Below are 144,179 nucleotides of genomic sequence, written 5' to 3'. Positions count from 1 at the left end.
CCCCGGGGGATTCAGCTCGAGCCTCGTGCTCGGCTCCAACTCGGAGTCGTCCCTGAGTTAAAGGGCCCTGCGCCAAAGCGGCAATCACACACACGCGTGCGTGGGCCATATATGTGTGCGTGGGCAGGCGTGCGCGTGTGGGCCTACACGTGCGTATCTGTGGGTATAGATGTGTGGGTGCGTGGGGTTAGGCCCGGTCGACTCGATGTCAATCGAGATGTAACCTGGGGCGGTGCGTGAGCGGTAGCCATTGGAAGTCAAAGGCGATTGGGTGTGGCTCTGGCCACGCCATTCCCTCGTGCACAGTTCCGGAGTGAATAGGCGCTCGCTGACTTGTCCCAACAGTCTGTAAGGCCATAGGGGGCGGGCGTGGGAGTACTCGTCTCTGTGCGGACCCGGGGGGAAATGCTGACGGCGCGGGATCGCTCCGTGCTCTGTCGCGCATGGACGTGGAGTCGTGAATTCAGTGCTGGGGATTTTTTGGGGCTAAAGGGAAAATTACTGGACGAGAGAATTCCGTGAGCCCCAGCCGAACGAAATGCTTCACCTTCTCCACCGAGGGTATCCAGACTGTCAGGGCAGATGTATGAGTCTCGGTGTGAGTCTGTGGCACTCTATATGTGTCTGTCGGTTTCTGTAGGTCTATGGGTCTCTACGTGTTAAACTATGGGTCTCTGTGTGAATATGTTGGCCTCGATGTGAATCTAAGGGAAGATGATGCTGGCACCCTGTCGGGCCGATCTTGGAAGTCGCCGCGGTTCGTCTGCGCAGCAGCTGCGGGGTCTGGGAGAGAGCAGAGTGCTGAGTTAGCGAGGAGGTCGTGGTAGTGGTGGTAGTGGTGGCAGCAACAACCTTGGCCACGATGACATCTCAATGTTTTCGATCTTCGTGATTTTTTGATGGAGAATTTGCACCTTGAGGTCACTGACGGTGCCAATTTAAATAAAATCGCGTGACTTCGTTGGCCACACGAGTGGACATGCACTCACCATCACCATCTTGGTCACTGCAGACAACTCCCTCTGAATGCGCCAGATTTGCCTCTTCAGATCTCGGAAGTTAAGCAGGGGTTGAGCCTGTGGAGTAGACCTGCCTGGGAATGCCATGTGTGCGTACAACGTGACAGGCATGGTATGATTTGTCCAGAAGATGTAAAGAACATTTCATTGACAATTATTATTCGCCTCTTGTGATATGAGTGGCTGGAGCGGTGGCGCAGTGGTTGGTAAATTGCGCTATTAAGCCGGCCGCGGCTAACACCAGCGGAGACAGATTATCTGTGCTCCTCGTATTCACCCAATCCGGCATACTAACCAGCGTCGTGGTGAAATATGGTCAAACGACCTCCATGCCACGGAGAGCCCGTCATCCAATAATGCGTGTCGTGCATGGGTTAGCAGGAGCAGGGGGGTGCTATAGGTAATAGGTGTCAGGACTGGGGTGAGGTGACCGCGTGGCACCCCCACACCTATGGCTGAGCGCGCAGTAGGGAGCAGGGGGGGTCTCACCTACGCGTTAACCACGCAGTCGAGCCCGGCCCGGGACGCCCCCCCACTCCTCCCACCCCCCACGGGCGGTCCGCGGTGGCTCGGTAATTGCCCCTTTCCTGCCTAATCCGCCCGCGCTGACGATGTCACCGCGTTGGCCATTATGTGCGTGTGTGCAAAGTGCCGTAATGCGCAATTTGGCTTCTTCCGTTTGGATAAATCTGCCCCAAATCCGACACCCAACCTACCCAGCTCCCCCCTCCCCACACTCCCCGCTTCTCTCCAGCCCCGTCGACCACAGCGGCCGTGCCCTCAGGAGTCACACGACGCTCGGTAGTCCGATGAGAGCGGTCGGGCTCAGGGTGACTACAGCCGCACTGGAGCCCCGGCTCGCGTCCGTCGGCGAGCCGATACCGCGGCGTCTCCCGTGCTCGTGGGGACGCGGGCGCGCGCCACGCGTGATTTTGCTGAATGGCGTTTCCGCTGCTGACGTCAGCGCCCCCCCCCTCCCCTCCGCGGCCTCGCGTGGCGCTCAACTCATTGAGGGTTCCGTGAGGCCCGGGACACCGCCCATCAGCCTTGCTGCCCCCCGGGAACGGCGAGAGAATGAATTTCATTCTGACGACCGACACGGACGGTGGGGGGCGGGGAGAGGGGGAGCAGGGGGGCACTACGCCCGCCCCATTCCGTGTGAATATAATTCAAATATCCAGAAATTTAATCTGGCCCATGAAATTAGACGGCACGCTTTTTATGCTTTTGTTTCTGTTTAAAAAAATATGTTTACGTGTTCCGAATCTGGTCCTGTGCATGTTTGTGTGGGGGAGAGGGGGACAGTGGTTAGAGTCTTGAATGGGGCTATGGCCAAATATAAACTTACATATTCTTGGTTCTTTTGCTAGTGTTTCGATCGCAACACAAGCGGATGAAGACCGCTTCATCAGGTGGATGAAGACCGCTTCATCAGGTGGATGAAGACCGCTTGTGTTGCGATCGAAACGTCGTGGTTTTTTTGCTTTCATTTTTATTTAATTTTATTATTTTATTTTCAATCTACGTGACTTTACCGAAATAACCAAGAATATTAATTCCTGCAGTCACGAAAGTTTGAAGTAAAAAAATAAACTTACATTTTAGAGAACTCGACCATTGGGAAACTTTGTGGAGAGAAAGCGCCGCTCATTAGCAGTCGCTAAAGTCCCCCCCCCCCCCCCCCCCCCGACACCACCCGTCGTCATTGAGCTTCGTGTAGGGGGAGCGGTGGCGCAGTGGTCAGCACACCGAGCTACAGGATCCCAGAAACACTGTGGTCGGTGCACAGCCCAGGGCTGACATCACAGAAGCAAAAACCTGCACCGGTCCTCGGCCGACGTCCCATGCCACGGGTCCATACTGGCCCAGCGTGGTGAAGTATGGTCAAACAGCCCTCGTGACCGACACGGGAGTGAGAAAGCGTCCATCCATCCAGCAGGGGATTGACAGGAGAGGAGGGGGGCTTTAAATCTAAACGCCTGCGTCGTTCAAGGGAGGTGCGGGAACGAACTAAGTTGGCAGACAATACCAACCCGTGCCCATATCCGCCAACCAGCCACACGGCATTTCTTCTGAGAGTGCATCACTTCAGCAGCATTGGTTCAACACGAGCAATACTCTGGACTGTTTTCGACATTCAGTGTCTCATTGGCTGAGTCAAGCGTGCTTCAACACAGGTGTATTCGGCGGGAATGCACTCCTAGAAGAGCCGTGTGGCTGCTAGGATGTGTAATTTTATTTATTTATTAATATAACGTGTTGGGACATATGTAAGAAATAGGTAATTTGTCTTCTCATTTATATGGGACGTCGGCCGAGGAGAAGTGCAGGTTTTGGCTTCTGTGATGTCAGTCCTGGGCCATGGACCGACCGCAGTGTTTCTGGGATCCTGTAGCTCGGTGTGCTAACCACTGCGCCACCGCTCCCCCTACACGAAGCTCAATGACGACGGGTGGTGTCGGGGGGGGGGGACTTTAGCGACTGCCTGAGCGCGGGATTGTTCCGCTTTGCGTCGGAATTAGCGGTGCTTTCTCTCCACAAAGTTTCCCAACGGTCGAGTTAACTAAAATATAAATTTATTTTTCGACTTAAAACTTTCGTGATTGCAGGAATTCATATTCTTGGTTCTTTCTCATTTATATGTTCTCATTTCATTCTAAAACACTCTCGAGACTCAGAGTCTCTTTCCTGAATGAATTAATGAATACATCAATATTTACGACGGCCTGCAGATAAATTCAACCCCCCCACCTCCGCCACCACCCTCGTATGGAAGTCTCCACGCACAGAAAGCCAGAGGCTCGTTAGCGGAATGGGCGACCGGTCTGTGCTGGGTTAATTGGACACTCGTAGTATTTTCCCAACTCGTCACAAATAACTGCGGGGCACTGTTACCTCTCCACGTTCCGTAGGATCCTCATGATTCTGCGTCAGTGCGGTTTGCGGCGGGGTCCGGACTGAAGGAAGCGGGAGAGGGGGGGGGGGACTCTCGCCTGAAATAGCTCCTCCGCACGATCGTCACCAGCAGCCGCCCGCTGCCTCAGAATAGAAACATTCATGCGTAGCGGGAAGTGGGGGGCGCTGAGGGGCCGGCGGAAAACATCGACTGACTCAGAGTGGGGAACAGCTCACGACAGAGAGGCCTCCTCCACCGCCGAAATGCCTGCTGCTACCCCCCCCCCCTTCCCCCCAAGACGGCGGGCAGCACAATGAAGGCTCAACACAGTCGTCAATAACACGTCGTTGCTTTCAAATGAGTTACTAGTTATATACTGTACACATAATAGGCGACGTTTCGGGTAATAGATCCTTCTCCGTAGCCCACAGCACCGGGGGCATGCTTCGGGGCGGTGATGTTTTTCTGTCGTCGCGTGTTGCAGAGATTCACGGCTCGAATCTTGAAGGACGCCCTGGTTCGTATCGTGGTGCGGATTTAACCATAACATGCACTGCTCCACTGCACAGTGGACGTTAAATAGCCAGTGAAGGCATTCTAAAGGAGCAGGCCAATCGATCAAATTGGGAAAATTACAGCGCAGACGACTCAAATTGGGATTACAGCAGCAGCAACAGCACCGCCCCCTGCTGCGACACCACCGCAGGCTGTTCCTGTGTGGCAGCGGCGCCTCCCTGCGTGACGGGCGCCCCGCGCTATGGGAATGGAAGCGCCCGTTCCATGTGCACTCTGTCATTGTGATTCAAATGCGTGTTTGCCTGATAGCTATCGGACCAAAGCCGCTTCTGTAATGCAATACATAGCCCCGTTGTCAATCTACTGTTGGATGAAGATACATTTTTGCACGCGTCGGTCGTGAGGATAGCTTGACCATAGCGTCCCAGCAGTCCCGAGCTCTGCGGTCCTCTATATATTTAGGTGTTATCGGTCAATTAATGAGCGTTTACACATGGGAGAGGAAACCAGAGCGCCTGGAGAAAACCCACACATGCCAGGGGACAACACTCTATCCTCTACAGATGGAACAGGTGGAGTCCACATTTTGCTGTCCCGTCCTCTCCTGGCAAACCAGGGTACGGCTTCTTCTCGACGCCCATGAGAAGAGAGTTTCACAACATCTCTACGTGATCCACCTACAGATTAAATAGATGCAGATTTCAGTGGGAGATTTAATTAGAGATATTTTATATTGATTCAAGCGAAATTATCAAAGGGATCCGAATAAGCCAGTTAAAGTAGGGTCGTCGGCATCATTGGCCATGGTCAATCCACTGATGGATAAAGGCCACCTCTTCGGATGTAATCGTCCACCACGTAACCACACACGAGTGGATTTCATTGCTTTGTCTCCTGGGCGGACTCAAGTTATAGTCCCTTTACAGCCAGGAGCTCACTCAGGGCCAAGGGACAATTCTACCAGCTCTGATTAGAGAATACGTTCAGCTTCAAGTTGATTTTGTGCAACCAGGTGAGAGCCCCACACACGAGGACAGGAGTTGTATGAGCAAGAGTGACCTGGGGCCTCAGTCTGACAGTCGGGGAACATGATGATCGCTGTGTGCGTATAATCCCGATTGTATATTCCCAATTGAGTCATCTGACACTGTAAGTGAAGCAGACGGCAAGTATTGTTATAGTTATGACACCTACTCGCAGTATTATCCAAGGCGGCCGCTGGGTAATACTGCGAACCGCGAACGTCTACAACGCGCTCCAGCTGGGCCCCCGCGTGGTCACGGCCGGGACGCGGTGACTCGAGGGGTCATTTTGTTCTTCGTATCAACAGGAGAACATTTGCATCTTGGGGAGGGAGACCTTTGTCTAGCAGTGGATTGAGCACGGCTCATGATGATGAGGTGGGCGCCCGCTGGCACAGCGTTCTCCTCGGAGAGGCGGAGACGGGAGCCGTGACTCATTAATCGTGAAACGACCGCGCACCCCGTTTCATCGTGGACGTTAAAGATCCCGTGACGTCATTCTCGGAAGAGTAGGCCATTGTGAGTCGGTGTCACGGCCAAAGTTTGCTGGCTTTTAAACAAAACGTCTCACCGTACTGCGAACACTTGGCAGGACCCTCCAGAAAACGAATCTTGAGACTCAGTGAGGATTTCTCCGGATAATATTGAAATAAAGAACCATAGTAACAGAGCTCCGAGCGCCAGAGATCGGGATTCTAAAGGAGCTACCAGCCCCGAGCTCCCTCAATTCTCACGTCCGTGGCACAGGTCACGCGTCCAGGGTTTTACTTGTGGAACTTTGTCAGTCAATCGCACTACTCCAAAGAAGGGCCAATGCCCAAAGCGTCGGCCAATTCATAGAAGCGATTTGGATAGCGTGGCCCAGGACGGCCTCACTACGTCTCGATCCTTGTTTTTAGGGAGAATCCCGCTACATTTGGATGTTTGGCCGCACGCATTGTGGAGCGTGTGGCTTTGTGCGTGTGTATGGAGGAAAGCAGAGCATGAAACTCGCATCGATAGCACCACACAAATATATTCAATAATCCAGAATGGTCTGGATTCTCACGCAAGTTATGACTGCCGCAGTGCGGCTGATACTGAGGTTTACGCGGGGTGGTGGACAATTGAGTTGACCGTGACCGATCACCGAGTTCGCGCTGCTGCTGATGACCACCCCGATAACCGCATTCGCCCGTCCCTGGGAGCAAGGCCCCCCACGCGCCGCCTTGCGCTCTCCCTTCTCTCTCCGCGCTCTCCACTCTCCCTTCTCCGTGCGCGGCTACGAATGCCACGGGGCCTGTGCGGCTCCGGGCGTCAGGGCGACATGAAAGCGGTGGCCGGGGTGGAAGAGTGGGCTGGGTGGGGGGGGCCGTGGGGGAGGGTGGGGGGCGCGGCGCTTTGTAGTGGCGCGGGGTGAGGAGATGCATCCGGTCGCGTTTGATGCCCGGGCGCCCGCGATACATTCCGGAAACGAAAGCGCGCATGCGCAAACGAGCGCCTGATGGGGGACGGGAGGGGTGGGGGTGGTGTGTTGAGGATGTTGGGGAGGGGGTTGGGGGAGGAGAGGGGAGGAAGCGAGTTGCGTGGGGTGGGGGTTCGGTGGGGTGGGGGCCGGGGCTGGGAATGAAAGGGAGGCTTCGGGGGGGGAGGGTGAGAGGCGAGGGGCGGCGTGGGGGGAGGGGTCCGGCGGTGAGAGGTGGGGGGGAACGGGGGATGAGCGCGGTAGGGGAGCCTGGGGGGAGGGGCGTGGAGGAAAGGGGTGGGTGGGGGTGGGGGGATTGTGGGGGCAGGGGGGGGCAACAAACCCGGGCCAATGAGCGGCGACCGGATGCGATGTAGCTGGCGGATAACAAACGCGGGATCGGGTTACGGGCGCGCGTGACGTCAGCGCGGGACTCGCACGGAGCGAGGGGAGGCGGAGTGCGAGCGGAGAGCGAGCCGCGCAGCGCGTGCCCGTGCGAGTCCTCGCGTGTACCACGACGCCTGTGCGTGTGCCGACTGCGCCAGTGCGTGCCTGTGCCCGCGTGGAGTACGCGCGGCGTGCGTTCTTATTCCGAATCGAACCCCGCGTGCGCCGCGGAGAACGGGGATACTCGAATCCGCAAACCCCCCTCCCTCCGTCCGCCGCGGAGCCGCGTTCATCAGCACCGCCTCCACCACCACCGCCGCTGCTGCCGTTGCCTCGCTCGCGGAGTTGGCGACTCTCGGCGCGGAGTCGAGGAGACCCCCCCCCCCCATCTCCCCACGGCCGCGCATGGAGCGCAGCGCTTCTCCCGACCGCCGCCCGACGTCGCGTCCTGATGTCTAAGTGAGTCCCGCACAGCCTGGGGCGTCGGCGCGGGGGGCCCGCGGCGGGCCCGTGGGGGGCACGTGGGATTCGGACGGGGTTCTGCGGGATCGCCGCGTCGCGTCCTCGTTAGCGCTGCGCTCCCCATTCTCAGTCTTTACCACTCTCACGTCCACTGGGTGTCGAGGGGTCCGGGTGTCGAGGGGTCCGGGTGTCGAGGGGTCCGGGTGTCGAGGGGTCCCAATCTTTATGGGTCCCTATCTTTAGGGGTCCATAATTGGGTGGCGAGATGTTAATTCTGATTAGCACGGTTGGCGACATACAGTGCGAAATAAGTTCAACATCCGACCCTGACGCCTGCTGTATATTTGGGGTTTGCGTTTCTCTCTCCCCGTGGTCACGTGGATTTTTCACCGGGTCCTCCGGTTTTTCCCTCCACATTTAGCAACACGCGTTTAGAGTATTTGGCTGCTAAGCATTTCCACATGATAGGCCACTGAGTTAAGCTATCATTTCTGACCAGGTCGCTTCTTAAAAATAGCTATGTTGCTCAGTGGACCTTACCTGGTAAAATAAAGAGTTTTATCGGGTTCCCGATGCGAATGGATGGCGAGGGGTCCCGGTATTGAGGGGTCTCCGTCCAGCGCGTGGATTCGCTCAGTCGAGCCGCGAGCTTTACTGGCTGATGTAATCCACCCTGGAAGTGGTGTCCCCCACGCTGCTCGGTAGCAAAAGCGCCCAGCAACGCTGGGCGCTTTGAAGGGCGCGGGTGCGTTGGGCCATGACCACGAGCCTCGGGCTCGTGCTGGGTGTAGTGTCCCTGGATGAGTATCACGCAGATCGAGCGCCGTTCGTCTCTGCCGGGTGTCACGCTCGGGGCATCATCGCTATCATCATCATATGCGTGCTGCTGGGTGCTTTGCTGGGCGCAAACCCCGCGCTCTCCCTGCCCATCTCTCCCTGCTTCACGGGCCGCCGCTGCGCTGCAATGCCGTTCATCGGGTTTCTCCGCTGCTGCTCAGCCTCCGCCTTTGTTGTGCTTGGTATGTCGGGTGTGCGGGGGGGCGGTGGTGAGTGGGTGAGTGGGTGGGTGGGAGGGTGCAGGGGATGGAGGAGGGAGGGAGTTGGGGGAACAGGGGGGGGGGGGAGAGTGGGGCTCTCTGCACGCAAGCGAGGATGCATTACGCGCCGCCGCCGCCGCCGCCTCGCCCCGTGGAGGGAGTCGCGTTCCCGGGGCGCAGGGCGCGGGGGCTCGCGGCGCCATACGCGGGCGAGCGCGGCGCGACTCTGCCACTTGAGGTGGAGAGTGGGGAGAGAGAGTGGAGACAAGAGAGCAGGGAGAGAGAGAGAGAGGAGAGCGCACTCTCTGCCAGGGGCCCAGGGGAGGAGGACGAGTGCTGGAAGTGATGGTGGCTCTGCTCCGGTGCGCGGGTTCGCTGTTCTCTGGGTGTGTGTGCACGTCTGTGTGGGTCGGTCTGTATGATGAACTTCTTTCGCAGTCGTGCAGCGGTTAGCGCGCTGCTCCACGAACTCGGCGACCCAGATTCAATTCCCACTCACGGTCAACACCAGTGACGATTATCTGAATCCGGCCTGGGCCTCGTCTAGGTCGACTCGGTCTCAAATGAATGCCAGGTACGGTGTGTAAACATCGCCACTAGGGAGACAAAGGCGGCCGGGCGTAGTTCTGGCCACCCACCCCCTCGTGTACCGTGCCGGCCTTCATAGGTGCTCGCTAACAGCACTCGCCCCACCAGTCTGTTAAGGCTACACGGGGGATTTTTGTGAGTTTGTGGAGGAAGCGCTCGGTGGTGCAGTGATTAGCACACAACCCGAGTTCGATAATTATCTAGGTTGACTAGGGCTTTGATTATCTGGTGCAGTTTGTAAAGGTGAGCAGCGTGGGCTAGGTACCCGTGTGTAGTGGTGTTGGCATTGCTCACGGTACAATTTGCAGCAGTCTGCATGGCCCACGATTACCCAGGCAAGCCTCGCCGAGTCTCGAGACGCATTTTCAGGAGGGTCCTGCCAGGTTTTTATGGTCAGGATCGCTGAGAGTTTCCCGGTTGAGCAAACTGTGCGTAATTCTTTCAACTTTGGTGAATTTTAGCGGGTACCCAATGGCCGACTCTCTCCTCCCAACGGTGTCACGGAATCTCTAAACACGCACAGCACCGAGCGTGCTCTCGGTCGACGCACAGCCGCAGTATCTGATCAGTGTGCTATGACCAGTGTGCTATGATCAGTGTGCTATGACCAGTGTGCTATGAAGAAAGTTCATTGGCCAAACCGTCGGCCGATTATATGTGCTTTTAATGCGGCACACTGAGGTGTTAATGGCGGACGTGTTGAGTTGTATTATTCTTGTTTTGAGTACGACTGCCTTTCTGATTAATGTTCAGTGTTAACCAGGGCGGCCCGCCGGCCTCGAACCGCGAAACCTGTGCAAACAAGCAGCGATTGCATCCCTGCTGGCCCATTACACCCCCCCTCCCCCCGTTGGCGTGAGTGCTGTTAGCTAGCTGCCATGCGGCGCGGGAGAGCGTTTTGTGAATGGGGTTTGCGAGCGTGGTGTGTGCCCCGATGATGACGCCATCTGCCTCCCCCACTACCCTCGTGTTGTCCCCCCCAGGTATTTGGATGCCTTAACCGCACATGGATTCCCGCGTTTGGCGTCAGAGCGACGGGGGCGGCGGCACCGGCGGGGGCCGCACGATCGTGCGCCACCCGCGCCTCCTGCAGCAGCAAGCGCCCGATGAGCCGCTCGCCGCGTCGCCGCACTCGCTCGTCCTCTCGCTCGACCAGATCAAGGCTATCCGTGCCAACAACGACTACTCGGAGCCGCCCACCGTCGTGCGCTCCAACAAGCCCCCCCACTGGGGGGGCGGCGGGGGCGCCGTCTCCTCCTCGTCGCCGCAGCAGCACAAGGAGCGTACGCACGAGCGGCTGCCGAGCGGCGAGACGCCGCAGGGTGCCGCCGCGCACAAGGCCGCGCCGCCACCCCGCGGCGGTGGCGGCGCCCAGCAGCCGCCCCCCGTGCCCAGTCGCTCGGCCAGCGGCGGCAGCACCGCGTCGCGGACCAGCGCGGGCAGCGCCGGCTCGGAGCGGCGCCTGCTGGGGGGCGGCGGGGGAGCGCAGCACCGGCAGGGGCCCCCCTGGGAGGGAATCGTCGTGCGCAGTCAGCCGCGAGCCGCTGCGCCGGCCCGCGGGACGACCGAGCCGAAACGGGAGCAGCGCCAACACCGTCATGGGCACCAGCAGCGGCACGGCAAGGACGGGGGCGACCAGAAGTGCAAGGCGGGCGAGGAGGGCGGTGGCGGCAAGGAGCCGTGCCCCGAGTGGGGCCAGCACGCGTGCATCTGCGAGCGGTGCGGGCGCTGCAAGTGCGGCGAGTGCGTGGCTCCGCGCGCGCTGCCCGCGTGCTGGCTGTGCGAGAAGCGCTGCCTGTGCTCGGCGGACGCGCTGCTCGAGTCGTGCACGTGCCTGTGCTGCGTCAAGGCGCTCTTCTACCACTGCTCGGACTACGGCGACGGCGACTCGAGCGACTCGTGGGCCGACAAGCCGTGCGCCGGCTGCAGCCAGTCGCGCTGTGGCCTGCGCTGGGCCAGCATGGCGGCGCTCTCGCTGTGCCTGCCGTGCCTGCTGTGCTACCCGCCGGCGCGCGGGGCTCTCAAGCTGTGCCGCGCGGGGTACGACCGCCTCACGCGGCCCGGCTGCCGCTGCGAGAGCAGCAACTCGGTGCGCTGCAAGCCTCCGGAGGTGCCCCCCCGTAAGCCCATCTGACTGCCCTCCCAAACTCTCGCCCACGCGACGATGACCGCCGCCGCTGCCTCCTCACCTTCCTCCCTTCTTCCCGCGTCGCTCCGGGATGTACGAGCCCTCGCGTATCGGCGACCATGATGGCGGCGACGATGGCGACTATAATATTAATAACAAATATTAATAATAATATTAATAACGTTGGTGATGATGATGATATAACCACTGGCCCCCATGTGGGCAAGACGGGGGAAACACGTGCCCCCAATGACTGGCGCCAAAAGTGGACCTGGGAACCCCCGGCGTGGGAATGTGGAGTTGGGGTCGGACGTGGTGAATCCTCCACGCCGCGGCTCTCGGAGACCGCGTGACCGGACCTGGCGTTTGCGCCGAACCTGGATGAGCGGAACGTGAGATGGAATCGGGACCCAGGGAGCCAACCGTGCAAGAGAAGCTGGATTGGATACAAAACGAACCTGGCGGTGCCCTGGACCTGGTACCTTCATGATCACGGGACCTGGGGACCTGGGGACCGTGGGGTTTTGCACCGGGACCAGGCGATGATGCTTAACCCCCTCCCCCCCACTGCCCCCTAACCCCCCCCCCCGGGGAGGGGGGGGGGGCGTGGAAGAAGGGGGTTGGCTCCGAACGGCGATCGAGTGTAACCTGTGGCACAAATTAACCTTCCCCTCTTTATGTACAAATAACAAATTATTGTCTATCTATTTTTGTACATAGCTATAATATTAATGTAAAGATCAAGATATCCCATGAATGTTTAAAAAAAAAGGTATAGCTCGCTACTTTGCAATGCCCGTGCATCCTGTGGAATGTGAGCCAGGAGCACAGCGGCCCCCCCAGCGAGGCCGCTGGGGGGGCCGCTGTGCTCCTGGCTCACATCCTGTGGAATGTGAGCCAGGAGCACAGCGGCCCCCCCAGCGAGGCCGCTGGGGCCCTGGCGGCCGGATTCTGTTATTATCCTGTGGCTTCAGCGTACGGCATTCACAATGTAAAGTTATTATTATAGAGCTCCGTATTATTTTCTAATTCTCTCTCCCTCTCTCTGTGTTAAATCCTCCCCACCGCCCCCACCCCACTTTTTTTTGTCTAGTGTAAAGAAATATTTATTACTTGAAGTTAAATATTTTATAATATTTATTGGAAAGAGGAAACCATCCCGCGCGAGTGGCCTCGCCGCGTAAGCCGGCTGTGACTGAAACAGAAAATATATGAATGAAGTGACGAGCGAGTGCGACTCTCATCTCTGGGTTAGGGGGGCCAGGGGGGGGGGCGTGAGGGGCCTGTGGGGTGGGGGGGCATAAAGTCACGTACCAGCGACTCCCCACCCCACCATCCGGTCCTGTGGGGGATTATGTCGCCATTTGTAAAGAGCTTCTTAGCTCTGTGGGTTTTACCCAAAATAAGTGGACTGACGAGGGACCGACCAGACTCGGTATCAGACCCGAGGCGCACCTGTCCAGGTCGGTGCAAGGCTTGGTATCAAATTGGTATGGAACTGGTATCGCTGGGTACGAGGAAGTGGCGTAGCCCGTCGGTAGCACATTAGAGGTTCGTGCTTCGAATCCGTCAGGCCGCCCTGGTAAATACCTGCGGTTTGTACTCGCCATAAAAATTATTCCGCTCCATGGTGGGCACTCAGCCCACGTGCCACGTTGGAGAAACAAGTAGCGGGCTGCTGTTGCGCTCCAGCCTCGTCACGATCCAAACTCTGAACAAAGTGCCGAGAGTTTCTCAAGTGTTGGCAACACGACGATTGCCACGCTCGACCACGAAACGCGCAGGGGCCCCCATCGTGACCAACCGCACATGCAGCATTGGTCCTTTACACCGCCAAGAGGCTGCGAGTATGGCTACGAATTTGTTGAATTTATCTGTGCGGAGCCGTCGGCGCTGTCCCCTCGTGTATACGCAGTGTATGCTGGGTGTGTGCTCCGATTAACCATGAAGAGTGGGTGAAAAAGAGTGGAGCAGCCAATCTCAAGCCCCCACCATTCTCCCCCCCCCCCCGCCTCGTTCCTATACATGGTCATGCCTTGTCCAATCACAGAGCTACCATCATATTTAATGGCACACACGGAAGATCATCACGTGTGCTACAGCTCTCAGCCTTGTCCAGCCCACCAGCTCGCAAGCACTGAACGTGTGGATGCGTTGTTGTTTAGAATCACTGACTGCTCAAAGGCTGAGAAATTGTGGCCGTCCCACCAGAGGCAGCAGTGAAATCAGGAGGCAACCGTCGACCGGTTTCACCATTATTAGAACTCATCGGTACAGTGGGGTCATCAATATGCACTGCTGCCTGTTGGGATGGCCACATTTTCTCAACTCTTGAGCAATCCGTGGTTCTAAACGGCAAGGCTATGTGTTCAGTTATTGTGAGCTAGCTGTCTGGATAAGGTTGAGAGCTGTGAGTGGTATCTAATCTGTTCCCATCTGCATTCGTTTTCATTATTGTCATGAGATGTCTCGTCATGTGCAGATTTGAACACTGCAGTTACACAAAACCACTTCTGATTAACTGCAGCATTGTTTAACAGTGCGGCGTAGGGAATGGAGAGAAGGGAGACCACCCTCAGCAATAGCGCCTCGCATCTGCCCCCCGCGGTTCGCTGCTGTGCGGCAGCTGTCACAACCCCCGCCCCCCCCCCCGTACTGACTCTTGGCGCTGCCAAATCAAGGGTCCGTTTTGCCATCCAAAGCAGAACGCGTTTAGTCCAGCGGCCTCACGGTTTATTCAGATCCAGAGTTTTCTTCCAAGCAGCGGCTGTTGAGACGAGTAAACCCTGGCCCAGTTTCGACTTCACTGCGTCTCACCAGCAGGGCGTGTCCTTACTCTTTGGTTCTATTCGGTAAAGTCATGTAGGTAAAAAATAAAACAACAAAAATCACGACGTTTCGGCTACAACACAAGCGGCCTTCATCAGGTGAAGGGATCAGGCTGTCTCGAGGACAGCGCTGGAGTGGAACACAGCCACGCTCAGACCGCGACCTTTAAGCTGTGTCCGAGGAAACAAGGTGCCTTGACAAAGGAATTAGGCACCTTGTTTCCTCGCACACAGCTTAAAGGTCGCGGTCTGAGCGTGGCTGTGTTCCACTCCAGCGCTGTCCTCGAGACAGCCTGATCCCTTCACCTGATGAAGGCCGCTTGTGTTGTAGCCGAAACGTCGTGATTTTTGTTGTTTTATTTTTTACCTACGTGACTTTACCGAATAGAACCAAAGAGTATGGATCCTTGGAGTCACGAAAGCTTTAAATCTAGAAAAGGGCGTGTCCTGTTTGTAAAGACGCCGCCGGTTGCTGCCCTCCGCTACGGACAAAAGGAATGCCCCTCGTGGAGTAATCGTTGCGATGGCTCGAATGTTCAGAAGTTTATTTCCGTAGCGAGGTGAGTTGGGGGTCGTGCGGCGAGGGGCGCCCCCCACACAGCCCCCGCCACGAAGTCGGATCGCACCCGTGAGTTACAGGTCAATATGTCTTCCCTCTTGTTCGAACGATGATGATGCAGCTGATGATCCAACTCGCGACGTGGCCAGGCCAAGGATCCGCATGTGCCACGCGAGTTCCAAACCTCGCCACAAACACCGCCGGCCTCGCGCTGTCCCCGACGGTGGCTGGGGAACCGGGGCCTCGTGTTCCCCAACGCCTGGCGCGGGTTAGAGACAGGGCCCAGAGTTAGGGGTCAGGGCTAAGAGTTTGGGACCAGGGCCCACAGTTAGGGAGCAGGGCCCAGAGTTAGGGGGCAGGGCTAAGAGTTAGGGGTCAGGGCTAAGAGTTGGGGACCAGGGCCCACAGTTAGGGAGCAGGGCCCAGAGTTAGGGGGCAGGGCTAAGAGTTAGAGACCAGGGCCCAGAGTTAGGGGTCAGGGCTAAGAGTTGGGGACCAGGGCCCACAGTTAGGGAGCAGGGCCCAGAGTTATGGGGCAGGGACCAGGGCACAGGGTTATGGGGCAGGGCCCAGAGTTAGGGAGCAGGGCCCAGAGTTAGGGGGCAGGGCCCAGAGTTAGACTCACGGGGGCAATAAAAACAGAAGTCGCGCTGAATTTGGAGTGCAGCGTGCGGAGGGGCAGGAGATGGGCAGGAGCAGGGGGTGGGGTCAGCTGAGAGTTTGGTCGCTCAGGTTGTGGTCGCGGTGTTGACACGCGACGCATGCTGCGGTCGCATCGCGCCCGGTTCAAGGTTCCCCTCCCCGCTGCCCCCCCCCCCCCCGCGTTTCCATAGCGATGCGCGCGGCCGCAAGTATTGCGCTTTAATAGCGCTATTCCGCGCAGGACATAACATCCGCAGAGGAGCCCTCGCTATTATGAAAACACGCGGATACATATCAGAACAATGGCCGCGAACTCCAACGAAAACATCATCAGAATGTTTATAGAATGTGTTTCGGGGCTCGAGCGGGGGGCGGGGGGCAGCGAGTGTGGGCGCAACGAAGAGGTGGGTGGGGGCGGAGAGGGGGAGCCGTCTCCATCATAAAAGGAGCTCGAGTAGCGGCGCACAAATGGAAACGGCCCTCCCCCCCCCCCTTCTTACCCAGCGCTCGCTCTCCTCGCCCCCCCCCCCCCACCGTCCCCCTCGTCCCCCCGGGCCATTCACTTTACTCATTGAGGCAGAGAGCGCAGCGCGCAGGAAGGAAGGAAACGGCTCTTTCTGCCGCAGGCCCCATTGTCTCTGCGCCGCGCAGGCCCGGGCAGCCGCGCGCCGACCCCCCCCCCGTCTCCACGCGGCTGCTGCCCCCCCCCCCTCCCCCAACGTGCGGGAGAGCGGCGCGAGAGCGCGGAGCTCCGCTGCTCTCGCCTGGCCGCGCTCCCCCTCCTCCTCTTCCCGGAGCCGTAATTACTGTAATGGGTTCCATGCTGCAGCCAAACAATTACACGTGCGCGCCGGGGGGGGGGGGGGGGGGTGGCGGGGGGGGGGCAGAGGATGCGGTTTAAACGACAGGCATTAGTGGTCCCCAAACTCACCCCCCACACACCACCCCCCACTCTCTGGGTAACTGCGAGCAAGAGTTGCGTGACAACTGTGTGTGTGTCGGGGTGGGTGTTTGTGTGTGTGTGTGTCGGGGTGTGTGTCTGTGTATTTGCGTCGGGGTGTGTGCGCTAGAGTAGCAGTTAAAGCTGCTCCGAGTGTCATCCGCCTCCCACACGAAACAAAAAAACTCCTCCATGTGATTCATGGCCAAACATCCAAATACAGTGTCAGGAGGCTCCTGCAAATGAGCCTTGAGTTTCAGCGAGATTTTGCTGGGTAAATAACGTGCAGGTATCATTACTGTTGACACGATAGTTACACGCACGCACGGAGCTTGTGTCGATCCACGGCCGGATGAGGGCCTACCCCAAGCCGGGCGGGCCATGCGGGGTTAGTTGACCATACTTCACCGCGCTGGTCATTGCGGGTTTATGTAGGCGGGGGAAATAGAAGCACAATACAGCAAAGAAGCACTGGACAAATATGTACATATTTAAATAGTGTTACCATCATTATTAAATAGCGTTACTATCATTATTAAATAGTGTTACTATTATTGTAAACGTGTGTCCACCGGGGTGAATCGTCTGGGGCTGAGTGACAGCGTGACCAGGGGAGCGCGCGCGCGGCCACGTGGGAAGCTCCCCCCCCCCCCCCCCGCGCTGTCTACAGGCCTGGGTCGGTGATGATGGGGGGTGGAGGGGCGAGGGGGGTGGATGTTAAAACTCTTGTTGTGCAAACAGCAGGCGGTGGAAACGCGCGGCTGCATTCCGCCCTCTCCCCCCGCGGGGAGTCTCCTAGGGGGGGGTAGGGGTATGGGAGGGGGTGAGCGAGGGGAACCCGAGCACGCGGCCTCACCTGCCCCGTGCACCTGCGGGGACCCCTGGGGATCAGAACCCCCTCGGCAGGATGCCCTTCCCCTTGCCCCGGAGACGCTGCGAACCAGACACGAGACCATGCATCGATCCACGTCAGTTTCACTTTGCGCTCAAGATTCATTCATCGAATCGTTCGCGTGTTTCATCGCCTCTCGTGATGCTTAACTCGGGACGATGGAGCGGGCACAGAAGGAAGCAGGCGACGGCGCGCACGAGATGGATCGCAGACATCAACGATATTCTCCATTCGAGAGCCAGCATCGCCAAAACTAATCATTTCCTGTCGGGTTATTCGTCACGTGTCTAATGTGCGTGCCTTCGAGTCCCCGCTGCCCACTGCGCTATATCGAGGCATCGGTGCTCATCTCCTGTACATAGCCCTCAGGAGTTAGTGGTGGAAATTCCACATTCCTATGGCGAGGGAGATGCTATCCATAGCGCAGCCACTGTTGACTTCCATAAAAAATTGGTACTTACTCTATCCGCTCAGAAAGATGATGGACTGAGTGAACTTCCCCAACCATAATTTTACCTTCCGATTGATTGCCCACTGCTCGCTCGCACTCGCCACCTCTCATCATCTGGGGTCGATATATAGTCACCGGTTGTTCTGTGGTTAGAGTCGAGTTGCAGTTAACATTTTGGCTAGATTTTGATTTAAAGCTTTCGTGACTGCAGGGATTCAAGACAGAGGTTCTTTGCAAGCCATCTGGCTACCATGAAAGATTCGTTCATGAGGCTATCCACATATACAAACACAGAAACAATTTCAACCGAGAAGATGGATTCTGGCTTAGCAATAATTGGAAGGATTTGATAAACCATTTCGGGTCTTAATTGATTGTTCACGCTTACGGTGGCTTTCAGACCGCATCCATTATTTTCGTCTCCCCCCTCCTCTTTTCCGAACATAGATGGACTCGTCCATCTGAATAACTGCCAAATCGCTCTCTGTGGTGGTAACGTTAAAAAACCGCCACTTTTTTCAAATTTTCTTGCTGTGGTTTTCACACCTAAGGATGATTGTTTGTGTTGCAGTCGAAACGTCTTGAGAATTTTATTGTTTTATATTTTTATTATTCTATTGTTTCCCTTCTACATTACTTTACCGAAAGAACCAAGACTATTTTGGCTAGAGCTATGATAGGGTTGAGGTTAGGATTAGGGTTCATGTTAGGGGTGAGATAAGGTGTTAGGGTTTAGAGATAGGGTATTAGTGTTAGGATTTAGGGCTACGGTTAGGGATAGGATTGGGATCGGGGTTAGAGATCGGGTTAGGGTTATGATTGACATAAGTTGTTAGGGTTTTATTTAGAGTGAGAGGTTTGATATACATTTTGGTTGGGTCCAGGGTTAATGTGGGATAGGGTTAGGTTCACGATTAGGGAGTGAGTGGGCTTCGCTGTTGGGATTTGGAGTTAGGGTGATGTTCGGGAGTAGGGTGACACGTAAGGATGGAGTTAGGGTTACGGTTAGGGTTCGATTCGTCATTGGCAATCGGATGCGATGTATGATTTGGGGTAAAGGCTACAGATTGGTAGTCGCAGAACTATTTTTTTCCTGCGCAACGGTATTTGGGTATTTAGCTGTGAGCCGCCGCGCAGAGCGATCTCCACGGCTCTTAATGAAAGAGACCATTAATGGGGCGCTTCCGCAATTAGCGCGGCCTACGTGACTGCGTGAGTGCGCGCGCACGTGACTGCGCGGGAGCGTTCCGCTCCAAACCAGGGACCCCCAACGTGGCCTCTCATCCTCATTCACCTCCCGCCACCAGGAGTCGAGGGAGGTTTCATCGGCAGTAAATGTTGTTGCATCTCTGCTCTACCCCTGGGAAACTGCACTTCCCAGGTGCAAACGAGACGATTTGTTTTCACTAAAAACGTTTCACCTGGAAACTCCAAACTCCAAAACTTGTTGGACGCAGGGCCTCCCAGAATGTTCCTGGAGACTCGTGGGGGGGGGGGGCGGTTGTGGGCAGAATGCCACGTGGAGGGGGCTAGGTCCTTATTCATCATTAGCGACAACAACAAAACCCAGGCCGGTTGTGCAGCACTCTTTTGTGTGCAGCCCCGGGCCGCGAATTGTCCCGGGCACATCGAGAGGAATGGAGGAGGGAGGCCTCGAGTTGCGAGTTCAGCCGCGGCCCAGTCCGACCCCGCCCCCCTCCCCTCCCCAGTGTCTCCCTCCCTCGGTCCCCCCCACCCACCCCTGTCCCCGCATCCGCCAGCACGGGGGGAGGGGCGCGCGCTGTTATTAGAGCGCGCAACCCGACACCTCGCCCAGGCCCCTAATGGGCACCACTACGACTCCTGTTGTTGTTTCCACTCGTGGCGCCAAACAAGGGCGCCGGGCCCCCGCGCCCCTCCGGGCCCCATCCTCCCTTCCGTAATGGGCCCCCTTCCCCGACCCCCTCCATCGCGTCCTCATCATCACGGGCGCACATTGCGCGGACACGTCAGAGCGTGCACATCTAGAAACCTGGAACGGTTTCGCTAAACTCAGTAACCTTTTTTCAATCGTTTACCGGTTACGAAGATTACAAACCGGTAACCGATTTCTGTGGATTTGTTGTGTGCACAGATTACCACGCGCCAATCGGGACATTCAAACTGCACGTCGGTGTGAGTCGCCGCGTGGTTATGCCATTGACCCAAGTTTATCGATTTAAAGCTAAAGGTGCAGCCCTGCAATTGGTCGTTCACGCCACTGCTGGTGGAAAGGGCCTCCACTCAAGGATATTTGGTCTACTCCTCCACGTCGATCTGTCGTCCACGCTGCCCAGACGTGTTCGTGGAAAAGGTGGGGTAGCCACACTTCACCAGACCACACGCGACCTACGGGTCACTGTGACAATCTCCGCCGAACTGCTGGGCGCACAGATGCGGGCGCCATTGCTTTCACTGCCGCGCCGGGAGTTCAAATCGACCCGGCGACCCTCTGCATTACGAGTCCAGGGCACATGGATAAACACATTCATGTAAACACTCACACCCATGTACATAAACACACAGTGTACACACACAGTACATACACATCTGCACGCATGAGTACATCAACATACACACTTGCACGTTAACATACGCATGCATATGTGTGTCAACAAAGTCAAAGATCCCTCGATACATTCTAACAGATTGTTGTGGAGAGTGCTGTTTGCGATCATCTATAAAGGTCGGTAAGGTACACGAAGGGGTGGGTGGTCAACAACACTCCCGACGCCTTTGTCTCCCCCATGTTTAGACACCACACCAGGTACTCATTTGCTGTTGAGTCTACCTAGAGGAGGTCCAGGACAGGTTCAGATAATCGTCACTGGAGTCACGGGTTCGTAGCTCAGTGCACTAACCACTGTGCCACCGCTCGCCACTCACACGTACCCACACGCAACATTATGGGGCTGTGTGAGTCGCGAGTTCCTCCTCACGCCCGTGCTGTGGTCTCAGATTAGCAACCCACATCCGCGCCTCGCTGTTGTGGCCGGAAAGAGGCCCTCGGGTCGCCGCGGAACGGTGACCGCCTGGGCCAAACCCACCGGGTGCCCACGCGGGGCGCCGACTGCACAGAGTCCGTGCTGCTCTACCCAGTGGTGGGATTTCCACATTCCTGTGGCGGAGTCGAGTATCGCAATAGGACAACCACTATAACAATAGGGTTTACCCTTTCTGGCAATAGAACAGGTGTTAAGATGTTAAAACACCAAACTGAAACCTTTTACAAGGAATCATGTCTGCATTAACCACATTACTTGTGGTCAGAATGTAAACAAAAAACGTACTTCATTAGACCTCCTTTGCCATTACCAAAATCTAATAATAGGGGTTTTCCCCTTTTTCTGGCAAAAAAAAACTTAAACCTTTTTACAAGGATTGATGTCTGCATTAGCCACAATACCTGCAGTCAAAATGCAAACAAAAAACATACTATAATAATATATGCATTGTCCTTGAAACTGAGTTGAAACTGAGTTTAAACAAATTGAGTTGAAACTGAGTTGAAACTGAGTTTCAAGGAAAATGCATATATTATCATAGTATGTTTTTGTTTGCATTTTGACTGCAGGTATTGTGGTTAATGCAGACACGAATCCTTGTAAAAAGGTTTCAGTTTTGTTGCCAGAAAAAAGGGGAAAACCCCTATTATTAAAAAAACGTACTCTGATAATATATGGCATTGTCTTTGAAACTGATTAGTCCACACCAGAGACAGCTTTCATTTGAGCCTAGTCTCAAAGCATTGTTAGACCAGAGTCTCAAAACGGTGTAGATGTAGATGCTCACCCCGATGATGGGTGATTATAATTTTATTATTCAGCTTGTTTACTGAGCAAAGTCTTACTGAGCCTCAAGACTTATCTTCAGGAAGGTCCTGCCAAGACTTCGCAGTAGGGGTGACAATTGCCATGCAGTGTTTCGCAATTCATAAGAAACATTAATTAATTAGAGTATTATTTACTTAACACACGCACGTGTAGATGTGCCTCGTCATCACTCCGGCGCCGATCTCCAATGTCAACAGCGATGACGCAGCCGCGGTCCGTTCTGCGTGCAAAGCAGGGACCCTGTGTGTACGTGTTACACGTGGGTGGTAACAGCTGGGGGAGACAAAGGTGGCCGGGAATGGTGTTGACGACCGACCCCTTCGTGTGCAGTGCCGGCCTTTGTCATAGGTGCTCGCTCACAGCTCTCGTTCCAACAATCCGTTAAAGGCTATTCGGGGAATTTTGCTTTTGCACACGTGTATGTGTGTGTACGTGTATGGATGTTGAACTCCTTTCGCACCGTACGTAGCCAACCGTTTTAATCGGAGGTGTGGGGGGGGTACAACAAACTTAACACAAAAAGCAGTTCAAAAGAAATGAATTTTCAATCGAGTGTACGTGTGTACACGTGTACATGAACACGTGTGTGTACGCGTACTATCTACGTGTCTGTGTACCTGTGTACATGCGTGTGTTTGTACATTTGTGTGTATGTGTCTACGTCTTTGTGTGTACGCGTACACGTATGCGTTCATATTTGTCTTATTCACGTGGGTACTTGTGCGCATTTGTGTATACACATGTTTGTATACGTGTATGTGAGTGTGTTCGTGCAGGCGTGTGTTGGAAGCGGTAGCGTAGCTGTTCACGTGCTGCACTACGAACCCGAGTTCAATTCCCGCTCACGGCCATCACCAACCACGATTATCTGAAACAACGAATATCTGCCGGATTACCGGGCATCGCTACCACCGCCTGGCCCACATGAGCTGCAGTCACGTGGAGATGGAACCACGGGGAGATGGAGCCACGCGGATGGCGTTGCCATGGGACTGTTGAATTTGTTCAGAGGTGGAGCGAGGGGTCAGTGGAGCCCACTGGGATTATGCACGGTGTGCTGGTCCCAGGTGTCGCTGGCTCTAGGAAGAGCTGGCTGAGCCAGAGCAGGCTCACGCTGGCTCCGCTTTTCCCGCAGTGAGCGGCTCGTCCTGGAAGACGCGGCCCTGCTTGTCATGGAGGTGGCCGCTCGGGGTGAATGTGGCTTCGACTCTCTGCTCGCTGTCTATCTGCGCCGGGTCTACGTGCGCGCCGCGTGGGAGCTAGCGGGGGAGGGAGCACGTGGGAGGGGAGGGAGCTGTTAGTGGGAGTAGGGGGTGGGGTGGCGGGCGCGGTGCCCGCGGAGCCGGGGGGTGGGGTGTGTGGGGGGCAGCTGAGTGAGTGTCTGCCCGGTAATGAGAGCCCGCGCAGACGGGGGGCTGCTGCCTGTTGTCACAGAGCCGAGCGCGCCCCGTCCATTAGTGGCGGCCGCCGCCACGCCGGGCCGCTCCGGACTGTTATTACAGCAGCAGAAGTAGAAGCAGAGGCGGCCTCCTCCTCCCAGCGCATAGCGCGGACGCCGAGACACCCGCACGTACAGGCACGCGCACCCCTTAATAAAAATCCCCCTATAGCCCCTGGCGGAGCAAGTGTTGTTCGCGAGTAGCGGCGCCACTGAAGGCCGACACTGGCACACGAGTGGGTGGGTGGCCAGCATCACGCCCGGTCGTCCTCGTCTTAACCCAGGCTGAGTCGATCTAAGGGAGTCCCATAACTCGGGTCGCCAGGTTCGGAGCGTACCATTGCGCCGCCGCTCTCACACACAGACATACCAGTTTCCGGTTTGCCGCACTTATAAGAGATATAACTCACAATAAACAACACGAAGACACGCACACACACTCAGTCACAACAAAGGACAAAGGCAAAGATCCTCCTTATAGCCTTAACAGACTGTAGGGGCAAGTGCTGTTAGCGAGCACCTATGAACACACAGGCACACACACATCACACGCGCCAGGCGCACATACAACACATGCACAACACACACACTGGCGCGCACGCTCACAAACACGCCGCATGCAGCCACCGTCATTATCTTACTGCGCCGTCAATTAGGGTCTGGGCTCCATACCGCGCCGCGCCCCGAGGAGTAATCCCCCCTCCCCCCAGCGAGATGCGCCACCACTCACACACCTCACAGCTGCTGCACGGCACGCACCTACACACACACGTGCACACAAAGACACAGATCCCCCGTGTAGCCTGCACGTGGATTTGGAGCAAGTGTTGTTAGCGAGCGTCTATTAAGGCTGGCACGGCGCGCCTGGGGGGTCAGTGGCCAGCACCCCCCCGAGTGGCGACGATTACACATTGCATCAGGCACTTATTTTAGGCTGAGTCAACTTAGGGGAAGCCCAGGACCAGTTCAGATAGTCGTCACTGGTGTTGGGCCGTGAGCGGGAATCGAACACATGTGGCCGGGTTTGTGGCGCAGCGCGACAACCACTACACTACCGCCCCTCACGCACGAATTCGACATGCAATGTCTCATCAGAAACCGGTCCAGTCCAATGCTCGTGTTGAATTGATGTTGCTGGAATAACGCACTTCCAGAAAGCCGTGTGGCTGTTGTCTCTCTGGCTCTCATCTCTTTCTCTGATGTCTCTGTGTCTGTATCTCATCTGTCTCTGTTTCTCTGCCTGTCTGACTCTGTCTCTCATCTGTCTTTCTGTCTGTCTTTCATCTGTCTCTGTGCAGAGCGCGCCGCGGGCTATATCCGCTGCGCTCTATGTTTTTCAGTCTGGCTCGCCGACTGATGTGCAAACTCGGAGTAGGGGGGGTCCCTCTCTCTATCTGTTCATCTGGAGACGGGACCAACACTCTCGCTCGCTCTCTCTCCTCACCGTCCACGCTAAGTGCCGGTGTCTCTCCCGGGCCGTGGCGACACGCGATGTCCCAGCCGGCGGTCTCTGTCTGTTCTCGTGATTGCTTCTCAGACGCAAGAGGTCGCGGTTCTTGACCCTTTCCTTGCCCCTCCCACTACCCCCCCCCCCTCCGGTCCAGTGGTCGACATAGGCCGGCTAACGATAGCACGCTCCCCGTGGTAACAATCGCGCCTCACAGCAAGGGGCGCTTTGCTGTGAGTGCAGTTTGTATGTTCTCCCCCTGTGTTGCATGACGATTCCTCTGGGTTCTCCAGTTTCATTCCATAGCTTACAAATGCTAAACGCATGCAATGGTTCGTTTACACATCCTTCAGTGGCCTTCGAGCATAATTTCAGCGGCATTGGTTCAACACAATCAAACTCTGGACCGGTTTCGATATTAAATGTCTCATCAGCAGAGTCGGGCTTGAGTGCATCTTATCAGCCGGATTGGTTCAATACAAGCAAACTCTGGACCGGTTTCGATATTCAGTATCTCATAGGCAGTCGTCAGCTTGCTTGTAGCGACGCCGGTGAACTATCCGCTGTCTGCAGAGCAAAGGTGCTCCTCTGTTCAAAGGTTAGAGCCCTTGGAGCCAGGAAGGGAGAAGCTCTGTGAGTGAATGTTCGTGAGACGCCGGAGAGAGGGGGGAAGCGTGGGGTGGGGGAGACGTAGAGGGGGTGAAAGTTTGGTGTTCGGCAGCGGGGAGCCCTCCCAGCACACCCCTCCCCTCAGGACCCCCCGCCCTCCACCAGAGTTCTAAAGTCCGCCGAGCTCTGCTGACGAGGCGGCCGGCTGGCGTCACCGCTTATCTCGCGCGCGGAAGTGAGGGCGAGGGTTGGGGTCAAGGGTTAGGAGCGAGGGACAGGGCTAGGGTTAGCGTTAGCGATACGGAGTGGGTTATGGTTATAGAGAGAGTGTGTGGGGTTATGCTGACTGCGAAGGTTGTGGTCAGAGATGCTTGAACTCTGCGTCGGGTTAGGACCGACGGTTCGGGTTAGAGAACGCGTCAGGGCCAGAGGTAGGGTCGGATGTTCGCTCGGGGCGTCAGGTCGGCTCCCCGAGTAAAACTTGGCAGGGGGCCGGGTGACGTTGGAGCGGGGTTCTCAGCAGGAGACCGAGTCCGTGGCCCCCGCGGTGTCCGTGGCATTCCGTGAAGGTGGCCGTGGCTCAGCGACGAACTGGAACGAAGGCGGAACGCGTCCTCGTGCCTGGATGTTTTTAAAATGAACTCGTTGACTGACGCATCTATCCACTCGTCGTCACATGCACACAAAGACAAAGACTATCCATATAGACTTTTACATACTGTTCAGGCAAGCGCTGTTATTGAGCAGCATTAAGACCGGCACGGCACACGAGGGGGTGGGTGGCCAATTCCACGCTGGGCCGCATCTGTATCCCCAGAGCGCAGCACGCTAACCTCTACACTGCCACTCTCCCAGCCAACTGACACACTCACACACGGCGCTCACAGGAACACGCACGCACACGACGACAAAGGTCCCCCGTATAGCTTTAACAGACTGTTGGGAGAAGTGCTCGCCTCCCATTGGTCTCTCCGTGTAAATCTTTGAGAATTGTTTTCTATCGTATGCGATAACTACGATGACAAGCCGTGATCGATTTGCAATCAGTAACATCATCGGATGCTCCATGAATGGCCCGCGGCGCGTTACGCTCTGTGAAGTTCGCCACACGAGCAGTGCCGAGTGTCCTGGAGTGATGAACGCGCTCAGCGGCTCTTCAGTGATGATTCACAACTCCGATCCTCCTGACGCAATCATCTGGCTCATCAACCACCCCAGTGTGCAAATGGCAGGTGTCGCTCTGCACTACATCAGCCAAACGAAGAAATCGTGGCTTGTCAGACCAACCTAACTAAGCACCGTTCATTTAAGAGACAAAATAAACATGCAGACAATAATGGCAGCTGCCTGATGATGCTGGTTGTAACCATCAGCGAAACAGCCACACCCAATAGTGGTGCTGTCGAGGCAGAAGTTGGCTGTGTGAGATGGAGGAGGGTGTACGACACACATTTTACTTACGCAATCTGACCCAACAATCTTTAATGAATTAACTTGCTTCACATGTCAGTTCCTCCACGTAAAAAAATATAAGTGTATATTTTACACATCCCATCAGCCACGCGGCCTTCCTGCTGAGAGTACATAATGTCGGCGGTATTGGTTCAACGCGAGCAAAACTTCCGGCCCTGTTTCGACCTCCTGGGTCTCATTTACAAAAGCAGGGGAAGGGGCGGGTGGCGGCGGCGATGCGTCTGGAGGTGGATGGAGGAGCGGCTCCTTTATCACGCGAGCCCGGGGGGAGTGGGGGGGCGCTCAGGACATCCCGGGCGGAACTCATCCCCAGTTGACTCCCGGGCGGTTGACTCCTGGGCGGAACTCATCCCGAGTTGGGCGCGCAAACACCGCGGGGGGAAGGGCAGCGGGGACTGTGTCTGGAGGCCGTGGCGGTGACGCTGCGCAGCAGTTCAGCGAAGAGGCGGGGGAGCGAGTTTGGCACAAGGAGCCGTGAGCGTGGCCTGGTGGGGAGGCGGATGTCTATACAGTATGTTGAACTTCTTAAACAGTCGGATTCCCCTGGTCCGCACCAGTAATCGGAAGTGCGAAAGGGTGTTTGGGTGTGACTTGCGGGGTAGGTGGATGCGTGGAAAGGTTGGAGTCGGGTTGAGTAAGAGGGAGACACGGGGGGTGTTTGAGGGGAGGGGGAGAGGACCAAAGGGGCACAACCGGAAATGATTTTGGTCGCTCGTGAAAAAGGGGCTGCACGTGGCGTTTGTCCCAGGCTTCCCGGACATCTCTGGGCGGCCCTTGTCATGTGATGTGATAATTGTGCCAACTCGTAACACTGAGAGTGGCTGCTGTCGCACAGTGTTCGCTCGCTGTCGTAAAGAGAGGACGACTCAGAGGCGCCATGAGGAGGAGGAACCAAAGACGAGCAGGAAAGTAGCAGCAGCAGCCACGCGGTGAGCCGGCGCTTCCAACAATTATCCAAGCTCTGCGGTCCTCTTTCTAGTCATATGTTCGTTCGTTTCTCAAACCGCTTGTCATCGTGAGGGTTGCGGCGGCAGCATGTTGAGTAGGGCAGTCCAGATCTCTCTTTCTCTGGCGACGAACTCTTAACTCTTCCTGGTGAATCCCAGGCGTGCCCAGGCCAGCTGAGCGACGTCGTCCCACCAGCGTGGCCTGGGTCGGCCCCGGAGTCTTTGCCACCTACTAACACTATCACAAAGCCCCTTTTGAATGGTTCAGACATATAAAAATCAGAGACACCCCACTGGAGCCAGGCCTGGGGGTGGTGTTCGCCGGCAAGCGCCTGGTGGCCGGGTGACTCCCCACGTCACCCGGTCGGGCCCAGCCCGCAATGGTAAACGCGGCGCCGTGCCGTGGGCCACCATCCGCAGGACGACGGCTGAGGGGCGGTGCGATGGCCGGATGGTTGAGAGAGGGATGGGTCTCGGACGGACTGGACCTTGGCAATGGATCAAGTAATATGTTCTGCCAATTAATGAGTGTTTATACACGTGGAAGAAAATCGGAACAAGCGGACAAAATCCTCGTGTGCGAGGGGGGAACACTCAATCCCGTTTAGATGAAACAGGTGAAGTCCACATGTTTACTGTACTGCCTTCTCCCGACAAGGCGGAGTACGGCTCTTCCTCGACGCCCACGAGGAGGGAAGTTGCACAGCCATTCTGTGTGGCGATCCACTGACCCTCGTTGCTGCCTCCACAGTGGCTGTATCACAGGCAGCCATGTATGTATGTACTGTGTTGAACTTCTCTCGCACCGCACGTAGCCAACCGTGTTAATCGGAGGTGCGGGGGAAGGACAACAAACTAAACACAAAAAGCAGTGGCTATGCAGTGGTGCATAGCCACCACCGCCGCCTGGCTATGAGCGGAGTTGGTGGTTGTGGGGAAGATGAGCTGCTATGGGATGGGGGGGGGATAGCTGGCGCCTCGTGGGGGGGCGGGCGCATCTAGTAACTTCCTGGGCAACGGAGGGTGCAGTAATCTGAACCTTGATACACAGGAGCCCTACATCAACAACAACACAAGTACGTTCAATGTCTTTCCCGTGGTGAAAATCAATAAGATAACAATTTTCGGCATCTCAAGCGGGGGGAGGTGTGGGCGGGCGGCTGTCGTCCCCGTTCCCCCGCCCCCTTGGATCCGCCACTGGGGGTCTGGGTGGTGCTTATTTGGAGCAAGAAAGGCGCAGGGGAACAAGTCCCCCATTGTTGCGCGTCGGGGCGCAGCGTTCCCATGGGGTGAGCGCCCCCCCCCACCGCTTCCCGCCCCCCGCGGGCAGCCCCCCCGCGCGCTCCCCTTTGTGCGCCCGTTGCTGTCAGTCAGCGCTCAGCTCGGCGCACTCCACCGCAAGAGGCCCATTTGTCTCCGTCAGTTCGGAATTAATGGCGAGTGAGGCAATGGACATTACATCATCATAGCAGCTTGTCACTCACGCGCAGCGACACCCCGTGCGGACGAGTGTGAGTGAGCGAGTGTGAATGAGTGTGAGTGAGCGAGTGTGAATGAGTGTGAGTGAGCGAGTGTGAATGAGTGTGAGTGAGCGAGTGTGAATGAGTATGAGTGAGCGAGTGTGAGTGAGTGTGAGTTAGCGAGTGTGAATGAGTGTGAGTGAGCGAGTGTGAATGAGTGTGAGTGAGCGAGTGTGAATGAGTGTGAGTGAGCGAGTGTGAATGAGTTTGAGTGAGCAAGCGTGAGTGAGTTGAGTGAGCGAGTGTGAATGAGTGTGAGTGAGCGAGTGTGAATGAGTGTGAGTGAGCGAGTGTGAATGAGTGTGAGTGAGCGAGTGTGAATGAGTGTGAGTGAGCGAGTGTGAATGAGTTTGAGTGAGCAAGCGTGAGTGAGTTGAGTGAGCGAGTGTGAATGAGTGTGAGTGAGCGAGTGTGAATGAGTGTGAGTGAGCGAGCGTGAATGAGTGTGAGTGAGCGAGTGTGAGTGAGCGAGTGTGAGTGAGCGAGTGTGAATGAGTGTGAGTGAGCGAGTGTGAGTGAGTGTGAGTGAGCGAGTGTGAGTGAGTGTGAGTGAGCGAGTGTGAATGAATGTGAGTGAGCGAGTCTGAATGAGTGTGAGTGAGCGAGTGTGAATGAGTGTGAGTGAGCGAGTGTGAATGAGTGTGAGTGAGCGAGTGTGAACGAGTGTGAGTGAGCGAGTGTGAATGAGCGAGCGCAGACACAACGGAGCAATGCCGTGGATTAATGTTCACGTGTGCGTGCGTGCGTCTCCTGTATCTGGCATCAACGCACATGCAGTGTAAGTGCCCTATGAGGCTTCCCACGGAGAATAATATTCGTGTTGGTCCCCTTTACGGAGATGCACGTGGGGACCGCAGCCCTGGCATGAATCGACACTCGTTTGGCTCAGGATAGCCCCAGAGATTTGATCCCGCCCCATGCTAATGTGTTATTATGTTGTGTTGCATATCATAGGCTTGCGTCGAACTGGGGCCAATATGAAACAGAGACGGTCCTTGCCTATGAACTAAACTATATATTTTTTATTTGACCAGGTAAGGCCCACTGAGCTATGTAGCTCTTTTTCAAAAGTGACCCGGCCACAGCTGATAGCTCAACGAAGTGGCTCATCATGTGGAAATTAATAGCAGCCAAATACTCTAAACGTATGTTTCTAAATTTGGAGAGAGAAACCAGAGTACCCGGTGAAAAAGTCACGCGACCACGTGGAGAACATACAAACTCCACATATACAGGTGTCAGGGTTGGGATCAAACCCATTACCTCCTGTGTACCAGGCGAACGACAGGTCACAAGGAATGGGTCAAGCAAGCTGACTGCTCATGAGGCATCGGGCCACAGTGTAATCGTGTTGAACCAATGCTACTAAGATCAAACACTGCCAGAAGGCCGTGCTGCTGATGGAATGTGTGAAGGGTACTGTTCGGTCCAAGTGGAGGGACGGATCTGTGAATGAGGTGCAGTGTCCACTCAGCTGTTGTCGTCCCACTGCGGTGGTCGTGGGGTCCACCGCCCAATAGCCCCCTCCCCTCATTCCCCCCCACTCCCTCCCCTCATTCCTCCCCGCCCCTCATCCCTCCCCACCCCCTCCCCTCATCCCCCCCTCCCCCAGTCTCTGCGGCCACCGTCACCCGACCCCTAATGAGGGGCTCGGCGTTCGGAAGTGACTCAGTCGGAAGGGTTGGGGTGGAGCTGCTTGCAGGAGCAGGGCGTGGAAGTGGGGGGCCGTGGAGGGGGAGCAGAGGAGGGGGCAGAGGAGGAGGAGAGGACGGTTGGACGGGAGACGAGGGCGTGGGAGATACACAATTAAGTCTATAATGGCGCGGACCGATAGGCGGAATATACGTCGTAACAATGCTGGGCAGATGATTGCACCTCAGAGCCATAACTGTCCCCTCCAGATAAAAAATGAGTCGTTTTTTACACATCACATGACAGTAGATGGTGGAAGATGGCACATAGTGGATGATGGTATACGATGATGGATAGTAGATGTTGGATAATGGGGGGATGGTACATGGTGGATGGTGGTGGATGGTGGTGGGTGATGGATGAGGAGATGACACACGTGGGAAACGAGGCACGGGCGGATATCGGAAAGACGTTGAGGGCGCCCGGGGGGGGCGGGGGCACGAATCCATAGCGGGGGGTGGGGTGCGAGGGGGTGGGAGACACGAGCGAGGCGAGAGGAAAGGTCTGCCGACTCGCGTGTGTTAGGGGCCTTGTACTCCATTGCCTGACTCGTGTGGGCCACGTGGGTGTCTCAGGCTCGGTGGCCTTCCCTTAGCTGGACGAGGGCCCAGAGCGGCTCAAGAGCAATGCCCAGGGCGAGGGTGACGTGAGGGATGTTCGCCACGCAGATTCGGCTGTGGCTTGCACAGTCCACGAAAAAGTGGGTTGGTCAACGCGATGCTCGGCCATCTTTGTGTCTCCAGTGATAATGCACTCGTTTGAGGCTGAGTCGACCTAGGGGAGGCCCAGGACCGGTGCAGACACTCGTCACTGGTGTTGGCCGTGAGCGGAAATCAGGTTCGTGGCGCAGCGCGCTAACCTCTACACACGTACCCACACACGTACACACGCACGTACACACACGTACCCACGCACGTATCCACACACGTACCCACACATGTACACACACGTACCCACGCACGTACTCACACACGTACACACGCACGTACTCACACACGTACCCACACACGTACACACACACGTCCTCACACACGTACACACACACGTCCTCACACACGTACACACACACGTCCTCACACACGTACCCACACACGTACACACGCACGTCCTCACACACGTACCCACACACGTACACACACACGTCCTCACACACGTACCCACACACGTACACACACACGTCCTCACACACGTACCCACACACGTCCTCACACACGTACCCACGCACGTCCTCACACACGTCCTCACACACGTACCCACGCACGTACACACACACGTACTCACACACGTACCCACACACGTACCCACACACGTACCCACACACGTCCTCACACACGTACACACACACGTCCCCACACACGTACCCACACACGTACCCACACACGTACCCACACACGTCATCACACACGTACCCACGCACGTACCCACACACGTACCCACACACGTACCCACACACGTACCCACACACGTACCCACGCACGTACCCACACACGTACCCACACACGTACCCACGCACGCGCGCTCCACTTCCTGCGCGCCGCCTGCCCAAGCAAGCGCAGTGCGCCTCCAATTACGCGCAATTAAGGGTTCAGCGTGCGCCGCCGCCGTGGCCGCCGTGGCCGCCGTGGCCGCCGTTGCCGCGATTGTTTCCATGCTGCGAGGTTAATGCCGTGCGAGCCGCACGGGTCCGGGCACGGATCGTGCGTGACATCACGAGGTGCTCCTAATTCCCCACTTCCTCCCAGCGGCACCACCACCACCACCGCCGCGCTCTTTCCGCCTGAGTGAAGCATCGAGCGAGTGATGTCCGTCCCCGCCGCGTTCCCTTCAGCCCCCTCACCTACACCCCCACCGTCCCCCTCTGCACGTGGCCCCGTATAGAAGTCGCCTCCCCCCCACCCCCCGCAGAGCCCCCCCTCCCCACCTCCGTTCTCCCACGTGTCCCCCACTCAAGGTCGAAGAAGGGGTAACCGTGATGCGGATCAGCGGGATATGACTGCTTTTACCGGTGAACGGGATCATGATTGTCATCATCGTCAATCATGTTTACTCTCTCTCTGCTGTCCTCGTCATCATACCCAGCAGTGCCGTCCACGTGCACGTGAGGTATTGTCACGTGGTGGACCCCACTTTAAATTTAGAGCCCCCCAGTGACTCTCTGCGTCTCAATTTTTCACGGTTGAATTCCCTTCCGCGATCGTCTCTTGTCCCGTCCTTACAGTAGAAACCCCTGCTCGGTTCAAGAAAGACGTTATGTATTCTTGCCTGTTATAACTTTGACAGTGCTGTCTGTTGCTGGCCGCATGATGTTGTTGGCCATTTCGGCCTGCACTAAGCAACTGTTTGAAAAAAAAACCCGCGTCAGCTGCTGTTCTGGAGAGTTCCTCCTGAAAAAGGCGGCCACGCCACGGGAATCTCTCCGCGTCCTCTGGGGTTCGTCCTCTGCGCTACGACAAGGTGTCTGGCGTAGGGAGGTGAGCGGGGGGGGGCTTCCCCCTCCCTTTCTCCCCCGCCTCGTGGGACACGCCACCTCATTAATGGGCGAGTTATAACCACGCGCGCGCGCCGTGCGAGGTCACGGCGTGGGCCCGATAGTAGCCAGGTAGATTTCCACTGGCGAGGGAAGCGAGCCAACGGGGAGCGTGCCACCACCTCGTGCCGCTTCCACCACCCTCAACCACACGCCCCACCCCGGCCTCCTCCTTTCTTCCCCGGCGCCCGGTTGGCGCGGTGGCAGCACTCACGCCTCACAGAGATCCGGACGTGAGTGAGATCCCCGACTCGGGCGCCCTTTGTGCGTGCGTGCGTCCTCCCCGTGTTCTGAAAAGTGATAAGCGCATCGTATCAACTCTGTAACCCGAGTTCGATTCCCGCTCAACCCATAGTAGTAGCGAATAAGTGAACCGGTCCTGGGCCTCCCCTAGGTAGTCTCAGCCTGGTGCAGTGTATAAAACACCAGCACTGGGGAGACAAAGGCGGTCAAGGCATGGTGTTTACCACCAATCCCCTCGGCCTGCTTAGCTTGCGGGAGGTGAGGTTAGGAGGCTGGGTGCCCGGGTGAGTGGCAGGGTGAATGGCGGTTAGGTAAGACAACGTGAATAATTTCATGATGGCGCGGAGGAGTATTATATTGAGGGTCAGGTGTGAGTTTGGGGAGTGGGTGTGTTGTTGAGTGAGTTAATGGCTGAATGGGTTCGTGTTTAAGCGGGTGAATGGGCGAGTGGGTGGGTGAGTTGGTGGGTGAATTGATGGGTGAGTGGGTGCGTCGATGGGTGAGTGGGTGGGTTATTTGTTCCCAGGTCTCCACGTGCTCGTGTGTTCATGCGCGCGGCGGGGGCCGATGTCGCGCACCGCGCTCCGCGAGTGTCGGAGGCGCTCGTTAGGAATCCGGGGTGGGGGGAGCGCTGCCCTCGCGGGAGTCCGGGGACTTCAAACGGGCGGCAGTGAAAGCCCCTTGCGGGAGAAGGCCAATTAACGGGACCCCCGGCACACGCGGTGGTCGGTTAATACAAAGACCCCTGCCCCTACCACTGCCCCCCGCTTCCCCCGCCTTGTCGCCTCCACCACAACCACCGACGCCATTTGAGGAAATCCTTAACTTCACGCCACCTGTGCGAGGGGTGAAGGTGAAGGAGATGGGGGGTTGTGGGGGAGCGAGGGGATAAGGGGGTGGGAGATCCCCGTCTGCTCCCCCTCCCCCCTCGCGGTAAAACATTAACGCGCCTCACTCGGCCTTCGCGCTCGACTGAGCGGTAGAAATGCGACCGGGGCCTTTGATCGAACCCTGCAGATTGAGACTCACGGGCACTGTTACCTGCGCTTACGTCATCCCCTGTGTGAGCCCGCCTTGGCGTTTGGAGTAAATGAGGCGGATAGGAGATTGGAGCAGTTGATTCTTGAATGCATCTGTGCGACGATTAACGTTATCTTCTCGCTGTGCGTGGGGTTAGAGATCCCCCCGCACACGAAGCAGACTGACTTCGTGACTTGTGGAAAGGAATTGAGCCAAAGATTACAAGGTGGCAGGACCCTCCTGAAGAGGAGAGTTGAGTCTCAGCGAGGCTCGACTTCAATACAAGACTGGAGATGGAGCGACGATGATACTGGCTCGTGTGCCGGGTGGACATCGCAGGATCGTGAGAGGTTGCAGTGGCTTTGGGGGGGAGACTTGCATTTATTCAGCAGTGGATTGAGCACGGCTGATAATGATTGTAATGGCGGTGGAGATTGAGGGTTTGGGGATAAGGGTGATGGATATAGACTTGGGGGGGGGGGGGGCAGGCTTCGGCACCGCCCCCCGTGAGAGCCCCGCGTCGTCTGCGCGCCGCCCCGCGCTGCTCTGCGTGGCTTTGTTTCGCTTGGGATGTCCGTGCCGTGGCTTTTTGGGCGCTACCCATTTTCGCTGAGGCAGCGGCCGCGATGAATGAGGAACGGGGTGTGGATGGAGGTGGCTAAGGGGGGGTTGGGGGGCCCAGCCAGGAAAGGGGGGGAGGCTCCTCCCGTCCCGCATCCCGTGGGAATTTGACCAAAACCCCTGGATGTTATTTTCGGCTCCAGGGTCTGACCACCCTGCTCCGCGTTTCCGTACCCCCCCCCCCGTTTCCTCCCCTTGCCCCCCACCCATAAACCACTACTGCCCCCCTTTTCCACCCCCACCCGCCCCCTTGGGTTTTTGTCTCAACTTGCGCCTTCTCTTCTCCAGTCGCAAACTCCCTCTCCAAGACAAACTCCCTCTCCAAGACAAACTCCCTCTCCAAGACAAACTCCCTCTCCAAGACAAACTCCCTCCACTCCTCTCGCCCCCCCCCCATTCCCTCCTCTCCCGCCCCTCTGCTCCCATGCCCCGGGGCTGAGTTTAGCCGCAGCGCCGCGAGGAAGGAAGCGCTTTCCTGGCTGAGCCCGGGAGAGCTCTGACTTCCTCGACTCTTCCTGTTTGGGGCAGAGGGGTGGAGGAGGAGGTGAGGGGCGCGTCTGGGTGGGGGTGGGGGGAGGATGAGGAGGGGTATGGGGTAGCGAGGGGGGGGGGGCTGCTGTAGGGGTTGTTTATGATTTATGCGCCCCACACTCGGCTGGTTTGATCCAGTTTCGGTTTGGTGAGGCGCGCGGGGTGGAGGCGGCGAGCCGCCCCGGGGATGCAAGAGCCTTCGCCTGGCTCGATGAGCCTCACCTAGCGCCGCCTTTCACCTCGCCGAATCCCCACCCAAGCCCCCCCTCCATTCCAGTGCAAATTCCATCGTGGTCTAGAGTGGTGGGGGGGGGGCATGGTGAACGAAAGTGCACCCTCACCAAAGTTACTCGCCCTCCCAATGTTAAACATCTCCTCGAGTGGCCGCGCTCACGTTCAGGTCCAATAGGTCACGGGCACCAACGGACACTGGCCCCTGATGGCGCCGCCTTAACCCGCCATCGCTACCTTCCTGCTGCCAGATCCCGCCGCAGCCGCCACGTGACGTCTGAGCTCTGCTCTCAAAGTCGCGTCCATGGATACGGACGGGAAGCCTCCAACACCCCCCGCTACAATCACTTGTCTCGGGACGAGAGGGGGCTCGGGGGGTACAGTGGGGCCGCCGGGGTCTCGGCAGATCCTCATGAGCCCGGACCTGCACGGACGTGAGCGAGAAGAACCAGTCCTTCCAGGGGGCGGGGCGGGGGAGGGTGGGGGAGGGGCTGCGGGCGTCTGGGCTTTGAGTTTAAGTGAGACCCACGGGACTCCACGTGGGGAAGCCATCAGCAGCCGTGATCGATCCACTGCTGGATGAATGCCTCCCCAAGCGTCCGCGCCATCTCGCACGACCCCGCGATTATGATAACAACAATTTACCTTCACGCGAGATGAGGGGAAGTCAAGTGGGCCCATGTAGAGTAGCCAAAGGGGTCCGTGTGTAAATAGGGGGGCAGTGCAGCCTAGTCATTGGGAAGACAGCAATTAGCTTTGACCCCCTCCCTCCCCTGTTAAAAAAAAATGTGGGGGGGGGGAATAGCCCCCCACCCCCTCCCCCCTCGGGTTCCCACGCCCATGATGTGGGTGCATGAATGGAACGGTTGAGTGAGTGAAATAACGAATGAATGAATGCGCGACGGCATTGGCACAGATGGCAGGAGCCCACTGCGATTACTCATTAACAGCGCCGCGAGATTAGCGCCAGCCGCGGGGTCATCTTCCCGAGAGAGGGGCGAGGGAGGGGGGACGCGAACCCCTGCGCCCTCAGCCCCTCCCCGCCTTCGCTACCTCGAGTCGACGCGCACGGTGCCGCACCTGGTGCAGAAACCCGCGCACGCTCTCACTCCGACGATGATCGCTCTTGGTGCCCCGGAGAGCCTCGCTGAGCCGCAAGACTCTTCTTTAGGAGGGTCCTGCCAAGTTGTTTGCAGGAGGGAGCGATGTCGGTGCTCTGCGTGAGATCCCAATTGGGTGATGTGCAGGTAACTATTTAGCGTTGGGATCGGGCACCGCGGTAGCGAGATGTTAACTACTTCGCCTGGCACACAGGAGGTCGTGGGTTCGATCCCGACCCTGACGACCGTATATTTACAGTTTGCATGTTCTCCCCGTGGTCACGTGGATTTTTCTCCGAATTCTCCGGTTTTTCCCTCCACATTTAGAAACATACGTTTAGAGTATTTGACTGCTATACATGTCCACATGATAAGCCACTTCACTGGGATATTATTTGTGACCAGGTCGCTTCTGAAATAGAGCTATTTAGGCTCGGTGGGCCTTACTGGTTAAATAAAGATCGTTTAGTGTAACACCTGTTACATGGTGTGAGTATGTTTTAGCTACGGGAGGAAACCGAGGAAGCTGAAGGAAGCTCATGCAGAACAGGGGGAGGAGAAGTTACACTCACACCAACAGCCGTCGCCACGGCAGGCTAGGTGCACCTTGAGGCCACGTGAAGTTTCGAAGGCTCGTGAGCAAGAGGCCACGGGACAGACCCAGGTGCCGTAGGTTGACCGAGATGACTGGCAGATGCACTCCCTGTGCTCCTCACTGCGCTACCTCGCTGCATTTTATAAGCCCTGTGCCCCGATCGTTGCTGTGAGCGTTGCTCCTTTGCTTTCCGTTGTTATCGGAGGACGACTGCCTACCACTGCCCGGTAGCGTCCTTCGCGAATCTCCTCCACTCACTCACACTCTGTAGAACAAGGGTAAAACAAACAAACTCCACGCAAAAAGGTGACTAAATTGGGAATCGAACCCAAGCGCGTCTCGCCGTGCGGCGCGTCGTTATTACCACTGCCGCCCACACGTGTTTTGGAAAAAATATGGAGCAGCTCTCATAGTGAGGCCCAGGAGACGCTAACGGGGAGAGGAGGCGCGCATTCCAGTGCAGCAATAAAGCTCCGAAGGGGGAGAGGGGGTGGGGAGGGAGGTGGCTTGTGCAATTGAAATGCGAGGGGGCGCGCTCGGCGCTAGAGCGGAGCCGCGTGCGTGATTCTCACGAGAGATGGGAAATCAATTGGCGCTGCCTGGCAGCTCAGGATCGCGCGGACTGCCAGCAGCTGGCTCCGCTCAGCGCGCTCCCACCGCCACCCGCCCCACCACCCGCCCCACCGCTCCACCTGTCACTGACATCCCCCACCACCCACCCACTCACTTGCTCGCCAACTCACTGGCGAACTCACCCCGCACACCGACACGCGCACCCACTTATCAACTTCCTCACCAATGCACTCACCTTATGATCGATCTTCTCACCCACGCCCTCACCGACTTACCGACGCACCCACCCTATCATCAAATTAATCATCCACCCACCTACTCAACTACTCACTCATCAACTGACTCAACCAACTCACTCAACCAACTCACAAACCAACTCTCTCAACTACTCACCAACTCACTCAACCACTAAACAATTATCTCAACCACTCACTCATTGACTAACCCAACCACTCACTCAACTCACTCACCAATTAACTCGACCACTGACCCATGGTATCTGCGTGGCGGGGGGGGGGGGTGTGCCACGTGTCCTGCGCCACCGAGTCACGTGACGATTAATCGATCTACCAATTTAAACGAGTTCACACGCTCAAGATGATGTAATGCTTATTCAAATCGATTGAGACATATGCAAATGCGATGCACATGGAATGCTCGTGTAACAGTTTCGTCTGACGTGGCATGAACGAAGACTGGCGAGAAACATTACTGACGAGGCAGCAAAAACGAGTAGCCAAGCCGGAAGAATGTCAGCTGATTCCCCAACAGCACAACCTCTCACATTGTCACACACACACTCTCACATTGTCACACTCACACTCTCACACACTCTCCCATTGCCACACTCACACCCTCTCACATTGCCACACTCACACTCTCACACAACCTCTCACATTGCCACACTCACACTCTCTCACATTGCCACACTCACACTCTCTCACATTGCCACACTCACACTCTCACACATTGCCACACTCACACTCTCACACACCCTCTCACATTGCCACACTCACACTCTCTCACACTCTCTCACATTGCCACACTCACACTCTCTCACACTCTCTCACATTGCCACACTCACACCCTCTCACATTGCCACACTCACACTCTCTCACACTCTCTCACATTGCCACACTCACACCCTCTCACATTGCCACACTCACACTCTCACATTGTCACACTCACACTCTCACACACCCTCTCACATTGCCACACTCACACTCTCTCACAACCTCTCACATTGTCACACTCACACTCTCACACACCCTCTCACATTGCCACACTCACACTCTCACACAACCTCTCACATTGTCACACTCACACTCTCTCACATTGCCACACTCACACTCTCACACTCTCTCACATTGCCACTCTCACACCCTCTCACACTCTCACACAACCTCTCACATTGCCACTCTCACACTCTCACACCCTCTCACATTGCCACACTCACACTCTCTCACACCCTCTCACATTGCCACACTCACACCCTCTCACACTCTCACACAACCTCTCACATTGCCACTCTCACACTCTCACACACCCTCTCACATTGTCACACTCACAACCTCTCACATTGCCACACTCACACTCTCTCACACCCTCTCACATTGTCACACTCACACTCTCTCCCATTGCCACTCTCACACTCTCTCACACTCTCTCACATTGCCACACTCACAACCTCTCACATTGCCACACTCACACTCTCTCACATTGCCACACTCACAACCTCTCACATTGCCACACTCACACTCTCTCACATTGCCACACTCACACTCTCACACACTCTCTCACATTGCCACACTCACACTCTCTCACACCCTCTCACATTGCCACACTCACACTCTCTCACATTGCCACACTCACACTCTCACACACCCTCTCACATTGCCACACTCACACTCTCACACACCCTCTCACATTGCCACACTCACACTCTCACACCCTCTCACATTGCCACACTCACACTCTCACACACTCTCTCCCATTGCCACACTCACACTCTCTCACATTGTCACACTCACACTCTCACACACCCTCTCACATTGTCACACTCACACCCTCTCACATTGTCACACTCACACTCTCACACACCCTCTCACATTGCCACACTCACACTCTATCTCACACTCTCACATTGCCACAGTCACACTCTCACACACCCTCTCACATTGCCACACTCACACTCTCACACACTCTCTAACATTGCCACACTCACACTCTCACACACCCTCTCACATTGCCACACTCACACTCTCACACACCCTCTCACATTGCCACACTCACACTCTCACACACCCTCTCACATTGCCACACTCACACTCACACACCCTCTCACATTGTCACACTCACACCCTCTCACATTGCCACACTCACACTCTCACACCCTCTCACATTGCCACACTCACACTCTCACACACTCTCTCACATTGCCACACTCACACTCTCACACCCTCTCACATTGCCACACTCACACTCTCACACTCTCTCACATTGCCACACTCACACTCTCACACACCCTCTCACATTGTCACACTCACACTCTCACACACCCTCTCACATTGCCACACTCACACTCTCACACACCCTCTCACATTGTCACACTCACACCCTCTCACATTGCCACACTCACACTCTCTCACACCCTCTCCCATTGCCACACTCACACTCTCTCACCGTCTTCCACCCTCACACTCTCTCACATTGCCACACTCACAATCTCTCACCCTCTCTCCCATTGCCACACTCACACTCTCTCACACTCTCTCACATTGCCACACTCACACTCTCACACACTCTCTCACATTGCCACACTCTCTCACCGTCTTCCACCCTCACACTCTCTCACATTGCCACACTCACAATCTCTCACCCTCTCTCCCATTGCCACACTCACACTCTCACACACTCTCTCACATTGCCACACTCACACTCTCGCACACCCTCTCACATTGCCACACTCACACTCTCTCACCGTCTTCCTCTCTCACACTCTCTCACATTGCCACACTCACACTCTCACACACTCTCTCACATTGCCACACTCACACTCTCACACACCCTCTCACATTGCCACACTCACACTCTCTCACCGTCTTCCTCTCTCACACTCTCTCACATTGCCACACTCACACTCTCACACACTCTCTCACATTGCCACACTCACACTCTCACACACCCTCTCACATTGCCACACTCACACTCTCTCACCGTCTTCCTCTCTCACACTCTCTCACATTGCCACACTCACACTCTCACACACTCTCTCACATTGCCACACTCACACTCTCACACACCCTCTCACATTGCCACACTCACACTCTCTCACCGTCTTCCACTCTCACACTCTCTCACATTGCCACACTCACAATCTCTCACCCTCTCTCCCATTGCCACACTCACACGCTCACACACTCTCTCACATTGCCACACTCTCTCACCGTCTTCCACTCTCACACTCTCTCACATTGCCACACTCACACTCTCACACACCCTCTCACATTGCCACACTCACACTCTCTCACCGTCTTCCACTCTCACACTCTCTCACATTGCCACACTCACAATCTCTCACCCTCTCTCCCATTGCCACACTCACACGCTCACACACTCTCTCACATTGCCACACTCTCTCACCGTCTTCCACTCTCACACTCTCTCACATTGCCACACTCACAATCTCTCACCCTCTCACATTGCCACACTCACACTCTCACACACTCTCTCACCGTCTTCCTCTCTCACACTCTCTCACATTGCCACACTCACACTCTCTCACCGTCTTCCTCTCTCACACTCTCTCACATTGTCACACTCACACTCTCACACACTCTCTCACATTGCCACACTCACACTCTCTCACCGTCTTCCTCTCTCACACTCTCTCACATTGCCACACTCACACTCTCACACACTCTCTCACATTGCCACACTCACACTCTCTCACCGTCTTCCACTCTCACACACTCTCACATTGCCACACTCACAATCTCTCACCCTCGCTCCCATTGCCACACTCACACTCTCACACACTCTCTCACCGTCTTCCTCTCTCACACTCTCTCCCATTGCCACTCTCACACTCTCTCACACTCTCTCATTGCCACACTCACACTCTCACACACTCTCTCACATTGCCACACTCACACTCTCACACACTCTCTCACATTGCCACACTCACACTCTCACACCCTCTCACATTGCCACACTCACACTCTCACACTCTCTCACATTGCCACACTCACACTCTCACACACCCTCTCACATTGTCACACTCACACTCTCACACACCCTCTCACATTGCCACACTCACACTCTCACACACCCTCTCACATTGTCACACTCACACCCTCTCACATTGCCACACTCACACACTCTCACACCCTCTCCCATTGCCACACTCACACTCTCTCACCGTCTTCCACCCTCACACTCTCTCACATTGCCACACTCACAATCTCTCACCCTCTCTCCCATTGCCACACTCACACTCTCTCACACTCCCTCACATTGCCACACTCACACTCTCACACACTCTCTCACATTGCCACACTCTCTCACCGTCTTCCACCCTCACACTCTCTCACATTGCCACACTCACAATCTCTCACCCTCTCTCCCATTGCCACACTCACACTCTCACACACTCTCTCACATTGCCACACTCACACTCTCGCACACCCTCTCACATTGCCACACTCACACTCTCTCACCGTCTTCCTCTCTCACACTCTCTCACATTGCCACACTCACACTCTCACACACTCTCTCACATTGCCACACTCACACTCTCACACACCCTCTCACATTGCCACACTCACACTCTCTCACCGTCTTCCTCTCTCACACTCTCTCACATTGCCACACTCACACTCTCACACACTCTCTCACATTGCCACACTCACACTCTCACACACCCTCTCACATTGCCACACTCACACTCTCTCACCGTCTTCCACTCTCACACTCTCTCACATTGCCACACTCACAATCTCTCACCCTCTCTCCCATTGCCACACTCACACGCTCACACACTCTCTCACATTGCCACACTCTCTCACCGTCTTCCACTCTCACACTCTCTCACATTGCCACACTCACACTCTCACACACCCTCTCACATTGCCACACTCACACTCTCTCACCGTCTTCCACTCTCACACTCTCTCACATTGCCACACTCACAATCTCTCACCCTCTCTCCCATTGCCACACTCACACGCTCACACACTCTCTCACATTGCCACACTCTCTCACCGTCTTCCACTCTCACACTCTCTCACATTGCCACACTCACAATCTCTCACCCTCTCACATTGCCACACTCACACTCTCACACACTCTCTCACCGTCTTCCTCTCTCACACTCTCTCACATTGCCACACTCACACTCTCTCACCGTCTTCCTCTCTCACACTCTCTCACATTGTCACACTCACACTCTCACACACTCTCTCACATTGCCACACTCACACTCTCTCACCGTCTTCCTCTCTCACACTCTCTCACATTGCCACACTCACACTCTCACACACTCTCTCACATTGCCACACTCACACTCTCTCACCGTCTTCCACTCTCACACACTCTCACATTGCCACACTCACAATATCTCACCCTCTCTCCCATTGCCACACTCACACTCTCACACACTCTCTCACCGTCTTCCTCTCTCACACTCTCTCCCATTGCCACTCTCACACTCTCTCACACTCTCTCATTGCCACACTCACACTCTCACACACTCTCTCACATTGCCACACTCACACTCTCTCACACACTCTCCCATTGCCACACTCACACTCTCACACACTCTCTCACATTGCCACACTCACACACTCTCACACTATCTCACATTGCCACACTCACACTCTCTCACACATTCTCCCATTGCCACACTCACACTCTCACACACTCTCCCATTGCCACACTCACACTCTCACAAACTCTCCCATTGCCACACTCTCACACACTCTCTCACATTGCCACACTCTCTCTCACACTCTCACATTGCCACATTCACACTCTCACACACTCTCTCACATTGCCACACTCACACTCTCTCTCACACTCTCACATTGCCACATTCACACTCTCAAACACTCTCTCACATTGCCACACTCACACTCTCTCACACTATCTCACATTGCCACACTCACACTCTCTCACACACCCTCTCACATTGCCACTCTCACACTCTCTCACACTCTCTCACATTGCCACACTCACACTCTCACACACTCTCTCACATTGCCACACTCACACTCTCTCACCGTCTTCCTCTCTCACACTCTCTCACATTGTCACACTCACACTCTCACACACTCTCTCACATTGCCACACTCACACTCTCTCACCGTCTTCCACTCTCACACTCTCTCACATTGCCACACTCACAATCTCTCACCCTCTCTCCCATTGCCACACTCACACTCTCACACACTCTCTCACCGTCTTCCTCTCTCACACACTCTCCCATTGCCACTCTCACACTCTCTCACACTCTCTCATTGCCACACTCACACTCTCACACACTCTTTCACATTGCCACACTCACACTCTCTCACACACTCTCCCATTGCCACACTCACACTCTCACACACTCTCTCACATTGCCACACTCACACTCTCTCACACTATCTCACATTGCCACACTCACACTCTCTCACACATTCTCCCATTGCCACACTCACACTCTCACACACTCTCCCATTGCCACACTCACACTCTCACACACTCTCCCATTGCCACACTCTCACACACTCTCTCACATTGCCACACTCACACTCTCTCTCACACTCTCACATTGCCACATTCACACTCTCACACACTCTCTCACATTGCCACACTCACACTCTCTCTCACACTCTCACATTGCCACATTCACACTCTCAAACACTCTCTCACATTGCCACACTCACACTCTCTCACACTATCTCACATTGCCACACTCACACTCTCTCACACACTCTCCCATTGCCACACTCTCACACACTCTCTCACATTGCCACACTCACACTCTCGCACACTCTCTCACATTGCTACACTCACACTCTCTCACCGTCTTCCTCTCTCACACTCTCTCCCATTGCCACTCTCACACTCTCTCTCATTGCCACACTCACACACTCTCACATTGCCACACTCACACTCTCACACACTCTCTCCCATTGCCACACTCACACTCTCACACACTCTCCCATTGCCACACTCACACTCTCACACACTCTCCCATTGCCACACTCACACTCTCTCTCACACTCTCACATTGCCACACTCACACTCTCACACACTCTCTCATTGCCACACTCACACTCTCTCACCGTCTTCCACTCTCACACTCTCTCACATTGCCACACTCACACACTCTCCCATTGCCACACTCACACTCTCTCACCGTCTTCCACTCTCACACTCTCTCACATTGCCACACTCTATCACACACTCTCACATTGCCACACTCACACTCTCACACACTCTCCCATTGCCACACTCACACACTCACACACTCTCTCCCATTGCCACACTCACACTCTCACACACTCTCACATTCCCACACTCACACTCTCACACACTCTCCCATTGCCACATTCACACTCTCACACACTCTCTCCCATTGCCACACTCACACTCTCACACACTCTCTCACATTGCCACACTCACACTCTCACACACTCTCTCACATTGCCACACTCACACTCTCACACACTCTCTCACCGTCTTCCTCTCTCACACTCTCTCCCATTGCCACACTCACACTCTCTCTCACACTCTCAAATTGCCACACTCACACTCTCACACACTCTCCCATTGCCACACTCACACTCTCACACACTCTCCCATTGCCACACTCACACTCTCACACACTCTCTCACATTGCCACACTCACACTCTCTCACATTGCCACACTCACACTCTCACACTCTCTCTCATTGCCACACTCACACTCTCACACACTCTCTCTCATTGCCACACTCACACTCTCACACACTCTCTCTCATTGCCACACTCACACTCTCACACACTCTCACACTCTCACACACTCTCCCATTGCCACACTCACGCTCTCACACACTCTCTCCCATTGCCACACTCACACTCTCACACACTCTCACATTGCCACACTCACACTCTCACACTCTCTTATTGCCACACTCACACTCTCACACACTCTCTCACATTGCCACACTCACACTCTCTCACATTGCCACACTCACACTCTCACACTCTCTCTCATTGCCACACTTACACTCTCACACACTCTCCCATTGCCACACACACTCTCACACACTCTCTCACATTGCCACACTCACACTCTCACACACTCTCTCACATTGCCACACTCACACTCTCTCACATTGCCACACTCTCACACTCTCTCTCTCATTGTCACACTCACACTCTCTCCCATTTCCACAATCACACACTCTCACCGTCTTCCACTCTCTCACACTCTCTCACACTCCCGTCAATCATGACCTCGAAGACAACAAAGATCCCCCGTAAAGCCTTAAGTGTTGTTAGCGATCGCTTATGAAAGCCGGCACGGCACACGAAGGGGTGGGTGGCCAACACCACGCCCGGCCGCCTTTGTATCTATCGTGGCGATGTTTACACACGGCACAAGATACTCATTTGAAGCTGAGTCGACCTAGGGGAGGCCCATGACTCGTTCAGATAATCGCTGTTGGTGACCTTAAGCGGGAATCGACCTCGGACGGCCGGGTTCGTAGCGCAGTGCGCTAACCGCTACACTACCGCTCCCCACTTTCATGACCTCTCAAACTCTGACACCCCCACGTATACAGTTTCCCTTCTCCACGCACTCTCGTTCACACTCTGTCTTTCTCTTCCACTCTACCGCTCACAATCTGTCTTTTCAGTCGACTCGCACACACACACACACGCCTACATTAAAACACTCTCTCGTACACTCTTTCATTCGGACACACTCTCCGGCTCACACTCTCTCTCTCAACGCTTTATATATTTATTTAACGTCTCCACCCCAGCCCACTTCCGTCGCACTGCCCCAACAGAGTGCTGCTGGGCATTAGTCCCGCGCCACTGCCCTTTCAATATCCGGAATAGGAGCACACACACACACACGTCTGACGCGGCCTGGGGCTGCCCCCGCCTCCTGCTTCCCCCCACCGCCAGGGATCTGTGTATGCGGGGGTGAGGAGGTGGGGAGAGAATGGGTGGCAGAGTTGGGTAGAGGTGTCCCCGTGAACTACACTCATCGATTCCTCCTCTAGCCGTGTTGAGGGTCGGTCTCGACCAGACACTGTGGCTGTGTCGTCACATCCACCACCACCACGCTGTGTTCAACCACCACCACCACCACACTGCAGGTCACAATAACACTCACTCGCCCAATCACTCATTCACCCACTCATTCACACACCCACTCACCCACCCATTTACTCACCCACTCAACTACTCACTCACCCACCCACTCATTCATTCGCTCACTCACCAAAGTATCCATCCACTAACTCGCCTACCCACTCATCACACTGCAGGTTACTTCACTTTCTACTTCTCCCCTCGCAGCGCTCCACTGCGAAATCCACTCTCCCATCTGTTTCCCGACGACAATAACCCTGTTCATTTAACGAGATTGATTCGCGCTCACGGCCAGCCAACATCAGTGGCGGATGTCTGTACCGGTGTCCGGTCTTCACGATGTCGACTAAGCTTCAAATGAGTGCCTGGTGCCACTATGGAGACAAAGGCGGCCGGGCGTGGTACTGACCACCCACCCCCTCTTCATTGACACTCGCTAACAGAACCTGCTCCAAAGGACTGTTAAGGCTAAAACGGGGGATCTTTGTGTTTTAGCGTGCATGTGTGTACGTGCGTGTGTGTACGTGCGTGTGTGTACGTGCGTGTGTGAGTGTGTTTATGTTCTGGACGTGAACCACTCCCTGCTGTCATTCTCAAGGCCACGGCAAAGACCGCTGCACGCACACACACATGCACACACACATACACACACATACACAACAACCGCCATTCGCCACAGTGGCAGTGACGTCACCACGACGCTTGTGCCAGGCCATGTGCACCTTGAGGCCACGTGAAGTGTCGAACGCCCGCTGGCAGGAGGTCACGGGGCAGACCCAGGTGCCACGGGTCGACTGACTGAGATGACTGGCTGATGCACCACCTGTACCCCCTACTAAGCCAACCTGCTGTGCCTTAGTCACCCGGCGCTCCGCTCGTTGTTGTGAGCGTCGCTCCTCCGCCCTCCGTTGTTGTTGGAGGGCGACTGCCTCCAACTGCCCATTGGCGTCCTTCACGAGCCTCCTCCATAGAGGCCGATCTTGACACCGCTGGTACCAGTCATCGGCAAGTCCACTCAGCTCCACGTCCTCCTGTACCACATCACTCCATCTCTTCTCTAGCCCGTGCCGCGCCCGTTTAGCCCCCTCGATCCGGCCGAACAAAAGCTGTTTCGGCATGCGGTGGCTGGGTATGCGGGCTACATGACCCAGCCAACGCAGCCTTGCCTGCCTGAGGAGCTCACCGATGGGACCGTGCCCAGATCTTTCAAGGATTTGTGAGCTCCTCACACAATCCAGCCTGGTTAAACCCAGGATGGATCGTAGGCAGGCCAGCCTAAATGTTTCTAACCGGCGAAGATGTTCCATTAGGGGGGTCCACGTTTCGCAAGCGTAGAGAAGGGAGGGAATGACCGTGGCCGAGAAGACCTGAAGCTTAGTGCGGAGCGACAGACCAGGTAGCTTCCACACAACGTTACGCAACCGATGAAAAGATATTGCCGCTCGACTGATTCGGAGTGAGACCTCTGCTGTTAAACTGGAGCACACATACATACATACACACATACATACGCACACATACACACGCACACATACACACACACACATATACAAAACAGACAAATATTCCCTGTATAGCCCACACGGGTTGTTTGGGACAAGTGCTGCCGGCGTACACCTAATAAGGTCGGCACAGCGCACGCTGGTGGCGTATGGTCAGCACCACGCCCGGCCGCCTTTGTCTCCACCGTGCTGATGTTTTACACATGTAAGCAGATACTCATCTAAGGCTGAGTTGATCTAAGGGAGAGCCAGGACCCGTTTTAGTTTTTCGTCACTGTTGGCCGTGAGCGGGAATCGACCTCGTGTGGCCTGGTCCGTAGCGCAATGCGCTAACCGCTACGCTACCGCCCCAACACGCACAGATACCCACATACATGTGAACGCACAGGCACACACACGCACACAGACACACACGCAGGCTCTTCCAAACACTCCTAAACGCAAACACGCGCGCGCGCGCCACCCATGGGACCTTGAACCACTTGCGCGGGCACACACACAGACCCACACAGACACACACAGAGACATACAGGCGCACACACGCGCACGCACAGGCGCACACACGCGCACGCACAGGCGCACACACGCGCACGCACAGGCACGGGCAATACGTGCGCATCCGTGTAAACACCGCACACCCACGACCCGCGTCACGAGTTCATCTTCACTGCTCACAGCTGGGCTCGTAATAAATCATCACCGATAACTGAATGGATTTAAAAAGGCACCGGTAAAAATACCGGTTATCGGTTTGTCACACACATTGAAAAGTCTCCAGCAACGAAGGTCACCTTGTGTCGTTGTGTCGCTGCGAGGCGGAGGCAGCTGCCGCCACCGTGGTGATGGCGGTGGCGGAGTGGGCAGCAGCTCACGGGGATCGCCAGCGAGGGGCTGCGCCGGTTCGATTCCATCTCCCGGTGCAGCAAATAAAACAATGAGGCGAGTTTATTTATTTGTTATTAGTGCATTGGTTGCTTAACTTTCACCGAAGGCAATTAGCAGGTTTGTGACTTTTGTAACCGCTAACCGATTTTGAAAACGGTTACCTTTTAACAACAACGCTCGTTACAGCGAACATTTTAAAATCAAACACACTGTGTAACTGGTATTGGCCAAAACATCCCCAAGTCGTGCTAAACCACCTCCTAACCACCCAATGAGAATCACAGAAAAAAAGAGTCCTGAGACCCATGGGTAGACAAACATAACATAACAACATTATCAGACGGATTCAAAATATATATCGACTGTGCAGTCAGGGTCGATTCACGCGACGCACTTTGACGAATGGGGCGGACGCGTGATCGTTACCGCACGGGCGACCTTGCCCGAGTCCCTTCCCCGCGGGAAGGGGAGCCCAGTCAGGGGCACAGTGATCCATAGGGCAGGGAAAGGAACCGGGAGAGGAAAGAGAGAGAGAACGAGTGGGGAACAAGAGAGATGAGGAGGGGGACAAAGAGGCTGCATTAGGGCCTAGACGTTGCTGCACGGGTCAGCGTATGTTCTCACAGGGGGCGGCGTAGGGAGGGGAGGCATGCATCGTGGGGGTGGGCACACATAAGTTACGTAGTTTACGGGAGGCTTGATCTGATTTAGAAACGGCGTAGGGATATTGCACTTTCCCCAACAGTCTGTGCCCGCTACAAGGGAGATATGTCTTAGTGTGTGTGCGCTTCCACGTGTGGGTTCTGTACCTACGTGGACATGTGCCCCCCACCCCGTCCCGTACCCACTCGAATCTAAAGGAACTCGTCAGGTGATGATTGCACCGGGGAGTGGAGTGAACGGGTGGCGAGGTGAGGGCCCATGAGGTAGGAGGCGAGGAGGTTGTGGGTGACGATTTGGGTGGCCGATGAAGGGACATTGAGGACGAAGCGCTGTCAAAATATCGTGATACGGTGCTCGACTCCGAGCCATGTGGAAATTCCACATTACTGTGTCATGGAGAGGGCCCAGGATGGCCACGGTGGAGGGGTGCAAAAAGGTATATCTGCATCCGTCTGCGACCTCTTCAATCCCACGAGAATGGGAATAATCATTGTGGCCAGGTGCTGAGTCACCTCGTGCAGCACAGGTGACCTGTGAATGAAGGCGCTTTGAGTCGCGTCGAATAAATGCAATGAAGAGGAGGAGGCTGATGAGGAGTAGGGGGGAGGGTGCCGCGCCCGTCGCGGAGTCGCTCGATTTACGATGCTGGCAGAGACGCACGGCCTGTGCATACCCTGCCAGAATGTTTGTGTTCGGAGCTTGGCGCGTCGCCATGAGCCAGAGTACAGCCGCGCTCCCCTCCCCCACACCTCCACTCCACGCACGCGTGCACACAGCAGACGCACGCACACAGCAGGCACACAATGCATACACAGCAGACGCACGCACACACAGCAGACACACGCGTGCACAAACAGCAGGCACACACGTGCACACATAGCAGACGCACACATAGCAGACGTACACACAGCAGACGCACGCACACACAGCAGGCGCACGCACACACAGCAGACGCACGTACACACAGCAGACACACGCACGCACAGCAGACACACGCATGCACACAGCAGGCACACACGTGCACACAGCAGACGCACGCACACAGCAGACGCACACACAGACACGCACACACAGCAGGCACACGCGTGCACACAGCAGACGCACGCACACACAGCAGACGCACGCACACAGCAGACGCACGCACACACAGCAGACACACGCACACACAGCAGACGCACGCACACAGCAGACGCACGCACACACAGCAGACACACGCACACACAGCAGACACACGCACACACAGCAGACACGCGTGCACACACAGCAGGCACACACGCACACACAGCAGACGCACGCACACACAGCAGACGCACGAACACACAGCGAACACACGCACACACAGCAGACACACGCAAGCAAACACAGCAGACACACGCACAGGCGCACGCACACACAGCAGACACACGCACAAACAGCAGATACACGCACACACAGCAGACACACGCATACACAGCAGACACACGCACGCACACACAGCAGACACACACACACAGCAGACACACGCACGCACACAGCAGACGCACGCGTGCACTCGCCGCTCGAATCCTGGCTGCCAGTGACCCCTCCGACTGCGAGAGTCTGCACACATGTACACACATGTACACAAATGTAACGATGCCCGTGTAGCCTACACGGGATGTTAGGGCCAAGTGCTGTTCGCGAGCACCGATTTATGAGACGGGCCCAGCGCACGCGAAGTCGAACTCCAGCGGCCGGGTTCGTAGCGCAGTGCGCCAATGACTTCGCTACTGCTCCCTCTCCACATACACATGTACACACACGCTTACATAAACACACTACCAAGCGCTAAACCCTGCTATCCGAACACACGCGTGCACGCACACCACACTCACAAAGATAGAAAACTTCCCGGAACACACCCCACAAAGACGCACAAAGATCCACCCGTTAGCCTTTAACAGACTGATGGGAAAGTGTTGTTAGCGAACACCTATTAAGGCCGGCACGCCGGATCGCCTTGATCTACAAAAATGACGACGTTTACACATCGTACCAGATACTCATTTAAGGCTGAGACGACCCAGGACAGGTTCAGATAAACGTTACTAGTGAAGCGCAGCGTGCTAACCACTACACTCTTGCTCCCGACGCGCACACAAGCACGGACACACACGGACACACGCACTGACACACGCACACTCGCATACACACACGGACACACACACGGACGGACACACACGCACACTCGCATACACACATGGACACACATACGCACACACACACGGACGGACACACACACACGCACACTCGCACACACGGACACACACTCGCACACACACGCACACACACGGACACACACACTCGCACACACACGCACACGGACACACACACTCGCACACACACACACACACGGACACACACACTCGCACACACACGCACACTCGCATACACACATGGACACACGCACACACACGGACACACACACACTCGCACACACGGACACACACTCGCACACACACACGGACACACGCACACACACGGACACACACACTCGCACACACACACAGACACACACACGGACACACACACTCGCACACACACACGGACACACACACTCGCACACACACACGCACACTCGCGCACGCGCGCGGGGGCCCCTCCCTGCCCGCGGGGCCCGCGCTGGCGCGGAGCCAGGACCGGAAGCGGATTAAAGTCGCTGATAATGGCCGCGCACAAAACAACACGCGGCACCAATAAAGCCTCTCTCCCTGCCCCGCCGCTCTCCCGCTGCTGCTGCTGCTGCCCTCCTCCCCCCGCTCCCCTCTCACTCCCACCCTCTCTATCTCGCTCGCAATTGGCGGTGCTTCTCTATTGAGCCGCAGTGCACATCTGGCGCTGTTGAGCCGGCAATGTTCGATTCCAAACTCGGGGCTGACTGCGACACTGAATGTCGAAACTTGTACAGAGCTTATTTTGATGAACCAATGGTGCTGCTAGGGTGCACCCCCAGAGCGAAGGAGACGTTTGGCTGACGTGATGTGTAAAAAGTACTTATTTCCATCTGAATGTAAGATATGTAAAGGAGGCGAATCGCCTGCTTGTTAACGTTGTTGTCTTAAGTTCGGGAGAGAGTGCGCCGCGCTCGCTTCTCTCCACCTCCGAGCCCACACCTCACAAACTCCTTCGGTGGGACGCCCCCCCCGATACCGCTCCCTCCCCCTCGGCGGCACGGGGACACGACTAACAGGGGAGACGGGGTCAGGGTCAAGGTCAGTGGTGATGACTCCTCCGTACTTTCTCTTGCTGTGATCCACCCCAGAGACGATAGTGGGGGGGGGGGGGGGGGTGAAATTGACACAAAGGAGCCCCCCCCCCCACAACGGGGCGTGTGTTTGTGCTGTTGCTCATTAATCATGGACCCGGCCCCACGTGGCGGAGCACTGCCTGCAGGAACCTCTGGGTGGCCCTGGTTGGTGGGTCACGTGGAGATTTGTAGAGCCTCCTCCAACACCTCACTGGGCTATAATGAGGTGGTGGCCAGGAGACGGTGCAGTGCAGCCAGTAGGGTTGTGAATGCTGCTCCGTGTGCAGCTGATGTCGGTTTCATCCCCTCGTCCGCATGGTGGGTTTTCTCTGGGTATTAGGAGGTATTACAATAACATTATACTATGGAAATTAGCCAAACCTTCCAATGTAACAGGACAGAACCTTAGTCTTGAGAAGCAGTGAGACTTTTCTGCATTCAAAAGGCAAAGTGAGTTATGTGCATATAGGCAATGCTCATACCCTGTGTGCAGCCCTAACGGAAATTCCATATTCCTGTGGCAGAGCCGAGTCTTCCAGATAACAATTGGTCTTGATATTGCCCACAAAGTGGTACGAATTTTATGTTCTCCAGATGAAACGACGATGGGCTGAGTCAACCCCCCCCTTCCGCTTGTAAATCGCTCGCTCTGACGCTGAACATCGTGGGCGGATTCTGAGATTGCCACTGAACGCGTCCGAGAGGACCTCTGCAGAGGAGATGGAGCGATGAGCAGCAGGTTCTGCGTGGAATCTTTACATCACAGGGACGTGGGAGGTATTGGTGGATTGGGAAGGGAAGCCTCCATCCAAGAGTGGTTTGACCATGGCTGCTGGTGACGATCACGATGATGATGATATCTGTTGGAATGAATGTGGAGTGTTTTCCGAAAGAGGGGAGAGAAGGAGCGAGGTGGGTGCCTCTGGCGTGGGAATCGCGCTCATGATGGGGGGAGCGAGCACGTGTGAGTGGAAACGAAGGCGGCCGCGCATGGTGTTGGCCACCCATCCCTTTGGGCAACGTTCCGGCCTTCATAGGTGCTACTCGCTAACCGCACTTGTCCCAACAGTCTGTTAAGGCTACACAGGGGATATTTTTCTTGTACTCTGTGAGTCTTAGCGCAATCGCTCTGCGCTCCGTTTTGAGTCACATCCGCAGCGCTGGCAGCACGCCACGTGCGCGCTCCAAACTCTCAACGACGAGACAAACAAAGACAAAGATCACCCGTATAGGCAACACAGGCCGTTGGGGGTAAGTGTCGTTTGCGAGCATCTAAAAAGGCCAGCACGACGCACGAGTAGTTATTGTGGTCATCACCACCGTCGGCTGTCGTCTCCCTAATTCCGATGTGTATACACCGTACGAGATTCAACAATTCTCGCCACTAATGTTGGTCGTGAACGGCTCGGGTCGCCGGGTTCGTAGCGGGAGCGCGCTAACCACTGAGCTACCGCTCCCCACACTCACACCGTACATACATCCACACACACATCAGCGAACAAACGTGCACATACACACACGTTTCAAGAACACACACAACTCCAACCCTACACACGGACAACTCTAAACGCACTCATATGCACGACCATGCGCACCCAAAAACAAACGCACGCGCGCACACCTGCACAAAGCCGAAGATACACAGTGCTTGGATAGCCTTAACAGGCTGTTGGGGCAAGTGTTGTTTGCGAGCAGCACCTATGAAAACCGGTGCGGCACACGAGGAGGTGGGTGGCCAGCTCCACGTCCGGCCACCTTTGTCTCTCCAGTGCTGGTATTTATGCACTGCGCCAGGTGCTCATTTGAGGCTGAGTCGACTTACAGAAGGCCCAGGACTCGTTTAGATATTCGTCACCGGGGTTTGCCACAAGCGAGAAATGTACTTGGATTTTCCGGGTTCGTAGCGCAGTGCGCTAACGACTGCACCACGGCTCTCCATACACATATACGCCAAGTGCACGCACACGCCAGGCGCGCCAATTGTTTTACAATGAACTTTACAAAAACAACCTCGACTCGGTATTTTTACAGCGGTCAGCCGCGTGCGAGTGAGCAAGTGAGCGAGTGAGCGCCCAAATGAAACCCCCATTTCATTCACCCTTCCGTCTCCTCGCCTCTCCTCGCATCAGCGCTATGCGCTCGCTCGCCTGAGGCCGTGAGTGCTCCTGCCCCCCGCCCCCCCAGTGATGAGGAGCGGGGTCATTGTGACCCAGGGGGACCCTGGCTCGATTGGAACCCGACTCCCTTGGTGGCGGCCTCTCCAGGCGCCCCTGCATGAGCGGGTAGCAAGCAGTGGAGACGAGTAAGTGGGTGGGTGAGTGGGTGAATGTGTAAGTGAGTGAGCGAGCGGAAGAGTGAGTGTAGTTGTGGTGCAGGATAGACAAGTACGGGGACGAGTAGGAAGGGACGAGTAGGAGGAGGATCGTCTGCATGTTGACTGCGTTCGCTATCGGGAGAGGAGCAGCCGCGTGGTCCGCCCCGCTCCGTGTAATCCGCGCCACCCGCGGGCCCACGTCACCCCCCGCATTAAAGGCGGCGGCGGCTCTCGCACACCCAAATCCTGGGCCACGGGGGACATGGGGAGGGGACGGGGAGGAGGGGCAGAGAGACGGGGGTGGGGGAGAGCCCTTTGATCGCCTGGCTCGGGGGAGGAGGAGGCCACGGGGAGTGAGCGTGGATCCAGGTGTCGAGATGCGGGTTCGTGTTCGGGTCACTTCCCCCTTCACCTCGAGGAGGCGCGCACCCGGGGCCCGCGTCTCGCAGAGAGGGAGGGGCCGTGCCTCGAGACATCGCCATAGTTGTTTGGTTCACGCGAGGCTGGCTCTGCTGATGAGACACTGAAGATGAGCGTGAGATGGTTGAGCGTGAGACTGCACGCCGAGCGTGAATGCACACGCACACATATTCACCGAGACATATATGTACACAACGCCTTAACAGATTTTGATTTAAAGCTTTCGTGACTGCTGAGATTCATATTCTTGGTTCTTTCGGTAAAGTCACGTAGAAGGGAAACAATAAAAATATAAAACAATAAAATTATCACGACGATTCGACTGCAACACAAGCAATCATCATCAGGTGTGAAAACCACAGCAAGAAAATTTGAAAAAAGTGGCAGTTTTTTCTAACGTTAGCACCACGGAGAGCTTTTTGGCAGTTATTCAGATGGACGAGTCCATCTATGTTCGGAAAAGAGGAGGGGGGAGACGAAAATAATGGATGCGGTCTGAAAGCCACCGTAAGCGTGAACAATCAATTAAGACCCGAAATGGTTTATCAAATCCTTCCAATGATTGCTAAGCCAGAATCCATCTTCTCGGTTGAAATTGTCTCTGTGTTTGTATATGTGGATAGCCTCATGAACGAATCTCTCATGGTAGCCAGATGTCTTGCAGATAACCTCTGTCTTGGAGAAGTCAATGTCATGTGAGCCTACTGAATTATAACAGTGATCTGCCACAGCCGAGGTGTTGGTCCTACCGTGTTTTAGGTCTGCTTTGTGTTAACGGATGCGGTCCGAGACATGTAGTTTGGTTTCTCCAATGTAACTACTACCACAGAGGCAATTTAGTTTGTAGACGCCAGGGTACTATATGCCCAGAATCACATATTTTACAGACGGAACCAGATCACAGATTTTATGTAATGTATTGAATCGGACCTGGATCTTGTGTTTATTCAAGATTTTGGAGATCTTTTTTGTGATCCCCGCAATGTAGGGTAAAGCGATGGTTTTGAATGACTCCTCAAGAGGGTCCTTCTTCATGGTTGGAGTGATAGCTTTGCGGATTGTGTAGTCGGAGTAACCATTAGCCTTAAGTGCTCGGTGTACGTGCTTGAGTTTCCTGGCTATGTGTTCATGGTCGGATATGCATTGGGCTCTATGGTGCAGAGTCTTGATGAGGGAATTCTTATGGGATGGATGGTGGTGGAAATCCGGTTTCAGGTAAGCATCCGTAAGAGTAGCTTTCCTGTAGACAGAGTGGCTCATTGAACCATAGGTCTCTTTTTTATTAGGACATCCAAAAAAGGTAGCTTGCCATCTTTTTCGACTTCCATGGTAAATCTGATGGCTGGGTGTATGGAATTGATGTGGTCGAGGAATTGGTCTAAAGCAGGCCGGCCATGTGGCCAGATTGTTGGGGCAAGTTCTGTTAGCGAGCACCTAATGAAGGCCGAAAGGGCACACGAGGGTGGGTGGCCAGCACCACGCCCGGCCGCATTTGTCTCACCACTGGCGATGTTGACACATCCCACCAGGTACTAATTTGAGAGGCTGAGTCTACCTAGGGGATGCCCAGGACCGGTGCCAACACTAGCAACAATTCGTAGCGCTACGCACTAATCGCTGTGCTACTGCTTCCAACATACACACAGACATACAAAGACACACACAGACATACAGAGACACACTCAGACACACGTGGTTACCCCCCGTCCCCGCACCAAACCCCGCACTGGCTCCTCGGAGTAAAAGATCGTTTCTATGACAACCGCAGGAAATAATGTCAGCCCTGGGCAGCTCGCGTGCGACGGTGACAAAGCGAGGGGATGAGGAGGGGGGAGACATGGAGGGGGTGGCCTTGCCGACCCCCGCACGCAAAGGTCTTGCGAGAGAGACCCCCTCGGTATCACCTCCACACCCCCCCTGACGTTCCCACTGTGGGACCGGCCGACAGCCCACGTGCACACCTTCGTGCACACAACTGCCTGTGCAATGTCATACGCTTGCGAGCAAACACCTGGGTGAACACACGCGCGCACACCTGGGTGAACACACGCGCGCACACCTGGGTGAACACACGCGCGCACACCTGGGTGAACACACGCGCGCACACCTGGGTGAACACACGCGCGCACACCTGGGTGAACACACGCGCGTACACCTGGGTGAACACACGCGCGCACACCTGGGTGAACACACGCGCGCACACCTGGGTGAACACACGCGCGCACACCTGGGTGAACACACGCGCGCACACCTGGGTGAACACACGCGCGCGCCGCTGGGTGAACACACGCGCGCGCACCTGGGTGAACACACGCGCGCACACCTGGGTGAACATACGCGCGCACACCTGGGTGAACACACGCGCACACCTGGGTGAACACACGCGCGCACACCTGGGTGAACACACGCGCGCACACCTGGGTGAACACGCGCGCGCACACCTGGGTGAACACGCGCGCGCACACCTGGGTGAACACACGCGCGCACACCTGGGTGAACACACGCGCGCACACCTGGGTGAACACACGCGCGCACACCTGGGTGAACACGAGTGAAACCCAAGTTGTGCGCAACCGATTGTACGGACCGGCCGCGGATCGATATCGTGAAACCGCGCGCACGTGAATCGAGTAATCGATGCGTCGGGTTCCTGGCTCTGTCGCTGAGGAGGGTGGTCGCGGGGGAGGGGGCTGGGAGGAGGGGGTCGCGGGGGGTAGAGGGGGGGGGTGTATGGAGGTCGGCCAGGGGGAGGGAGAGGGTTCTGGGGGGCGGGGGCAGGGGGGGGGTCCTGCGTGGGTTGTCTGTAGACTCCGTCGTCACGTGGTGGGGTTCCAAGTCCACGCCATGGTTGTGAAACGACAGCCAGTTAAACCGGTAACCGTGTTAAAAATCGATTACCGGTTCCCAAAGTCAAAACGTGGTAATCGTTTCCAGTCGAATTTAAGTAACGAATGCAACGATTGGCACGTTCCAACGTACAAACCGCATAGCGGCATCAATAACATTATGATACATTTGTCCTAGTTCCTCAGTTTGAAGGTAAACACGTGATGTGTATTGCTTGGCATCTCTAAAGGCGTGGCAAACTGGGAACCGGTTTCGATCGTTGTTTTTCCATCCGGTTACCGGTAATGAAAACAACTATTCTTCTTTGTTTTATTTACATGTATTCTACTTGCACAGTCCAGACTGGGTCCGCGAGTGCCGCATGGGGATCGAGGTCCCCTGGTCCCCCTGCCCCTCCCTGAGCCACAGCCTCGGACGGACGCAGACAAAGATCCCCCGTATCGCCTGCAAAGACCGCTTGGGAAGGTGTTCTTAGCGAGCGCAGATGAAGGCCGTGAGGCACGGCCAGCATCACGCCAGGCCGCATTTGTCTCCGAAGTGGGATGCGTACACACGGCGCACCAGCTACTCGTCTGCGGCTCGTTTGCGGCTGAGTGGACCAAGACGAGGCCCAGGACCGGTTCAGATAACCGTCACTGGTGTTGGTCGTGAGCGGGAATCGAACACTCACACACACTCACACGCACTCACACACACTCACACGCACTCACACACACTCACACGCACTCACACACACTCACACGCACTCACACTCTCACTCACACACACTCACACGCACTCACACACACTCACACGCACTCACACACACTCACTCACACGCACTCACACACACTCACACGCACTCACACACACTCACACGCACTCACACACACTCACACGCACTCACACTCTCACTCACACACACTCACTCACACTCACTCAGTCACACACACTCACACACTCACTTAGTCACACACACTCACTCACACACTCACTCGCACTCACACACACGCACTCACACACTCACTCACACTCACACACGCAATCACACACACTCACGCTCTCACTCACACACACTCACACACTCACTCACACACACTCACACACACACACTCACTCACACACACTCACACGCATTCACACTCTCACTCACACACACTCACACACTCACTCACACACACTCACACACTCACTCACACTCACTCAGTCACACACACTCACACACTCACTTAGTCACACACACTCACTCACACACTCACTCGCACTCACACACACGCACTCACACACTCACACACTCACTCACACTCACACACGCAATCACACACACTCTCACTCACACACACTCACACACTCACTCACACACACTCACACACACACTCACTCACACTCACTCAGTCACAAAGATCAGTCAGTCACACACACACTCACACACGCACTCTCACACACTCACACACACTCACACACTCACTCACACTCACTCACACGCACTCACACACACTCACACACTCACTCACACACGCACTCACACACACTCTCACTCACACGCACTCACACACACACATACTCACTCACACACTCACATACTCACACTCTCACTCACTCACACGCACTCACACACTCACTCACACACACACTCACTCACACTCACACACACTCATACTCTGACTCTCCACACCCCCATAGAGCGAGCACACTCTCACCTATGACACCGTTTCACGCGAACTTTGTTCCTGCAACAGTGTTAGCGCACGCACACACTCGCACACATTCACATTACACACAACAACAACCGCCATTTGCCACTAAGGGGCGGTGACGTCACCACGACGCTTGTGCCAGGCCATGTGCACCTTGAGGCCACGTGAAGTGTCGAACGCCCGCTGGCAGGAGGTCACGGGGCAGACCCAGGTGCCACGGGGCGACTGACTGAGATGACTGGCTGATGCACCACCTGTGCCCCCTACTGTGCCAACCTGCTGTGCTTTAGCCACCCGGCGCTCTGCTCGTTGTTCTGAGCGTCGCTCCTCTGCCCTCCGTTGTTGTTGGAGGGCGACTGCCTCCAACTGCCCAGTAGCATCCTTCACGAGCCTCCTCCACAGAGGCCGATCTTGACACCGCTGGTACCAGTCATCAGCAAGTCCACTCAGCTCCACGTCCTCCTGTACCACATCACTCCATCTCTTCTCTAGCCCGTGCCGCGCCCGCTTAGCCCCCTCGAACCGGCCAAACAAAAGCTGTTTCGGCATGCGGTGGCTGGGCATGCGGGCTACATGACCCAGCCATCGCAGCCTTGCCTGCCGGAGGAGCTCACCGATGGGACCCTGCCCAGATCTTTCAAGGATTTGTGAGCTCCTCACACAATCCAGTCTGGTTAAACCCAGGATGGATCGTAGGCAGGCCAGCCTAAATGTTTCTAACTGGCGAAGATGTTCCATTAGGGGGGTCCACGTTTCGCAAGCGTAGAGAAGGGAGGGAATGACCGTGGCCGAGAAGACCTGAAGCTTAGTGCGGAGCGACAGACCAGGTAGCTTCCACACAGCGTTACGCAACCGATGAAAAGATATTGCCGCTCGACTGATTCGGAGTGAGACCTCTGTTGTTAAACTGGAGCCAGTCATAAGCACACTGCCCAGGTATGGGAAACTCTCCACTCTCTCCACAACTGCCCCATCACCGATTGGGAGTTGTGGGGGTGGAGTGTCCGATGGTACAAAATACCCAGGCAGGTGCTTAGTTTTGGTGGGGCTGATGGTAAGGCCCCACCTCTTAGTGGCACGCTCCAGTCTCAGCAGCAGCGTCTCCAACTCCTCCTCTGACTGAGCAGCTATTACCAAATCATCAGCATACATAACGTGGTTCAGCAATAGGGAGCCATCCCTTGACCGCTCCCGGGCATCGATTAGCCTCCCATTATATCTGTACCAAATGGAGATTCCCCCGGTAGAGCTATTGAAGGCTTCACGAACTACGTGGTCAAAATAGATGTTAAATAATGTGGGAGCCAGAAGACATCCCTGTCGCACCCCAAGGTGTACAGGGAATGGCTCTGACTCCCGGCCACGTAGTTTTACCCGGGCCCGCTCACCATCATGAAGGTCCTTAATGATCGTGAGCAGAGGGTCAGGTACTCCAAAAGCACGAATAACGACCCAGAGCCCAGGCCTACTGATGGTATCATAGGCCTTGACCAGGTCAATAAAGCAGAGATTTAGGTCTTGTTGGAATTCCCTACACCTCTGCTGTAGCAGACGGACAGAAAATATGGCATCTGTGCAGGACCGCCCTTTCCTGAAACCGCATTGGGGCTCCGCAAGCCTCTCCTCAGCGTGCCTGGCAAGGCGATGCTGAATAATCCTTGCCAGGACCTTTCCCGGCACACTGAGGAGTGAGATGCCCCTGTAGTTGTTACAGTCTGTGCGGTCCCCCTTCTTAAAAAGGGGGACCACCAGGGCATCCTTCCAATCCTGCGGAACCCGTCCAGTGGTCCAGACTGTTGTTATGATGTCATATAGGGCAGTCTGTGCACAAACGCCACCCTCCCTCAGCATTTCGCTTGGGAGATCATCTCTGCCCGCTGCCTTTCCTGGTCTCAGACTCCGGATCGCCTTCAATACTTCCTCAGCAGATGGCACCTCAGCCAGCCACTCACAGGGGGTGACTTCTTCCAATATTTGAGGCACCGCATCCTCAGCAGGGTCATCCTCACCTTGTGCCACGATGTTTTCCTGGCTGTGGGATTTTCCCTCCCCCAGGACCTCACAGAAATGCTCAGCAAATCTGCGAACCTGTTCCTGGGGGTCGGAGATTGGATCACCGTTTTTTCCCCTAATGATGGTAATAGGTGTGGTGCTGCAGGTAACTTTTTTGATGGAGTTAAATAGAGATTTGTGATCACGGGCCACTGAGGCAGACTCCATCTCCTCAGCAACCCGCGACCACCACCCATCCTTGCAGCGCCTCACGGCTCTCCGAACCTCCGAGCGAAGGCTGTGGTAAGCCTCCTCATTCTCTGACGTGGGATTCTGTAGCCGATGACAGTGGGCCTGTTGCTTTTTCTCAACCATCCTGAACACCTCCTCTGTCAGCCAGGGTCTCTGGGGAGGTCTGGACCGCATACCCAAAGCAGCTATTGCAGCTGCATGAGTCACAGTCCTAAACCTCGCCCATTTACCCTCGACATCAGGAGGAGTCGGGGACGATGCCAATCCCAGCCGCAAGCGATGATGAAATTCTCGCTTGCAACTTTCATCAGATAATTGAGACCAGGCCACTTTATGTTGGAATGGGGTCCTGGGTGTACACCCACCACCGGAGTGGAAGAATGGCAGGCGCATCTTACAGATGACTAGTCGATGGTCAGAGGGCAGATCAGCTCCACGGTAGGTCCTGGTGTCAAGGACATGGGCTCGCATTCGCTGGTCCGTCACTATGTAGTCCAGCAGATGTTCTTGCTTGGACCCGGCATGCATCCATGATGTTGTGTGGATGCGCCGATGCCGGAACAGCGTGTTGGTAATTACAAGCCCATGGGCTGCACACAAATCTAGCAGCCTCCTACCGTTGTTATTGAGCTGATCTGGCCCATGCCTTCCAATCACTCCAGCCAAGGTGCCAGTATCATGACCAACTCGGGCATTGAAGTCACCCAACATGATGACTCTATCCCGAGGGGCCACTTTAGCCAGCACCTGTGACAGGAGGTCATAGAAGGCATCTGACTCATCGGCTTTGCCTGCATCCCTCCACGGATGTTCATCTTCGGTGGGGGCATAAGTAACCACGACCACCATTCCTCGCCTCCGGTTGATGGGAAGGCGAGCCCAAAGTAGCCTGGGGCTTACAGCTTCCCACACCTCACCGCCACGCTCCCACGCCCCCTTCATTCTTTTGTTCAAAAGAAGACCCACACCCTGTTGTTTGGCAGTCTGCTGCCCCGAGTAGAGGACTGTCCACCCCTCATGGTGGCAGGAGCCAGAGCCGGTCCACCGGACTTCCTGAATGCCGCATAGATCCAGGCGGTACCGGTCCAGCTCCCGACAGAGGAGTGGCAGCCTCTCCTCTGCAGTGAGCGTTCGAACATTCCACGTGGCCACCCGTAGTGGCTTTTCGTTGTTTCTGGAGTAGCCCCGAGGGTAGGTATTCAATCTCCTGGCTCCGCCAATTGGGGTTTGGCCAGGAGACGTCATAGACGCCTGGCCCCCCGGGGCCTCCGGCACAAGCTTATTTGTTACATATTTCAGTTTAACTCGTGGTTTCGTGGTAATTAATTGAAGGTGGAGGGGTTACCAGCCCCTCGCACCCGTCCAGAGCCCCCGTTTAGCCCCTGTGGTGGACACATATGCCATGAGGGGAGGAGCCAATCAAAATTGGATCTCCCCCCACAGCACTGTCCACGACAGAGTTGCCCGTCCGGCACCGCGAGGAGGTAGGGGGTTGTTTTGCCACACACACACTTTAGACACGTGTACAAAACAGCCTACAACAACCGCCATTTGCCACTAAGTGGCGGTGACCTCACCACAGCACTTGTGCCAAGCTAGGTGCACTTAGAGGCTAGCACGTGAGGTGTTGAAGGTTCGCTGTGTGCAGGTCACAAGACCAATATGTTATGGTTTGAGATGAACACACGTGTTCAGGTAGGTGCTTTTAGCGAACACCTATGAAGGCCGGCACGACACACGAAGGGGTGGATAGCCAGCACCACGCCGGGCCGCATTTGTCTCCCCAGTGGGGATCTTTACACACCGCACCAGGCACTCATTTGAGGCTGAGTCGACCTAGGGGAGGCCCAGGACCGGTTCAGATCATTCTCACTGGTGTTGGTCGTGAGCGGGAATCGAACCCGGGTTGCCGCTACGCTTTTCACACTCACTCACCCGCACTCACATTCACACGCACTCACTCTCACACACACTCACTCACACGCACTCGCTCACTCTCACACTCACTCACATTCACACGCACTCACTCTCACACTCACTCACATGCACTCACACACTCACACGGACTCACACGCACTCACACTCACTCACTCACACGCACTCACACTCACTCACACGCACTCACTCACATGCACTCACTCTCACACTCACTCACTCACACACTCACTCACACACTCTCTCACACACACGCACTCACACTCACTCACACACTCACACGCACTCACACACACTCTCACGCACTCACATACTCACGGACTCACACTCAGTCACACACTCACACACTCACTCACACGCACTCACACACACTCTCACGCACTCACACACTCACGGACTCACACTCAGTCACACACTGTCACGCACTCACACACACTCACTCACACTCACACACACTCACTCACACGCACTCACACTCACTCACACGCACTCACTCACATGCACTCACTCTCACACTCACTCACTCACACACTCACTCACACACTCTCTCACACACACGCACTCACACTCACTCACACACTCACACGCACTCACACACACTCTCACGCACTCACGGACTCACACTCAGTCACACACTGTCACGCACTCACACACACTCACTCACACGCACTCACACACTCACTCACACTCACACGCACTCCGGGGTAGACAGGACAGGACTGCACGCCCTGACTCTGAATGGATGCCACCCCCGGATCCGTGCTGATATCCCCCGCCCCCTCCCCCCGCGTCCCTTCACAATGGCCCGAACTGACAGACGGATGTGCGGACACTGGGTGCCTGGCGGAGGGGTCAGCGCGCAGGTCACAGGGGCACCCAGGGGTCAGCTTGCCCCACGGTTAATCAAAGCGAATGCGACGTCCTCCGTGCGGCGCGATGGCACCAGGGCCCGGGGGAGGGGGCGAGGGGCGGGGGTTATTTTTGTTGAGATCGCCGTTGTTGCGCAGAGGGTCCAAAGGCCCATCACGTCAAGCGGCCAGTAGCAAGCAGCACGATTACAGCTGTACAATATATTTGGTGATACTGCATTATCAGTGATAGCACAGGCACGGCTCGTTAAAACCAGCGCGTGAATGGCCTTAATGAAACATATAATTGGCGACGTTTCTTCATAGCACGTACATGATTACAGTTTAAATGGGTCAGAGTGTAGCACGTTTGGTGAATTGATCGAGGTGATTGTAAGAGCATGCGACGTAAAGAAACGATGGGAGCAGATTCCAAAGACGTACACACGTGTACAAACGCGCCTGTGCCCGCGGGAATTGCACGGTCACAGTCATCCGTTTATTTCAAGTGAGGCAATTTGAATCAAAACGCTGTCTTCCCAATAGCGACCCAGCCAAAGCAGCAGAAACGGCGGTAGTCAGCACCTTACGTGCGAAGGGAGGGTTTACAGGGGTTGCATGGAACAAAAGCGGGGACATTTTCACGCACCGCCTCTAAACAACGAGCACTCGGAGCAGTGGAAATTGAGCAAACGATCCACAACAGCATTCCGCGTGACACAGGTACGAGCAACGTACGTAGGATACACGCGGACGCGAAGGGGTGCAAACCCTGCGTGTGTGGTCACGTGATCACGCAGGTAGGGTCGGGCATATGTCATGTGGCCATCATCTCCATCGGCCATGGTCAGTCCACTGCTAGATGAAGCCTTCCCCCAAGCTGTCCACAAGTTCTCACGCGGTCCTGCGATGTAACGATCCGCCCAGCGCCTGCTCTATGCACCACGATTTGATTTCATCATCGCTCCGTCTCCCCCTCCTCGGTGGGACGTCCTCTCGGACGCGTTCCCTGCTTTGGCTGCCGCTCCGTCATAATCCTGGACCATCGTCCCTCCTGTCCGTGACGCCTGCTGCCCAAGCCCCGCTCACTTCGCTTCACAGTTTGGATGATGCGATTAACCTGCGTGCGTTCTCGAATCTCTGTCTCTCAATGTAACTCCAAGAAAGTGTCTCATCATGCTTCTTTTCGCACTCTTCAGTTGTTTCATTCGTTAACAGCCAAGTATTATTGAAACACTCATCAGAGCAGACAGTAACACGCACTTATAAAACTCTCCGTACACACATGAGCACGCATGGTACACACACAAGACAAAGCCAGATATACCCATATAGCCTTCACAGACTGTTGAGGAAAGTGCTATTAGCGATCACTTATAAAGGCCAACAGGGCGACCTAGTGGACAGCGTTACAAGAACCACGCCCAGCCGCCTTTGTCTCCCCAGTGCCGGTGATTAAACACGTGTACACACACAGAGAATAACCTCCCGCACGCATACACTCGTGTGCTCTACGCAAGATCGCGGGGAGTGGGGTTCATTGAGCCCCCTGAGCGAGGGGGGTGAAGGGGGTGGTTGCATCGTTTGCCCTCTGACCCCGCCGTCCCTGCCTGGCAAAAACCCTGCCGCGGAGGCGTGGGACAGACCCCGGTCTTGGGGGTAGGGAGGTAGTGGGTGGGGAGAGGGGGCTACGGAGTGGTATTTTTGGAGGGTATTGGAAGGGTTTAACGAGCTATGACTATAAATTAATACACCTCCCCTATCTCCTCTGCCTCGTTCCGGAAGTAAAATAACTTAACAAGCGACATCAAAATAAGTAGGCGTGTTTTGTTTTATCATCCCATCAACCACACCGCCTTGCTTCTGGGAGTGCGGTAATGTCAGCAGCATTGGTTCATCGCAAGCAAAACTCTGGATCGGGTTTGGCATTCAGTTTCTCAGCAGTCAGGCTTGCCTGGGCCAATGCTGGTGAACTGCGTGGTGCTTAGACGGTGGTGGGTCATTACAGATACACGGTGGTAGGGGTGGTCTCGGCCCTCCAGCTGCTGCTGCCATAGCCAAGCGGTGGCGCAGCAGTGAACCGACTAAATCGTTCATGAGCAACGAGGCGGTCGGTGCACATCGTCTGTTATAACTCTGCAGAATCGGTGGTGGAAATGTCACATTCCTATGGCGGGGGTGCGTCTATTCATAGGGCAATCACTGTTGACTTGTCAACGAAATGGTACGTGTTTTATTTAACCCGGCGTCCAATCGGGAGGTTGCGAGTTCAGACAGTCGATTCCATGCAGAGGTAAAACCTTCAGGTTTGCCAACCTGCAATTCCTGCTCACGGCCAACATCAGTGGCGAATATCTGATTCCGTCCCGCATCTCCTCTAGGTTGACTCAGTATTAAATACGTACCTGATGTGGGCGCAAAAAAACAACAGCATTTAGAGAGACAAAAGCGGCTGGGCGTGGTGATAGTCAACTTCCGTGTGCGCCGTTCCGGAATTCAGAGGTGCTCATAAACAGCACTTGCCCCAAACAGTCTATTGAGGCTATTCGGGGGATCTTTGTCTGATTGTATGCGTGTTGTGTTTGGGAATCCCTGGCTCTTTCAAGTTGCCGCTCGGTCGCATTCCTCTGGGATGACCTCCGACCTTCACGTTACCTCCCCCAAAGACCCCCCCCCCCCCCGCTAAACTGCGTCGGAGGGAGGGCAGTGGAGGTGACTCCATGCGCGACATCAATCCTGTACTCACCGCAGTGACTTCACTGGAGCGCTCATGAAAGCATTCATCATCAGCCATGGTCGAGCCACTGCTGGATAATGACCTCCCCCAAGCCGCCGCCACCTCTCACGAACCTACAGATGTTTCAATACACCCATGACCTGTACACGCGCCGATTTAATCGCATGTCATCTCGGTCGCATCCGATTCCTCGGCTGCCGCTCTCTTGACCACCGTCCATCGACCCTTCTAGGCGTGACGCGTCCAGCTCAAGCCCATTTACGTTTCTTGACAGTCTGAATGAGCTCATTAACCGGTGTAGGTTCTCTCATCCATGCGTTCCTCTTGCCGTCTCTCGGTGGAATACGAAGCGCCTGCCTCCCTCCTCATGCTACTTTGCACACTTTTCAGTTTTTGTTCCACACTTTTCGCGAAACATGACCCCGTATTTCCGGACCACCACGCGTCACGGCAAGATCATTTGAGAGCCCTTCTAGTCCAGAGGGTACTTTGGCCTACTCTTCTACGCAGACTCTTCAGACTCATTAAGGCTCCCCTCTGTAACTGACTGGCATTATTAACATTGCTTCTCCTGCGACAACTCATTCTGCTGTTACTGCTGTATGTGACGCAGGGTCTCATGGCGTTGATGGATGAGAGCCCCCCACCCGCCCTCCCCCTATCCCTCCCTGCCCCCGCCCCCCGGGGCGAGCGCTGACGGACGCGGGACACGGCAGTGAGATGGATGACCCCGCGTTCGCGCGGTCCCGACATGGCAATTACTGCCACGTCAATGCTCGGGCTGCCCGATTATCAAGGGGCTAAGCAGGGCTGAGCCTAACTCGTACGTGGATGGGAGGCAGCCTGGGAATTGGCCTCCTTTGTCTCGTAGGCTTGGTCAGCGAGGGGGCCAGGAGATGGCAGCACAACAGCGAATTGTTGAATTCATCTGTGCGGAGCTTTGTCACCTCCTGGGCTGTCTCCGATTTTCTCCCCCCAGCCGAGTCAAACTCTCATCATCACCAATGGAACTCGTGGCCAAACATCTCACTGTGGCAGCACCCTCCCCACTATGAGTGTATCACATGCCTACACGCCTAGACTGTGTTGCTTATGAGCTGATCGTGCTGACGATGCTGCTGCTACTGATGATTGTGATTCTGATGCTGCTGTTGCCACAGTACTGGTTGTCATATAGATTTACTCGCTCCGGCCGTAGGAATGTGGAATCTCACTACTGGCTCAGGGCTTAAACAGGAAATCATTTTGAATTGTTTGTTGCTGCAATTTGGGAGAAGTCTGTATTCATTATTTCTTAACAAATGTATCTATTGGTTAACTAATACGCCAGAAAAATCCAGGGTGGACTGGTCGTGAGTTTGTGAGTGGACCCTGCTGTTCACGTTGCAGGGCGATTATCCCTGCACGCCACGCACCCTGGAGGAACTCCCCTCGGTAATTCCTGTACCCGTGTCGAGGACTATGCCAGACACTGGCTGTGTCATCTCATCCACCACCACGCTGGGTTCAACCACCACACTGCAGGTCACAACAATGCACTCACTCACTAACTCGCACACTCGCCCACGCACTCACCCACTGATTGACTTCGTTCACTCATAAACTCACTCACGTATCCACTCACAAACTCACTCGCCCACTCACTCACTACACTGCAGGTCACAACCATTCCTCTCTCTCTCTGTTTCTTGCCTCGCACTGCTCCGCTGTGGACTTCCCTCCTCCCATCGTCATCATGAGCAACGTCTGTTATCCCCCAGGCACTCGCAACAACAACAATAACCTCGCTCAATTCAAGAAACGCCTTACACTCGTACTTATTACAAATACGAGAGTGCTGTTCGTTGTTGGCCGCTTAACGTTATGGGGCCTTTTGGGCCTGCGCGCAGCACCCCAGAGTGTTTGGTAAAAAGGAAGCCGGTGTCACGGCGCGCAGCGGGAGCGGTGATCGATGCGGGACCCGGGGCGCCGCACACGGCGCCCCCTCCCTCTCTCCCCCGGGTAAAGAAACAGAGAGACAAAGATCCCCTCCCTCGTGTAGCCTTTAATCAACTGTCTGCTTAGTTCGTGCGTTACTTAGATTCTCCGCAACGACGCGAGTGATCGTTCTGTTCTGTGAATCATGCAGGTTTGTGTCGAACTCAGACTTATGTCTAACAGCGGGCACTTGCCTCTAAACATCTGGCAGCTCACCCGCATTAGTTCAAGCGAGTCTGACTGCTGACGAGACACCAAATGTCGAAACCGGTCCTTGTCTTTAAACATCTGACATCCCTCGGTGCTCACGTGACTCACCTGCGCAATCGCATGCTGGGCTTAATCATCGCTTGCAGATGAAAGTTTTTACGTAAAAATAATAATTATAATCATCACTCGTGTTTATTCAGGAAAGCCTCACTTGAAACCACGGGCCGGTTTCGACATTCAGTGTCTCGTCAGCGGAGTAAGGCTCGCTTGAACTTACGCTTCCCCCTCAACCCCCCGGCGTTTAATAGACCCCCTTGGTCCGGTGGGAGGGATCAGGAGAGTGGGGGAGGGAGACCCCCCCCCCTTCTCCCCACACCTCCGCCGCTACCGATGACGCAGGGAAGGGGGAGGCCGTGGCCGCTTCGTGAGGTCCACGCGGCCTCGCGCCACGCGTCCCTCGCAGAGCGCGGCGCCATCTTCCGCGAGAACACTCCGCGCGTTCGTCAACGCCCTCTTCAAAGCACACCAAGGGCCGTTCCCCGAAACGTCGCCTATTGGTTCTGAGATAGAGTGAGTATCGCGGTGGTCCAGTCTAAGGGGCACCCATCTAGAGAGGCAACACCAGGGCCGGCAGGGCACGAATCTTAAATCCTCGACAACAAACCCACTTAACCCCTCCCGGCTCCCGCACCCCCCCAACCCATTTCCAAACTCCCCACCACCACCCAACGCCCCCCCTCCACACTCTCCTTTGTCCTGAATTCAAAGGCGCCGCCCTGAATCCGGGCTCATGCCTCGATTGTTATTCCTCGTTGCTCTTCCACGGGAAACCCGCATTCCACGCGCGAGACAGAGAGATGGGCCCTGAGATCAGAATCAGAATATATATTTCTCCTGGAGGAATCCGATGAGCTATAAAGCTCTTTTTCACAGATGTTCAGCTCTCCCGTGGATGGGAGCGAGGGGCTCTTGACAATAATTAATCGCGAAAAAATCACGACTCGTAATTAGTCTAGTGAATTAATTACTTAATTACCCTGCGGGTAAAGCCCGGGGCTAAACAGCAAAGGTGGAATCCTACAACTGCTCGCTCGAGGGTCCTCCACTGAGCAGAGTTTGTTGGAACGAGCAATATGGGCTGCCTTCCACACTCACCAGATTTGTTTGAAACACGTACCCCGTGACATTCACAACCCATTTGTGGCGCTGCAACACCGCCACGGGAGGAAACTTACAAAGCAGATAAGCGGACACAAAGCCTCCTCCTTCTTACGTAACTTCCCCCCCTCCCCATCCCGCCAGACGTCGCCTGCTTTATGGGTCGTGTAAAGATGCCCTTGTTTCACGAGACGCATGTGGGATGGAGTCGTATTGTTCGCGTGATTGTCCCATTAATGATTATCGGGGCATGTTGGTGAATGCAGTCCCAGCCGCTTATCTCTTCTCTCGCGTTACTGGCAGTGATTAGGGTCACAATGGAGCGAGTGGGACCCGAATCAGCAGCTTCGCATTAAGAGAGCAAACCGGGGAACAATGCAGTTCGCAGTGGCACACAAGCAGCGCGAGTACAACTCATCGGCAGTCATGCTCGAACTGACGCTGGTGAACTGCCAGATGTGTTACACAGTTACAGGACCTTCTCTGTTAGATACGGCCGCTATGCACCCACACAGCACAACACCCATAGCACGAGGCGTGCCAGAGACAGCTGCGCCGGGCAGCTGTCGACTCCTTCGCGGCCTCGCCACTGACGTGAGCCGCGACTCTGCCTGCCGTGGGACCACGCGCGCACATACTTGAGCCCCCCCCCCCCCCCCCGTCTGCGTTAGTCGGCATCGCCCCTCACACCCCTTGTTTACATTCCACACTACACAGACAAAGACCCCCCTCATAGCTTTAACAGACTGTTGGAGCAAGTGCTGTCAGCGTGCACCTGTGAAGGCCGGCACAGCACACGTTGGGTGGGTGGCCCAGCGCCACGTCCGGCCACTTTTGTCGACCGAGTGGCGACGTCTGCACATCGCGCCGGACACTTATTTAAGGCTCAGCCGCGCTCGGGGGAGGCCCAGGATCGGTTACAATATTCCCCACTGTTGTTGATCGTAAACGGGAATCAAACTCGGTTCGCCGGGTTCGTAGCGCGGTGCATTAACCGCTGCGCCACCGCCCCCCCCCCCCGACACACGCGCACCCTCGCTACGAGAGGAGGCCGTCACGTGACTCCCACATTCCTCCACATGCAGGGGCCGTTCAGAGGTGGCCACGCGGGGCCCCGACCTGAACACGTGGACATGACCTCCGTGAGCCAGAACCCGGGTCTAACGCCTCCCCCCTCACTTGACAAGACTCGGCACCGTGGCCTCACGAAAACTCTACCCAATCCCCTTCAGCAATCGCTCTCTCACCCATAAAACTCCTAATCTCACTCGCTGGAGCCCAAAGTCTAAACCCTAATCCCGTCGGTCACAGCCGGAAACCTAACCAAGACTCGCAGCGGTAATCCCACTCGCCCTCATCCTAACCCTAACCCATGCTCCAGCCATGCTAGCCCAAGCTCCAATCCATAGCCTACGAACTCTCGCTTAAAGTCTCACCCATGCGCAATGACAACCATTCGATCATTAACTATAACCCTGACCTCACAAACCCCATCATAGCAATCACAGCCAAAACTTTTCGTCTCATCCACAACTTGGCCAGCCACCACACCGCAGGTTACGACAGCACACTCAACCGCTCACTAACTCACTCACCCACTCACCAAAACACTCACTCACTAACCCACTCGCCCACTCACCCACTCGCCCATTCATTCACCCTCTCACTCAACGAACCCCCACACTGCATGCCACCTCACTTCTCTCTACGTCTTCCCTCACACTGCTCCACTCTAAACTTCCCTTCCATCATCGTCTTACGATTTCTTGCTCCACTCTTATCTATTACAATAGCACTGGTTGTTGCTGACCGTTTGGTGTGTTAGGCCCTTGGGCCTGAGCTCAGAAACCGTGATGTACAACAACTGGAACCTTGACTCGGAATATCGCAACAGACTAAACCCGGCTCTTGTGTTCATCTCACTCAACGTGCGTGCACACACACACACACACGTGTACAGATGCGTGCGTGCGTGCATGCGCTTACACAAGTGTGTGCACGCGCTTACACAAGTGTGTACACGTAAAAAAATACAAAGTCTCCCCCGTGTAGCCTTAACAGACTGTTGGGGCAAGTGCTCTTAGCGAGCACACGAGGGTGTTGGTGGCCATCACCACGCCCGACCGCCTTTGTCTCCTCAATGGCGATGTTTTTATACACCGCTCCAGGTACTCATTTGAGGCTGAGTCAACCTAGGGGAACTCCCAGGACCGGTTTAGATAATCTTCACTGATGTTGGCCATGAGCCGGGATCGAACTAGGGATGCCGGGTTCGTAGCGCAGCGTGCTAACCGCTACACCACCGCTCCCATAACCACACACGTACACACTCACACACACCGTGTACACAAACAAAACTCTCCCGTGACAGAGAGAAGGCATCGGGCTCCCGGTAGTGCGGGGTGGAGCTCGAAAGGAAAGGGTGGATAGGGGCATAGGAGTGGGGGGAAGGGGAGGGAATGGGTATCGGATTGCATCAGGGCCATACACCCATAAACGTGCACGTCCATAACTCCACACACACACACCTGTTGCTCCACTTTCCCCACCCCCCACCGCCCCCAGGGCACTCTGTCGGATGTCAGGGAGCTGATCAGGAGGCGCAACTATACGCCAAGTTAGTTTGTTATTTAGATTCTGCACGACGATGCGTTATGGTGATGTTTTTGTGTTGTGTATCTTGGAGTGTTGAGTTGATCCAGTGCCCGTTTCTGAGAGAGGGGCCCTTGCCTATAAGCATCTGGCAGTTCACCAGCATTGATTCAAGCCAACCTCACTGCTGATGAGATACTGAGTGTCAAAACCGGTCCAGAGTTTTGCTTGTACTGAACCAATGCTGCTGCAGTTATGCATTTTCAGAAGGCTGTGTGGCTGATGGAATGAGTAGACATATCTCGTTACGCGGAGGGACAGCAAAGTGATGGAGGTCACTTGTCGGCTAAGTTATTTCGCAACGTTTACTATGTCCACGTGGAAGGGAGTGAATGCATTGCTACTCAGTGGTGGAAATTCCACATTCTTATGACGACGGGCGATTCTCTTCATAGTACAACCACTGTTGAACCAACCCCCAACCAGGACTCGCAACGTTCCGATTGTAAACACGGGCCGATAAACCGCATACCACTTTGTCGGGGGGGGGGTGGGGGGGGGTAAACAGTGGTTATCCCATGGACTAACTCGCCCCGCCATATGAAGGTGGAATTTCCACCGCTGCAGAGACCGTGGCGCGGGGTCAGCATGTGCCTCGCCCGAACCCGCAGAGCTGTAGCTGACACCGGGGAGCGGGGTGGAGGACACAGGCCTGGGGGTGAGGGGGAGTAGAGGCGAGGCTGGGGTTGGTGGGGAGAGGGTGGGGGTTGAGAGGAGATGCGAGCGGCAGAGGCCACACACGGAGCGCAGAGGACATCAGCTCGCGGCGCGACCAAGGGCGGCGACTCTGCCTCGCTGACTCCCTGCATCACTTATTGACTCCCTGCCATACGAACTGACGACTCGCCTCACTGACTCCCTGCCTGACGAACAAACCCCCTGACTCAGTAATTGTCGTGCGTACACGCATCATACGTGTTTGCTATGTATGTGCGTGTATGTGTGGGTTCCATCTCAAGCGGTTTTCCAGGTGAAATATTAATCTCATGAATCCCACATCTCCACTCTCCGCGGCGTGATAGAGAACGGTGATTTAGTGCAAGTGGTATTCGCGCCGTTCCTAGGGTGCTGCTACGTAATCCAAATTGTTCGCGGTGTAACTTCTCAAGTTTGTACCATGACGCTGGCACACGATGTGAGCGAGCACAGCAAACGGCGCCGTAGTATTTTTACGGTTAATACCACACGGCAGTATTAACCAGGGCGGCCTGCCGGATTCGAATCGCGAACATCTGCAACAAGGCGGCGGACCCGCTAGCGCTGGGGCCAGGTCACCACCCACCGCCCAGAGAACTCCATCGGGGGTGCTGCGAGTAGCCCCGACGTTTCCGGAGATCAAACAGGGACCCCCTCACCACCCCCCCACCCTCCAGGGGCCGAATATTTGACGCGGATCTCGGTGCTCGGAGCGCGCCGCCGCCACCGCGAGCCCCGTGGTGTTGCTGCTGCTGTTGTTGTGAGATCATTTCCTGCCCCGCGTCCCAGGGAAACCGCTCGTGTTTACGCGGAGTGTTTGGCTGGCGTGGAGTGTGGTGCGCGAGTGTAGTTCTCGTTTAAGAGCGGCAGCGTCGGCTTGAGTTCATTTCTGGATCGTGGCCAGGCGGCCCCCGGGATCTACCCCCCGCCCCCACCACTCGCGCCCCGTGGAGGCAGCAGGCGGCGCTCGCGACTGTAAACACAGAAAATACTGCGAGCCTGACTTTGCTGATGAGACACTGAAAGTCGAAACCGTTACCGAGCTTTGCTCGTGTTGAACACATGCTGCTGAAATTATGCACTCCCATAAAGAAGGCCGTGTGGCTGATGAGATGTATAGAACGTGATTACATTTCTTTTGTGGGTGGAGGGACAGCTAGATAGCATCCATCTCAGCTCTCAGCCATTCCCCAAGAAACGACTTTGACTTTCGTGAGCGAGGCCGAAGCGTGGTCCGGGGCTGCCACTTGGCGGCCGAGCGGAGCAACTGCGCTCCGTCCCCGGCTCCGCTCCCTCGCGCTGCTCCATGAGGCTCATCCCTCATTAACAACACTCATGTGCAGGCAGTACGCCTCCTCCACATAGCTCTCCCTCCATATACAGACATAACGGTATATTGTTTTACACTTCCAATCGGCCACACGACCTTCTCAGGAGTGCATCTTATCTCAGCAGCAACGGCGAGGCCGCCTGTGGGACTCATGATGACAATGGCCGGACCGTGTCCTCCACTCGGATCGCGACGCGAACCACACCGATCAGCAGCAGCAGCTGGGGCGTCTGGTGGAGGGTAGAAGGCGCTGGCGAGGCGTGGTGCTCGTGGTGGAGGTGGCGTCAATGGCTGTGGCCATGATGACTCATTGATCGTCTTTGTGTTGTCAAAATGCCAGATGAGGCCCCCACTGCACCGCATGTGGTGGGGTAAAGTGTGGGTATGCGAGGTGGCTATTCACGTCGTGATGCAGCGATGGGGTGGATGGTAACAGCACGGGACCGCGAGGGATGAGGATGGCTTGGGGAGGCCCTCATCCAGCAGTTGATAGACAATGGCCGATGAAGATGATTCACAACTCAAATACTAGAGGAATGGGGAAGATGTTATTCAATTTCTGAAACTTCAAAAAATTATCACGGGTAATATTTTCAATTGTGATTTGCAAAGATCGTCATCGGTGGTGCACAGCTCATCATCGACATCAAAGGTCCTCGGTGAGCTCCGGTCAGAGAAGTCGTGGCTCGACGCTGTACGTTGATGAGCACTCCAGACAGCTCCGTGACTCACTGACTCACAGACATACAGACAAAGTTCACTGCAATAAACATTTACCATAAAAAGGCAAAGACCCCCCGTGTCGCCCACATATATTGTTGTGGTAAGTTTGTTTTATATTTTTATATATTTAACGTGGAAAATACTTGAGATAGACACATGTCGCTTGCAAGCGTTTTTCGCAGGGAGTGGGTTGACGCATTCATCATCTAGCGACACACAATGACAGACAGGCGACCCCCGCACCTAGACCTCATTGGTTCTTAGACCACGGTTGTAAGTTTAGCCGTCGTAAGTAGAATCCTTATTGCCCATAGGCGCAATGTTATACATTGGGGTTCCGTTCCTGGAAACCCATTACGTACCATAAAAAATAACAAAATTGACCACGAAAATAAATTAAAATAACCCTAATAAACATTTATTGTAAGTTAACCTTTAACAAAATGTATTAAGTAAAAACAGACTTAGATTTGAAAATTCTTACGTATGTTTCTGCATGTACATCACATTTCCTCTTCTCAGACGTAGCGAAAGGCGAATTTTCTTCAAAATGTGAAGACACTTTACAAAGAAGTGAAGAGCGTTGAGATCGAGATGGGTTTGCTCCAGGCACAGCTGCACACTGTCGGGCTATACTGTACGTATGCATACGCAGCAGTGCCATCTAGCGACGAGTGCGCATTGCATGCGCACACTCGTCCATCGACTCGGCGTCAGTAGCAGTCGTAGTCTCGTAGATACAAATTTTGGTCGTTTCTGTGGGGGCCTTACTATAAGAAAGGTCGTAAAAGCGGGGGTCGCAAGTCGAGGAGGCGTGAGTCGGGGTCACCTGTATATAGACCCACACAAAGATCTCCCGTATACCCTTTAACAGAGTCTTGGGGCAAGTGCTATTATAACAGATCGATGTGGTCCTTCTTCATTGCATCTCTATGAGCTACGGTGAAGAAACATTGACCGACGTTGTGTATGTTTTATTTGTACTTATGTACCGCTGCCAACGCACCATCATCGATTAATTTGGTGGCGCACGTGGCAGCCTGTAATCCAGCACCGTCGAAGCAGCCAGGGTTGGTGGATCGTGCAGACGTGGCCGTCGAGAAGGCGGTATAGCAAAGTTGGGACTACACCTGTTCCATCTGTACGGGATATCGTGTGTCCCCATTGCACGCATCGGTTTTCTCTCTTTGCGGGAGCGAGCGACTCCGGTGCGGTGCGGTACAAGTTGGCATCGTTCTTGTTGTTACCGGTCACGAGCTGATGTTCTGGCAGAAGGAAAGGGCCAGGTGTGAGGGGCCACAGGTCGAGCGCGCGAAGTGGCAGGGCGCGCGATCTCTGCCACTCAGGAGGGGCGCGTGGCGAGGCCACCAATTCGCGGGCCCCCAGACAGCTCGCCCAGGCGGGCCCTGCGCGTCGCGGGGCTCGCTTGAGTCATCGACGGCGCCTCGCTGCGAGCTCCCTGTTCCGCGTGACAAGGCCGTGTTTGTCTCTCTCGCGCAGCCACTTCCTCGCCCAGGGGCAGCGAAGGAAGGCGGTGGCGGGCGATCACAGACACCCACATTGATGTCTCGACCTCTACCGGGCACCACGGCGCATAGGTGTTTGCACAGAAGGCCCGCGGGGAGGGGTTCGCTTCGGGTTCAGTTCCAATGGTGTGGGTTCTGGAGACGTCTCACGTCAAGCTGCTGTTGTTGTTACCGAGGGTGAGATCTCGAGAGAGCAGGCGAAGGAGTCTCCTTCACAAGAGTCAGTCTTGTCACCACATCGACAAAAAGCAAATATATTCAAATAGAGCACAACAGTTAAACAAATAGAAGTTAGGGTAAAACAACTGCGCTAGCGATGAGATATTAAACAATGCACGAACACAAATAAATATTAAATTAACTTTCCAGAAGAAAAATGTGTTTCTAAAACTAATCAGACAAGATCCATGGTGAGTATTGCACAGCGACCTGAGCAATCTGTGCCCTATCTGGTCCGTCCTAGAGTCGGGGCTACTCACGGCTCCTCGCGCCGTCGTCGGACCGGATAGACCACGGACCCGGCAGCACGGGGGGTCCCAGCAGCACGGGGGTCCAACGGGAGGCAGCAGGGATCTGAATCCCCCTCGCCCCTGCTCCCCATCACTCCCACTCACCCCTCCACCCACAGGTCCCTCACTCCAATCGTCTCCATGAGAACGGCTTGTCCAGCCCCCCCCCCCCTCCTCATCTCCCCTCCTCCTTCTGACAACGAAGGCTTTGTTCTCCATGTGTTTGTGTTTTACTGCGGATAAAAGGCTGAGCGCTGTGAGCCGTGAATGCACGAAGAGTCCCACAGCCCCTCCCCCCACTCCTCCCCGCCCCCACCCCCACCACACGCTCCGTCTTCCATCTGGACGCCTGGAACAGGTCCAGGGAGCCCCGCTCCGTGGCCCCGTGAGCCGTGAAGAGTCGCCAGGAGCCGGGACCCACAGCGTGGGGAGGCTCCTCTTACCCCTCCCAATCCCCACCGCCAGCCCCTCCCCCATTACGGGTGCAGCGTTTTACTCCTTAGAGCCAAATATAAAAATGGATTCAGCTCCTTCTACTCCAGACGCACACGCGCACACACAACAACCGTCGTTCGCCACTGGGTAACGGTGATGTCACCATGGCGCTTGTGCCAGGATAGGTGCACGTGAAGTGTACATACGAAACATAAACATGCACGTATAAAGGTAAACATAAATACGCACATGCGCGCGTACACACACGCACGTGCACACACGTCCATACACACACACGTTCATACACACGCTCACACACACGTGCACACACACACGTGCACACACATATCCGTCCCGGGAACTCGAAGCGACTCCGCGCAGGAGAAAGCGACATCCGAACACCCCCCCCCCCCCCCCCCAGGCCACGTGTTTTGTTCTGACCCTGAGAATCCCCCCCCCCCACGCCACCTGGCTCGCCCACACTCACACACAGGTGTCGCTTTACCTGGGGGAGCGGGTGGGGTGGGGGAGGGGGTGTGGAGGGTGAGGAATGTCGCGGCGCGTCGCGCTCCTTCGTGGCTCCATGTCAAGCGGCTCGAGAGTTCATCCGCAGAGAGGGAGTGCCTCGGAGAGTTCACGTCCTCGACTCGTACCCTCTCCTCTCTCTTCTCGCGCACTCACTTTAGTCATGCACATTCTGCTCGGACTCTCGTCGCTTTAAACACACACAAACACTCCGGCTATTCGCCACTAAGTGCCGGTAATGTCACCACGGCGCTCGTGCCAGGCCAGATGTACCTTGAAGCCACGTGAAGGGTGGAAGGCCCGCTGGCAGGAGGTCACGGGGCAGACCCAGGTGCCACGGGTCGACTGACTGAGATGACTGGCAGATGCACCACCTGTGCTCCTCACTGTGCAACCTTGCTGCGTTTTAGCTGCCCGGCGCTCCGCTCGTTGTTGTGAGCGTCACTCCTCTTCCCTCTGCTCCCTCCAACTGCCCAGTAGCAGCGTCCTTCACGAGCCTCTTCCATAGAGGACGATCTTGAAACCGCAAGTACCGGTCATTGGCAAGTCCACTCAGCTCCAAATCGTCTTGTACCGCGTCAGTCCATCTCTTCTCTAGCCCGTGCTCTTCCCGCTTAGCCCGATCTATCCGGCCAGGCAGTGGCTTGGCATGCGGGCTACATGACTCAGCCAGCGCAACCTTGTCTGCCGGAGTATCTCACCGATGGGACTAATCAGATCTTTCAAGGATGTTTTAAATCGGCGCAGATATTCTTTCAAAGGTGTCCACATAACTGTGGCCGAGACAACCCGAAGCTTCGTGTGTAACGACAGGTGAGGTAGCTTCCACACAGCATTATGCAGCTGATGAAAATGTCACTCGACTGGATTGGGTGTCATAAGTAACTTCTCTACTAATGATAATATTAATATTTACCAGATCAAGCATTCATAACATCGTTGACAAATAGGGAGCCATCCCTTGACCGCACCTGGATATCAATGAGCCTCCCATTGTATCTGCACCAGATGCAAATTGCACCGGAACATCCATGGAAAACTTCACGAACTACGGGGTAAGATATGTTAAACAGTGTAGGGGCCTGAGGACATCCCTGTCGTACCCCACCATCCTGAAGGTCCTTAATGATTGTGAGCAGAGGGTCAGAGACCCCGAAAGCACAAATAAGCCTTGACTTGGACAATAAAGCAGAAATGTAGGTCTTGTTGAAATTCCTTACACCTCGGCTGCAGCAGACGCAACCCGCGACTGCCACTCATCCTTGCAGTGCCGCACAGCTCTCCAAACCTCCAAGCGAAGGCTGTGATAAGCCTCCTCATTCTCCGATGTGGGATGTTGTAGTAGGCGGTATGAGTGGACCTGTTGCTTTCTCTCATCTCGCTGGAACACCTCCTCCTTTAGCCAGTGTTTCTATAGAGGTCTGGACTGCAGACCCAAAGCAGCCAACGCAGCTGCATGAACCACAGTCCTGAACGTCACCCATTTCCCATCGCTATCAGGAGGAGGGAGGGGTGATGCCAACCCCAGCTGCAAGCGATGATGAAATCCTCAATGCAAACTGTTATCAGTCAGCCGAGACCAGGCTGTTGTGGGTTTGAATGGGGTCCTAGGTGGACGCCCACCACCACAGACAAGAAAAAAGATCTCCCGATAGCCTTGGCAGACTTTTGGGGCAAGTGCTGTGAGAACCTATCAAGGCCGACACGGCACACGAGGGGGTCAGTGGCCAACACCATGCCTGGCCACCTTTCTCTCACCAGTGTTGATGTTTAGACACCACAACAGGTACTCATTTAAGGCTGAGTAGACCTAAGGTAGGCCCAGTACCGATTTAATTTATTCTACACTGATGTTGCCCAGGTTCGGAGTGTAATGCTCTGACCACTGGACCACCACTCCTCGCACAGACAGAGACTCGTTCAGCGCTTGGCGACTATGTATTAACCCTAAATCATAACGCGCGAATGTACACATCACGGTAATGCCTCCGTTACAACAAACAATAATAATAAGTTACTTCTACCCGCGAAGCATGTTCCCCACAGCGAACGACATCGCCATCGCGTCACCCGCTCGCAGGCACGCAATGCGTCCTCTGTGGGAACGTCGCCATCAGACATGGTCATCTAAAATACAGGTTTTTTAGGTTAGATAAAATATAAAAACAGACATGGTCAATCCGCTGCTCAAGCGGACAGCAGCAAGCAGCACTATTAATGATGTAATATACAAGAGTTTAACACGCTTCCTGAATTCAGCAAGATTATTGATGGAGCTGACGGAAACGAGATGACTACGATGATAATGGTGAGAGAGGGAATTCCACTGCAGCAGTGTGGAGAGAAGAAGCCAAAAGAGAAGTGAGGTGCCCCGCAAGGTGGTAAGAGGGGTGGGAGGATGGGTGAGTGGGTGGGTGAATAAGTACATTTATAAACGCGCAACTCTTATAATCTAGATTACCACGAGTGCACACTATGTACACATTTCAAGCTCTATGACACAGTTCTGTGTTGCATCTTCTAACTGAACTGGTGAAATGTCTCAAACATGGCGCAACGGCAGTGAGTTCCAGGCCGATGGACTGCTGAGGAGGTGCTTGAGAGGTTGGGTGAATAGGTGAGTGGGTGGGTGAGTAGGTGAGTGGGAGAGTGGGTGAGTCCGAGGCCGATGGACCACTGCGCGGTCACCATAAAGAATGCGACGATTGACAGTGCAGTGTACCGGCACGCACCACGTGTCCATCAGAGAGCGTGGAGTGCCTTGTTGTGACCTGCAGTGTGGTGGTTGAACACAGTGAGATGGCTGAGATGACACAGTCTGTGTGTCTGGTAGACCGAGTCCTCAACACGGGTGGAGGAATCTAAATGAGTGAAGTACACGGGAACAGTAACCATGGTAGTAGTAGTAGTAGCGACTGGCCGCCGGTGAGTGGGCCGGAGTTAATCAGGGACGCCGATCGCAGTCTTGGGGTGCACGCTCTGTCAATGCCCTCGCTGTTTGTCGCGCGAGGGCTCAACGCGTCGGGGGTTCGTGGCGCCCCTCGTGTCGCCGGTGACCGCGGTGTCGCGACTCACCGAGCGGGTTGCTGTCGCTCGGCGGTCGAGTCCGCCTCCAGCGCGAGCGGCAACCGGTCGCGCAATTGAGACCGGTTGCGAGTCGAGCTGATTGGCCGCGCGCAACCGAATCATGGCGCACAGGCCGCGTGGTGCCGGCGTTAGAACCGCATCGCAGGCACCGGCGGGAGGGCGGCAGCCGTGCGGTTCAGGGGTTCAGGAGACCCCCACAACCCCCGCCCCCCACACAGGGGCCGCAATACCCTTGTGGTGGGGGGCGCTGCTAAGGGGCCCTCTGTCAGACCCAAATTTGGCGACATCCACGTGCTCAGTTCTGCGGTCGGCAGCTGGGGACGCGCAGGGGCTGGGGACGCAGGGGCGGGGGTGGTGCGTGAGCGGCGATGGCCTGCCGGCTGCCTGGTCTCTCACTCACACCGGGCCGGGTGACAAAAAGGGCGGGGGGGGCAGGGCCCTTCACTGCACGGGCCTAGGCAGGAAGTGCACGGCCTTCTGCCCGCGGGCCGTCTTCGGGCCCGGCTTGGCGCGGCCGCTGCGCTTGATGCCCACGTACCAGCGCCAATCGGCGTACTTCTCAGAGCAGTACGTGCTGTAGAAGTTCTCCTCCAGCGTCTCGATGAAGTAGCACTCGTCATTTATGGCCTCCTGAAGAGGAGAGAGGAGGGGGGGGGAGCGTGAAGAGGCGTGGATCCCTCGTGCACAGTGCCCGAGTGAGGCAGACACCCTCCACCATCCCCCCCACAGACGCCCCTCCATTCCATTCTGCCCCCCCTCCACCCATAGACCCCCTCTCTCTCTTCCCACGCTGCCAGGAATAGCAGGACGAGACAGGAATTAGGGTGGTGTGGTGAGTGGTGAAGTGAGTGGTGAGCTGAGAGGCTGGTGAAGTGAGTGGTGATCTCAGAAAGCAGTGAACTGAGTGGTAGGTGAGCCGAGTGGGTGGTGAGATGAATGGTGAGCCGAGGGAATGGTGAGCTGAGTGGTGAGCCGAGGAAGTGGTGAGCTGAGTGGAGTGCCTCACCGCCCCGTACAGGTGTCCCTCCGTGCTCATGGCGAGGAACCTCTCGGCGCAGAGCCCACGGATCGTCACCACCCCGCGGCGCACCGCCTGCAGCTGCAGAACGGCTGCACAGACACAGACAAAGGTCCACCGTGCGGTCTCACAGACCGTGGGGGCAAGTGCTGCCAGCGATCACCGAACAGGGCTGGCACGGCGCACCAGGGGGCGAGATGCGAATTTCGGGAATTCCCAAAGCAGCATTCCAGCCCACGGTGATTCATGACCACGGCGTGTGGTACAACTACGCGACCACTACCACCACCACTACCACCACCACTACGTATTGGCACTGTTGTTGTAACTTTATGACCCACCCCTACTGCACAGCTGTGAAAAAGAGCTTCATAGCTCATCGGATTTCTCCCGGATAAATAAAGATTCTGATTCTGAACCACCACGACAACCACCATCACAAATACTACTACCGCCATAAAGACAAAGACCCCCGTGTAGCCGTTAACAGACTGTTGGGGCAGCACCAATAAAAGCCGAAATGGCACCTCAGGGGGCCGGTCGTCAGCACTACGCCCGGCCGCCTTTGTCTCCCGAGTGGCAATTTTACACACCGCGCCAGGTACTACCACCACCACAAACACCATAACAATCACCAACTACAACCTACACACCACCACCGTCATTATCCACTGTCAACAACATCGTCAACTATCATCGTCCACTACTATCACCACCATTCACTACCATCATCAACGACTATCACTATACACTATTATCATCATCCACTATTATCATCATCCACCCATCTCACGAATCATCGCCGTGACATTGGACCCGGGCCACGCGTCACCTCCTGCACCGCTTACAGCAGCAGCATAATCATCATCAGCAGCAGCATCATCAGCAGCTGCAACAGCAGCATCATCATCAGCAGCAGTATCATCAGCAGCAGAGGCGTAGGCAGATATATCACTGTACTCATGTCACACGTGTACTCACTCATGTCACACGTGTACTCACTCATGTCACACGTGTACTCATCAAATGTGCTGTTGTCACTCGAGGAGGCTCTTTGGTGGGCACTGTCACTGGCACACATTCGGACTGACGCCCTCTGACTTACACACTGACACTCGTGATTGACACTGACACATTTACTGACACTATATCACTAAAACTATATAACTCTCTGGCACGCTAACACGTTCATATGTTGAACTCTTTTGCACCGTACGTAGCCAACCGTGAAAATCGGAGGTGCGGGGGAAGGACACGAAATTTAACACCCAAAATAGTTTTAACGAAATGAGTTTTCAATTTATATTTAAAAGTGCTTAGCTCCAGTGCAACACAAAGACCGGTACACAATGTGTCAGTGACACTCTCTCAGTGACACACTGACACAAACACTGTAATTAGCGGACACCATGCCCGTGAGTGACAACCACAAACTCTGTAACTAACCCACTCTCACAGTCACACTTCCCATGAGAGACACTGCGTGAGTCACAAACACTCTGCTCCACTCGCACACGCTGCCCGTGTGTGAGTGGCACGTCCGCGCCGCGTAGTACCGTGGGGCTCGTTCTCGTCCTGGGTGCCACTCACGGTGCCGTCCCCCAGGATCTGGAGGTGGTGGCCCGCGCTGCGGCAGTAGAGGCGCCGTGGCTCCTTGAAACTGCCGGGGAACACGGGCCCCGCGGGGACCACGGGCAGCGTGCCGATGTGGCCCACCTCCATCCCGGGACCCTGCTCTCCGCTCCTGATGATGCTGATGATACTGGTGCCGAGGGTGGTGTTGCTGCTCCGAGTGGTGATGATGTTGCTTTGATGACTGATATTTGCTGCTCGTTATGCTGCTGATGATTATTCTGCAACGGATGTTGCTGTTAATGGGGATGAACCCTGCTGATTCTGCGAATCATTATGCTGCTACTTGTTGATTATTTATGTTGCTTTCTGCTGCTGCTAGCACTGCTGCTGATTATACTGCTGCTGATGGTGCTGGCGACACCTGTTGCTGCTACTGCTGCAGACTACACTCCTTGCAGCTGCTGACCCTGCTGCTCTTGCTGCCGCCTAGAGTCGTTCGCGACTCTTCCTCCTGGGTCGCGCTCCGTTCGCGACTTCGCACGCAGGGAGGTGAATGGAGGTGGCTAAGAAGGAAGGGACAGACAGTCGCCCGCGTCGCCCTTTTAATTGCGGCCTCGACTCAGGGGGAAATCACTCAAGACATCACCCACCGCATTTTCCAGGCGCAGTGGCGACGCCTCGCTCACTTCGAGCCTCCTCCGTGCCCAGCCTCACCGCACGCCTCGGAGGCTCGGAGAGGGCAGGGACGGGGATGGGGAACGCGGGGCAAGGACGGCGCCACGGGGCGGAGCTGTGACGCGCATACCGAGGGTGCGTCACGGGCCCGTGCGCTCCTCCTCCACACACCCCCTCCATCCTCCTCACTCCCTCCTCCTTCACCTCAATCCTCCTCCAAATCCTCATAGCTCCCTCCCACCTCCTCCCCATCCTCCATCCTCCTCCCCATCCCACTCTCTGGATCTCAGCCAACTCCGGGTTCAGAGGCTGCTCCCAACTGTAGAGAGGGCCGAGCGAGTGCGTGAGTACCCTCTGTCCAAATGTAAACATTCACAAACAACACGCACACACGGACACAAAGAGATAGGTCCCCCGTATAGACGTCAAGAGGCAATTGGGCAAGTGCTGTTAACTAGCACCGATGAAGGCCGGCAAGGCATAAGAGGGGGTGAGTGGCAGCACCACGCCCGGCCGCCTTTGTCTTCCCAGTGCTGATATTTACACATTGCACTAGGTACTAATTTAATGTTGATTCGATATAGGGGAGTCGCAGAACAAGTTCAGATAATCGTCACTGGTATTGACCGTGTCCAGGAATGGAAACCGGATCGCCGGGTTCGGAGCACAAAGTGTGCTAACCGATGCGCCACCGCTCTCCATTATACTGCACACACCCCACACGCCACTCGCACACACTGCACAATCACACTACCCACACCACACCTCCAGCAGCCTTCACCACAGTGCCACAGCTCATCATCGAGAGGTCACCGGGTCACGCCCCCCATCACTGTGGCCCCCACTCCCGCAACTGTCGCTGTCGCACGGCAGCTTCATCTGTGAAGAAGCGCGGGACCCATCCCGTGGCCTCCCCACAATGGGAGCCACGTGTGTGCGTGTGAGTGGGGAGAGGTAGTGTGTGTGTGTGTGAGTGGGGAGAGGTAGTGTGTGTGTGTGTGCGTGTGAGTGGGGAGAGGTAGTGTGTGTGTGTGCGTGTGAGTGGGGAGCGGTAGTGTGTGTGTCTGCGTGTGAGTGGGGAGCGGTAGTGTGTGTGTGTGTGCGTGTGAGTTGGGAGCGGTAGTGTGTGTGTGTGTGCGTGTGAGTGGGGAGAGGTAGTGTGTGCGTGTGAGTGGGGAGCGGTAGTGTGTGTGTGAGTGGGGAGCGGTAGTGTGTGTGTGAGTGGGGAGCGGTAGTGTGTGTGTGTGCGTGTGAGTGGGGAGAGGTAGTGTGTGTGCGTGTGAGTGGGGAGCGGTAGTGTGTGTGTCTGCGTGTGAGTGGGGAGCGGTAGTGTGTGTGTGTGCGTGTGAGTGGGGGGCGGTAGTGTGTGCGTGTCAGGGGGGGGGGGGTAGTGTGTGTGTTTGCGTGTGAGTGGGGGGCGGTAGTGTGTGTGTGAGTGGGGGGCGGTAGTGTGTGTGTGTAAGTGGGGGGCGGTAGTGTGTGTGTGCGTGTGAGTGGGGGGCGGTAGTGTAAGTGAGAGCGGTAGTGTGTGCGTGTGAGTGGGGGGGGGGGGCGGTAGTGTGAGTGGGGGGGCGGTAGTGTGAGTGGGGGGCGGTTGTGTGTGTGTGAGTGGGGGGGGGCGGTAGTGTGCGTGTGAGTGGGGGGGGCGGTAGTGTGAGTGGGGGGGCGGTAGTGTGAGTGGGGGGGGGCGGTAGTGTGCTTGTGAGTGGGGGGGGCGGTAGTGTGCGTGTGAGTGGGGGGCGGTAGTGTGCGTTTGAGTGGGGGGGCGGTAGTGTGCGTGTGAGTGGGGGGCGGTAGTGTGCGTGTGAGTGGGGGGGGCGGTAGTGTGCGTGTGAGTGGGGGGGGGGCGGTAGTGTGTGTGTGTGAGTGGGGGGGCGGTAGTGTGTGTGTGAGTGGGGGTGGGGGGGCGGTAGTGTGAGTGGGGGGGCGGTAGTGTGCTTGTGAGTGGGGGGGGGGGGGCGGTAGTGTGCGTGTGAGTGGGGGGCGGTAGTGTGCGTGTGAGTGGGGGGGGGGCGGTTGTGTGTGTGTGAGTGGGGGGGGCGGTAGTGTGTGTGTGAGTGGGGGGGGCGGTAGTGTGTGTGTGAGTGGGGGGGGGGGGGGCGGTTGTGTGTGTGTGAGTGGGGGGGGCGGTAGCGTAGTCGTAAGGAGCTGGAGCTGGGCCTCGTGTCTCACCACCTGGATACAGGCCCAGGGGATGAGGACTGGTTTTGTGTTTCAAGTTTATTTTGTTCACCCGGTGAGAACTCGAAAGGCCGTGATAGGATTCTCATTTGCAAAAGTAACCCGGCTCACCACAACTACAAAAGCAATCGCATCGAAACAAGTACAGCAACGAAGCAAATATAAATCAGTGCAAAAACAACAACGGCGGCGTTATTTACCAACATTGTGTCAACTTGGAACAGGTGAATGGGTGGGGGGCGGGTGGTGGTTGGAGGAGAGGGAGGGGGGGACTGATGGGGACATTTTTCTCCGGGTCCGAGATCTTGGGGCGGGGGGGGGGCTTGGGCCTCCAGAAACCTCTTCTCCGCACTGGGAGGTGGAGCCGGTGGGCTCCAGGAGGTGACAATGATCATGGATTCGACAGCAGCTGCAACCCCAACAGGTGGAGGAGGTCGGGGGATGAGCGACGTCTGGCGGTGGTGGCGGTGAGAGGCCAGGAAGGGGCCGAGAAGTGGAGCAAGCGCCTCGCGCAAAACGGAAGGTGGCGAGTTCAATTTCCTCCAGGGTGCTCTGCTCCTGTTCACAGGTCTGAGTTAGCGAGTCAGTGGTGGAAATTACACATTTCTATGCCGGGGATGAGTATATCCATTGGATATCAACTGTAAGTGTTTTCATATTTTTGTACTAAACGCGACTGGATGTCGCCCTTGCAAGAGAACGAAGCAGTGCTGCTCCATGGGTCTCAGTGGGTCCCTTCCATCTCTCATCTCAATGCACTCCTCGTTGAGGGTGTACTCGGCGCGCCCATCATCCCTCTGTACAACATCGATACAATTAAATCGACCTCGCCATAGGAATGTGGAATATCCCACCATGTGGCTGATGTGGCGTGTTAAAAAAAAACTCCACTTGCGTTTTGTATGGAGGGACAGCTATGGGAAGGAGGCGAAGTGTCTGATCGTTTAGTTGAGCAGGACATCCATTTAATTTTGGACTCAAATGTATGGCTTGTCCCCAATACCGGCAGTAAGAACCTCAAGTCTAGACACGGCACATCCCAATCGCGATTCGACGTACGGTACTGTATATCTTATTTCCTTCCTGGACTGGAATGGTTGTTTGGAAAGTGTTTGTAACCGGGAGAGGGATGAGGCTCGGGGAGGGGAGGAGGAACGCACGCACGTTGGAGTTTGAATTATTATTACTGGTTTTTAATCGCAGTTGAGCACCGGCCAAACGGCCCATCACGTAAAGCGGCCAAAGATGTGATAGATAAGTGAGAGCAGCGCGGTTCTTGATTTGAGCAAGGTTATTGTTGTGAGAGCTTGGGGGGATGGGAGAGGGGATTCCAAAGTGGAGCAGTGCGAGGAAAGAAACAAAGAGAGGTGCGGTGACCTTCTGTGTGGTGGTTGATTGAGTAAGTGTATTGTTGTGACCTTCTGTGTGGTGGTTGAGTGAGTAAGTGTATTGTTGTGACCTGCAGTGTGGTGACGGTTGACACACCGTGGATCGCTCGCCCTACGCATCAGCCGCAGTTAAGAAATGCGCACAGGGCGAATTGCTTCCCTTTGACATGAACCACAAGAAACACCGTGGCGGGGGATGTCATGGCATAGATATGCACACAATTCGCCTCCTTCACATCTTCATTTTTACACACATCCCATCAACCACACGGCCCTTGCCGGGAGCCAGGAAAACAAGGAACTATCCTCGCTTCCATCCCGAATGCAGACGGCACCAGCGGCTGCCTCTGAAGCCAGCGTCTTGGGTTCGAATTAGGGCTGTCGTCTGTCCGGGTTTGACGCAGGGAGATGGGAGACGCGGCGAGATGGGGGCCCAGGGGAAACGGGAGACGCGGGAAGATGGGAGACGCGGGGAGACACGGCGAAATGGGGGACCCGGGGAAATGGGAGACCCGGGGTGATGGAAGTCGTGGGGAGACACTGGAAGATGGATGACGCGGGAGAGCAGAGACGTGGGGCGACGGGAGATTTTGGGAGATGGGAGACGCTGCATCTCCCATATTTCCCATGTCTCCCACCGCCCCGTTTCTCCCCGCTCCGCCCGTCTCGCCAGTTTCCCTCCCGCATTTGCTCTGTGCCAACTTCCGCCGTCTCCGCGTGGTGGTGGCCATTGCGAGTCCAATTACACCCGGCGCATGGAGCGGTTCTCCTGGCGCCTAGCTCCAGAGCCAGGAGGCACGGGGGTGGAGGGGATAATAGGAACCCTTGGTCCCTTTGGGGGTATGAGGGGATCCTGGCTGATGAAGGCAGCAGGGAGAGAGGGGTTGGGAGGATGCTAGGAGATTGAAACCAGCTGAGTAAAACATGGAGTAATTATGTCGGCGATGCGGTCCAGCGGGAGCGCATTGTTGCAGAGGTTTGTGGCTCTAATCCCAGGCAAGCCGCCCTGGTTAATAATGTGGTGCGTATTCACCGTTTGCAAGAAAGATGCATTCCGAATGAGGAGTAATGAATTCCGTCGCCAGGTTACAAATTTGCCAAATGGAAAAAAATTACACCGCAAATTACTTAACTCAGTAACGCATACCAAATCATCGCCTCTGACTGCAAAAACCTGGCAGGACTCGGTGAGGCTTTCCTGGGTACCCCAAGTGTGTGTTCATGCAGCAGCTGACTCTGGGCTGCCAGTGAAGACGCGGGGTCTCCAGGTTGAAGACTGCCGTACAGAGGTCATGGGTCGATGATGTTCGTTCAAGTCCGAATCAATTTGTAAACGACGTGACGCATTCGCAGATCCATCTCCACGTGCAAAACAAGAGTGTGGCTTACACATCCCAACAGCCCACACACGTCCTCCTCCTGGGAAAGCGTAATGTCAGCGGCATTGATTAAAAACAAGCAAAACTCTGGACCAGTTTCAGGATTCAGTGATTGCCACCAGTCAGGCTTGCTTAAACCATCCAGCAGTGGATCGACACGAAGGCTGTGCGCGTGTTGTGCAGCTAGGTTTATTTTTATTTTATTTCAGTTAATTTATTTTGGTATAGCCCTGTGAGCCATTCGGCTCTTGAATCGGGTGCAACCACAACAAACAAAAACACAAAAACACAAACAAGAAAAACATCTTAGTAACTATGTGACTGTGCAAACAGAAAATCCATGAAAAAAACAGCAAAATATTCCTGAAAAAAGCACCGTACACCAACGCTGTGTGCAAAAAAATCCCAGTGGGATGCAAGTCAAACAACAACAACAACAACCATAAAAAAACTTAGATTAAGGCCATCAGTCTAACTCCGTACTTCAACAAAACAAACATGTCCAAACCAAAAACAACTTTTCGAAATCACCAAAAAATAAAGCCATAATTGCAACGTAACAGTGATCACAGGGACTGACCGAAATTTTACAATAAACTACATACATAACATGTAACAATAAATCCTAGAGCCATATCTGGCTGCATGAGTTACTCCACAACAACAGAAGCATCAGTCGGAGTATCACATTTTTCAATGCACCTTTAAGATCAGCACGCTAAATCAACATAGAGATAATACTTTGCAGCGTCATCCGGAGCGAAACATTTTATTTATTTTACGCCAATGAATAGCAGTGGCAGCCAGGGGTGTACAACTCCTCTAGAGCAGTTTTGAGAGAAGATCTCATTGGTAGCGATTCAAGTTGCAGTTTATTGGCAATAGCATTCCAGACCCTGGGGGCATCAATAGCAAAGGCCCTTCCTCCAGAGATGTTAAGTTTGACCCAATGTAGAGGTCACAGTGGTGAGTCCTATATGGGCAGTTCAATGTAAATCTTAAGCCCGAGTGATAGATGGAATCAAGCTTCTTCAGTACAGTACTTGGGGCTGATTTATACACTATGTCACAGTAGTCAAGTACAGGCAGTATGGTAGCTTTTATCAACTCCAAACAGAACATTGGGGGGAAGCAGTGCTTGCCGATACAGAAAACCAATATTTATTTTTGTCTTTTTACCAATATAATTAATGTGATCTTCAAAATTCAGTATTGAATCCAGGATGACCCCAAGATACTTACAGATCTTGACTTGCTCTATTTGATAATTAGTTAAGGAATGTAATTGGGGAAAAACAACTTCCTGCTTTAGTCCTGGTGAGAAGCATAGCACCTTGGTTTTGGAGGTATTCAGAACTAGTTTAAGAGCAACTAGCTGATGTTGTAGTTTGTTGAAATCACCCTATACTTAGCAATCACGTCATCCGGAGAGCGGCCAGCAGTAATCAATATCGTGTCATCTGCAAAAAGATTTACCCTGGAATGATCCAGGTCAGTGCCCAAGTCATTGACATAAAGAGAGAACAAAAGGGGGCCGAGGATGGAACCCTGTGGAACCCCTTTTGTTATCTTAACACTGTTTGACCTCCAACCATCTGTGAATACAGTTTGGGTTCGAGAAAAAAGGTAATTTTGTAACCATTTTACTGCGTTTTCGGAAAAACCGACTTTACTAAGCAGGGTGTTGTGGTTTACTGTATCAAAAGCTTTCGACAGGTCTAGAAAAAGACAGGTACAGTACTGCTTATTATCAAGGCTACTGTAAATGTGATTCAGAGTCTAATGCAGCAGATGTGGTGCTGTATTTTTTTTGGAACCCAGATTGTTTTAGATGTAGATTGTTGGTGGACAGGAAACTAATTTGGTAGGTCAATAATTTTTCAAAAATTTTCATCAACGGGGACAAAATTGAGATAGGTCGGTAGTTATTTGGATCATCTTTAGGGCCCCCTTTGTGAAGTGGACGGACGTAGGAATGTTTCCATTCTAGAGGAACTGATGCTTCTTTGATGTACAGGTTGAAAATATGGGCTATAGGTTTGTATATTAGGTGACCAACAGTTTGTAGAGCAAAGACGGAAACACTATCTGCTCCGGTAGAGGAGGATCCTTTGAAGTAGGACAGTTGTTTCAGAACATTACTTTCGTGGATTGGCTGGAAACTAAATTCGTTTAATGTTTGGACAGGGGTGTAGGAATTTGCATGAGCAGGGGTGACTCCCAATACATTATCAAAAAGATTACCAGCTTCAGAAAAATGAAGGTTAAAATTGTCAACTATTTTTTTGGGATCTGAAAAATATTCCCCATTTCGGTTAAGCTCAGTGGGCAGATTTTCTGTTTTGGATGCCTTTTCGATACATTTGATTGTTTTCCAATCCTGGCATTTCCATGTGATTCCAGGAGAGTGGAGGAAAAGTAGGCATTTTTTGCATGCCGTATTTTTTTGACGCATCTATTCCTTAAAATCCTGTATTATAGCCAGTCATTGACCAAATTACTTTTCTGACCAAATTAGGTGCTGGGGGCCGCGCTTCTGCACATGGCCTGGAGTGCAGCGCTGTGTGGGCAGCGGGGATTTGTGAATCATGCTCATCCGTGAAACTCCCTCCCTTACCCATTGGCTTCAAGGTCGCCATCTCCTGACTTATGGCCAGGGTGCCGTGGCAGTACAGCAAGTGGGTTAATTTACAGCTGAATTCCATTTGTACGGGGATTGAGTGTTACCTCCCTCGTATGCGTGGGTTTTCTTCGGGTGCTCCAGTTTCCTTCCATGTGTAAGACATAAATGTTTGAGTTAGACATACATCCCAATATAGGACCACAGAGCTCTGTAAATTGTTGCAAGCGCCTGTTCTGACCGCCATCCCAGGCGCTCGTCTGTGCATGTGCCCCCGCACCTCCGTGCGGACTCCGTGCGTCGTGTCACAGATGCCGCTGCAGCGTCTCGAATGCTGCAGATTGCACGAGCGCCGCCGATGAATTAAGACAAACGAACCGGACACATGTAAAATCTCTGGCTCAGGTCAGAGGTTAAAATGTCACCAGGTTTATTGGGTTAACGGTCAACCTGCAGCGGGCATGTAGAGCGCACGACGACATCCGTGCACGCCGCAGCGTCCAGGTACCCCACGTGAGTACCAGGTACTCCCAGTTGAGTACCTGGTACACACAGGTGAATAATAGTTATCTATGCACAAGCACCAGGTGCACCTAGATACAAATAGGTACCTAGGTATGCGACCCGGGTGACACCCAGGTGACACCAAGGTGACACCCAGATGCGACCTAGCGAGACACAGGCGAGACCCGGGTCCCTCCCATGGCGAGAGCGCTAGTTGGCTGTACGGCGCAGGTGCGGGTAGCTGGCGAGGGTTCGCGCCACCGCGTCGTCGAGCTGCACGGGCGGGCGGTAGCCGAGCAGGCGCTTGGCGCGCGCGCAGCTGTAGTAGTGGTGCGTGGCGGCGAGCGCCACGCGCATCGGCGAGAACGTGGGCGTGAAGGCCCACACGGGGCGCAGCAGCGTGCTCAGCAGCTGCAGCAGCAGCGCCAGCACGTACACCAGCCGGTAGGGCAGGCGGTGGCGTGGCGCCGCGTAGCCGAGCCCCTCCAGGAGGCGCGACATGAAGGCCCAGAATGGCACCGGCTCGTCGTTGGTGATGTGGAAGGCCTGGACCGGCCGGGGGGTGGGGAGGAAGGGCGGAGCGGGGGTCGCGAGCAAGGTCGGCAATGAGCAGTGCGAGTAGCGGAGCTGCCGTCCATGACCATCGCGTCTCTTGCGATCGCCGAGGGGGAACCAGGAACGAGCAGTAGGGCAGCAGCAGCCAAGTGGTGGTGAAGAGCCGGTACTGCAAACAATTGCTCAAGATCTGCAGTCCTCTATATATTAAGAAGTTTTCAGCCAATTGTTTCAAAAAGATTGATGATTTATTCATCGGATTTCTCCAGGATAAAGAAATGTTATGATTCTGAACCAGGTGAGAACTCGGGAAAGAAGAATAATTCTCATTTGCAAGAGGGACCTGGGTCACCACAACAACAAAAGCAAGAATGTAAAAACAAGTACAGCAATGAAGCAAAGCGAAATCAGAGCAAAACCAACGCATATAAATATTAAATGAGGATTGCATGGGGATTGCACGGGGATTGCGTGGGGATTGCATGTGGCTGTGCGGGTCCTCACCTGGCCACACACGGGCGAGCCGGGATCCAGGTGCTCTGCTGCCAGGATGTGGCCGTGCGCAACGTTCTCCACGTATGTGAAGTCCACAAGGTTGCTGCCGTCTCTGCGCCGCACGCGGTCAACGAGACCCTCGTTTGTGTCGTGGCCCACAGAGATTTGTGTGAAAGCAGGACCCACGTCTCACAGTGAGGGGGGTCCTGGCCTGTCAACATCCGGCAGCTCACCAGCAGTGTTTCAAGAAAGCCTGGCTCTGTCGAAACGAGGCCACAGTTTGTGTTGAACCAATGCGGCTGAAATGATGCACTCCCAGAATGCTGGGACTAATGCTGGTGCACTGCAAGATGTCTATAGGCAAGGGCCCGCTCTATGTTAGACAAGGGGTCCGAGTTTTAAGAAAAGCAAAACTCACTTGAGAATCACGTGTGCATTATTGGCGAACAGCTGTCATGCCAGTGGTGGTGGTGGTCGTGTCGGCGGCAGTGGTGGCCATGGTGGCGATGTTGGTGATAGTGGTGGTGGCCGTGGCGGTCGTGGTACCCGATGATGAACTTCATCTTGCCACGCCGGGCGGCGTCCACAAGTATGGGCACCAGCTGGGGGTCACGGGGCCCAAAGATCCCGTGGGGGCGGATCGCAACCGTGAGGAACCCTCGCTCGGGGCAGTTCGCAGCGAGCACGGCCTGCTCCCACGGGGAGACGCGGGGAAAACGATGGGTCATGTGGGGAACGTGTGGGCGGCGTGTGGCGGACGTGGGGATATCAGCAGACAAGCTGGGTGATGGAGGGACTCGTGAGGACATTAACTGGTGTGCCCACCCCCGCGTGCGCACCTTCTCCTGTAGGATCTTTGTCTCGGTGTAGTAGTCGATGGGTCTGCGTGCATACGGCATCTCCTCCGTGGCATCCTTCAGGTCCACCCCCTCAAACACGACGCTCGCGCTGCTCGTCAGCACCAGCCGCTGAGCACGCACACAAACAAAGGCCTCCCGTGTTGCCCACATGGACTGCTGGAGCAAGTGATTTCAGCAAGCACCTGTGAAGGCTTGCGTGGCCAGCACCATGCCTGGCCGCGTTTGTCTCCCAATTGGTGATGTTTACACACATGCAGCACCTGATACTCGTTTAAGGCTGAATCAGCCTAGGGGAGGCGCACAACAGGTTCAGATACTCGTCATTGATGTTTTCCGTGAGCGGGAATCCAACTCGGGTCGGTGGGTATGTAGAGTGATGGCACAGAAACACACAACACACACATGCACACACATGCACACACAAAGATCTCTGTATAGCCTTAACAGACTGTTCGGGCAAATGCTGTTAGCGAGACCCTATGAAGGCCAGCACGGCATACGAGGGGGTGGGTGGCCAGCACCACGCCCGGCCGCCTTTGGCTCCCACTCACACACGCACACGCGTGCACACGCGCGCACACGCGCACACACGCGCACACACGCGCGCACACGCACGCACACGCACGCACACGCACGCACACACACACGCACGCACTAATGAGAAACGTCCGCTGTGGTCAGGAATACAAATTGGCAGGCCGCATGATTCATCATCATCCGCCACGTGCGGTGCGAGACAGGGCGCGCCCACACGCGCATTTCACCACACGCAGGCGCGCACACATGGGACCAACACGCAGAGATAAAGACAAAGTCCTCCTATGTAGCCGTACAGACTATTCAGGCAAGTGCCATGAGCGAGCACCTGTTAAGGCCGGAACGATGCACAAGGTGGGTGGTGGGGCCAGCACCACGCTTGGCCACCTTTGTTTCACTCGTGCTGATGTTCACGCAAGAACACACATGCACACGTGCACACACACGCACACGTGCACGCACATGCACACGTGCACGCGCACGCACACGCGGACAGACGGACAGCGCCCACACTGACTGTGCCCAGCCCAGGGTTTAGCCGTCCCCTGTCGCCCACACCCTCCTGGGCCTGCGGTCGGCGTTAGCTCACCCTCACCAGGGGCCCACACCCGCTCACGGCCCTCGGCACTCTCTCCTCTCTCTCGTGCGGTGTTTCCACCAGACTCCACTGACTCTGTTCTGGGACCGTTTTTTTTTACACAGTTGCTGAGCACAATAGACCCAAAGACCCAAAACGGCAAGCAGTCAGTAACAAACAGCACAATCAAAGATGTGATCGACAGGAGTGTGTATGCATGGATATCGGTAGCCACTGGAGCTATGCACTTTTGAATCATCTAGATTCAAAACTCATTTATTTAGAATTGCTTTTTGTGTTTAGTTTGTTGTCCTTCCCCTGCACCTCCGATTAGTACAGTTGGCTATGTATGGTGAGAAATAAGATCAACATGCATACATACTTCAATTGAACAAAGTTATTGATGTGAGAGCTTGGGGGAAAGAGATGATGGTGGGAAAGGGAATTCCACAGTATAGCAATGCGAGGGAAGAAGCAGAAAGAGTATTGAGGTGACTTGCAACGTGGTGAGTGAGTGGGTGGGTGAGTGGGTGAGTAGGTGAGTGAGTGGATGAGTGAGTGTGTTGAAGTGACCTGCAGTGGGGTGGTGGTTGAGCACAGTGTAAACGAGACCAAACAGCCTGCATCTCGTAGACCAAGTCCTCAACACGGGTGTCAGTGAGTGAAGTTCACGGAAACGGTAACCTTGGTAGTAGCAAAAAAAGAGTGATAAGGAGGTGACTGACCGCCAGTGAGTGGGCGACTGACGAGTGAATCAGGGAGTGCCGGATCATAAATCGCCCTGACTGTGTGCGTTATATAAGTCCATAGAGAAGGACTTAGAATTCTCGTTCATTGAATACAATGGGCAGTGAGGGAGCAGCTGCCAGGAATGTGCCGCACTGCTTTCTGGACATCACTGTGTGGTCACCACTAGCAGCTCCATGTCGCAGGCTGTGCCATTATTCACTGGGTGGCATTACCAGTAAGTCTCAGGGCCAATGGACAAGACCACAGGGCAGGGCCACAGGGCCGGGCAGGGCCTGGAACAGGGTTGGGCAGGGCCGGGAATGGCGGTACCTTGACGCCAGCGGCCTGGCAGGCCGCGATGACAGTCTGCGTGCCCTGGCAGTTGACCCGGTAGAAGAGGTTCCGATTGTTGCTGGCCGGACTTGGGGAGGCACAGTGGAACACCACGCTCACACTCTGCAGCGCTGGCATCAGGTCCTGGTGACGACACGCGCACATACACACCGGCACAGCCGTTCATTAATTAATCATATTCACAATCATAATCACGTTGCACAATGGTGCTCGTTCAAACTGTCGTGGAGGCAACGCTGCAGCGGCGTTTGTAACGTCATCGCTACCACTGCGCGCGGAGTCCTCAAGGAGACGTGGGGGACGAGCGCTTGGGACAGCGGCCAGAACCGACACTGGCATCAATTCCCCGAGCTCTGCGGTCCTATATTTGGATGTTTGGCCAACTCCATTAATGAGTGCTTATACTTGTGGGAGGAAAGCGGAGCAGCCGGAGTATACCTACTCAATCCCTGTACCACTGGAAATTAACCTACTTGCATTCCTGCCAAGGCACCCTGGCCATAAGCCAGGAGATGGTGACCTTGATGACCATGGGTAGGGAGGGAGTTTGACAAGCGTTCGTGATCCACCAACCCCCGTTGCCGACACAGAGCTGCACTCCAGGTCACGTGCAGCAGCGTGGCCCCAGTGCCCATCATTTGTTCTGTCCCTTGCTCAGTCACTCACTCAACCTTTTACTCATTCCTTACACAATGACGAGCGTCGCTGTGGAGTACACAAGTGGCAGTGAGTAAGCGGACGGTTCGCCTCATTGAAGAGAGAAGGGAGAGGGGTCCTTGTTTGTGTACGATTGTCAGTTCACCTGCAATGGTTCAAGCGAGCCTGACTCTGCTTATGAGACACTGAATGTGAATACCGGGCCAGAGTTTTGCTGCTGATGAGATGCACTCCCAGAAGGCCATGCGGTTGATGGGATGTGTACAAACGACTCGCATTTTTATGTGGAGGGGACAGTTGTGGGACGGAGGTACAATCGTCCCGCCAGTTATGTTGCTACTTATATTCTGCATATCGGTCCACACCATCACAGACTTAATTTTGCATCTCCCACACCCTCGTCTTCCCCCCAACTATCCGTTCGTCCTCTCCTCCTCCTCCGCTGCACCTCCTTCTCTGCTCCCCCTCCATGGCCCCCTACTCCCACGCCCTGCCCCTGCAAGCAGTGCCGCCTCAACCCCTCTGAGTCACTTCGAAACGTTGAGCCCCTCGTGAGGGGTCGGGTGACGGTGGCTGCAGAGACTTGGGGGGAGGTAGGGGATGGGCGGGTGGGGGGAGGGGGGTGGAGAAGGGTTGGTGGGAGATGGGGGGATTGTGTTGGGGAGGATGGGGTCATTGGGAGGTGGACACCACGACCACTGGAATGAGACGACAACAAGAACAGCGAGTGGACACTGTGCTTCCCTCACAGATCCGTCTATCCACATGAACCGTACAGTACAGTTCACACATGCCATCAGCAGCACAGCCTTCTGCCAGAATTCTATATGGACAGGTAGGGGAAGGAGGTGGATTATCTGGTTATTGTCACTCACTCTTTTGTTCACTCATTCAGGATCGACTCTTCCCACAAACCAGGCAAAGCCCACAGAGGCTTTGTAGCCAGGATTGTTACGCGCCTCCTCTGCAGAGCCGTTCGAGTCGTTGGTTAGCAGGGAGGCCGAGTGGTGGCTCAGAGGTCAGAGAGCGCTGAGCAGGCACCGCCGAAATCCTGTTTCCAATCCGGGTTTCAGCCGCAAGTTGGTCAACAGTAAGTTGGTTAACAGTGACTTAAATAGAGACTCATAGACTCACAAAGAGACCCATAGACTCACACAAAGAACCAAAGACTCATAGGGTGAGTGGGTGAGTGCATGGGTGAGTGATTGGGTTCGTGGGTAAGTGAGTAGGTGAGTGAGGCTGCTAGATTTCTGTACAGCCCATGGAGCTTGTAATCACCAACACGCTCTTCTGGCATGAGCAGACCCACATAACATCATGGCTGCACGCCAGGTCCAAGCAAGAACATCTGCCGAAGTTAATAGTCCAAACAGTGAATGTGGGTCCATGTCCTTGACACCAGAACCTACCATGGAGCTGACATGTCCACTGAACATCGGCTTGTCACCTGTAAGAAGTGCCTGCCATTCGTCCACTGCGGTGGTGGGCATCCATCTATAACCCCATTTAAACCCACAGTGGCCTGGTCTCACCTCACTGCTGATGAAAGTTGCAAGCAAAAATGTAATCATCACTTGCAGCTGGGGTTGACATCATCCCCTCTTCCTCCCGATGCCGAGCAGAAATTGGTGAAGTTCAGGAACATGGCTCATGCGGCTGCTATGGCTGCACTGGGTATGGTGTTCCGGCTAGGTCACGGAAAGCGATAGGTCCACTCCCACTGTCTACAACATTCCACGTCAGAGAATGAGAAGACTCACCACACGCTCGGAGGTTCAGAGAGCCGTTCGGTACTGCAAAGTTGAGTGATGCTCATGGGTTGATGAACAGATGGAAACGTCCTTAGCAGCTCTCTATCACAAATCACTTTTAATTCCATAGAAAAAGTAACTTGCAGAGCCATGCCTATTCTGGTCCTTTAGGAAAAATGGTGATCTGATCTCCAGGAATAGGTCTGCAGGTTTGCTAAGCAATTCTGTGAGGTCTTGGGAGAGGGGAATCTCCTCAGCCCATGGGGCAAGATGGGGTTGACCCTGCTGGGGTTACCGTTGCTCAAATATTAAGAGGAAGTAGCCACCCCTTTCGAGTGGCTGGATGATATGCCGCCTGGTGCAGGGAGCTTACCTCCTGGTTGCACAGGTCCCCCGTGAAGTAGACGACGCCAGAGATGGGGGGCCCCGGGCGGACATCGAACACCCCCACCGCGTACCCTCGCGCCACCAGCGCCTCCACGAGGTGCTGGCCCAGAAACCCAGCCCCACCGATCACCAGGCACCGCCGCTCGCCCTGCAGGCCACAAACACAAAGATCCCCCGTGAAACCTTAACAGACTGTTGGGGCAAGTGCTGTTATCGAGAAGCATCTATGAAAGCCAGCACGGCACACGAAATGCGTGGCCAACACCATGCACGGCTGTCTGTCTCCCAAGTGCCAATATTTACACATGGCGCTAGGTACTAATTTTAGGGTGAGTGCATCAAGTGGCCACCCAAGACTGGTTCAGATAATTGCCACTAGTGTTGGCCATGAACATTAATCGAACTCGAGTAGTTGAGTTTGAGGTGGTGTGCCAACCACTGCACCACCGCTCTTCACACAAATGCACACTTCTACGAGTTAAAAACACTCGCTCACCCACTCGCTCACTCAACCACTCCCTCACCCACCCACCACCCTGCAGGTCACCTTGCGTCTCTGCTTCTTCCCTCGAACTGCTGCCTCTGCTACCGTTGTCTCTTTCCCCAAGTTCTTATAATAACCTCACTCAATTAAAGAAAAGTGTTACACGCTTATCTAATGCAACTTTGATATTCTTTGGGTCTTTCGGTAAAGTCACGTAGATAGGTTCAAAAAAAATAACAAACAAAAAAAGCATTCGTGAAGATGACGAACGCTTGTGTTGCGATCGAAACGTCGTAGTTTTTTTTGGTTATTTTCTTTGTACCTGTCCACGTGACTTTACCGAAAGACCCAAAGAATATGAATTCTTGCAGTCACGAAAGCTTTAAGTCAAGATGCAACTTTGATAGTATCGTTTTTTGCTGGCCGGTTGGCGTTTAGGGCCTGTGCTCACCGCTTTGCAGCAAGCTGACATGAAGCGTGGTCTTCACGTCTCACAGGGAAGGGGGGTCCTCACATCAACATCTGGCAGTTCACCAGCATTGCTTCAGGCAAGCTGGATTCTGCTGACAAGACACTGAATGTCTAAATCAGTACACAGTGTTCCTTGTGATGAACCAATGCTGCTGAAATTACGTACTCCCTGAAGGCCGTACGGCTGATGGGATGTGTAAAACACTTGTATTGTTCTTGCGTGGAGGGACGCATATGGGAAAGAGGCGTCCATTTATCCGCGGGTTTATTTTGCGCTGTGCTGGCCCGGGCAGGGGACTTGGCTGGCGTCGCCCCCTGTGGGTCGGATCAGGCACCAGCAGCCTCGGCGACACTCGGAACACGCCTCGATGTCATCCGACTGCTGACGAGACTGCGTTTCGACAACGTTCCAGAGGTTTGCTCGACTTGAACCAATGCTGCTGAAATTATGCACTCCCCAAAAGCCGTGCGGCTGATGGGATGAGCAAGAGATACTTTTATTCATGTGAAGAGACGAATACGTGAAGGAGACGTCATCTGCTAATTTATCATGAAAACTAGGGATGTTAGTTAACCAGTAACTCCTACCAGAATCGGCTACTGGTTTCGAAAGTCCAGAACCATTAACAGATTCCGGTGGGATGTAACAAATTTACAGATTGGCTTGTAACAATGTACAAACCGCACGGCACAGGCCTGGATCACGTGTCCTCGTTTCTGCGTTCACGAGGTTCAAGCACCATGTCTGTGCATGTGTGCAGGCACCGGTTCTGCTACTGGTGTGCGATTCACACGGTCACCGCTCATGGATTAATCACGAGTGAAACAGCCGTCTGACAGAACACAGACACTTTATTTGCAAACAAAATTCAGTTCAAGGGGCTCCAGGAAATAACACGGCGCACGCGTGAGAGCGTGTGACAAGTAGTGGGGAGTGATGGCGTATTGGTTGATGCACTGCGCTACGAACCCGGTGCCTGAGTTAAATTCCTACTCGCGACCAATAAACAGTAAAAACTATCTGAACCAGTCCTGGGCCTCCCCTAAGTCGACTCATCTTCAAATTAGTACATCGATGCGGGGTGTAAACATCACCACGAGGGAAACAAAGGCGGCCAGGCGTGGTGATGGCCATCCACCCCCTCATGTGCCGTGCCGGCGTTCTTATGTGCTGCAGGACTTGCCACAAACAATCCTTTCAGGCTATACTGGGGGATCTTTGTCCTTTGTGGCAAGCAAACAAATTCCATTACAAATCAAATACCAACGTCCACCAGAGAACACACGGCACTGCGAACAAGCGGGAGGCCATCTCTCCAGTGTGCGACTTTCGTCATCCAGAACAGACCGTACAACATATAATGATGCAATGCCCGATCCACAAACCCGAAGGAGACATTACAGCGATACACTGCGCTGCTCCTGACGCCGTTGTCTGGCTTGATCACCCGAATGTGATATCGTAGTTGTTGCTCTGCATCTACATCAGCCGTACAAAAGAATAACTGCTGTCGTTTACATTCTTGGAGTAGTGCCTGAAGTCTAATCGTAACGGATGGCCCGTTAAGGCTTCATTTCAACTCCACCCGGCACATCACATCCAGTATTATACCTCTCGCTATGGCTGTCGGTAGCTGCAACTAGTCATATGCCAAATACCCTGGTCCACCAGCAACCCGGAAAATATTCAGTGAGATATTAAGCCCCAAACACACCACATCCAGTATACCAGTCCAATAACAAGCTCAATGTCCATCAGCTGAGATGTCATGACCACACCAGATCAGATGTCATTATCTCCTTAGCTGAGGTGTCATGACCTCTTTGGTTGAGATCTCACAATCATTATCATCATCACTGTGACCCCATCGGCTATGGCCTACACCAGACACAACCTCCGCATCAGCCTGCAACACAAGCAGCACCACGTCCAGTGCTGCCTGCCAGGTCCCAACCTTGGCGGCCGCCCCATCGTACACGGGCCCCGTCACGCCCTCCCCTCCGCCCCCCTCCACCTCCTTCGGGCCCCCAACACCAGGAATCACGGGTCCCACCTCCCCCCTCGCCTCTACCGTGCTGACAACAGCGGCCGCCTCCCATTGAGAGCGGTAGCACCCCGTGTTGTACATGGCGATTACGAGATAGCGCCGCCACCCATCAGCCAGCGCCTGTAGCACAGCCGGGTGATGTCGGTGGGACTCGCCACACCACCAAGCACCCCCGCCGCCACCACACTCTGGTTGGGCATCACCCTCTGGACGCGAGTTTAATCTGTGAACCTGGCTCGCAGCGGCATCGGCCCCTGAGCCCAGGGCCGATGATTGCGCTCGGGAGGCCATGTCCTGTAGGAGGCGCACGCAGTGCAGCTCAGAAACGCCGGCGCCCGGTAGAACCTGACCGTCGTTTATGGCGCCACTCAGCCTACGCGCGCACGCCCAGAACCGCGATTCCATCACAGGCAGACGGCAGGGCACGCGGCCGCACAACACCACCGACTGCACCGCCGCAGTCTTCACGATCACTCTCGTGCCGCCATCGCTGCTGCGACTGGCACCAGCTCGGCGAGCGGTCGGGACGGCCGCCTCCAGCTCTTCGTCGATTAACTCAAGAGAAAGGGTGGCTGCGTGGGAAGCGCCGGCCTGGCACGGGTAGGTGAGTATCTTGGCGCTGCTCGCCTGGGACACGGCGCGCAGCACGGCCGCTGGCACTCGAGGCAGGAAGATGATGCCGAGGTTGGTGCCGCGCTCGGCGAGCTGCGGGCAGATCTCCCCACGAGCCAGCACCAACCGTGCTCGTGTGCCACTCAGGGCCAGCGCCGTCTCCTCCAGCCACGCGTCCTGCTCTTCTGCTTGCCAGGGCGACGTCGCGTCGGGCGCAGGCTGTGAGCCGTAATTCGTTGATCCCGGCTGTCGTGGCTCGTACGGTTTGCTGGCGCCGGGATGACTGCCCGGCGTGCTAAACCCACTTTGCTCGCGATCCATTCCGCACCAGAATACTACCTGTCCACGCTCGAGTCCCTGAAAGCCTGGGTGGCGATGGCCGGCGGTGAGGTCCCCTCCAAACAGCAGAGCACCGAGTGGCCTTCCGCTCAGACTCCTGGCGACGGCAGCGTCAGTGGCGGGCACGCTCGTCAAGTAGCCGTCCACGACTCGGGACGCGTCCTCACTCCACCCTGGCGTGAGCACCGTGACGATGCACCGGAGGTCGAACTCCAGCCGCAACGCCAAGCCGTGGCGCGCGCGTATCTGAACGAGGTACGTGTCCCAAGCCAGCCCCATCTCCCGCTCCTGGCCATGGCTTAGCCCCCACGCGAGTCGGCCCACTCCGCACACCGTGATCGGCACCTCGCTTCTCGTGGAGTCCTTGCTGCTGCGCGTCGACGGCCGGCGAGGCAGAACGTGAGTCTTGGTAACGTCCTCGCTGGGAACTGACTCACCCGCGTTTGGACAACGACCGTGATCTTCACCGCAGGACGAACGAATCGAGCCGTAGGCGCCGCGCGGTTTGGCCGAGGTCGAGTGGAAATGCCGGCTGAGCAGTCGCCGAGGTTGAGCTGCCACCCTGGAGTTGCTCACGCACAGAGCGGCCTGGTCCCATCGAGCGGAGCTGCCTGGGTTGGGCGCCGCAGTACTTCCATCGCACGACAATCGCCATAAATCCTCTGTCGCCAGGCTAGACCCGGCTTCTTCATCGTCATTATCGTCATTATCGTCATTATCGTCATCATCGTCGTCACTGTCGATGAAACGTGGCGGCGCTATTGGAAAAGTCAGCATCATCACTGCTCGGGCACATTCGTCTATCGCTTCGACAGCCGTGCGGGTGACTTCAGGGAGAGGCACGGCGCTCTCCTTCACGCAGCGAGCCAGCGCCCTGCCCCACTCCCCGGCCAGCACCGCTACGCTCGTGCCACCGCAGCCGTGCCCGACCTGCTGGCCCCGCACCGCGCCCTCCAGCAGCTGGCCCGCCGGGGAGCGTGCGGGGCCCAGGGTCCGCAGCAACTCGAAGCCCGAACCGACCAGGGCACACTCGGGGCCATGGCCCTCGCGAACAAACTTGAGGGCCTTGACGGGCCCTAGCAGCGAGTGAAAGTGGGACGTGACGGCGAGCAGCTCGCGCAGGGCCCCGCCGACGGGGGGCGATCGCAGGTCGGGTAACCTCTCGGAAGCCGGCGGCGGACCCTGAGGTTCATCGCACAGAGCACACGGGCCACTCCTGCACGCTATTCTGCGCACCCTCCCGACTTGCCATGCCGGTGCGTCCCACCCTCTCACCCGAATCAATATAGACCCGGGTCCCGTGAGCCGTCCCTGTGAATGGCTCAGGCTCTCGTTAGCTCAAAATTCAACGCTGAACAACGTCGGAGAAAAACTCTGAGCTAATGGCGACGGCTTAAACATATTGGACCCCACCACTGAGCCAGCTGGTGACACCCTTCCCCAAAAACAAACCAACGACTCAATTGACTCCGCATGACCCATGATGACAGACCCGGTCACCAGCTCCACAAGCGGAAAATTAAAAGCCCGGCACGTGACTGCAGAGATCCTGACCAAATCATGGAGTGTATTGTGAACCGATACTAACTTTGCTAATTCAACCGAGCCACAGCAGCAATGAGTAGGTGAGTGGGTGAGTTGGTGGGTGAGTAGGTGGGTAATTGAAGAGTGGGTAATTGAAGAGTGGGTGAGTGAGATGTTGTGACTTGCAGTCTTGTCGCTAAACAGTGTGGATGAGACGAAAGAGGAGTCAGTGTCTGGTAGACCAAATCCTCAACACGTGTGAAGGAATCAAATCGGTGAAGTTCTCAACCACCCTGACTGCTTTACTCTGCATTCTGACCAATAGCGTCGTCTCTGTGTTTCTGTGTAAACCGCGCCGTGTTGGCCAAAACAGGTGCTCGCTAACCTGCACTTGCCCCAAGAGCCTATGTGGGCTTCACAGAGAACATTTGTCTCTGTCGTGCGTGTGATCAGTGTGGATTAGCAGGAAGGTCAGCCATGCAGCCACCGAACTCAGAAGTTACAGCCACATGGAGACAATGGGACACGGGGACATGTATGTATGTTGGACTTCCTTCGTACCGTACGTAGCCAACCGTGATAATCGGAGGTGCCGAAGAAGGACAACAAACTAAACACAACATGCGACTTGTTGATTGACTAAACACGAAAAGCAGACATGGAGGAACATGGACAAATAGACACGGGGACAATGCAGGCATGGAACACACGCGTCTTCGTGTTTCCATTTCCCATATTGTTTCCACACACTACAAACCATACAGTATATAGTCTACACTGTACAATCTATAGGTCTACACTGTATACTCCTGAGACTGTACACCCTAAGATAGTGTATCGTCTATACAGTGTGTGCCCATGGAGATGCCGGCTTGTCTCCCGTCACACACAAACTCCCTGTCACACACACTCACTCCCTGTCACACACACACACACACTCCCTGTCACACACACACACACACTCCCTGTCACACACACACACACACCCCCTATCACACACACACACTCCCTGTCACACACACACTCCCTGTCACACACACACACTCCCTGTCACACACACACGCACACTCCCTGTCACACACACACACACTCCCTGTCACACACACACACACTCCCTGTCACACACACACACTCCCTGTCACACACACACGCACACTCCCCGTCACACACACACACTCCCTGTCACACACACACACTCCCTGTCACACACTCCCTGTCACACACACACACTCCCTGTCACACACACACACACTCCCTGTCACACACACACACTCCCTGTCACACACACTCACTCCCTGTCACACACACTCACACTCCCTGTCACACTCACACTGCCTGTCACACACACACTCCCTATCACACACACTCCCTGTCACACACACACTCCCTGTCACACACACACGCACACTCCCTGTCACACACACACGCACACTCCCTGTCACACACACTCACACACTCCCTGTCACACACACACACTCCCTGTCACACACACACACTCCCTATCACACACACACTCCCTGTCACACACACTCCCTGTCACACACACTCCCTGTCACACACACACACTCCCTGTCACACACACACTCCCTGTCACACACACTCCCTGTCACACACACACACTCCCTGTCACACACACACTCCCTGTCACACACACACACTCCCTGTCACACACACTCACACTCCCTGTCACACTCACACTCCCTGTCACACACACTCACACTCCCTGTCACACACACACTCCCTGTCACACACACACACACGCCTTGTCTCACACACACACTCCTTGTCTCACACACACTCCTTGTCTCACACACACTCCTTGTCTCACACACACACTCCTTGTCTCACACACACACTCCTTGTCTCACACACACACCTTGTCTCACACACACCTTGTCTCACACACACACCTTGTCTCACACACACCTTGTCTCACACACACACACCTTGTCTCACACACACACACCTTGTCTCACACACACACCTTGTCTCACACACACACTCCTTGTCTCACACACACACACCTTGTCTCACACACACACCTTGTCTCACACACACACACCTTGTCTCACACACACACACCTTGTCTCACACACACACACCTTGTCTCACACACACACACCTTGTCTCACACACACACACACCTTGTCTCACACACACACTCCTTGTCTCACACACACACACCTTGTCTCACACACACACCTTGTCTCACACACACACACCTTGTCTCACACACACACACCTTGTCTCACACACACACACCTTGTCTCACACACACACACACACCTTGTCTCACACACACACCTTGTCTCACACACACACACACCTTGTCTCACACACACACACCTTGTCTCACACACACACACACACCTTGTCTCACGCACACACCTTGTCTCACACACACACACCTTGTCTCACACACACACACACACCTTGTCTCACACACACACCTTGTCTCACACACACACACACACACCTTGTCTCACACACACACACCTTGTCTCACACACACACACACACCTTGTCTCACGCACACACCTCGTCTCACACACACACCTTGTCTCACACACACACTCCCCGTCTCACGCCGGGCCGTACCGCTCTGTTCCGCGTCGCCATTGTCCTGCAGTGACGCTCGCAGCTCCTCCCTCCCTCACCGACTCGCACCACCCTCGGCACCCACGCGCTGTGACCCTCTCAGAGCTGCCGCAGGGAGAGGGGCGGAGCGGAGACATGGGGAGATGGGAGGAGACATGGGGAGATGGGAGGAGCGGGGGATGAGACATGGGGAGATGGGAGGGGCGGAGCGGAGACATGGGGAGATGGAAGGGGCGGAGCGGAGACATGGGGAGATGGGGAGATGGGAGGGGCGGGGGAGGAGACATGGGGAGATGGGAGGAGCGGGGGAGGAGACATGGGGAGATGGGAAGATGGAAGGGGCGGAGCGGAAACATGGGGAGATGGGAGGAGACATGGGGAGATGGGGAGATGGGAGGAGCGGGGGAGGAGACATGGAACATGGGGAGATGGGAGCGGGGGAGGAGACATGGGGAGATGGGAGGAGCGGGGGAGGAGACATGGGGAGATTTGGAGATGGGAGGGGCGGGGGAGGAGACATGGGGAGATGGGAGGAGCGGGGGAGGAGACATGGAGAGATGGGGAGATGGGAGGGGCGGAGCGGAGACATGGGGAGATGGGAGGAGCGGGGGCGGAGACATGGGGAGATGGGGAGATGGGAGGAGCGGGGGAGGAGACATGGGGAGATGGGAGGAGCGAAAAGGAGATGGGCGGAGAGGAAATGGAAGGAGAGGATTCGGGAGAGGGGGCACATGTGCTCGACACAATGCCGTATCAATGTGCATAATTCAAAACACGTTGACAGATGGATGTGAAATGAGTCAGTGGTGGACATTCCACATCCCTATGGCAGAGACGAGCCTATACATCGGACACCTACTGTTGATTTCCCCCACAAAGTGATACCATTTTATCGACCTTGCAAAGTATAATGGGCTGAGTCAACCCTCAATAAGGATTTAAGCTCGCGACGTTCCTTCCGATAGCGAGCCGCTCACTCCACCCCAGAGCCAAGCAGCCGGAGGTCAAATCCAGATGACCTCCGTGTAGTCACAACCACGGGGGCATGTCGTGTGTGGTCATCAACAGGCCAATGTGGCACAGCAATTTAATTTATTGTACCTTTTGTAACTTATAATTCGGGCTGTTAATATCGGTTATCAGTTTGCCACATACACAAATGTCCAGCAAGTAGCGTATTCATTACTGGAAAATTCCTCTGGAATCGGTGACTGGTTCCTAACCAGTGAAACGGTAAGCGATTGCGAAAGCGATTACCGGTTCACTGTTATCATTTAACAAACCTGTTTGGAATGCACTAACAGTGGCATCGCTGTGCATATGTTGCATTAGAGGGGGCTCATTGTTGGTGTTGACGCTTAAGTGTTGTAGATTTAGAACTGTTAGGTATTGACAATTGCAATGTTGGCCAGCAGGGGTCGTTTAGATTCAATGTCGGCCAGCAGAGGTCGTTTAGACTCCAGTCTTTGATTTCCGTAACCGTGTTCAAAACGTGGTCTCCACCAGACACTGGCTGTGTCGTCTTATCCACCACGCTGTCTTCAACCACCACTACCATACTGTACAGAGCAGCAACCGTTCGCTGGTGCCATGCTAGGTGCACTTTGAGGCCACATGAAGTGTTGAAGGCTCGCTGGCAGGTCACGGGACAGACCCAGGTGCCAAGGGTTGACTGCGATGACTGGTATATGCACCACCTGTGCTCCTCACTGTGCCAACTTCCTACATTTTAGCCACCCTGCGCTTCGCTCATTGTGAGCGTCGCTCATCCGCCCACAGCTGTTGTTGGAGGGCGACTGCCTCCAACGGCCCAGTAGCGTCCTTCACGAGCCTCCTCCACAGAGGCCGACATTGGCACCGCAGGTACCGGTCATCGTCAAGTCCAATCAGCTCCACATCATCTGCATCAGTCCATCTCTTCTCCAGCCCGTGTCGCGCCCGTTTCGCCCCCTCTATTCGGCCAAACAGCTGCTGCGTGGCTGGGCATGCGGGCTCTATGACACAGCCAATGCAGTCTTGCCTGCCGGCGAAACTCACTGATGGGACTATGTCCAGATCTTTTAAGCATTTGTGAACTCCTCACACAATTCAGCCTGGTTAATCCTAGGATAGATCGTAGGCAGGTCAGCCTTAATGTTTGAAATCGGCGCAGATGTTCCTTCAGCGGGGTCCACGTTTCGCAAGTATAGAGAGAAGGGAGGGCAAAACTGTGGCCGAGAAAACCCGAAGTTTCGTGTGGAGTGACAGGCCAGGTAGCTTCCACGCAATATTACACAGCTGATGAAAAGATAATGCCGCTCGACTGATTTGGAGTGACACCTCTGCCAAACCGGAGCTGGTTATCAGCACACTACCCAGGTACGGAAACTCTCCACCCTCTCCACAATTGCCCCATCACTCATGGGGAGTTGAGGGGGTGGAGTTTGTGATGAAACAAAATACTCAGGCAGAGCCTCCAACTCCTTCTCAGAATGAGCCGCAATCACAAGATCATCAGCATACATAAGATGATTGACCAAAAGGGAGCCTTCCCTTGACCGAACCCGCTCTTCCACTTCACGCACTCACTCTTCCACTTCACCCACTAGCCCACTCACTCTTCCACTTCACCGACTCACCCACTCACTCTTCCACTTCACCGACTCACTCTTCCACTTCACCGACTCACCCACTCACTCTTCCACTTCACCGACTCACCCACCACTCTTCCACTTCACCGACTCACCCACCACTCTTCCACTTCACCGACTCACCCACCACTCTTCCACTTCACCGACTCACCCACCACTCTTCCACTTCACCGACTCACCCACCACTCTTCCACTTCACCGACTCACTCACTCACTCACTCTTCCACTTCACCGACTCACTCTTCCACTTCACCGACTCACCCACTCACTCTTCCACTTCACCGACTCACCCACCACTCTTCCACTTCACCGACTCACCCACCACTCTTCCACTTCACCGACTCACCCACTCACTCTTCCACTTCACCGACTCACCCACTCACTCTTCCACTTCACCGACTCACCCACTCACTCTTCCACTTCACCGACTCACCCACCCACTCTTCCACTTCACCGACTCACCCACCACTCTTCCACTTCACCGACTCACCCACCACTCTTCCACTTCACCGACTCACTCACCCACTCACTCTTCCACTTCACCGACTCACCCACTCTTCCACTTCACCGACTCACCCACTCACTCTTCCACTTCACCGACTCACCCACCACTCTTCCACTTCACCGACTCACCCACCACTCTTCCACTTCACCGACTCACCCACCACTCTTCCACTTCACCGACTCACCCACCACTCTTCCACTTCACCGACTCACCCACCACTCTTCCACTTCACCGACTCACTCACTCACTCACTCTTCCACTTCACCGACTCACTCTTCCACTTCACCGACTCACCCACTCACTCTTCCACTTCACCGACTCACCCACCACTCTTCCACTTCACCGACTCACCCACCACTCTTCCACTTCACCGACTCACCCACTCACTCTTCCACTTCACCGACTCACCCACTCACTCTTCCACTTCACCGACTCACCCACTCACTCTTCCACTTCACCGACTCACCCACTCACTCTTCCACTTCACCGACTCACCCACCACTCTTCCACTTCACCGACTCACCCACCACTCTTCCACTTCACCGACTCACCCACCACTCTTCCACTTCACCGACTCACCCACTCACTCTTCCACTTCACCGACTCACCCACTCACTCTTCCACTTCACCGACTCACTCACTCTTCCACTTCACCGACTCACCCACTCACTCTTCCACTTCACCGATTCACCCACCACTCTTCCACTTCACCGACTCACCCACCACTCTTCCACTTCACCGACTCACCCACTCACTCTTCCACTTCACCGACTCACCCACCACTCTTCCACTTCACCGACTCACCCACCACTCTTCCACTTCACCGACTCACCCACTCACTCTTCCACTTCACCGACTCACCCACTCACTCTTCCACTTCACCGACTCACCCACTCACTCTTCCACTTCACCGACTCACCCACCCACTCTTCCACTTCACCGACTCACCCACCACTCTTCCACTTCACCGACTCACCCACCACTCTTCCACTTCACCGACTCACTCACCCACTCACTCTTCCACTTCACCGACTCACCCACTCTTCCACTTCACCGACTCACCCACTCACTCTTCCACTTCACCGACTCACCCACCACTCTTCCACTTCACCGACTCACCCACCACTCTTCCACTTCACCGACTCACCCACCACTCTTCCACTTCACCGACTCACCCACCACTCTTCCACTTCACCGACTCACCCACCACTCTTCCACTTCACCGACTCACTCACTCACTCACTCTTCCACTTCACCGACTCACTCTTCCACTTCACCGACTCACCCACTCACTCTTCCACTTCACCGACTCACCCACCACTCTTCCACTTCACCGACTCACCCACCACTCTTCCACTTCACCGACTCACCCACTCACTCTTCCACTTCACCGACTCACCCACTCACTCTTCCACTTCACCGACTCACCCACTCACTCTTCCACTTCACCGACTCACCCACTCACTCTTCCACTTCACTGACTCACCCACCACTCTTCCACTTCACCGACTCACCCACCACTCTTCCACTTCACCGACTCACCCACCACTCTTCCACTTCACCGACTCACCCACTCACTCTTCCACTTCACCGACTCACCCACTCACTCTTCCACTTCACCGACTCACTCACTCTTCCACTTCACCGACTCACTCTTCCACTTCACCGACTCACCCACTCACTCTTCCACTTCACCGATTCACCCACCACTCTTCCACTTCACCGACTCACCCACCACTCTTCCACTTCACCGACTCACCCACTCACTCTTCCACTTCACCGACTCACCCACCACTCTTCCACTTCACCAACTCACCCACCACTCTTCCACTTCACCGACTCACCCACCACTCTTCCACTTCACCGACTCACCCACTCACTCTTCCACTTCACCGACTCACCCACTCTTCCACTTCACCGACTCACCCACTCTTCCACTTCACCGACTCACCCACTCACTCTTCCACTTCACCGACTCACCCACTCACTCTTCCACTTCACCGACTCACCCACTCTTCCACTTCACCGACTCACCCACTCTTCCACTTCACCGACTCACCCACTCACTCTTCCACTTCACCGACTCACCCACTCTTCCACTTCACCGACTCACCCACTCACTCTTCCACTTCACCGACTCACCCACCACTCTTCCACTTCACCGACTCACCACTCTTCCACTTCACCGACTCACCCACCACTCTTCCACTTCACCGACTCACTCACCCACTCTTCCACTTCACCCACTCACTCTTCCACTTCACCGACTCACCCACTCTTCCACTTCACCGACTCACCCACTCTTCCACTTCACCGACTCACCCACTCACTCTTCCACTTCACCGACTCACCCACTCTTCCACTTCACCGACTCACCCACTCACTCTTCCACTTCACCGACTCACCCACCACTCTTCCACTTCACCGACTCACTCACCCACCCACTCACCACAATGCAGCTGATCACCTCAAGGATCTTTCCGCTTCTTCCCTCGCTTAGCTCCATTATGGAATGCCCTCGCATCATCGTCTCGTTTGCCAAGCTCTTACAAAAAAAAACATGAATCATGTCAAATATTACTTATGACAACTTCGCCAGTGCTGTTTGTTCGGTGTCTGCGGACGCGGCGAACGGCCTGGGCGGCTGCTTTGCCGCGCGAGTCCACGAGAGGGTGCCCTCAGGCCGCACATCGCCCTCGCCTCCCCGCCTCTCTCCTCCCTGTCTCTTCATGACGCTGGTGCCACTCGCTGCAAGGCAGGGCCTGGATTCGGGGGCCTTTCTCTGTGGCGCGCGTGTGTGTGTTCCTCCTGTTCTGCATGGGTTTCCTCACATAACTAAAACCACACACACACACGGAGCGGAACTGGTATTGGCCAACATATCCCGATACTCACAAAATCCACAGCAAATGACCCAAATTGAGATCGCAGACAGCGGCAGCAACACCGCCCCCTGCTGTGACACCACCGCAGGCTGCGCCTCGTGGGGCAGCGGCGCCTCCCTGCGGGACCCCGGGCGCCCCGCGCTCTGGGAACGATAGGCGCCCGTACCACGTGCACTCAGTCATTGTTAATCATTATTATTAATAGTTTACAGATAAAACGGACCACGGGTATTGTTATATGCGAAACTTACGCCAGACGTTGACCTCATTGATCCCTCTGTCGCCGCTACCGCTTAAATAACTCCCCCCTCTATCTCTTCTCGTGATCTCTGTGCCCTATTACATCTCGTCATCCACTACACATCTCCAACACATTATTATTATCGACTCCTCGCGATCCACCACTCTTCCTCATTCCTCGATGTCGCCGTTACCCCTCCACCCTCTCACGCATCTCAGCCGCTGCTCCCCCCCTCCCATCGCTCTCGCTCCTCCTCTCATTCTGCCTCCACCCCTCCCCGACCGCGTCTGCCGTTCCGCCACACAGTGAGAGGCCGTCGCTTCGCCCTTCACCCCTCGGCTGCCGTGAGAGAAGAGGGGAGACGATAGAAGAGTGGGTAGAAGACTCGAGGAGATAGAAGAGGAGGCCTCCAGCCCGGGGCGGACGGACCGCGGCGTCTCCCTCCGCCTCCCCACGGTCATGGGCAGCGGCGTGGACAGAGCCACAGAAGCGGGGCCCTGACCGAGTGACAGAGCCACAGAAGCGGGGCCCTGACCGAGTGACAGAGCCACAGAAGCGGGGCCCTGACCGTGTGAGGGGAGCAGAGGGGGATCGGGGCGAGGGGCAATCAGGGCCCTGATAAGTTGAGACCTGGAAGAAAGGGAGCAGCGCCTTGAACAGAAGAGCAAGACGACCAGGGGAGAGCTGGGCCCCCAGAAGTTGAACTGGGACCCCTGTGTAAGGAATCTGGGGCCCTAGAGAGGGATCGGGGCCCCGGGGAGAGGGATCTGTGCCGCCGCCGCGATGAGATGAGGTGGAGGCACTGCGCCCTGGCCGTGCTGCTCGTGTGCGCCGCCGTCTCATACTTCTCCTGGATGCTGGCATTCAAGCCCGCCTCGCTCGGTACACTCAATACAGTGCACGCTCACTGCAGTCCACGTTCACACACATCGGACGACAGTCTACACGCCGCACCAGTGTACACGTTACAGTACAAAACTGGTAAACACCGCACTTGTACACAGCACGAGTACTAACCACGACAATAACACATCGCCTTCTACCCACACTACAGTACACATACAGAACAACAGCCTGTGCACACTCCAGTATGCACCACACTCTACAGTCTTTGTGGCAGTACAGTATGCACCGCACTCTCCAGACTAACAGTGTTCACTGCGCACTGATGTAGTGGCGTGGGCCATGCTGGAGCCGCAGTGTCCGCCCCGTGAGCCGTGGTGGTGCAGTGGAGAAGGCGTCAATGCAGTAAAGAGCCAGGAGATTATGTTTATCCCGGAGGTGTTGAGATCCCAGAAATGATGTGTGGAGGTCATGGAGTAAGAGTTGGGAACGTTCAAAAGCGATTTTTTTGGCCTGTAGATAAAGTTAATGGGACCCTTATACATATTGATCTCACGGACTTAATGTTCAGTGGTGCCAGGTATTCGTGCTGTAAATTCAGTTCATGCTGAGTAGATGCTGGAATTAATGTGGAGATAAATGTCAGTGGAATCTGCAATTACTGATCTAATTTTGAGATCCTGAACCCTGTATGTTTGAACATTTGCTGAGCAAAGGCCCAAAACATCAAGTGGCCAGAAGTTCAGCAGTTCCACTGCTGGATTATTTTTTTCCACCTGAGGACGACCGCTTGTGTTGCGATCGAAACGTGATATATTATTTTTTGTTTTATTTTTCTACTTACGTGACTTTACCGAAAGAACCAAAGAGTATGGATTCCTGCAGTCACGAAAGCTTCAAATCAAGATAGCACTATCAAAGTTTGAATGGATAAGAGTTAACACGATTCTTTAAATGAACAAGTCTTCTAGCTTTGGAAAAGAGACAAGCAGGAATTTAAAAATGAAGCGGTGCGAGGGAAGAATCAGAATGAGAAGTGGTGTGACCTAAAGTGTCTTGACTGCGTAAGTGGGTGGGTGGGTAGTGTGTTTTGTGACCTGCAGTATGGTGTTTGAACCATGTGGATGGGATGAAACGGTCAGTCTGGTAGATCCGAGTCCTCAACATGGGTGGAGGAATCGATATATTGTTTAGGAGAGCCAGTAACTAGGAGCTGAGATTTAAGTCCGTGAAGAGACTCGGGGCTCGGGGTTACAAGGCTGGCAGATGAGCCTCACTTATCCTGTTAAAGCCACCCTCCCAGAGCCACCTGTGAAATGGTGCGGTGCGAGACATGAGCTGGGATCATCGACATTACTCGAATGTAAAATGTGTGTGGATAAACATAGGGATTTTCAAATGTGTGTTGATCAGGGTTATTATGGCATACATTCAGTGGGGTTTTAGGCAATGTTCTTATGAGCATGTGTGGGCTGTATATTTGTATAAAACATGTATGCGTCATTTTAACACGTAGGCTTTCGCGACCAATATCCATTATATAAGTGTTTTGGGTTAGATTGTGTAAATATCAATGTGTTGTTAAACCCGCCAATTGGCTGTGTCGGGTGGTGGCGGGTTTAACGACATTCATATTGACACGATCTAACCCAAAAAACCCTATATTATACATGTATGTGTATAACACATGTGAGAAAGCTGCTAAAGACCGTCCGGCATGGCGTGGGCTTGTTGGGGCCTTGTGCTCCACAGGGAGCAAAGCGGAGTAAGTATAACGCATGTATATATATTTTTAAATGTGGATAACAGTTCATTCTAATCTGCAACAACCATGATCAATTCAGTGCTGGATGAAGGCCTCTGCAAGCTTTCTCTTACGATCCTGTAATGCAACGATCCATCCAGCACCATGTATGTATGGATGTTGAACTTCTTTCGTACCATACGTAGCCAACCGTGCTAATCGGAGGTGTGTGCACCAGCACGAAGATCATGGTTATGCATTTCAAATGTGCCTTGATCAGGATTATTTTTGGCCTATGTTCATCAAGATTGTGAAACAAGTTAATTTTGCGTGAGAACTCAAGATAGCAAAATTATTATTATTTGCAAGAGTGACCTGAGTGACCACAATGACAAAAACAATAACGTAAAAACAAGTAGCAGAGGAAAATCGTAAAAAAGCAACCCAATATAAAACACAGCAAAAACACCCACATCACAGAGAAAATGGAAAACTGCACAAACAAATCAATATTGATGTTCTCGTGAGCATGGGTATATTTTTTTGTTTCCATGGACGCTGTGTGGTTCAAGGTTCATGATGTAGCAATGTGTGGTTCAGTATGGACCATGTGGTGACTGGATAGGTCCCCTCAAGGTTTTTGGCAGCATCGCCTGTGGTGCCAGAAAACCTGGACCTCGTGCCTGCACGTGTCGGTGCTCATGAATGTGCAACCACCTCCACCTAACGAGTATCTGCCATGATAACTGTCTCGGCATGGGCGAAGGACTACTCGCTTGCCGGTCCGGTCACATCAATTAGCGCCGACCACCATGTCCCGTTGCGGCCGTTTGCAGGCTGGAGTAATTAGTTGCGTGATCACGGTGGTTTTGCAATGTACCATTACGTTTAATTCCTGTAATTGCCTTTCCGGTGTGTGATTTAAATGATTCTTTTAGCAGGGCTTATAAGAGAATCTCTGTTGAGCCGTGGTAGGAGATGGGAGTGGCAGTGACCTGTCAGCGCCAGTGGTTGTCATACCTGGCCAGAAGCGTTCTCGAGAAACCAGACCAGCAGCATGTGCCTCGTGTTTACCTTACAAATAGAGCGGGAGAGCTGCTGAGGCAGGAAATAATTTGTGGAATATATACATATATTCAGCAGCTCTCCCGCTATATTTTTCACCTGATGACGATTGCTTGTGTTGCGATCGAAACGTCGTGATATTGTTATTATTTTTATGAATTTTATTATTTTTCTATCTACGTGGCTTTACCAAAAGACCCAAAGAATATGAATTCCTGCAGTCACGAAAGCTTTAAGTGAAGATTTTCAAGTGATCTAACCCAAAAACCTATATAATGGATAATATTCAGTCGATTCTTGGATTCAGCCACAAAGTAATGATCTTATACATTTTATGTCGTGACACCCTCATCTACACAACGCAGCCAAATTGTCATTTATACAAATGTTAAATGTAGCAATGATTATTATTTCAGCTCACCAGTCAGGTGAATTCGGTTCTTGCTTCACAATCTAGACTTTACACTGTGCTAATACCACAGGTAATAATGACATACAGGTCATTGCATGCAGCTTTGGGGTCCCGAAATGACTTGCCATCACTGGAGGCGTGTACCAGCCAGGCGATTCAGCAGTCAAGCACCGGCTAACATTTCAAATGGGGCGGTTGGGGAAGTTGACGCACTACTTGGGGGGGGGGGGGGGGGGAGTCAAAAGTGGTTGTGCTGTAGGAATGTGGCATTTTCACCACGAGCTTCGGGCTGTAAACAGCTCCTTCTGAGTGCCCATATGAAGAGGAAATAATTTTGCCATTTGACTGAAGGAAAATGAGAGTAAAATGTTTATATTTATTTAGAAATGAAGTCATTTCTCATAGCAAACCTAAAAAAAAATATTCGTAATTTTTCATCCATAAACTTTTCAAAAGTACATTTAAAAAGTTCCTCTGTGTGATTCATCATCCTTGCCCATGATGCCTGTGTTTAAACACAGTCGCTGAGCACAGGCCTAATGGCCCAAAATGTCAAGCAGCTACCAACAAGCAGCACTATCAGATCTTTAATAGGCAATAGTTATCACGTTTCTTTAATTGAGGAAGGTTATTGAAAGAGCTTGAAAAGTGAGGGAACTCCACAATGGAGCAGTGTGAGGTAGGATACAGAAAAAAAGTGTTGTGATCTGCAGTGTGGTGGGTGAGTGGATTGGTGAATAATTGAGTAGGTGAGTGTGTTATTGTGACCTGCAGTGTGTGGTGGTTGAACACAGTGTAAATACAACAGTCTGTGTGTCTGGTAGACCGAGTCCTCAACACGGGTGGGGGTATCAGTGAGTGAAGTTCACGGGAACAGTAACCTTGTTAGTAGCAAAAGAAGAGTGCTAATGAGGTAACTGGGTACCATTGAGTGGACGAGTGGGCAAGTGGGCAAGTGGACGAGTGAATCGGGGAGTACCGGATCATCAATCGCCCTCACTATGTGTGTGTGTGTTATGTAAAAGAGGCCTCGTTCATTGAATACAATGGGCAGTGAGGGAGCAGCTGGCCAGGAATGTGCTCCACTGCTCTCCGGACATCACTGTATGGGCACCACTAGCAGCTCCTTGTTTCAGGCTGTGTGGTGGGTTGCTGGATAGCAATATCAGTGCGTCTTCTGGCGTGGCCAAGACCACAGGGCCAGGCCGGGCAGGGCTGGGCAGGGGCGGGTAGTGCGGTAGCTTCATACCGGAAGCCTGAGTCAGGAGTCTAACCAATGAACTTTTTGCTGTGAGGCACGAGTGTTGCAGCTGCACTACTCTGCTGCCCTATTTAGACGTGTCCTATGTGTGTACAAGGGTAAATTGAGTATTGTCATTCATTAATGAGCTGTATGTGTGCACGTGTGTATGCGACCTCACCGAACCCGACGTGGCACAAACAATGTAATAACTACACACGCTGGGGTGGTTATATTCGGTCATTTTGTGTATCCAGTAACTGCGTGAAAAAAGAGGCATGAAACGTTCCCACTTTGCTTTCACATGTTTTGAAATATCCGGAGCAACAAACCTTCAGCTTGCAATTGTGAAACGCGGGAAACTTCCCAAATCTCCCCCACCCCCCTATCTTGCCACACCATCGGTACACCAAAGTCAGTTTATGATCAGTCGCTCACGTGAGAAATCTTTAACTTAAAGCTTTCGTGACTGCAGAAATTCGTATTCTTTGGGTCTTTGGGTAAAGTCGCATAGATAGGTTAAAGGAAGTCTTCAGGAAGATGAACGCTTGTGTTGCGATCGAAACGTCGTAGTTTTTGTTTTTTGTTATTTTCTTTGAACCTATCTACGTGACTTTACCGAAAGACCCAAAGAATACGCTCACGTGAGGTGTGAAGTGTGTGTACACCCACCTCCATGATGTCTGGTTAGCATGGAGGAGTAGACCCTGTAGAGCGGCTCTTTAGTGGAGGCCCTTCCGCCAGCGGTGGCGTGAGCGAGCAATTGCAGGACTGCGCCTCGTCCCGTCTGAGAAACAAGAGCAAACGTGCCCGTGGTGACATAGGCCCCCATGCAGTTTGTCGAAGGCTTGCTGGCAGGAGGTCACGGGACAGACACAGGTGCCACGGGTTGACAGTGAACATCACATGTGACTTCACTGCAGGTCTCTATGGTGATATTTTATTATAATAATATTTGCATTTAATGGGCAATGATGCCTTAGCACATCAACTCATTTTATGTCTCACGTCAAACGTTTGAACGGCACCCCCAGTGGCAGTTGTCCTTGTAGAAGGTGTCACAAGGTGACTCGGCACCGACCTATAAGCAGGTCGTGCAATTCTAGTAGAGCTTTAAATTAGATGAACGAGTGGAATGGAGTCAAGGAGCCGGTCCATGTGAACGTTGCTTCCTGCAGGTCTTGTGGATGGATCGCCTCTCCGGGAGATGCGCTTGCTGCATGAGCGCCTGCAGGCGGCCGAGCAGCTGAGTGTGCAGCGATCGGAGGACCTCCACCGGATCTTGGCGCAAGTGTACCGTGCCGTCTACAGCAAGACGTCAACCGACAACGACTCCTGGGCGGCCCTGTCCAGTATGGATCACAGCCCCCCTCGCTCGCCCCGCTCACCTGTGCCCCGCTCACCTGTGCCCCGCTCACCTGTGCACCGCTCACCCAGGAACCGCTCACCTGGGGACTGCTAACATGGGCACCCATGTGACAGAGAGGGTCCTTGCCTATAACTATTTGGCAATTCACCAGCATTGGTTCAAGGGAGCCTGAGTTGATGACTATTACCAGTGGTGTCAAGATTGAGTTCTGGAGGAGGCTTGTGAGGGAAGCTCCTGGGCAATTGGAGGCAGTCGCCCTCTGAAAACAGCGGTGGGCAGAGGAGCGACGCTCAGAACAACAAACGGAGCGCCGGGTGGCTACAATGCAGCAAAGTGGTACAGTGGGGAGCACAGGCTATGCTAGTCATCTCAGGCAGTCAACACATGGCACCTGAGTTTTTCCTGTGATCTACCATCAGCAGCAAGCATTCCATACTTCACGTGACAACCTCACAGTGCAATTAGCATGGCGTAAGCATCGTGATGATGTCACCGCCACTTAATGGCAAATAGCGGCCGTTGTTGATGTGTGTTTGTGTTGAGGCTCTCGTGGGATCTCTGTCTTTGTGCAGACGAAACGCAGCGTCTGCTGAAGGAGCTGACCCTGCACGGCAGCCTGCACGTACCCAGCATCTACCATTACCTGCCTCACCTGCGCAGCCAGCCTCACGGCCTACAGCCGCTGGTGCACGCCAGCGCCAGCCGCACTGGCGGTGAGGCCCACCTGGCTTACGGGCATTTACACGGCAGTATTCGCCACCACAACGTGGACGTGCACAGCCGACATGTGCGATCACGCTCGTTTACCCGGAGTTATTTTTCATGTTGCTCTATGTCATCCCTATTGAGTAATTTGAGAGTAATCTTCCGCATTGGGATATTTGGCCAATATCAACATAAATGCGGAACACTTCAAAACCGAAAAGAGGGAAGGAGACTTTCTCTGTTGCAGCAAGCGGCGATGACGCTGCCGCTGGGCCTTGTCACCGCCCGTGGAGAGTGCTGGCTGAGAGCACACGGGGTCTTGACTGTGGCCTGTAATCCAGTGCTGTTGAGCTGGCAAGGCTTGGTGGATCACACACATGCTGTGGAACTCCCTGTGGGTATTAAGGAGGTGCCATACCTTGCTCGCCAGGAGAAGGCAGCATAGCAAGTGGACTGTATGTATGTTGTTGAATCTTGACTTAAAGCTTTCGTGACTGCAGGAATTCATATTCTTTAGGTCTTTCGGTAAAGTCACATAGATAGAACAATAAAATAATAAAAAATAATACATTAAAATGAAAATTAAGTGAATAAAAATTAATAAGAAATATCATGTTTCGATTGCAACACAAGCAAACATCATCAGGTGAAAAAATAGGGGGAAAAGCTGCTGAGGCAGGCTGTTTTAAAGGTTTGAAATGGGTGTAGCCCAAGGGTCATAAACGAAGTGGGCAGGGCTAGTGATGTTAAAGTGAGAGAGATTAGCATGTCAATGTAAACGGCGGCTTTGTTAGTGTGAACCTGTTACTGTAAAATCAGAGAGTCGAAAATAACTGCTAACATCGGAAGGTAGTATGGAAACATCACAGCCAGTTATGACTTAAACTGGTTAATAACATCCTTCCAATGATTGCTCAGTTTGTACCCATCTTCTCGGTGGAAATTGTGTCTATGTCTATATATCTGGATGGCTTCATGAACGAATCTTTGTTGATAGCCAGTGGGTTTGCAGAGTACCTTCGTCTTAGAGAAATCAATTTTGTGTGAGCCCACCGCATTAAAACAATGATCAGCCATGGCTGAGGTGTTGGTCCTACCGTGTTTCATATCTGCCTTATTTTCACGAACACGGTCCGAGACATCTTCTTTGGTTCTTTCGGTAAGTCACGTAGAATGAGAATAAAATAATAAAATAAACAATAAAACTCTCACGACGTTTCGGCCACAACACAAGTAGCCGTCCTCAGGTGAAGAAACAGGACTGTCCAGAAGACAGCGCTTGAGTGAACCCTGTCAAGCTTGACAGTGTCTTTTCAGCTGTGGGAGGAACAGAGAGCCTTGACAAAGGAGCATGTAACTGGGAGATTAGCATTACGGAGAGCGAACGAGCTGGGACTGGAAGAGGGGGGAGTGGAGTTTACATATAAATTAGCATGTAACTGGGGGATCAGCATGATGTTGGTGTGAGGGATTAGCACCACGGCGAACGACGAGCTCGGACCGGGGGACGGGGGGAGAGGAGTTTACATATAAATTAGCATGTAAGGCTCTCTGTTCCTCCCACACAGCTTAAAAGATGCTGTCAAGCTTGACAGGGTTCACTCAAGCGCTGTCTTCTGGACAGTCCTGTTTCTTCACCTGAGGACGGCTACTTGTGTTGTGGCCGAAACGTCGTGAGAAATTTATTGTTTTATTTTATTATTTTATTCTCATTCTACGTGACTTTACCGAAAGAACCAAAGAAGATGAATCCTTGCGGTCCGAGATATGTCGCTTAGTTTCCCCAATGTAACTACTGCCGCAGGCACAGATTAGTTTGTAGACGCCGGGGTATTGCATGTCACGGATCACATGCTTCACAGATGGGATCAGATCACGAATTTTATGTACCGTGTTAAATCGAACCTGGATCTTGTGTTTGCTCATGAGTTTGGAAATCTTTTTGGTGACCCCTGCTATGTATGGAAAGGTGATGGTTTTGATTGGGTCCTCAGGTGGTTCTCTCCCAACGGTTAGGGTGATAGCTTTACGGATTGTGTAGTCTGAATATCCATTCATCTTGAGGGCTTGGTGTACATGTTCCAGTTCACTGGCTAGGTGGTGATGGTCGGAAATACAACGAGCTCTATGGTGTAGAGTTTTGATGAGGGAATTCTTCTGGGATGGATGGTGGTGGGAGTCAGGTTTTAAGTATGCATCTGTATGGGTGGTTTTCCTGTAGACAGTGTCCCATTGAGCCATCTGGTCTCTTGTCAATTAAAACATCCAAGAATGGTAACTTGCCATTTTCCACCTCCATGGTGAATTTGATGACTGAGTGTATGGAATTGATGTGGTTGAGGAATTGGTTCAGAGCTGGTAGGCCATGTGGCCAGATGACAAACGTGTCATCTACATACCTCTTCCACAAGGACGGATGTAGAGTGGATGACTGGATGGCATCTGTCTCAAAAATGTTTTCCATGAAAACATTGGCTACAACTGGAGATAAGGGAGAATCCATTGGGGTACCTTCAACTTGTTTGTAGAATGTTCCATTCGAGGTGAAATAAGTGTTGGTGAGGCAGTGTCTCACCAGGGCCAGTACATCAGCATTCAGTCCTTGTTGGACCAAATCTTCAATGATTGCAATGGTGTCAGGCACAGGAACTTCGGTAAACAAAGAGACTACATCGAAACTAAAGAGCAAATCACCTGTAGATAGTGAGATGTCCTTAATTAATGATACCAAGTGAGCTGAGTTGAGTACAGCTGAGGTGGTCTTACTAGTGAATGGTTGTAAGGTCTCAGACAGAAATCGGGCCAGTTTGCAGGTGGGTGAGTCAATGGTGGAGACGGTAGGACGAAGTGGTATGCCTTCTTCATGGATTTTTGGTAAGCCATACAATCTGGGTGGTCTTAGCAGCAGAGGGTTTTAAGGGAAACCGCTTGGTTGGTTCGAATAAAGATGTCGAATCAGTGATGATATTGTTAGTTTTCGTAACCAGGCAGTTGGTGGGATCTCTCTTGATTTTGGTATAGCTACCATCATTAAGTAGGTCCTGAATTTTGTTGTTGTATGTGGTTTTGTCCATGATAGTGGCATTGCCTTTAATTGAGAAAGCTCAAAGCGCTCATCCTTACTGATGTTGCTAATAGCGTTTTTGAGGATTGCAGCGATTTCCGATCTTGCCACGTCTGCAGGAATGTGTCCCAAACCCTTAAGGGCTACGTCGACCTGGGCAAGGATATCATCAACTGGGATGTGTTTAGAGGTTACTCAGAAATTCAACCCTTTGGCTAGAACCGATTTTAGGCTGTCGGAAATTGAACTGTTACTCTCATTAATAACAATCTTGTCAACTCAGCAAAGATGAGCGTTTTGAATTATATAAATTAAAAAAGAGGAATGATATTGTAGTTCTCTCAGCTGACAAAGGCAATGCTACTGTCATCATGGATAAAATAGAATACAATAACAAAATTAAAGAATTACTCGACGATGGTAGTTATACAAAAATAAAAAGAGATCCCACCAACAGCCTCGTCACACAAACCAACAAAATTATTTCTGATTCAACCGCATTAATTGATCAATCTTAACAGTTTTCGTTGAAACCTTCTGCTGCCAGGCCACCAAGATTATACGGCTTACCAAAAATACATAAAGTTGATACACCTCTTCGTCCCATAGTCTCTACTATCAGCTCCCCCACCTACAAACTAGCTCGTTTTTTGTCTGAAATCCTGCGTCCTTTCACTGGAAAGACCACCTCTGCGGTACAAAATTCTACTCACCTGGTATCAACAATCAAGGGTATTTCCCTGTCCCCAGACGACCTGCTTGTCAGTTTTGATGTAGTTTCCTTATTCACCAAGGTTCCTGTACCTGACACCATTGCAATCATTGAAGACTTGGTTCATCAAGGACTAAACACTGAGGTACCCCCCCTGGTGAGACACTGTTTAAGCAATACATACTTCACTTGGAATGGAACTTTCTACAAACAAACTGAGGGCACCCCAATGGGCTCCCCCCTTTCTCCAGTTATAGCTAACATTTTCATGGAGAAATTTGAGACTGACGCCATCCAGACTGCCACTCTGCGCCCAACCTTATGGAAGAGGTACGTGGATGACACTTTTGTCATCTGGCCACATGGCCGGCCTGCTCTAGACCAATTCTTCGACCACATCAATTCCATACACCCAGCCATCAGATTTACCATGGAAGTCGAAATAGATGGCAAGATACCTTTTTTGGATGTCCTAATTAAAAAGAGACCTGATGGTTCAATGAGCCACTCTGTCTACAGGAAAGCTACCCATACGGATGCTTATCTGAAACCGGATTCCCACCACCATCCATCACAGAAGAATTCTCTCATCAAGACTCTGTATCATAGAGCCCAATGCATATCCGACCAGGAACACATAAGCAGTGAACTCAAGCACGTACACCAAGCTCTTAGGGCTAATGGTTACTCCGACTATACAATCCGCAAAGCTATCACTCAAACCATGAAGAAGAACCCTCTTGAGGAGCCTTTCAAAACCATCACTTTACCCTACATTGCTGGGATCACAAAAAAGATCTCCAAAATCTTGAATAAACACAAGATCCAGGTCCGTTTCAACACATTACATAAAATCCGTGATCTGGTTCCGTCTGTAAAAGATGTGATTCCGGACATACAATACCCTGGTGTCTACAAACTAAGTTGCCTCTGTGGTAGTAGTTACATTGGAGAAACCAAACGCCATATCTCGGACCGCATTCGTGAACATAAAGCAGACCTTAAACACGGTAGGACCAACACCTCGGCCGTAGCAGATCATTGTTCTAATTCAGTAGGCTCACATGCCATTGACTTTTCCAAGACGGAGGTTCTTTGTAAGCCATCTGGCTTCCATGAGAGATTCGTTCATGAGGCTATCCACATATACAAGCACAGAGACAATTTCAACCGAGAAGATGGATTCTATCTTAGCAATCATTGGAAAGATTTGATAAATCATTTCAGTTCTTGATTGATTGTTCACGCTTACAGTGGCTTTCAGACAGCATACATTATAAAAAAAAATTTCGTCTCCCCCCTCCTCTTTTCAAAAAATAGATGGACTAGTCCTGGGCAAACTGCCAATCGCTGCGCGTGACGCAAAGTTTTTTTATAAATAAATAAATATGCCGTTTTAAAAATAAATTTATGCAAACCGACACACCTGATGATGACCGTTTGAGTTATGGTCGAAACGTCGTGAGAATTTTTTATTGTTTTATATATTTTGTTATTTTGTTGTTTCTCTTCAACGTGACTTTACCGAAAAAACTAAGAATATAATAATCTTGTCAACGTCTAACTTTCTGACATGTGGATCTGGCTTTTTGGAAAGCAGGTTGAACTTGTAAATTAGGTTATCTTTGCATTTAGCTGGCATTGCGGCGGCTGAAGAGGCTGTCCTGTTGTCTACATGTTCCCAATCAGATGTGGACATTTTTTCTGTCAATGTTAAGTGTGATTTCAAGAGAATGTTATCTAAATTGTCTAGTTCAAATCGGAGCAATTTTATTCTCTCTGAGATCAGGGGTAGGCTGGCCCTGAACAAGATCCGTTTAGCATTAGGAGAAGTGACAGTAGCAGATGTCAGTGTAAAGGCGATCGGTATTACCTTAGTGTCGCGGCATCTCTTCAGAAATGTGAGCGACTCGAAGTTTGTGAAAAGATCTAATAGTTCTGTGGAAACCCTCCCCGTAGAAGCGGTTAAATCTTGACTTAGAGCTTTCGTGACTTCTTACGCATTGCACGAAGCCAACCTTGCTGATTGGAGGTGCGGGAATAATTGCCATCGATTTCCTTTGGTACAGGCATAGAGTGTTGCTCCCCTCGCATGCGTGGAATGTCTCCGTGTGCACCAGTTTCCTCCTATAGGAATGAACACAAAATTGGCTGAAAACATCTTCAAATAAATATCCCATGTAGCAAGATCCTCCTGAAAGAGAGTCGTTGGACTCAGCGTTGCATTGCTGAGTAAAAAAGTAACTTATTATTGTTCCTGGCAGTGTCCATGGTGCTGGGAGTGCCCACGGTGAAACGGAAGGTGCAGAGCTACCTTATCGACACGCTCAACTCGCTTATCCACGAGCTGTCGCCCACTGAGAAGGATGACTGCATCATCGTCGTGTTCATCGGGGAGGTGAGCAATGCCCCTTGGTGCTGCACTGTAAATACCCTGGAATTGCCGTCCTCTACTTATGGACTATGTTGCTTTCAAAGATCTTGAAAGTAGCTCTTTGATATCCACTTTGGTGGGCCCTTGTGGTTGTTACTGAGCTTGTTTTACCTTCAGTAACGCCTTGGCCTTAAGAGGAATTAGATTAGATTGGTAAAAATAGAAAATAGGCAACATGGGCCTATTATTAAAGTGTGCAATGACGGAGGCCTATTGCCCAAAGTGTCGCCAGTTATATATTTGTCTTGACTTAAAGCTTTCGTGACTGCAGGAATTCATATTCTTTGGGTCTTTCGGTAAAGTCATGTAGATGGTTCAAAGAAAATAACAAAAAAAACTACGACGTTTCGATCACAACACAAGCGATCGTCATCAGGAGGAAAGTTGCTGAATGCAGACTGTTTTATAGGGTGTAGTCCTAGGGTCATAAACGAAGTGGGCGGGGTTAGTGATGTTAATGTGAGAAATTAGCATGTTAATGTAAGACCGATCTTACATTAACATGCTGATTTCTCACATTAAGATCGATCTTACTCTGGTTCTTTCAGTAAAGTCACGTAGAAAGAAAATGAAATAAATAATAGAATACGACGTTTCGATTGCAACACAAGCAGCCATCATCAGGTGTGAATGAATGAGAAAATAAAACTAGTAAACTTAGAAATGTAATGCAATGCAATACAGAGAGTCGGCTAACACAACAGTTAACACTTTACCTGGTTGATTACGTTCTTCCAAAGATTGCTAAATTTGAAGTTAAGTGTGAGAGAGAGACAAACACAGACACGGAGAGAGACACATACACACAGAGAGATACACATGGGGGAGAGACACACAAGCAGAGAGAGACACACACAGAGACACACACAGAGACACAGAAAAACAACAGCTCTGTGGGGGGGGGAGGGGCAGATAAATTAGCATGTCAATGAGAGCGGCCGGAGGAGAGAAATTGGAACTTGACAAACCTGGTAAAATTTTAGAGTATGGCAGGGGGAGAGAAATTGGAAGTTTGAGAAAACAAACCTAGTAAACGTATAAATGTAATACAATTCAACACAGAGAGTCGATTAACACAACAGTTAACACTTTAACTGGTTGATTACATTCTTCCAAAGATTGCTAAATTTGAAGTTAAGTGTGAGTTGTGTGGAAATCCTCGCCGTAGAGGTGGTTCAAATTTGATTTGAAGCATTCGTGACTGCAAGATCGATCTTACATTCACATGCTAATTTCTCACATTAACATCATTAGCCCCGCCCTTTTCGTTTATGACCCTAGGACTACACCCTATAAAACAGTCTGCATTCAGCAGCTTTCCTCCTCTTTCCTCCTGATGACGATCGCTTGTGTTGTAATCGAAACGTCATAGTTTTTTTGTTATTTTCTTTGAACCATTTACATGACTTTACCGAAAGACCCAAATCATATATTTGTCCTTTTTAGGCCACAGTGTTATTGATGGGGTTTTTTTTTATTGTGCTGTGTACCACCGCCAATGCAGCAGCAGGAACGTCTCACTCTCAAGAGTCTCAAGACTCTTTTCCAAGAGGGTCCTGCAATGTTTTTGCAGTATGTGGTGACTATTGCTATGTGTTTACCATTTAAATAATTTGGAGTGTAATTTTTTTTTATTTGGATGCCAGCACACAAGGAGTCACGGGATCTTTAACGTCTGCTGTGAGTGACGCAGACGGTGCAGAGTATTTCACGATTAATTCATCAGTTGATATTCTTAATGCTATTATTGTCCCCTACTGGCAGACTAATGCCCAATTGCAGGCACAAGGTGCCGAGTCATCTTGTGCCACACAGGGACAGCTGGCACTAGGGGTGCCCGTAGGATGTTTGAAATGAGACGCAATGCGAGGAACTTTGAGCTGCTGAGGCATTTAAGCGAGTGCCGATTGAATGTAAAAAAATAAGATTATTACGCACGGTGTATTAACCAAGGTGGCCTGCCTGATCCGCAATGTGAACCTCTGCGACAAGCAGTGAATGCGCCACCACTTGGCTGCGTCACCTCCCCAACATGGAGGGTTTTGCCACTGTGTGAGAGGTGTGAATGGGCATTCCTTGCAATTGTGCTGCTGTGTGACGGTCGCTTTCCTCTGCAGACCAACGTCCACCACGTGAGCGAGATCGTCGAGGAGCTCAAGACTGGGTGAGCTCTTGTGTTCATTTGATGTTTACTGTGGTCAGCTGATCTATGAAGACAAAGATCCTCCTGTATAGCCTACACAGGCTGTTGGGGAAAGTGCTGTTTGCAAGCACCTATCAAGGTCAGCATGGTGCAAAAGTGCTGTTTGCAAGCACCTATCAAGGTCAGCATGGTGCACGTTTTAAAGAGTGGTGTGGCTGTCGCCATGCCCGGCCGCCTTTATTTCCCTAGTTTACACACAGCTACATGCGTGTGTTTAAGGCTGAGTCGACCTCAGGGAGGCCCAGAACCGCTACCTATGTTGATTGGTCGTGAACGGGAATCGAACTCGGCTCGCCGCATTCATGTGTGGCATGCGAACCACTGCATCACCGCTCTCCGTAACGGTGTATACGCGCACGCACGAACACGCACACACTGTGGTCTATATGGAGAGAGATGGTAACACGAGTTCCGCTCTGACCGCCACCACCGCTGCGTGCGATGTTCATTTCCGTGCTTGGCTGTAAGGTTTGCATACGAAATCAACTCGGGGCTCTTGGAGGTCGTGTCTCCGTCACCCAGCTACTACCCGGACCTCGGCAACCTGAGAGAGACCTTCGGCGACTCCCTGGAGAGAGTCAAGTATGACCCCGCGAGCACCAGCGCCCCGTGCTCACAGCCGACCGCATGGAGATTCACAATCGTTATTACACTGGTTCACCCAGGAAAGCCCCACCGAGTCGCATGACTCTTCTGCAGGAGAGTCCTGCCAAGATTTTGCAGTAGAGGGCGATGTGTGTTTTTCAGCATTTGGATGTTCTGCATCCATGCAGAACAGGGAGAGAACATACAAACATCACCCGCACACACACTCTCATTCACACTCAATTGGACGATCACAACTGCAGAATAAGGGGAGAACACGTCACAAAAAAAAAGGCGCCCGAATCTGGGATTGAACCTAGGTCCTTCTTGCTGTGGGGCACAGGTGTTACCACTGTGCTACCATTGTTACTGTTTCCGTGAACTTCACTCGTTGATTCCTCCACCCATGTTGAGGATTCGGTCAACCAGTCTGCTTGATCTCATCTGCACTGTGTTCAGCCACCACACTACAGGTCCCAACAACTCATTAACCCACTCGCTCACCCACTCACTCACCCATTTACTCACCCACTCCACTCAGTCACACACCAACTCCCCACACAGGTTACAACACTTCTCTATCTGTTTCTTCCCTCGCCTCGCTGTACGTTGGAATGCTCTCCTCCCATTATCAACATCATCGTCTTTTTTCCCAAGTCTCATAACCGTGCCCGCACGGCAGTGAGTGCGTTATGCAACACAAGTGCCCTCCAAGTGCCAGCTGCTGCAGCTGCTGCCGTGAGCGGGGACTCTGATGAGAGTGGCCACTCAGTGCCCCGTGATGGGTGGGGCGGTGACGTAACCCAGCGGGTAGCATGATCGCCGCTTGTTTGCGGAGGTCCACAATTTGAGTCAGGCTGGCTGCCCTAGTTAATTCTGTGTTATGAAGTAACCATGAAATACTACGTACCCTCTGCTTTACAGTAGATTATAAAGTTACCATGACGTTATTTGAATGGAGCAGGCTATTGTTTGCCAGGGTCACGGTCCAAATTGGCCAAATATTGAAAATTACTCAATGGGGATTGCACATACCAAGGTCACCCCATACGATTAAACTACTGCAGGCTTTGTCTGTGAAGCACAGTGGTGCCTTCCTGCATGATGATAACTCTTTGCTATGAGAATGATAGTGGCCATGTCAGACGCTTTAAATAAACAGGTCCCTGCAGGGTGGGCTGGTAGGAACATTGGAATTTTGCGCAATTTTATTACACCCAACAGCACGAGATTTCACTTCGTTAAAGTATTTAAAGGGGACGGACGGACGGACACATTAATCTATTGCAGGCTGGTACACTCAGTTTACAACTTCGTTCCTACCAGTATAATCGTCATAGTTAATCCTGCGCAGTAGCGGATGCAGCAGCAGTTGCTGCTGCTTCACAGAGACGCACGGTGAGCACCGCACGCAGTGCCACACACGGGGAGCCTCTGTTACCGCTGGGGGCTGCGCTGGTGCATGCGGCCTGGAGTGCAGCGCCGTGCGGGCAGCAGGGGTTGGTAGATCACGCACCCGTGAGCGTCCACTTATGGCCAGGGTGCCATGGCAGTACAGCAAGTGGTTTAATTTACAGCTGTATTCCATCTGTACGGGGATTGAGTGCGACCCCCCACCTCGTACGAGTGTGTTTTCTCCAGTACTCCAGTTTCCTTCTACGCGCATAAACACTCGGTAATGGAGTTGACCAAACATCCCAATATAGGACCACAGAGCTAGGGCAATTGTTGGCTCCGGTTCTAGCTGCCTTCCCACTTATTCCATGGGATTCCCGCGCCTCTCTATCCTTCTCTCTGCCTGTGAAAGTCAATGGTCGCTGGGGACAGCGTTACCCTCAACGATTAAACTCGTTGTTCGGTGATTGTTCTGTGCCAGGCCGCACGATCACCCTCACGTGTGCGAGCTCAGCTGTCCGTCTCTGTGCTTGCCTGCAGATGGAGAACCAAGCAAAACCTGGACTACTGCTACCTGATGATGTACGCTCAGTCCCGTGGCCACTACTACCTGCAGGTACGCACCGCGGGGGATTGCGGCGTTTCGAGGAGAGGGATCGCCTACGTGCCGACGGCGCCGAGGAGCGGTTCGATGTTTGCTCGGTATTTTCAGCTCCTGTCAAAGCCACTCGATGGTCTCCAGCGCCGCCCAGAGCACACAACGTGCACAACGCACACAGACCCAGTGCAGCCCTGCCTCGCGAGAGCCCCGTCTCTCTCTGGTTCCCTGATTGTCTCTCCGTGTATGCGTTTTTTTTTTATTCTCGGAGAGCAGCACCGCATCCCGCGGTGAGCACGTTGCAGCACAGCGCTAAACTCATACGGCGCAGCACAGCGCTACACTCATTCAGCACTCATCTGTGTTAGGTTATTAGTGGTTGATAGTGATCAACTGTTTCACTTCTTTCTTAATGTCTCTGTTAATTTAGATGTTTTAAGAAATAAATGGGACCCAGTGCCAGTCTGCTACTGCGCTCGGCCCTGATCGGACTGCTCCCCTCCTGCACGCCTCTCTCCCTCCACTCACAAACCGCATTGTACCCATCTGAGCCCCATTTTAGCTCGGCCCTGCTAAGCTTGGCAGATCTGTCATGATCGGATGAGTTCAGGGCGATGTAGTCACTGTACGGTGCCTGCCATAGGAGCGTGGAATGTCCACCCCCAGTGGTGGTCATGAGTGCTGACCAATGCTCGCTTTGAGTGGCGAGACACCGCCATCAGGATTGTGTCCCAAGCAGTGCTGATGAAATTAATGAAAGCGAGTTGTGTTTAATGGAGCTGCTCTACTCCATGCCACGGCATCTTGGAGCGCTTCACACGCAATAAGCAATTTACATCATCACATCTTATCTCAACACATTTGATAGGACACCCTGAGTGGTAGCTTGTCCTTGCTCATTAGTCTGCCAGTAGTGGGCGATGATTGTGAACGTTATATGTAACTAGTGGTTGTTCGGGGGGCCCTGCGGCAACCCCTCACAACCATTTACGGCCTCTGGCCAGGAAAGTAAAAAAAAATGCACACGAACGACGCATTCACGCAAGCACCCGATGTTCCGTTTTTAAGTTTTAAAATGAAACATCTTTGAATTGTATTGTTTTGAATTAGATAATTGTATTTCTTCATTAAAAGCTTATGTCATTTTACATCTGGAAGACTTAATTGAAAACGACATTTCGTGTGAATTTTTTCTCGTCGTTAAATAGATGGCCTTGCTGGGGGTTCAGTTCGACGTGTGCTTTCACCTGTTTGGGATTGCGGGATCGAGATAAGGCGACATAGAGCTGGCCGTGCGAGAAGACCGCCGTCTGCAGATCGATTCCAACGTAATCGAACGTCTGTCCCTGCGCCTCCATCGTTCATGCAGGGGGGCGCGTAGGTTTGCAGCGCCCCCTGCATGAAAACGACGGAAAGTGCAGCGTTCATCACAGATAAAGTTGTGCGGTTATATGAGTGTCCCAATTGATTCGCTATCGGGGAATTTGGCGAATGTGACAAAGTTAGATCGTGATGCTGGCACATGGTGAGCTACTCATGTTGCCTTGCTCTATCTACAGCTGGAGGATGACATCATGGCCCGGCCCAACTACTTCAGCCTCATTAAGAAGTTTGCTGAGCAGCAGTCACTGGAGGACTGGATGATCCTGGAGTTCTCCCAGCTGGGATTCATCGGTGAGAGTCGGTTATAATCTAGGGCTTTAGGCCACACCACACTCGGGCCGCATCACACCCAGGCCACACTACACTCGGACCACAGCAAACCCAAGCCACATCACACTTGAGCCACACCACACCCAGGCCACACCACACAGTAGGAAGTACAGGTGGTGCATTGTCAGGTCATCTCAAGTCATTCAACCTACAGCTTCTGGGTCTGTCCCGTGACCTCCTGCCTGCAATCCTTCCATACTTCACTCGATGGCCTCAAAGTGCACCTAGCCTGGCACATGATCCGCGGTGACATTCACTTCGTCACACGTTGCTTGTTTACCCTTAACTGTGTCTCCCCGCCCACGTGCCTCTCTCCCCCTTTCAGGGAAACTGTTCAAATCGTCGGACGTGAACATGCTGGTGGAGTTCATCCTGATGTTCTACAGGGACAAGCCCATCGACTGGCTACTCGACCACATCCTCTGGGTCAAGGTCTGCAATCCCGAGAAGGATGCGGTGAGTTGAGCACTGAAAAAATTAATCGGCAAAGCTGGTGCCGCCGAGTGAGAGGTCGCGCGTGTGCACGAGGAAGGCCCTCGGGGGGTGGGGGTGGGGGGGGCGGCGGAGTGGGAACACTCGCGCCTCTCAGCAGCAAGGTCCTGGGTTAGATTTCTGATTTCACGTGCCCGTTTCTCCGCGAAGTTTTTACGTTTATCCCCTGTTCTGCAGAGTGCGAGTGTGTTTAGTGAGTTTCAATATGTGAAGTTTATATGTTCCATGTGCTGCAGAGTGTATGTGAGTGAATGACAGTGTAACAATGTGGGGGAGCGGTAGTGTAGAGGTTAGCGCGCTGCACTATGAACCTGCCCACTCAAGTTCGATTCTCGCTCACGGCCGACACCAGTGACGATTATCTGAACCAGTCCTGGGCCTCCCCTAGGTCGACTCAGCCTCAAATGAGTACCTGGTGTGGTGTGTAAACATTGCCATTTGAGAGACAAAGGCGGCCAGGCGTGGTACTATTTCGTTTGAGCAGGTGAGAACTCAAAACCGAACAAGGATTGAGTCTCACTCGCATGAGGGACTTGGTTCACCACATTGACAAAAGCAATCGTGTAAAAACAAGTACAGCAATGACGCAAATAGAACTCGGAGCAAAAACAATCACATATAAATCAGAGCAAACACAACTGCGTCACTTAACAATGTTTGACTCGATGCAGTGTCATTGTTGTAACACGCACTACCTAAGTATGACCACGTAGGGGCAGCAAGAGATCACCTGCAGGAATATCTCGTGGTCACTCGATCTGAGCTGGGTCTTCGTCCTTGAGCCCAGTGGCCCTAACCTGTCTTCTGGATGCCGCCCAGAGTGCCAATGCTTTCCTTGGAGGATTGTCTCTGTAGATCAAAAGTACGCGTGATAGCAAGGCCTCAATGAAAGCTCTCCACGAAAGTTCGGGGAGGTGTGCTGAGCTAGTAGTCCCATGTACTGGCTAATAGTCCCGTGTGTGGGGCTGGTGGTCGGGTGTGCTGGGCTGATGGACCCGTGTACTGGGCTGGTGGTCTCACACACTGGGCTGGTGGTCCCATGTACTGGGCTGGTGGTCTCACACACTGGGGACTGCTGGCGATGTGGCCGTGCTGCATTCCCTACAGAAACATTGCCAGCGGCAGAAGGGGAACCTGCGTCTGCGCTTCAAGCCGTCGCTGTTCCAGCACGTGGGCCACCACTCCTCGCTGGCCGGCAAGGTTCAAAAGCTCACAGTGAGTCTGCCAGCCTGCTCACCGGGAAAGCCACCAGAAAAAAACTCCATACGTTCATCAGAATCAGTGTGGCCTTAAAATATAAATAATAGGCCAGTATTCAAGCCCTTTTGTCAATCAACTGCTGGATGAAGGCCTCCCCACTTCATGGGATCATTTGACCATACTTCACCACGCTGGTCAGTGTGGGTTGTTAAAAGTGGGTAACATAGACGATGGAACAGAACGTAGCACAATGGATTCCGTCGCCGCCAACGCAGCCCCACAAATTCATCCGGCAGTGGGGTGAGTGGGCAATTGCGGGGCTTCACCTTTACCTTCGTTTATTGTGTCCTGGATTCCCATTGCAGGATCGTGACTTTGGGAAGCCTCAGCTGCACAAGTCGTACCCAAATCCGGGTGGGGAGGTGAGCACCAGCCTCAAGGTGTACCAGCACCACTCGCTCGACAAGGCCTACCAAGGCCTCGACTTCTTCTGGGCCCTCACACCCGTCGCCGGGGACTACATGCTCTTCAGGTTCAGCCAGCCCGAGAAGATCAGCAGGTGCTGCTGTCGGCCTGCGTCCTAATGGCCGTAACGATGCACCCCCCTCCCCCCCCAGTCTCAACATGTATGTAAGGGCACCCCCGTGGCAGCTGTCTCTGAGGGTATAAGGTTACTTAGCACCCTGACCTGCAATCAGACATTGGTCTGTTAATCTACCCACTTGTTTTCCTGCCAGACTTAGCCAGGCCAGAAAATAGCAACCTGCAGAGCTCTTGGATAGTTGTTGGTAGTGCGGGGTTCTTTCCGCATGGTTGCTGCTTTCCCGCTTGTCTGGTTCCTCCCCGGTGATCGTGAGAGTGGCGATTGCATGAACGACGATGACAACAACACTCTTGATAGAGCTGCACACTTATCAGAGACCCATAGACTCATAGAGTAATATAAATATCCATGGAAATCCCTAGACACTGGTAGAGACACATAGAGACCCACGTATAAAGACTCACTAATTGGGTAATAACATCTTAATATAAGATCACAGAGTTTGGCTGATTGTTGGTAGTGCTGGCTCACAGCATGGCTGGTTTAACGCTTGTTTGTGGTTCCTCAGCAATTTTGAGAAATTCGATTTTCAAGAATGATGGCATCACTCCGTACACAACTATACATGATGATTATTTTGATTGCATAATGATGCCACGGTTTGCTGTGGTGGTGAATGACGCAGAGCCACCGGGTGTCCCGTTGCCCCCCTGTGAGCAGGTATCTGTTCAGGAGTGGGAACATCGAGCACCCAGGAGACAAGCTCCACAACACCACGGTGGAGGTGCTGCTCGCCCAGGTGACCAGGCTGCCCTGCAACTGACACTCCCCAGACACACACACGCACATTCAATCATAATAAGATGACAATAACCTAGCAGACGCTATGCCTCCATCACATATCTGTCCCTCCACATGAAAAATATACTTTTTACACATCTCATCAGCCAAACACGACCCTCTGGGAGTGCACAATATCAGCTGTATTGAAACAACACAAGCAAACCTCTTGACTTAGTTTTGATACGAGCGGCTGACACGAGCGAGGGTGGTCGGATGGACTGTGATGACACAGGGAAAGGAGACCGGGCAGGAGGCATTGCAGGACATCAAGGACAAGATTCCTGGCCTTCAGTTCACAGATGATGGTTATTTGAGGATAGGTGAGTAGTGCACCTTTCCACATCTCAGATTATTTGAGGATAGGTGAGTAGTGCACCTTCCCACATCTCAGATTAGCATGGTTGGCTACATACAGTGCGAAGGAAGTTCAACATACATATGTGCAGCAGTTCATCTTGTGTGGCTTTGTATTATCCTCCCGCTCGTTTACCGAGGAAAGCGTCGCTGAGTCACACAAATATTTTCCAAGAGAGTCCTGCCAAGTTTTCTACAGTAGGGGCAATATTGCTCCTGTGTGTCATCCCAATTGAGTCATTTTCAGGCTATTTTTCAGTGTGCAACACATGCCATGTGTGTGGAAAGTGAACGTGCTGTATCGCAAGCACATTGCTTGCTCACTCCACTACTGGTGGAAGGGCCTCCACTGCAGTGAACTTTAGAGTGGTATGTGGCCTATTCTTCCACGTTGACATGTTGAAAGAGGTGGGCGAACCCACACTTTAACCCATCACGCACCCTGCCGAACATAGACTAACTGCAGCGTACCTATTTATACTCCTGGATAGACAGGTGACCTCTGGATTAAACATACAGTGTGCTGCTGATCATTACACTACCACATAGGTGGCAATTGTCTATGTTTGGTGAGAAAACCCCACCACTGAGCGTACGTAATGGGGTGGAGAGTGGCCACGGCGGTCTCTGGTGAGAAGCCACGCAGGGTGAGTGACCATGCTGCTCATGTCGGGGTGTGCAGGAGCATTTGTAAACGGCGTGGCCGAGGCGACGGTGGGCCCCGCACTGGGTCCCGTGCGAGCCGTGCGTCTCTGCATGCTATCCGACTCCCCCGTGTGGGTCATCCTCAGTGAGGTGGGTGTGTGCATACAAGACAAAAATCCCCTGTGGAGCCTACACAGGCTGTTGCGGCCAAGGGCTGTGAGCGAGCGGCAACTATCTGAAGACCAGCACGGTGCAAGAGGGGGTGGTGGCCAACATCAGGCCCGGCCGCATTTGTCTCCCACTGCACCGTGTACTTATTTAAGGCTGAGTCGACACAGGGGAGGCCCAGGATCAGTTCTAGACATTTGTCACTGATGTTGGCCGCGTGTGTGAATAAAATTTGCATTGCCAGGTTTGTAGCGCAGCGTGCTTACCACTCCACTGCCGCTCCACGCACACGCATGCTTGGCAGGATGCATGTTGGTGCTGGAGTACGACCGTCCAATCAAGTGAACAACACAACACTGGATAATCACGAGCGACACCATGATGTCGGAGAACGTAGGTAACAAAATAAAAAAATGCAGACTCTTAATGTAAAAAATATACTTTTTTTATACATCCCGTAAGCCACAGGGCCTTCTGGAATTAATAATGTTGGAATCACGAACACTGCCAACCCTCACAGATGACCCTGCAGATCAACATTCACCAGAAACGTTTTTCCACATTAAAACTCCCATAATGGTCCCGTGAAATGTTAATTAAAAACCGGTTAAGAAAAATCCTTAAGGATGAGCCGTAAGAAAGCCACAAAAATTAGTGACTTTATGGACCAATCTGAAGTTTAGCGGTGCAATCGGCAGTAAACAAATCTGGTGTCTGCACGGACTATGCAGAGCGCTCCCCACGGACCACAGTTGGACACCACGGGGCTACTACATCACACAACAGCAGCCATCGACATTTAGAAGGGAGAAAATCCCCCCTTGCTCCCCCACTCAAAGCACCTCTGTGCCTCACGCATTCTATATACGCACATGTGCGAACACACAGATAGCTCTTCTACACATGTGTCGCTTGTAATTTGCTCATAAAACGTGTTTGTGATAAATCCTCCCCACATCTCTATCCCTCCCCCTCGCCTTCCTACCTCCTCCTCGGGCCAGCGGTAACACGTTCACTGCTTGTTGCAGAGCTTCGTGGTTTGAATCTGACAGGCTGCCCTGGTTATGGCTGCAGTGCTGTCCTCTTCGCTCACAAGCGGACATTAAAGGTCCCGTGAGGTTATTCGAAACGAGAAGGCCGTTGTGTGCCGGCGTCATGGTCAAAATTTTACAAATTTGAAAATGAGACCGCAAATTTACTCAATTTGATTTACAAATAGCAACATCTGTGAAGACTTTGAGGCTCGGTGAGGATTTCCTGGACAAAGAAGCATATTAATCAGTTTAACACGTAGGCTTTCGCGACCAATAACATCCATAATACAGTTTTTTTTGGGTTAGATCGCGTAAATATAAATGTGTAGATTTGAAGCTTTCGTGACTGCAAGGATTCATACAAGTCATGTAGGTAAAATAAAATAAATGAGAACAACTGTGACTGTTCCACCTGAAGACGGAAGTTTGTGTTGCCTCCGAAACGTCGTGATTTAATTTAGTTCTCATTTATTTTATTTTTATTTTACTTACGTGACTTTGCCGAAAAAAACAAAGAGTATAAATGTGTAGTTAAACCCGCCACCACCCGGCAAAGTCAGATAGCTTTATCACGTAAACAAGCTCTCCAACACACCAGTGTACTGTACAAGTAACGAATAGGCATAGGAATAAAAATGTTACTAAAGATCGGAATTATGCAAGTCTCTTGCCGCGTGTAAAATGCTCCGAGTCGCCTCGGCGTGAGGAGGATAGCTCCGTCAAACACCGCTCGCTACAATAATGACACGCCCTGTCTGTGCCCACCCACTGTGCTCCCACAGATACAGATTGAGAGGCGGATGACGGGGGGTGGGGTGTGAGCCGTGCAGAGGGAGACGGGTTCGATGCCAAAGAAAAGCTGCGACTTGGACAGTCTACGGCAGTTCTGCCCTTCGACCATCGCCAGGGCGGACCCCTTGTGCCACCCGCCCCGGGCGCCTCACAGATGTATATTTTATTGTGTCGATTACCGTGGGTGGTTTGGGTGGTGGGTAACATTATTTATTTAACAAATGAGACCGAATTTACCACCAATCGCATTCTCAGGCTAGATTATGATTTAGGGTCATGCTTTGTCTTGTTGGGATGACATGTCGCGTTCCTGGGGTCGTATGTCGCGTTCCTGGTGTCCATGTCGTGTTCCTGGGATCCACGTCGTGTTCCTGGGGTCACATGGCATGTGACTGGGAGTTGCGTGCCTACATTGCACAAGTTGCAAGGCCTACCCCAGGCCAGCCTTTGTCTGCCGCCTGCCCTTCTCACCAGAGCTGTGTGATTTGCTATCTAAACTAGAGTTGTTAAACAATAACCGGTAACCGCTATCAGAACCGGTTGCCAGTTCCGGAACTGGTAATATATTGCAGTGGAACGTTTGTGATGAACACACGGATAGGCTCGCGTGAGCATAAAAACAGCATGGCGCAGGCCCAAGTCACCGCGTGATTCATGTGTTCTCGATTCTCAGTTAAAGATGCAGCCCTGCAATTGCTTACTCAAGCCACTGGTGGCAGAATGGCCTTCACGAGAGAGCTCTGTAGAGGGCATTTGGTCTAACTTGCGCCATTGTTTCAATTGCCATGCCCGGAGATGGAATCGAATCGGCGATCTCTGCATGGTGAGCCCAGTGCGCTGCTCGCCATTACTCCGCTTTGGCAGCTGCACTTGTCTCGGATAAAATTATGGAACTCTCCCGTTTGTATCTCTAGACGTTTCTGTCCATGTGGCAAACTGGTAAATAACCGGTTTTTATATTTCATGTGGTTACCTATTATGCGGAAAACCCGATTTTAACTGCGCTCATGCGAGAGTGCTCCATGAGTATGCCGTTCCTGTGCGATGCAGTCGCTGGATTTATGCAACAAAGATTGCGGCCGCGACGCCGCTGCTGCTGCCTCTGCCGATCGTGGGTTTTGTACCGAATAATGTCGACTCTCTCTGTAGGGACGGAGCGTTTGTACCGTTTCACTTTTAATAACAAGACGTGTGTAATTTTAAAACTCCGCACGTGGACGTGTGATAGTGTTTAATTAAATTGCCAACATTTCAAGAAGTAAATATGTGTAAAGAATTTGACGGCAAAATATTAGTTTTTGTGTCCCAGCGCCACTGCCAAGGACCGTTGCGCGTGCTCTCACAGCGATGTTTTATTAAACATGGAGAGTTTGAAGCGAGTCGTATTTTGTGACTGAGTTGGTGCCCGTGGCGTGGTTTGACCTCGCTGGTAATATTCCGAGTGTGAATAACTCGCGTTGAAACCACAGCTTCATTCCCTACTCGATGTGTTATTGGTAGATCGCAGTAGGTGGTACGTGACCATAGCGATACATATACTGGATGTGGTGTGCTGGGTGCAGAATTTTCTGGGTTCCTGAATCGGCTGAAATGAAACCCTGGATGTTGTGGAGATGACCTACTGCGTCGCACATTCACTTGAAGACAATGCAGAGGATGAAAATGGATCTCGCGTTTGTTGGGTTATGGAATCCAGGTT

The 144,179-nt window shown here is 53.8% G+C and overlaps 4 protein-coding genes and 1 long non-coding RNA gene across 12 annotated transcripts in view; 2 read left to right on the top strand and 3 right to left on the bottom strand.

Moving 5' to 3' along the window:
* LOC116943040 (uncharacterized) overlaps nucleotides 1-12,723 on the top strand; it is a 13,372-nt gene extending 649 nt beyond the window's left edge. The window contains exons 1-2 of one of the 4 annotated variants that reach the window (XM_032955650.2): nucleotides 7,265-7,743; nucleotides 10,355-12,723. In XM_032955650.2, coding sequence (XP_032811541.2) covers nucleotides 10,378-11,505 — 1,128 coding nt within the window. In that variant the 5' untranslated portion in view covers nucleotides 7,265-7,743; nucleotides 10,355-10,377 and the 3' untranslated portion in view covers nucleotides 11,506-12,723. Of the gene's footprint in view, nucleotides 1-7,264; nucleotides 7,744-8,897; nucleotides 9,170-10,354 lie in introns of those variants that run through there. The other 3 variants (XM_032955652.2, XM_032955653.2, XM_032955651.2) reach the window with 3 other exon arrangements.
* Nucleotides 12,724-77,471: 64,748 nt separating this feature from the next.
* On the bottom strand, nucleotides 77,472-80,548 carry LOC142924723 (uncharacterized). Its single transcript, XR_012941792.1, has 2 exons — nucleotides 78,672-80,548; nucleotides 77,472-77,673 (listed from the first exon to the last, which is right to left on the bottom strand). It is a non-coding gene; the product is annotated as an uncharacterized LOC142924723 (long non-coding RNA).
* Nucleotides 80,549-82,579: 2,031 nt separating this feature from the next.
* On the bottom strand, nucleotides 82,580-87,103 carry LOC116943044 (fibroblast growth factor 1-like). Its single transcript, XM_032955661.2, has 3 exons — nucleotides 86,322-87,103; nucleotides 84,754-84,857; nucleotides 82,580-84,377 (listed from the first exon to the last, which is right to left on the bottom strand). Exons 1-3 carry the CDS (start codon nucleotides 86,485-86,487, stop codon nucleotides 84,189-84,191), a joined length of 459 nt encoding a protein of 152 aa, XP_032811552.1. The 5' UTR covers nucleotides 86,488-87,103; the 3' UTR covers nucleotides 82,580-84,188.
* A 7,875-nt stretch (nucleotides 87,104-94,978) lies between these two features.
* On the bottom strand, nucleotides 94,979-116,222 carry NSDHL (NAD(P) dependent 3-beta-hydroxysteroid dehydrogenase NSDHL). Of its 5 annotated transcripts, XM_076067380.1 has the most exons (8): nucleotides 115,650-115,668; nucleotides 110,066-110,170; nucleotides 101,976-102,137; nucleotides 99,171-99,317; nucleotides 96,977-97,105; nucleotides 96,684-96,826; nucleotides 96,147-96,249; nucleotides 94,979-95,633 (listed from the first exon to the last, which is right to left on the bottom strand). In XM_076067380.1, exons 2-8 carry the CDS (start codon nucleotides 110,084-110,086, stop codon nucleotides 95,298-95,300), a joined length of 1,041 nt encoding a protein of 346 aa, XP_075923495.1. In that variant the 5' UTR covers nucleotides 110,087-110,170; nucleotides 115,650-115,668; the 3' UTR covers nucleotides 94,979-95,297. The 5 variants fall into 5 exon arrangements, with proteins under 5 accessions (XP_075923495.1, XP_032811550.1, XP_032811549.2 ...); XM_032955659.2 differs by lacking the exon at nucleotides 115,650-115,668 and having other exon boundaries at nucleotides 110,066-110,197; XM_032955658.2 differs by lacking the exons at nucleotides 94,979-95,633; nucleotides 96,147-96,249; nucleotides 96,684-96,826; ... (1 more) ...; nucleotides 99,171-99,317; nucleotides 101,976-102,137 and adding exons at nucleotides 103,779-107,125; nucleotides 116,096-116,180 and having other exon boundaries at nucleotides 115,650-115,745.
* Nucleotides 116,223-116,561: 339 nt separating this feature from the next.
* Nucleotides 116,562-143,859, top strand: LOC116943043 (alpha-1,3-mannosyl-glycoprotein 4-beta-N-acetylglucosaminyltransferase A-like). Its single transcript, XM_032955660.2, has 15 exons — nucleotides 116,562-117,208; nucleotides 122,809-122,982; nucleotides 123,572-123,712; nucleotides 129,745-129,878; nucleotides 132,032-132,078; nucleotides 132,586-132,699; nucleotides 134,638-134,713; nucleotides 136,255-136,369; nucleotides 136,734-136,864; nucleotides 138,008-138,115; nucleotides 138,466-138,659; nucleotides 139,365-139,443; nucleotides 139,720-139,807; nucleotides 140,524-140,636; nucleotides 142,471-143,859. The coding sequence occupies exons 1-15, from the start codon at nucleotides 117,115-117,117 to the stop codon at nucleotides 142,507-142,509; spliced, it is 1,647 nt and encodes a 548-aa protein (XP_032811551.2). The 5' UTR covers nucleotides 116,562-117,114; the 3' UTR covers nucleotides 142,510-143,859.
* Nucleotides 143,860-144,179: the final 320 nt, after the last annotated feature.

Source organism: Petromyzon marinus, chromosome 16 (genome assembly GCF_048934315.1).
Source record: "Petromyzon marinus isolate PM22_M1 ecotype Great Lakes invasive population chromosome 16, UKy_Petmar_22M1.pri1.0, whole genome shotgun sequence".
NCBI classification, from domain to species: domain Eukaryota; kingdom Metazoa; phylum Chordata; class Hyperoartia; order Petromyzontiformes; family Petromyzontidae; genus Petromyzon; species Petromyzon marinus.
Note: the sequence above shows the minus strand (reverse complement) of the source record. Positions and strands in the feature narration are given on the sequence as shown.

Bases quoted from the DNA above. Each gene is read 5' to 3' on its own strand.
- LOC116943044 (XM_032955661.2), bottom strand. From the start codon at position 86,487: ATGGAGGTGGGCCACATCGGCACGCTGCCCGTGGTCCCCGCGGGGCCC. The intron at 84,858-86,321 runs GTACTACGCGGC...GTGTCTGTGCAG, and splicing joins GGACGAGAACGAGCCCCACG to CCGTTCTGCAGCTGCAGGCG. The intron at 84,378-84,753 runs GTGAGGCACTCC...TCTCCTCTTCAG, and splicing joins AGGGACACCTGTACGGGGCG to GAGGCCATAAATGACGAGTG.
- NSDHL (XM_032955657.2), bottom strand. From the start codon at position 110,086: ATGGCGACGCGGAACAGAGCG. The intron at 107,126-110,065 runs GTACGGCCCGGC...GATGAACCTCAG, and splicing joins TGGCGACGCGGAACAGAGCG to GGTCCGCCGCCGGCTTCCGA.
- LOC116943043 (XM_032955660.2), top strand. From the start codon at position 117,115: ATGAGGTGGAGGCACTGCGCCCTGGCCGTGCTGCTCGTGTGCGCCGCC. The intron at 136,370-136,733 runs GTGAGAGTCGGT...TCCCCCTTTCAG, and splicing joins CTCCCAGCTGGGATTCATCG to GGAAACTGTTCAAATCGTCG. The intron at 139,808-140,523 runs GTGAGTAGTGCA...CGGGGTGTGCAG, and splicing joins TGATGGTTATTTGAGGATAG to GAGCATTTGTAAACGGCGTG.